Genomic DNA, 144,179 nt, shown 5'->3' with positions numbered 1-144,179 from the left:
AGACTATCCCACCACCACCCGAGTCCCCGCCACACAAGGAGCTAGACTATCCCACCACCACCCGGGTCCCCGCCACACAAGGAGCTAGGCTATCCCACTACCACCCGGGTCCCCACCACACAAGGAGCTAGGCTATCCCACCACCACCCGAGTCCCCGCCACACAAGGGGCTAGACTATCCCACCACCACCACCCGAGTCCCCACCACACAAGGGGCTAGACTATCCCACCACCACCCGGGTCCCCACCACACATGGAGCTAGACTATCCCTCCACCACCCGGGTCCCCACCACACAAGGAGCTACACTATCCCACCACCACCCGGGTCCCCGCCACACAAGGAGCTAGGCTATCCCACCACCACCCGAGTCCCCACCACACAAGGAGCTAGGCTATCCCACCACCACCAGAGTCCCCACCACACAAGGAGCTAGGCTACCCCACCACCACCAAAGTCCCCGCCACACAAGGAGCTAGACTATTCCACCAACACCCGAGTCCCCGCCACACAAGGAGCTAGGCTATCCCACCACCACCCGGGTCCCCGCCACACAAGGAGCTAGACTATCCCACCACCACCCGAGTCCCCACCACACAAGGAGCTAGGCTATCCCACCACCACGCAAGTCCCCACCACACAAGGAGCTAGGCTATCCCACCACCACCCGAGTCCCCGCCACACAAGGAGCTAGACTATCCCACCACCACCCGGGTCCCCGCCACACAAGGAGCTAGACTATCCCACCACCACCACCCGAGTCCCCGCCACACAAGGAGCTAGACTATCCCACCACCACCCGAGTCCCCGCCACACAAGGAGCTAGGCAATCCCACCACCACCCGGGTCCCCGCCACACAAGGAGCTAGACTATCCCACCACCACCACCCGGGTCCCCGCCACACAAGGAGCTAGACTATCCCACCACCACCCGGGTCCCCGCCACACAAGGAGCTAGACTATCCCACCACCACCCGGGTCCCCACCACACAAGGAGCTAGCCTATCCCACCACCACCCGGGTCCCCGCCACACAAGGAGTTAGACTATCCCACCACCACCCGGGTCCACGCAACACAAGGAGCTAGACTATCCCACCACCACCCGGGTCCCCGCCACACAAGGAGCTAGACTATCCCACCACCACCCGGGTCCCCACCACACAAGGAGCTAGACTATCCCACCACCACCCGGGTCCCCACCACACAAGGAGCTAGACTATCCCACCACCACCCGGGTCCCCGCCACACAAGGAGCTAGACTATCCCACCACCACCCGGGTCCCCACCACACAAGGGGCTAGACTATCCCACCACCACCCGGGTCCCCACCACACAAGGAGCTAGACTATCCCACCACCACCCGGGTCCCCACCACACAAGGGGCTAGACTATCCCACCACCACCCGGGTCCCCACCACACAAGGAGCTAGACTATCCCTCCACCACCCGGGTCCCCACCACACAAGGAGCTAGACTATCCCACCACCACCCGGGTCCCCGCCACACAAGGAGCTAGGCTATCCGACCACCACCACCCGGGTCCCCACCACACAAGGAGCTAGACTATCCCACCACCACCCGGGTCCCCACCACACAAGGAGCTAGACTATCCCACCACCACCCGGGTCCCCACCACACAAGGAGCTAGACTATTCCACCACCACCACCCAGGTCCCCACCACACAAGGAGCTAGACTATCCCACCACCACCACCCGGGTCCCCACCACACAAGGAGCTAGACTATCCCACCACCACCCGGGTCCCCACCACACAAGGAGCTAGACTATCCCACCACCACCCGGGTCCCCACCACACAAGGAGCTAGACTATCCCACCACCACCAGGGTCCCCGCCACACAAGGAGCTAGGCTATCCCACCACCACCACCCGGGTCCCCACCACACAAGGAGCTAGACTATCCCACCACCACCCGGGTCCCCACCACACAAGGAGCTAGACTATCCCACCACCACCCGGGTCCTCACCACACAAGGAGCTAGACTATCCCACCACCACCCGGGTCCCCGCCACACAAGGAGCTAGACTATCCCACCACCACCACCCGGGTCCCCACCACACAAGGAGCTAGACTATTCCACCACCACCCGGGTCCCCGCCACACAAGGAGCTAGACTATCCCACCACCACCCGGGTCCCCACCACACAAGGAGCTAGACTATCCCACCACCACCACCCGGGTCCCCGCCACACAAGGAGCTAGACTATCCCACCACCACCCGGGTCCCCACCACACAAGGAGCTAGACTATCCCACCACCACCCGAGTCCCCACCACACAAGGAGCTAGACTATCCCACCACCACCCGGGTCCCCGCCACACAAAGAGCTAGACTATCCCACCACCACCCGAGTCCCCGCCACACAAGGAGCTAGACTATCCCACCACCACCCGGGTCCCCACCACACAAGGAGCAAGGCTATCCCACCACCACCCGGGTCCCCGCCACACAAGGAGCTAGGCTATCCCACCACCACCCGGGTCCCCACCACACAAGGAGCTAGGCTATCCCACCACCACCCGAGTCCCCGCCACACAAGGGGCTAGACTATCCCACCACCACCACCCGGGTCCACGCCACACAAGGAGCTAGGCTAACCCACCACCACCCGGGTCCCCACCACACAAGGAGCTAGACTATCCCACCACCACCCGGGTCCCCGCCACACAAGGAGCTAGACTATCCCACCACCACCCGAGTCCCCGCCACACAAGGAGCTAGGCTATCCCACCACCACCCGGGTCCCTGCCACACAAGGAGCTAGGCTATCCCACCACCACCCGGGTCCCCGCCACAGAAGGAGCTAGACTATCCCACCACCACCACCCGGGTCCCCGCCACACAAGGAGCTAGACTATCCCACCACCACCCGGGTCCCCGCCACACAAGGGGCTAGACTATCCCACCACCACCCGGGTCCGAACCACACAAGGAGCTAGGCTATCCCACCACCACCCGGGTCCCCACCACACAAGGAGCTAGACTATCCCACCACCACCCGGGTCCCCACCACACAAGGAGCTAGACTATCCCACCACCACCCGGGTCCCCGCCACACAAGGAGCTAGACTATCCCACCACCACCCGGGTCCCCACCACACAAGGGGCTAGACTATCCCACCACCACCCGGGTCTCCACCACACAAGGAGCTAGACTATCCCACCACCACCCGGGTCCCCACCACACAAGGGGCTAAACTATCCCACCACCACCCGGGTCCCCACCACACAAGGAGCTAGACTATCCCACCACCACCCGGGTCCCCACCACACAAGGAGCTAGACTATCCCACCACCACCTGGGTCCCCGCCACACAAGGAGCTAGGCTATCCAACCACCACCACCCGGGTCCCCACCACACAAGGAGCTAGACTATCCCACCACCACCCGGGTCCCCGCCACACAAGGAGCTAGACTATCCCACCACCACCCGGGTCCCCGCCACACAAGGAGCTAGACTATCCCACCACCACCCGGGTCCCCGCCACACAAGGAGCTAGACTATCCCACCACCACCCGGGTCCCCACCACACAAGGAGCTAGGCTATCCCACCACCACCCGGGTCCCCGCCACACAAGGAGCTAGGCTATCCCACCACCACCCGGGTCCCCGCCACACAAGGAGCTAGGGTATCCCACCACCACCCGGGTCCCTGCCACACAAGGAGCTAGGCTATCCCACCACCACCCGGGTCCCCGCCACACAAGGAGCTAGACTATCCCACCACCACCCGGGTCCCCGCCACACAAGCAGCTAGACTATCCCACCACCACCCGGGTCCCTGCCTCACAAGGAGCTAGACTATCCCACCATCACCCGGGTCCCCGCCACACAAGGAGCTAGACTATACCACCACCACCCGGGTCCCCGCCACACAAGGAGCTAGACTATCCCACCACCACCCGGGTCCCCGCCACACAAGGAGCTAGACTATCCCACCACCACCCGGGTCCCCGCCACACAAGGAGCTAGACTATCCCACCACCACCCGGGTCCCCGCCACACAAGGAGCTAGACTATCCCACCACCACCCGGGTCCCCGCCACACAAGGAGCTAGACTATCCCACCACCACCCGGGTCCCCGCCACACAAGGAGCTAGACTATCCCACCACCACCTTCACCTGCAACAATTTACTCGATGCAACACGTCGTCAGTGGAGTGTGGCAACTGATTTCACAACTCTTATTTTACAGCTAAGCTGTTAATGTTTGTCTGTAGATAAATAACCCTACAGTATATTAATGATCTCATATTGAGATCACTTGTACTAACCCATTGATTCATCATAAACTATTTATATTACTGTAGAATATTGAAGTACATTTACTTCTAATTATTATTATATAACTAATTTTATTCATATTCAATTACTTCAGTGAAGAACCAGCACTGAAATCATGCTTGGGATATATTAATCATTTCACATGTAACCCCTCATTTTGGGTGAGTTAATTTGGCTCATAATACAGTCCCTTTAATATTCAATGTATTATTAATTAAGAACATCCATAGGAGACTAGTTCATGGAATTAATATCAAACCACTTGCTCCAGTTTTCCACTTTTTCAGAAAAAGTGGATGTCCTTCATAGCTATCGAAAATATTATTATATGAAATAATGAAAGAAATAATGAAATAATAATAATATGATGATAATAATGAATAATAATATGAAATAATAATGACCTTCCCAACCATGTTAAAGACTGTACCTCTCTCAACCAGTTTAAGTTAAAAACGAAGCTATACCTAATAAATTCCCTGTAACCTACCTTACCCTTCTATTGTCAACCAATGTCTGTTTTTCTTTAAAGAGCGCTGTTTGTCGACATATTTGTATTTGTGCTGGTTTTTCATCTATGTTTTCATTTCTTGTTTTCATCTACTCATTATGCTCAATTAGTATTAAGCTTGTCATTTAAGTTTATCATGCCCGAAACGCTTTGCGTAATAGTGGCTTTAGGCATTGTATGTACTAGCTCTACATATAAGTCAACCAATCCTTGTAAAAATTTATTGTATGTATGTACCTTACCTAAATAAAATTGTATTGTATTGTATTGTATTGTATTGTATTGAAATGATTTACATGAATCAAGTTTTCCCACATCCCCAGCAAGCACAACTAGGTGAGTACTGGCCCATCACCGGTCAATCATCCCTGGTCCATCACTGGTCAATCACAGGTCCATCACTGATTCGACACTGATCCGTCATTACTGCTCCATCAATGGTCCATCATTGGTCTGTCATTACTGGTCCATCACTGGTCCATTGCTGGTGATGGTTCCCAACCACTGGGTAGGGGTCAGGATAAGGATTAGGGATGGGACGGGGGGAAGGAATGGTGTCCAACCACTGGGAAGGAGTCAGGATAAGGATTAGAGATGGGACGGGGGTAAGGAATGGTGTCCAATCACTGGGAAAATGTCAGGATAAGGATTAGGGATGGGACGGGGGGAAGGAATGGTGTCCAACCACGGGGAAGGGGTCAGGATAAGGATTAGGGATGGGACGGGGGTAAGGAATGGTGCCCAACCACTGGGAAGAGGTCAGGATAAGGATTAGGAATCTGACGGGGGGGAAGGAATGATGCCCAACCACTGGGAAGGGGTCAGGATAAGAACTAGGGATGGGACGGAGGGAAAGGAATGGTGTCCAACCTCTTGTGGACGTTCGGGGATTGAACGCCAACCTGCATGAAGCCAGACCGTCGCTCTACCGTCCACCCCAAGTGGCTGGGTAGAGAGAGACAGAGAGACAGACAGAAAGAGACAGACAGAGGCCGACAGAATTAAAGATAAACAGAAATTAAAATTAAAAATCAATTTTTTACTGTCACTCAGCTGCCAGCTGGAATTCCTGACCATGACGTGGTGAGGCTTACTTTCCAAGGGCTCCGGGAAGGACCGGAATGGTATAGTTTACCATCTATATTGTTCTCCGATCTCCGTTCTCTATAATTTAGAAAACGGAGGCTTCACTATTAGAGTAGACTGGCGCGAAGGAGAATCAATATCTCTAATATGTCTCAACCTTGGCCCGAGAGACAACGGATATCCGGATAACCAGTCAGCTTTCCGCTGCCTCGTTGAAGGGGGGAAGGGGAGGTATTAACCATCTTTGTAATGATAGATGTAAGGCGCGCGCGTGTGCGTGTGTGTACGTCCTCTAATTCCTCAACACAAAGCTGCTATTAGGACAATATCTAACTCTGGCCCCAGACATCACTCGGTACCCTTACTCAAATCTCTGAATATGTTAGATATTATGTTACTGCACATTCTCTCATGTGTATTTTATATATATAAAACGCTGAACTGTAATGTCAATCCTGACCTTAAAGCTTCCTAGAAGGTTGTAACAGAACCTATGGGCACCACGCCAGAAACAAATACCTATTTGATATTCCAAGAGTGCGACTTAATTAAACTAGAAATGCTCTGCAAATCAAAGGACCCAGAATGTGGAATGACCTTCCCAATCATGTTAAAGACTGTACCTCTCAACCAGTTTAAGATAAAAACTAAGCACTACCTAATTAACTCCCTGTAACCTACCTTACCCCTAAATGTCAACCCATAATCTACTATTTTAAACAATGCTGTTTGTTGACTAAATTGTATATTTGGTATTTTTCTGCCATGTTCCCCCCTTTTTTATTTTTTTTATTTTCTCAACACAATTTATACTTTAATCTCAACTAGTATTAAGTTTTAGTCTTTAGTATTTTTCCTGCCCGAAACGCTTTGCGTAATAGTGGCTTTAGGCATTGTATATACTAGCTCTATCTATAAATCCATCAACGTTGTGTATCTCACCTTGTATGTATGTACTTTACCTGAATAAATATTTGATTTGATTTGATTTGTGGGTATTCACCTACATGTTCTTGCGGGGGTTGAGCTCTGCTCTTTATGCCCGCCTCTCAACTGTAACTAACTTCTAATCCCCCCCCCCCACCCACAAACCCAAGAAGCAGCCCATAACAGCTGTGTAACTTCCAGGTACCTATTTACTGCTAGGTAACAGGAGCATCAGTGTGAAAGAAACTTTGCCTATTGTTTCTCGCCAGCGCCGGGAATCGAACGTGGTGTAACAAACTAGGCTGTTGTAAGAATTATCCAGAGTGGTTTATCGACAAAAGAGAATGGGAAGCTGAGCCCGCATGGTGACCTAGGAACCTGACCCCAGGGGGATTCGCGGTGGAAATAACCGACGCTTTGTTCATAGCTGCGTATAATGAACCATCCTATAGTATTCAGTAATTTAGAGAAATTAGCCTTTATTCATTTTGTATTAAAATTGTATTGTATAATAGTACTGGGTACAATATCAAGAGTATTCTAATTATTGAGTTTAAGTCACCATCAGTGACGTCACGAATCAGATCTAACTTGTAAGGCGGAGTGACCGGCGGTCATAGGTCATCAGGGTTGACAGGTCTACTATTTCTCAAAGTTTTAATAACCATTTTGGGGATCGGGAACAGCTCTGCCGTTAGATGTTTGTGTAATTTAATTTCAGTAAAATAATTCAACCAGTCTGGATCAATTCAGTACAAACAGAGGTTAATTGTTATAACTTAAACCTTGCTAAGTAACTGGGGTAAGCGATGCGGAAGGATACAATGTTCTAGTCTGGGCTAGATCAGACGAGGACAGATCAGTGTGGTCTACAGAGCAGCTGGGAGAGGTCAAACATCTTACCTCTCCCCAAGACCAGCCCAACATCTTTAGCTGGTTGCCCAAGGTATAGTTGCTATGGTTATTTATAGAGGTAGTCTTCATTGCCATTCAGGTCAAGTTGGGAGTGTTAAAGTGACAGGGAGTGAACATATTTAGATTTTGTTTTAGTTTTTCTTTTAATAAATTAATTAGTTATTAAATTGCATTTTTATTATTTCCATGTGTTTTATGTGTACACTTGTCCTGGTCACGTGGTCCACACGAGGCAGAGTTGGATTGGGCGCCGATTCTAACATCGATTCTAACATCGAATCATTCCCGTGTAATTAATTTCACACTCTTAAGTTTCCACGGTCATCGAGTGGGGATCAAGCCCCAAGGTTGATTAATTAGCGTGATCGATCCAGACCTCGATCATTGCTCGGTGTTGCTGGTCTGGTGGTGGCAGCGTAGAGGCGACTCTAGGGTTTTGCTCAAAGCCTAGGTCACGTCATACTGGGTGTAGAATCCTAAGTCGGTCAATCGTCTTAGGACCACGTGGCGTGGAGTTGGCTTTGGTAAAAGTTTTGGAGTCCCTTGGTAGAGAATAAAAAGTAAGAATACGGGTAGAGGGCAAAGAAGGAAAGATAAGTAGAGAGAAACCCTAACCCGTGTTACAGTGGGACCACAGGATTACGCGTCCAGCATGCTGTTCACTCAGCCACCGGCCCCCTGTGTGTGTGTGCTTGCAGGGGTTGAGCTCTGGCTCTTTGGTCCTGCCTCTCAACTGTCAATCAACTGGTGTACAGATTCCTGAGCCTACTGGGCTCTATCATATCTACATTTAAAACTGTGTATGGAGTTGTGGTGTTTGTGTGTTACTGAGGAAGTCTTGGTTGTAGGGTTAATGTAAAGTCATGACTTGGTTACTGACTTTAATACTTAATATGATTACATGACTAGTAGCTACCAAGCTTGGCGGGCGTCCTGTACGCTCTATTGTTTACCTCCCTCTGGCATCTCAGCCGCCGCACATAGAAAACGGATGGTACCATTTTCTGTGAACATGACATCCCTCCTTTTCTTTAAAAAGAATGAATACAGGATGTCTACCATGCTTGTAGCACAAAGCAAAGTTATTGACACAAAGTAAGTTATTACCATATCAAGAGATACTGCATACATTTAACATTAATTAAGCACACAAAGAATTTAAACAACTTAATCTTTTCCACAAAGGATTTCAATGTTAAAAATACATATGCAATGTTAAACATGAAAGAAACTGTAATACAAAGTTACAAAATATTGAATGAGATATCTGCATTATTCAAACAATATTAAATTTAGTTTAGCATAATAAGTAAATACTTTTCATTACATAGGAACACAATTAATCATCAAATCGTGTAGGGCGTTTAACATGACGTTTAGGACGCGAGTCCCCAAATACAATAACATCCCTTGATGAATTGTTTGTCGGGTTATAACTATTTTTTTCTTTTTCTTTTGCACGACTTTGCACTTCATCATTTTCTACACTAGTTGGAATCACTTTGAAATAGGCCATATTACGTGTTATACTATGATCTCTATTACTAGCTGTTACCATAGTTCCTTTTACACTAATCACTTTATATGGTTTTGTATCATACGGCATATCTAACTTTCCCTCTTTTTTCTTTTTAACGAGAACAGTGTCACCAACCTTTATGAACTGTTCCTTTGCACGTTGATCATGAGCAATTTTCATTTTGCCCTTGGCTAGTGCATCCTTCTGAGCGAGACGTTTATCCGTTACCTCGGCTGGCATGACGGGTAGTGCGATTCTCATAGGACGTCCAAATAAAAGTTCACCAGGTGACTTGCCCAGTGTTCCATGCGGTGTTGCACGGTAGTTCCTGAGAAAAGCATACATAGCTTGTTTCCAGGATCGTCCTTCGGCATGAGCACAGCGTACCGCTTTCATGAGAGGTTGCATGAATCTCTCAACTTCTCCATTTGCTTGGGGATGTAGTGGCATCACACGGCGGTGTTTGAATCCAATATGCTCAGCAAAGTTGACGAAGTCTTGTCCATTGAATGGCGGTCCATTGTCTGTCTTGACAACTTCGGGAATGCCAAAGTTTGAAAAGATCTTGTCAAGTTTTGGGATGACGGCCTTTGCAGATGTGGAATTGATGATTTCTACTTCTGGATAACGTGAGTGATCATCAATGACTACCATCAAGTACTCTCCAGTTGGTAGTGGTCCGCAGAAGTCCATTGATACTTCCGTCCATGGTGCAGCAGGTAGTGGTGAAGGTTGTAGAGGTGTTGGTCTTGAAGTATCCACTGCAGCTTGGCAAGGGACACAGGCATCATGCATATCCTTTGCTTGACGATCAATGCCAGGAAACCACACCTTTTCTCTTAGCAGCTGTTTCGTCCTAACAAGACCTTGGTGTCCTTGATGTGCAAGCTTCAGAGCACGTTGCTGGAGAACAGCTGGAATCACGATACGAGTACCTCGCAGCACAGTGTCGCGTTGTTGCGTAACACTTAATTCTGTCTGGATGCGTTCAAGTGCTTTGAATGCATCTTGGTCAATTCCTGAGGGTGGGATGCGTGGAAACTTTTTCTTAGTCAATGCATCCACTGTTGCTTGCAGAGTTGGGTCCTCTAGGGTTGCAGTACGGATTTCATCAAGAGTAAGAGCCTTAGGGACTGCATCACAGGTTACAGAGTGTACATATTCCTCGGCAACTTGCTGATGCTTGGTGATGGTGAAACTGTTGGCAGGATGTCGACTGATGTAATCAGCGGGATTGCCTGCACCCGGCTTGTATTTCACCGTAAAGTTGTATGGTTGCAGACGAAGAGCCCATCTCTCAATGCGAGCTGGTGGTTTGGACTTTGGATTATTGAAGATGGTCTCCAACGGTTTGTGGTCAGTGACTATCGTGGTGAAGGGTGCACCAAGCAGATACACATTGAAGTGTTCACAGCCCCATACAAGAGCAAGAGCTTCCTTCTCTGTCTGACTGTATCGTTGCTCAACATCTGTGAGAGAACGGCTGGCGTAGGCAATTACTACTCTGGAATCTGGTTGACCAGGTTTGTGTTGGGCTAAAACAGCACCTAATCCAACAGGACAAGCATCTACTGTTAACTCAGTGTCCATTGATGGATCAAAATACGCAGCAGTCGCATTCTCTACTAGTGCATCTTTCACAGCATCAAATGCATTTTGCTCGATATCGCTCCAGTACCATGATGCATTTTTCTTCAGGAGCTCACGTAGAGGCTTTGTAATGGTAGCAAAATCTGGAATGAAGCGAGAACAGTAGTTTGCCATTCCCAGAAAACTATGTACTTCAGTGGACGTTGAAGGAGGTGCAGCATTCTTGATATCTGCAACTTTCTTAGGATCTGGAGACAGACCTTTGTCACTAAGTACATGTCCAAAGAATTCAATTTTATGTTGATTGAACTCACACTTTGCTCGGCTTAGCGTCAAATTCTTTTCTCGTAAGCGTTGCAATGTTGCACGAAGAGCTTTGTCGTGTTCAGCTTGGGTACGGCCATAAACAATGATGTCATCAGACATGTTGTCAGCATTAGGTATATCTTGCAATACCTGGCTGATGATGTGCTGGAATACCTCGGCAGCACTGTTAATACCAAAACTCAGGCGCTTGTACCTATACAGACCTCGATGTGTCGTAAACGTTGTGATGAAGCGACTCTCATCATCAAGTTCAAGCTGATGATAGCCCTTGTTTAAATCTAACTTGCTGAATACAGTTGCACCATTCAAGCGGTAAATCATATCATCTACAGTGGGTGTAGGATGGTGTTCACGCATTATTGCCTTGTTGGGAACACGCATGTCCACACAAATGCGTATCTCATCTGGATTCTTCGGCTTTGGTGGAGTGACAATTGGGCTTACCCATGGTGTTGGGCCTGTTACTGGTTCAATGATATCTAGTTCCATCAGCCTATCCAGTTCGGCATCGACTTTCTTGCGAGTATGGAATGGTTGTCGGCGATGTGGTTGGGCAACTGGAATTACATCTGGGTTGATATGCAGATGTACTTTGCTATCAGTATAACAACCTATGGATTTAAATCGATCAGAAAATTCAGCAACAATACCATCAACATTGTTTGCAGATTCCACTGCTACAGCATTAGAAAGCTGAAGTAGCCCCAGTTTGGTTGAAGTCTTGTAACTGAGTAAAGACTCCTTTGCATTCCTAACAACATGGAATGTAGTAATGAGCATTGCATTCTTTGACTTAATCTCTGCAGTGAAAGTTCCAATCACTGGCAAGGCTAACTTCGAAGCATAGGCAGTGGCTTTACCATTGTATTTTTCTAGCTTTGGGAACTGTTTTCTAAATTTTTCATAGTGGCACTCAGCCATGGTGTCAATGTTTGATCCAGTGTCAATAAGAACTTTGAGACAAATACCAGCAATATATACACATGTCTCTGGGTTGTTTGGAAGATCATTCCATTCTGTGATTGCTTGTACTCCATAAGTATAATCACATTCACTGTCATCTGAGACTGGTTGTAATGAAATGTTGTCTTGTACATTATTAACATTCTGGATATGAGGTGCAATATTGTGTTTACCACCTCGACCCCTATGACCTGATCCTCGTACAGTGTTTTTATTCACTGACTGTGGTTTCTTTAGTGCGGAACGACACATAGCACCAAAATGACCTAGTTTTCCACACTCATAGCACTTCTTACCTTGAGCAGGACAAACATTATCTTGGTGTGGGTAGTCTCCTCCACAATTGTAACATTTATTGTTGACACCCTCTGATGTGGGTCGTTGTGACTGCTTGAGCCTTGTTCCTTGACCCCAGTTGTGACGTGGTTCTCGGCTCAATTTACTGTTAGGTTTGCCATGATATCTTCTTTGATCACGGTGTCCTCCCTGAACCTTACGTACCTCATCACTGTTAGTAACAGTGGCAGAACCGTTATTGGCACTGCACTCCATGACACGAGCATCACGTGCAGCATCTTCCATTCGACGAGCCATATCCAGTATCTTGGTAAGAGAACTGTCATCATCAACAAGTTCTAGAGCTCTTCGACGAAGACGTGTAGATGTGCATGATTCAATTATTTGCTGTTTGATTTCTTTGTCAACATCAGCAAACTCACAATGGGCTGCTAAACCCTGCAGACGTGTGTGGTATTGATCCACAGTTTCATTAGAGAGTTGTTTTGCTCTCCTGAAATGCATAATTTCCATAGCAGTATTTTGCCTTGGTTTGAAATGCTCTGTTAGTTTGGCTTTGGCAGTGTCATAATCTTTGGCACCACCAGTGTCTTTCAGTGTGTCAAAGATGTCACAAACTCTATCACCTGCATAATGAAGTAGAAAGGCACGCTTTCTTTCAGCACTTTTGATGTCAGAAACTATCAACAAATTTTCAAACCTTTTAAGCCATTTGACCCACCTCTGTGACAGGTTTGTCTGGTCACAGTCAGGATCAAATGCAGGAAACTGAGGTATATTTGCCATTTTTACTGAATAAATGTAACTTATCACTTAAATGTTCCTCAGAATATTAAACACTTACTGCACTGAATATGTTAGTCAAGAATTCACTGTAATTACTTTAATTTTGCAAAGCACACAAGCATTTTAATGCAAAAGTTCACAACAGTGCACAATATAGCAGCAACTGACTTCTTACCTAGCCCTTGTGTACATGTGTTGTTCCTACTCACAGCAGCAGCACAGCAGTTGGCACAGCAGTTGGCACAGCAGTTGGTACAGCAGCAGTTGGTACAGCAGTTGGTACAGCAGTCGGTACAGCAGTCAGCTCAGTGTGATGAATTTTGTAGCACGAAGCGTCGTTTCGTAACCAAAACATCAGGTTTTGTACACATCAATGCGTCGTTTCGTACACAACGTCGGCAGATTCCTCAGTACTGTTTCTTCAGCACAGCTTGGGTAGCACACAGCTTGGGTAGCACACAGCATTGGTTAGCACACAGCATCGTTTAGCACACAGCATTGGTTAGCGCACAGCATCGGTTAGCATACAGCATCGGGTATGGCGCTCACAGCTTCTCTTCCTCCTCCAGGCAGCATGCTTCTCCCTTGTGTTTGAAACTGAACAAATACCTGCGTTCACAGTTCATCCTCGTCGCCAATGTGGTGTTTGTGTGTTACTGAGGAAGTCTTGGTTGTAGGGTTGATGTAAAGTCATGACTTGGTTACTGACTTTAATACTTAATATGATTACATGACTAGTAGCTACCAAGCTTGGCGGGCGTCCTGTATGCTCTATTGTTTACCTCCCTCTGGCATCTCAGCCGCCGCACATAGAAAACGGATGGTACCATTTTCTGTGAACATGACAGGAGTCAGCCTCCACCACATCACTGCCTAATGCATTCCACCTGTTAACTACTCTTAACACTGAAAAAGTTCTTTCTGACGTCCCTGTGGCTCATTTGGATACTCAGGTTTCCACCTGTGTCCCCTTGTTCGCGTACCACCCGTGTTAAACGGTTTATCTTTATCAACCCTGTCAATTCCTCTGAGAATATTGTAGGTAGTGATCATGCCTTCCCTTACTCTTCTGTCTTCCAGTGTCATGAGGTGTATTTCACGCAGCCTTTCCTCGTAACTCATGCCTCTTAGTTCTGGGACTAGTCTAGTGGCATACCTCTGAACTTTTTCCAGCTTCGTCTTGTGCTTGACAAGGTCAAGACACATGGTGGTGATGTACCATGGGAGAGTGTGCCTGTAAGACACATGGTGGTGATGTACCATGGGAGAGTGTGCCTGTAAGACACATGGTGGTGATGTACCATGGGAGAGTGTGCCTGTAAGACACATGGTGGTGATGTACCATGGGAGAGTGTGCCTGTAAGACACATGGTGGTGATGTACCATGGGAGAGTGTGCCTGTAAGACACATGGTGGTGATGTACCATGGGAGAGTGTGCCTGTAAGACACATGGTGGTGATGTACCATGGGAGAGTGTGCCTGTAAGACACATAGACATTCACCCATAACGCTATGCGTGCTATTGGCTGTACAAGTGTGGGAACCGACCTGTGAGATTTATATTTATTTAATTTATATGAATTTATATTTACGTTAATTTATATACTTCGATAGCAATTTGTATAATGTTAAGTGGACTGTATTTCTGCAATAATCTCAATCTCACAAATCGATCCTCTACACATTAGGGGGGGTTATTAAATTATATATATGCAGCCAATCAAACTACAGTAACTACATACATTGAAAAGGTTCCTTATCTTATAGTACAGCAGGTTAGTCCACCAGGTATAACTAGGGTGTAGACACCAAATTATCCTCTTTGAGGTAGCTTCCATATCACCCAGTAACTGGTGCACAAATCTTGCTTCCTCGTCTTGACCTGTCAAAAGTGCGCTAGCTGTGAAGCCAGAATCCTATATATGACAAGTATTTCAGAGAAAACTGTACATGGAACATGAAGACCTGTCTTAATTACCTTTAGTTTGAGGCTTCCACGTGATCTAACCGGGTCACCCTATATCCTGACATTAATGGCCATAAATGAATGATAAACGGGTTTCGGATAGACACTTAACTTGAATTTGTAGACAGCGTGTTGATAATGGTACACCTTTGGGTTCCATAACACTACGTCCAAGTAAAATTAACAGGAGCTGAATTTGCTCCCGTGTGAGCCTCTGGTCTCGTATAAACAACAATGGCTGCCCTCCTCCTCACTCTGACGCCTGGCTTACATTGTCCACATTTCAGAAAGTGATAGAAGGGTCACATTTACTCTACTTTAATATTGATAATTAAGTTAATTTATATAAGATGTTTTTATGATGGTAAAGTCCAAAGACTAATGTATTTAAGAACAATTCCCAGCAGAATAGCTGGTGAATTATAATAGTATGTGGTGATGATATCCCGTTTTCTATAGACGGTAATTCCACTACAAGTTACGTTTTCTATGGGTAACTTGTTGGTACAATACAGCTATTATCTGTATGATTATTAAATGGTGTCGGATTTTCCGACATAATTCCCCAGGGGCTGCTCACGGGTCGAAGTCCTAATTAGAACAGACGAACACCGATACTCCTCCATCGAATTATTACATTAATTTGATGTTAGTAGTTAGTAATCACACATTTGTGTGTCTGTTCGTACAGGACGGATGTCCCGTACTAGAGTTGTAGGGGTTAGAAGTCTAATGCGATTTCATTTCCCTGTCAACTCTTGAAAGGCTAATATTCAAGCCTAATTACATATTATTTAACCCAGAAGACTGAATATGATCAAGTACTACAGTCAAGTATGATTCAGGGACTGCAGTGAGATCAGTGACATTAGATATAACTTGAAGTTTGTTCAGGTAACTGGTCACTGATATATAAACACTGAGGCCCAAGGAATACATCTTGATTAAATAATAAATGTATCAAATCAGTCATCAGATTTATTGGGGTTTTAATTTAGTTAATTGATTCAGAAGATTGAATAGCTCATCATTAAAGTAAAGTATGGTTCTGAGACTGCAGTGGGTTCAGTGACATTGGTCGCAGTGACTTGTAGCTGTTTTAGGCTACTGTTCACTGATTTGCCACTGAGGCCTCATGAACTCATCTTCAGCTTTAAATGATGATACTAACATCAACCTCTGTTACTATAGTCAGCTGTAATCTCCTTAGTATAATGCTACTGGAGAAATATAATCAGCTGACAAATTTAGATTTCTACTGGTATTGTTTATCTGCAGGCATAGGTCTCCTCAGGCTTGATACTGGGCCTGAGAGTAATTTACCTCCTGCAGAGTTTAACATGGTTATACCCTGATATTTAGTAGGGCTACCGATGAATCGATGGCAATAGTCTGTACCAACAAGGAGACCGAAGTCAGTGAGGTGATCAGACTTAATATTATCTGCCAATTTTATTCCTCTATTTCTCAGGAATTTGGCTGTTGCTCTCAGACCTTGAACTTGTAGGTCTACTGGTATTTTGTCCACCACAATGGCTTGTACTCGACAGACGTACCTGCCTAAGCGTACTGATGGTTGTACCACCTGGTAGACTTGAGGTCCTGCATCTGTTACAAACCCTGAGATGTTGAATGACATCTGGGCTACAGGCCTTAATTGTAGTTCATCTGCCAGCTTTTTAGTGATATATGTTCTCTGGGATCCTTGGTCAAACAACCCACGGGTATGGACCTTGGCCCTCTTATTCAGGATGGTAATTTGGGCAGTAGGCAAAGTCGTAATACCTTTAGACTTTGCCGATTGGACACTCTTTGTTTGTTGCACCTTGCAGTACTGTACTGAGGTGGGAATGCTATCTTCCACCTTGGGTCTTGAATACGTTAATTTCGTATATTTGCACAGTGCTGCATGGTGCCTACCTCTTCTACACCTGTTGCAGGTGTTGAATTGGGTATCACAATAGTCTATGTTGTGTGACTTGAGACACCTTGAACATCTCCCTAATTCCTGGAGTCGCTCAATACGAGTGTCTCTGGTTGGATAATTAGCACAACAGTATGTTGAATGTTTCTTTTTGCAGAACATACATGTCCCCCAGCCTACTGCACGTTTGGAAGTTACCGGTTTGGGTGAACTAGTAACAGTAGGCTTGGAGGTTGCTGCTGCATTGTCAGATTTTCTGCAACTTGATGTTAGAGTAATTGACTGATGTTTATTTGGGGAAGTTGTTTTACCCTTTAATTGACTATTTTCTATTACTGAAGGCTTGCAAGAGGCTTTAACTTCCTCATTTGCACGTCGTTTGTTTATGATGGAATGTAAACCTTCAGTGATGTCCTGTACTGTCAGGATGGTGTTATGTTGATGTGCATGTAATTCATCTAGTATATCGCTGGACAATTTTCGTTGAAGGATTACTTTGGTCATCCATTCACTAGTAGTTATATCAACCTTAAGACTGAATGTTCTTATTAGTGACTCAAACTCCATGCTGAAGGATTGTAATGAGTCAGCAGTCTGATCAGGTTGAGGTAAATCCAGCAACTGTAGTACTAGATGTATGACATTGCCAGCATTATTCCTAGGAGGCTGGACTGGGAAATTAGTGCTGTCGCTATTTTCATTTACATTTTCTACTACTGGTTCAGCTTCACCTCTAGTTTGGAGGCATGTTAACTTAGTAGCTTCAGGTATTGGGTTTTCAGAAACCACAGAGACTGTGGATAAATTGTCTGAAAACTGCTTAATTTCTGGTGGTATAATATTAGGTGAAGCTGCTGTGGGTGAAGCTTTACTGGGTGAAGCTTTATCCTTGTTGATTAAAGGATCTAATCTGGCTTTACATTTATTCTCAAAAAGATCCAGATCATCCATAACATTATCTACTTTATTTGATGTACTTGCTATTTGTTCTGATTCAATTATCCTGTGTAAATGTTCCAACCTGGCTTGAGTTTCTTCTTCATATTGTGCAAGGTCAGACAGGAATGGTTCCACATCTTCAACTACTATGTCGTCGTCGTGGACCTGATTTTGGTAAGATTTCCTATTTGCTTTCAATATATGCAATTGGGTTTGAATCTGTAACAGTGGTATTTTCAACCGGCGATAATTAATTACAGGCTCATATAACAACTGTTCATATTGGTTGAGATCTCTTGTTAGTTGGCGTTTGCTTGATATTAAAGCACGCTTTGCTTTCTGTGGATTAGTCATGGTGACTTGTTAATTGGGCACCACTGGCTCATAAATTGTGAGCAAGTACTAATGGCAGCCTAGGGTTAAATTCTGAACTCACTAGGCAATAATCCTACCTCTACTAGAGGTTAGCACTTAAAATTAATACACATTATATATATACAATCATACACACTAATGATTTGAGTGATAAACCAGTGTCACAGGAAGTACCTTTAGGTTAGCTCTTCTATATCACCCTAGGATGGTAGAGACACTAATTAATCACTCAAAGGTGTAATGATCATAAGTAAATTATTATATATACAACTCAACTCGAGTTGATAAAAATTACACCCAAAATAGGGTCTGGACCATTCATTAATGGTGCTAAGTTAATCAATATAGTACAACTGACTATGGTAATAATGGGACTAGGATGAACGATAATAGTTCAACTAGTCAGTATCCTACCCTGTTGTGGGTTGGCAATTAGTAAATATTATACTGTGATCACTAGTGCAATATATATTAAATAATTCTCTATTTTGGAGAAATAATATACACAATTATTGATAATAGCCTCTTAATTAGCCTCTATGAAACTTCTAATATTATCAAGAAGTATTAAATATTATTAGTGACCTCGCGAAATAAACTCCACAAAATTCGTAGATAATCTCTCGCGAAATGTAACACCACGAAATCCGTGAACAATCTCGCGACACAGTCACTAATTTGGCTGGCTTCTATATTAGCGCTGTCATTTCACAGAATAACACTCCACCAAATCTGTGGGTGTGCATGAAACCGCTGACGAAGCTGATCTGGGCTGAGGGAGACTCCTGAGCTCCCACGAGGCTTCGCCGCTGTCTTGACTGGCTGGCCTTTGTTTAAATAACACTGCACTAGTATATTTAATGAATCCACTGGTTAACTGGTTCATCCGGTACTAAGATGACCAAATGTGGGTTCAAAGGATCAAATAATCCGTCATCCGGTTCGAAGATGACCAAATAATGTGGGAACCGACCTGTGAGATTTATATTTATTTAATTTATATGAATTTATATTTACGTTAATTTATATACTTCGATAGCAATTTGTATAATGTTAAGTGGACTGTATTTCTGCAATAATCTCAATCTCACAAATCGATCCTCTACACATTAGGGGGGGGTTATTAAATTATATATATGCAGCCAATCAAACTACAGTAACTACATACATTGAAAAGGTTCCTTATCTTATAGTACAGCAGGTTAGTCCACCAGGTATAACTAGGGTGTAGACACCAAATTATCCTCTTTGAGGTAGCTTCCATATCACCCAGTAACTGGTGCACAAATCTTGCTTCCTCGTCTTGACCTGTCAAAAGTGCGCTAGCTGTGAAGCCAGAATCCTATATATGACAAGTATTTCAGAGAAAACTGTACATGGAACATGAAGACCTGGCTTAATTACCTTTAGTTTGAGGCTTCCACGTGATCTAACCGGGTCACCCTATATCCTGACATTAATGGCCATAAATGAATGATAAACGGGTTTCGGATAGACACTTAACTTGAATTTGTAGACAGCGTGTTGATAATGGTACACCTTTGGGTTTCATAACACTACGTCCAAGTAAAATTAACAGGAGCTGAATTTGCTCCCGTGTGAGCCTCTGGTCTCGTATAAACAACAATGGCTGCCCTCCTCCTCACTCTGACGCCTGGCTTACATTGTCCACATTTCAGAAAGTGATAGAAGGGTCACATTTACTCTACTTTAATATTGATAATTAAGTTAATTTATATAAGATGTTTTTATGATGGTAAAGTCCAAAGACTAATGTATTTAAGAACAATTCCCAGCAGAATAGCTGGTGAATTATAATAGTATGTGGTGATGATATCCCGTTTTCTATAGACGGTAATTCCACTACAAGTTACGTTTTCTATGGGTAACTTGTTGGTACAATACAGCTATTATCTGTATGATTATTAAATGGTGTCGGATTTTCCGACAACAAGAATGTAAGAACCCTTGTATACAAAAATAAAAAAATAATAAATAAAATACAGTATTATATCATAATATATTACTGTATCATATCATAATTATGTAAAATATCATAATTCCTATTGTTTAGCTTTCTAAGTTTTCTCAAGCATTACATGGGTTACAATGTGCAGGTGTTTAACATAAGGGCCATTACAGGGGTTACTGTGTGCAGGTGTTTAACATTAGGGCCATTACAGGGGTTACTGTGTGCAGGTGTTTAACATTAGGGGGGGGGCAGGGTCCATGCAGGTTTCACATACAGCTGTAATTAGGACAGTTTCAGTCTCATCTGTCCTGCACCTCGCAGTGTTCTACAATGTTAAATATTTTTATTTTAAAACATTTCATATATTATTGGGCCCCGGAGACATCATCTATAACTTTGGTTACTCTTCTGCATAAACTTTTTTGTTCTAATTTCTTCTGAAAAATCATAAAACTTTTTCCTTGAAAGATTATCGGCAACTTTTATTCTCACAATATTATCTTTCTCTTTCCTAATCCTCTTTCTTGATGATACTGAGCCCTGGTGCCACACCTGAGCTGGGGCCGCCAACCATCTCTGGGGCCCCCTGCATCCTTCCGTAAATTATGCCAATAGGTCTGAGGCACCCTGCGTCTTTTCGTAGGTTATGTCAAAAGGTCTGGGGCATCCTGCATCTTTCCATAGGTTATGCCAAAAGGTTTGGAACACCCTGCATCTTTCCATAGGTTATGTCAAAAGGTTTGGAACACCCTGCATCTTTCCATAGGTTATGCCAAAAGGTTTGGAACACCCTGTATCTTTCCATAGGTTATGTCAAAAGGTTTGGAACACCCTGCATCTTTCCATAGGTTATGCCAAAAGATCTGGGGCACCCAGGGAGCCGGTCGGCCGAGCGGACAGCACGCTGGACTTGTGATCCTGTGGTCCTGGGTTCGATCCCAGGCACCGGCGAGAAACAATGGGCAGTTTCTTTAACCCTATGCCCCTGCTACCTAGCAGTAAAATAGGTACCTGGGTGTTAGTCAGCTGTCACAGGTTGCTTCCTGGGGGTGGAGGCCTGGTCGAGAACCGGGCTGTGGGGACGATAAGCCCCGAAATCATCTCCAGATAACTATAAGACACAAGTATAGCAGGAGTGAGCCCTGATACAATATTGACAACCTCAACTTTACATTGCATATTGTTATGCCCAGGATAGCAGCAGCACCATAGGGTCTTCCAGGACCTGACTAGTCAATAGACATGTCAATACTGGCAGTGGAAAAAGAACTATCAATAAATTTGAAGTGGTTTTGATATTCATAAGATGTAAGCCAGTGTTCTTCCAAAACAAGAATATTTTGCACATACCAAAATGCTTTTAACGTTCATATATTCAGGGTTTGTTATTTCTCTAATTACCTTAATAACCGGGAATTATAACTTTACAAATACTGAAGCATTGTCATGGGGGTAAATAAACCATATTACGTGAAGATCATTTATGTGCTAATTAAAACAACACTTATAGTAAGAGGACAGTAAATTGGAATGTTGAGACAATTGTCAAGTAATAATAATATAATAATTAACAGGTTTTAAGAGCCATCTATTGCACATTATTCTATCTATAAATAATCTGAACTAATAATAGAGCCTAAATAAATAATAATTACACATCATTCACATCCATGAAGACAAGAAATTAAACGACCAATCAAAACCATATAGGTTACTCCTACACCTCATAATACAGGCCAATAACGATCATAAATATACTTATCAATTAAACAATATTCAAACTAAGGACTTTACATCAAATTTTGTAAATCACTAATTTAAAAGCAGACATCCTTTTATATTAATAAATTGTCAGATTAAAGCATTTGTAAACAAATGAAATAAATATTAGTAATTAAGCCTTCGATGAAATACTCCGCATTATAATACAAATTCTGGAGTCACTCACATATATGCAAAGTTTTGGTTTATAAAATACCAGATACAAGATAATACAAATATCAGAATCAGGCTAATATTATTGCCAGATTCATATACAGTACTGTATATATATATATATATATATATATATATATATATATATATATATATATATATATATATATATATATATATATATATATATATATATATATATATATATATATATATATATATATATATATATATATATATATATATATATTGAACCCAAGATTCAAGAAGATATATATATATATATATATATATATATATATATATATATATATATATATATATATATATATATATATATATATATATATAGAATTGCTTGCTACTTATATATATAGAATTGCTTGCTACTTATATATATATAATTGCCAGATTCATATATACATATATCGAATTGCTAGATCCATATAAATATAAAACTGCCCGATTCAAGATAATGTAATTAACATATTTATGCTATTTTTATATATATATATATATATATACAGGTATATGAGTTTTATAATTGCCAGTCTCAGAATAATATAACTGCCAGATTCAGGTTAATATAATTGACAGTCAGGCTTTGATACTGTAAGCCATACCTACCTTTTACTTAAACTTAATCATTACAGAATCTGAGGCCTTCCCGATAACTATATTCTATCATATCTTAATGATAAACACCAATATGTAGCCATTAATGACATAATCCCCCCCCCCACATCTCTACTGTAACCGTAGGAGTGCCACAGGGCAGCATCTTAGAACCTCTCCTATTGCTTATATACATCAATGATTTACCAAATGTCTCTAACATCCTTAAACCAATACTATTTGCTGGCGATACTGCCTTCATCTATTCAAACTCCAATGCATCACACAATAAGTAATATTGTAAACAACAAATTGAAACAAACTGGATGTGGTTGGATGTCAACCAACAAACTAAATATAGAGAAGACCTATTACATTGTATTTGGAAGTAAATTATCAAATTAAATTCACCTTCAAATAGATAATGTCAACATTACCATTAAAAAGATGAAAAAGTTCCTTGGCCTATACATAAACAAGAGACTAAATTTGAACACTCACATACAGTACACAGGCAAAGTCTCAAACTGTTGGTATATTCTCAAAAATCACATATTATATTCCCCACTCTTCTATCCTTTCACTATACTATTCCATAAGCTATCCCTGTTTAACATAATGATAATGCTAAAGATGATAATGTTTTTTGAGAAACATACATAGAAAATGAGTTACACACACAATGTTGGATGTCTAGATAAAGCAAGAATATACTATGCCTAAAGCCACTAATATGCACAGTGTTTCAGACATGCTGTGGATAAACACTTAAAATTAATTGCTAAAAATAATTGAGATGAAAAGCAAAAATTGAACAAAAGTAGAAAAAATAAAAAGAACGACAATAATTACATGTTGAACGGAACAGCAAAACTGCAACAGAACAGCCGATGGTAATTTTAACTAAATAAACACGGTAACTTTTTTTGTTTACTTGGCATATAGCAGTATTACAAGTTCAGTCATTATTCATTATTGTTTAATAATAGGAAGACATAGGTTGACAATCAGTAGGTAAGGTAGGTTACATGGCATTTATTAGGTAGTACATAGTTTCTCTCTTAAACTGGTTGAGAGAGGGACAGTCTTTGATGTTATTGGGAAGAACATTTTACATTTTGGGACTCTTGATTTGTGGAATATTTCCACTTTGGCTAAGTCGCACTCTTGGAATATCAAATAAATATTTGTTTCTAGTGTGGATTTCAAAGATTCTGTTACAGCCTCCTACCATGTATTTAAGAACAGGTTTAGCATTGCAATTCAGTGTTTCATATATATATATATTGTGACGGTAACGCGTTGGTGTTCGGCTGTTTAAGGCTAGGGGTATGGCCTCGTCACATAGTTATAAAAAAATAGAAAAACTGGAACTTCGTCTGTGGTAAGGTAAGGAGAAGACACACAAAACACAAGTAAATTTTAACAATGAAATTTTAATTACGTTAAATAAATCAAAACATGAAAAAATGGACAAACAAATTTGTAAAATAAAATCAATCAATCAAAATAATAAGAATAATTAAATGACACAATGAAAAGTTACGTTAAGATAAAATAACAAGAAGTGCAACACAAAATAAAGGGAAGGTGCTGGAATATTGGCTTTAAGCTACCACCTCTCTCAGTACACGCTAACGTCTAGCCGGGAGGAGTGGTAACCATGAAAGCACTGAACATTCTCAGGTCTGAGGTCGTGGCGACCCCAGACATCAAGTAGTATGGGGGGGCGAGTGCAGGTGCAGCCAGACCGGCGACCAATCAGCGGAGCCGGTAGCGATCAACAGGTAGTTTGGCGGTTTGAGTCTGAACAGGTGTCTGGCTGCATACGTTTTGCGCTCTGGCAAACCTTGCTGGTGTTGTTGTCGTTGTTGGACATTTCTTCCATAGTAGTTTTATATAATTTCAACGACGTAATTGTGGAGGGAAGAGCAGGCTCAATCTCTTGAAGGAGATTATCGTCACAACTCTCCCCCGAAGCCTGCGGTTCTGGAAGAAGTACGTCGTTATGTGGTGGAGTAATGGATGGAGTCGCTTCTATTTCATAAACTCTGGAGAGGGCATCGGCTATGGTGTTGTCAGAACCCTTGATATAGCGGATCTCCAGGTTGAAGTCTTGTAAATACAGAGCCCATCGTAGAAGACGCTGGTTGGTGAATTGGGCTTGATGTAGGAAGCGGAGAGGGTTGTGGTCTGAGAAGATGGTGGTAGACCTGGCGCCTTGTAGGTACGGAGCGAAGTGTTGGAGGTTCAGGACGATGGATAGTAGCTCCTTTTCAATAGTGCTGTAGTTCCTCTGGTGTGGTTTCAGTTTGTAGCTGTAGTAGCTGACAGGTAGAACCTCCTCGCCTCGTTGTTGCATCAGGACACCACCAACGCCGGTACCACTGGCGTCGACATGAAGGACGAAAGGCTTGGTGATATCTGGAGAGGCGAGAATGGGGTTAGAACAGAGGAGGAATTTGAGTTGTTCGAAAGCAACGGTTTGCTGTATGGTCCAATTATACCGTTGCTTGGGACTGGTTAATAGAATTAGAGGTGTGGCGACTGTACTGAAATTCCTCACAAACCTACGGTAGTAAGAGGCAAGACCAAGGAAGCGCAGGAGCTGCTTCCTGGTGGTAGGCTGTGGATACTGTTGGATGGCTTGAGTGTGTGAGTCTAACGGAGCTATGCTGCCACTCCCAATAACATGACCCAGATAACGCACTTTACCTTTCGCGAAAGTGGACTTGCCCAGGTTGATGGTGAGGCCGGCTGACAGGAGCTTGGAGAACAGACGTCGCAGCTGGAGCAGATGTTCACTCCAGGAGTTGGAGGCTACGACGATATCGTCCAGGTAGGCGTATGTGTTATCCAAGCCCTGGATGACACGGTTGACAGCTCTTTGAAAGGTGGCCGGGGCATTACATAGTCCGAAAGGAAGGCGTTCATATCTGAAAAGTCCAAAAGGAGTGATGAAGGCAGATATCTCTTTAGCGCGCTCCGTTAGACACACTTGATAGTACCCCTTAAGCAAGTCCACTTGGGACAAGTACTGGGCACTACCAATGGCATCAAGGATGTCATCTATCCTTGGCAAGGGGTAAGCATCCTTGACAGTGACAGAGTTCAGTTTACGATAGTCAGTGCATAACCGCACCTTACCTTGGGGTTTGGGCACCAAGATACAAGGTGAGGCCCAGGGGGACTCACAAGGTGTAGCCAGTCCATGATCCAAGAGGTATTGCACCTCAGCACGCATGACTTCCTTCTTGCTCGGGCTGATACGGTAGAAGGGTTGACGAATCGGCCGGGTGTCGGGGAGCAGTTGGATGTCGTGCTGGGTAACATTACACTCTTGGGGATCATCTCGGAACAACTCTTGATGTTCTCTGAAGATCTTGACGAGAGGTGCACTATGATTATCCTGAAAGTATTTGGGAAGATCATTAAGGATTTCGGAATTAGAAAGCGCTGACTCCTTGTCAGTGCTTTCGGGGGGAGAAGCCGGGAAGGTCTCACTGTGGATGTAGGGTTCTGCGAAAGTAGAATAGTTAGTCAGGACAGTGGGAGGAGTACCATTATATTGCTTCAGGAGGTTGACGTGGCACAGCTGGGTCTTCCGCCGCCTATCTGGAGTCTCTATTACGTAGTTGTTATTATTCCTGCACTCTTTGACGCAGTAGGGTCCTGAAAACCTGTTCTGTAAAGGAGACCTGGGATAGGGAAATAGGCAAGGACGAAGTCTCCCGGCTTGAATTTTCTTACTTTGCTGGTCTGGTCGTAATGAGTCTTCATTCTCACCTGGGCTTTCAATAGATTATCATGGGCAAAGCGGTGGACTCTCTCTAGAATGTGTTGAAGGTTTTGAAGAAACTGGGGCACATTCTGATGCTCACTGAAGGTGGCATCTCTGAGAGAGTCTTTGAAAGCCTTAAGGGGAGTACGGCACTTACGGCCGTAGAGCATCTCATAAGGAGATACTCCTAGGGACTCATTGGGGAGACTTCTAAAAATACACATTATAAGGTCAATCTGCTTATCCCAATCCTTCGAGGTTTCACTACAAAACTTTTTCAAGAGTGCTTTGATGGTCTGATGACTACGTTCAAGAGAACCCTGTGAAGCAGGATGATAGGGGCTGGACAATACCTGTTTGATGTTGAACTCCTCCAGTGTCCTTTTGAAGAGATCACTGGTGAAGTTGGTACCACAGTCACTTTGAATCTCCCTGGGAAATCCGTATTGGGTGAAGATCTTCAATAGATGTTTTATAACCGTAGCAGCCGTGATGTTCTTCACTGGAACTGCTATGGGAAATCTGGTGGTAGGACACAGGATGGTTAGGATGTAGGCGTTACCTGAACTGGTCCGAGGTAAAGGACCAACACAGTCTATTATGAGTCTGTGGAAAGGTTCCGCAGGCACCTGTATGGGAATCAGTGGTGCTCTGGGAATGGAGACGTTCGGTTTGCCTGCCATCTGACATGTATGACACTGTTTTACGTACTGTTTGACGTTATTTACCATACCTGGCCAGTAGTAGTCTTGACGAATCCCATGGTAAGTCTTGTTGAAGCCGTAGTGGGAGAATGCTCCGTGGGCCAGGTGTAGAATAGTGGGCCGCAGGCTGGTGGGAATCACAAGTTGTTCGATGTTGGCCCAATCGTCCTCCTCCTTCAGTTTACTGGGTCTATATCTGCGGTAGAGCAAGTCGTTCTCTAGGAAGAACCCAGGAATACTGTCGGGTTGAGTCTCAGCCTGGAAAAACAATGGTGTTAAAGTAAGATCTTCCCTCTGCAACTTACGGAACTCCAACTTGGTCAGATGCGGGGGTAGTTTCTGAGGGTCTTGAGGGACAGCGGTAGCAGAAGAGTCAACTGGCTGTGGACGTGCGGCTTGTGCACGGGTGGTCACGAGAACCGGAGGAGAAACTTCATCACTCTCTTGAACCTCTGCTGGAACATACTCTAGAATAGGGTTTATTGGCACAGAGTTACACACCTGGGGTTTGTCCATGACGATCAGGTTGGTCGGTTGCAGGTCTTCTGCCAAGTCGTTGCCTAGGAGAAGTTGCACTCCAGGCATGGGAAAAGGCTTTTCCCTGACGGCGACTTGGACTTCCCCGTTCACGTAGGGACAATCCAGGTGGACTCTGGCGAGAGGGTATGGAGTGGTAGCAGTGAGGTCAGTGATGAAGACAGTTTCTCCGGTGTAGACGATGTTGGGCACAGCCGACTTCAAGATGATCGATTGTAGAGCCGCTGTGTCCCTCAAGATCTTCAATTTGAAACGTCCCTCCGGATTTGAACCGTTGGCAGAGACAGTTCCAGTATACAGGTGGTTACTGAAAAGAGAAAGATCATTAACATCAACACCAACATTCATCACAGGCTTACCGGACTTAGGAGGAGTTGGTTTGGGTCTTTGTTGGTCAGTGGTTCCCTTGTATTGAGACTTACCACACTTGTCTATGGTATGTCCATAGAGTCTACAATACTTGCAGTACAGTTGTGAACCAGCTTGATCGGGGCTCACCTTCTCGTAACTGTACCACGACTTCTTACTGGAGGATGGTTCGGATGTCAGCCGGTGGATGAGGCTGTAAGTGTCAGCCGACTTAGCACACTTCAGGTAGTCGGTTTCTTCTTTATCTGCTAAGTAGAGGCGGACAGGAGGTGGCACACGTCTCAAGAATTCTTCAACAAGCATCAGGTTGACGAGTTCTGTAAAAGTAGAGACATGTGCTGCTTCCAGCCATTTCATGAAATACCTCCGTTTCGTGTTAGCAAACTCGAGGAAGGTAGTGGTACTTGCCTTCAGGTGGTCACGGAATTTCCTTCTATAACTTTCAGTAGAGAGGAGGTAGGCGTCCAACACTGCTTGTTTCAGAGTGTGGTAGTCATTCTCAGACGCCAAAGTACTGAGTGTGACTGCAGCTCTACCTGTAAGATGGACTCTGAGAAGTGTGGCCCATTGGTCGACAGGCCAACTGAGTTGATTAGCAAGGGTTTCAAAGGTGGTAAAGAACACATCAACTTCTGCTTCTACAAAGGATGGCATTAACTTACTTGCATGTGATATATTAAAACTGACGGGAAGATTGGCAGTAGCTTGCTGGCGTTGAGTGAAGTGTGAAGTTTCCAAGGCGATTTCGCGTTGACGACACTCTAGAGCCAGAGTCGCTTGTTGCTTGTCATGTTCGCGTTGCATCTCCAACTCGCGTCGTTTGGTTTTAAGCTGTACTCGTTCCCGCTCCTGGAGTAGTGCAACCTCACGTTCCTGGAGGGCGAGTCCACGTTCGTGTTCTTCTCTCCTCAAAGCAGCTTCGCGTTCTTGTTCTTCTCTCCTCAAGGCAGCTTCGCGTTCTTGTTCTTCTCTCCTCAAGGCAGCTTCGCGTTCTTGTTCTTCTCTCCTCAAGGCAGCTTCGCGTTCTTGTTCTTCCCTCCGTATGGCAGCTGTTCGTTCTTCAATCTTGGCCAGTTCTAGTTTGAGTTTCATCGTCGCCAAATCAGTTTTATCTGTAATATAGTAAGTTTCATGAGTTTCAGAGTCTATCTTACCTTGCTCTAAATAGTAATCCAGCAACAGGTTGTGTAGGTCATTTTTGTTGGCTTGGTAGGGAACTTCTAGTTGATACTCATGTGCAAGAGTTTGTAATTCAGTCCTCTTGGCACGACTTAAAGTCCCTATTTCACCTGCTGGATTTGTACGGAAAGCTTGGAGACGAAACATGGTGAAATTAGCAAATAAAGGTACACGAATATTCAATAGTGAATGTCAGAAACAGGACAACGTGGCAACTGGTACCTATCCTGTGAGATCTTTAACAATTAAAGTTAAGTAAAAGATGTTAAATGATTAAATTAAATCAAGGGCGCAGGAAATCTTGTACCCGGTACTCATGTAAGAGGATAAGGGCAAGAAAATCCTACTAACAAATGAAACAGTGTTTCGAAAACAAATGAAACAGTAAATTGTCTCAAAAGTAAAATTGGTAGTCCAAGGATGTAGGCATACCTTGCCACGTCTCTATAGGACATAAAGCAAGTTTTTCCTACTGAATTTAATATGATACTTACAGAATTAGCGAACTTTTGTGCTCTGAAAAAATAAGCTAATTCCCTACCGTTGTATGTATCACCATCTCTGACTGACGTGTAGGGGTGCGAGGTGTCAACTGGTGACGAGAACTGCTGCTGAGGTCCCAATTCAGCAACTAAAGTTCGAGCTAGAGGAACTATGGCCCTCTTTGTCCTCCTACAGTCAGATTGCAGAAGATTGGGTACTCTTGACCCGGGGCAGACCACAGTACCAGGGTACCAATATGATGATCTGTCAAAATGAGAAATATTCAAGGGACATAGATGGTAAACACGAGTAATAACACGGAGGGAGAGATGACCAATTAAGAGTATGACTGCGGCCTACAGTCACCACGTAATCCAAAGTTGTCTCACCTTCACCATATGTTACTCTCGTAATGCACAATACACCGCACCTTATAAAAAATGAAATTGAATATGAAAAATAGTAAAGCTACGTTAACAAAGTTAAATACGCTTACCATAAATTACCACTTGGCACCAGTACCTGAGTGAAGCTCCTAGGACAGGCCCCCATATAACTTGTGACGGTAACGCGTTGGTGTTCGGCTGTTTAAGGCTAGGGGTATGGCCTCGTCACATAGTTATAAAAAAAAATAGAAAAACTGGAACTTCGTCTGTGGTAAGGTAAGGAGAAGACACACAAAACACAAGTAAATTTTAACAATTAAATTTTAATTACGTTAAATAAATCAAAACATGAAAAAATGGACAAACAAATTTGTATAATAAAATCAATCAATCAAAATAATAAGAATAATTAAATGACACAATGAAAAGTTACGTTAAGATAAAATAACAAGAAGTGCAACACAAAATAAAGGGAAGGTGCTGGAATATTGGCTTTAAGCTACCACCTCTCTCAGTACACGCTAACGTCTAGCCGGGAGGAGTGGTAACCACGAAAGCACTGAACATTCTCAGGTCTGAGGTCGTGGCGACCCCAGACATCAAGTAGTATGGGGGGGCGAGTGCAGGTGCAGCCAGACCGGCGACCAATCAGCGGAGCCGGTAGCGATCAACAGGTAGTTTGGCGGTTTGAGTCTGAACAGGTGTCTGGCTGCATACGTTTTGCGCTCTGGCAAACCTTGCTGGTGTTGTTGTCGTTGTTGGACATTTCTTCCATAGTAGTTTTATATAATTTCAACGACGTAATTGTGTTGGGAAGAGCAGGCTCAATCTCTTGAAGGAGATTATCGTCACAATATATATATATATATATATATATATATATATATATATATATATATATATATATATATATATATATATATATATATGCCAGTCTATATATATATATATATATATATATATATATATGTATATATATATATATATGCCAGTCTATATATATATATATATATATATATATATATATATATATATATATATATATATATATATATATCTTGATTTGTGGAATATTTCCACTTTGGCTAAGTCGCACTCTTGGAATATCAAATAAATATTTGTTTCTAGTGTGGATTTCAAAGATTCTGTTGCAGCCTCCTACCATGTATTTAAGAACAGGTTTAGCATTGCAATTCAGTGTTTCATATATATATATATATATATATATATATATATATATATATATATATATATATATATATATATATATATATATATATATATATATATATATATATATATGACAATGTCAGACCACGGAGGAAAAATGAAACAGGAATTTCGTTAAGTACTTTCGTATATTAAATACATCTTCAGAAGATACATAATGAAATGGGTAGCTTTATCATTTCATAAGAAAAAAATTAGAAAAAATATATTAATTCAGGAAAACTTGGCTTATTAGGCAAATCGGGCCTTGAATAGTAGGCCAAAAAGTGAGTTCTGGCTACTAGGTACGACATATATATATATATATATATATATATATATATATATATATATATATATATATATATATATATATATATATATATATATTATAACATATATATATATAACAGCACTATGGAAGTGCTGTTTCCTTCAAAAAGTATAATCGTGTGGCATTATATTTAAAGAAACAATTCTAAGTACATTCTTTGATTGATAAACGTGAGAATAAATACAAGTGTTAATTGTAAATGACCAATTATAAACAAAAATAAGAAAGGAAAAATGATATGTGGAACCAGACAAAAACATTGGAACGCTTAGGTGATGAGAGGGATCCCAACCGGGGACTGGTCAAGTCGTATACTGCAATTTCGGATACCGGGCTAGAAACAACTTCGTTCACTGAGAAGTTTGTACATACAAACCATTCCGTTCGTATATGCGCTGGTTTGTGTTCGCTGTTGTTATTGTCTGAATAAATACATGGCACTAGTTCATATAATTAGCGCTTCCATTATTATAATTATTTATCCATTATTAGAATAACAAGGTGCAAACCATACCCCCTTACAGTTGAAATCTATTTATTTATATACAAGAAGGTACACTGGGTTGCGAGAGTACATAACATATATTAAGAGGTACATTGTAGCAAGATTTGAGATTAAAGGATTTAAGACTAACACGTTTAGAAACAAGGCGCCCCCGAAGGAGGCTATTATTTATTATGCACTCCATACTCAACCAGTAAGTAGTGGAGCAAAACATAGATTACATGGTCATAAAGTCTTAATCAGACCAATTCAATTCAATTTCTTTCTTTATTATGCACCCCATACCCATCCCGTGGGCGGTGGTGTAAAGGATTACAGAGGCACATAATCGGTTCAGGAACTGAACCCTCTAGTTCGTTTAGCTAAGCAAATAACAATTTGTGACGCTAGTTACAAAATTATTAATATTATATATACATGTACACACTCATATACATACATGTACATATATATATACGTATGCATATATACATACACATATATATCTAATCACCTACACAAATACACACATCAATAATCTTTGTGTCACAAGTGATCAACAAGAGGCTCACAACAGTCACTATTCAAGGCACTTTACATCTATGGTGAGTCACACAGTTGCTGCACACCCTCCCAACTGGGCGGCAGCTTTACAGTCATGTGCATGCATTACCTACAGTAAGCAAATTTTGGATACTTCGCTAAGAATTCGAGCAGCACATCATTATGAATGAAGTACTTACACATTTCTTGGACACTATTGATGGTGTTATCTCTAAATTCCGCGATTTTTTCACATTCCATTATATAATGACGCAAAGTAAGCGAATAGTTCTGCTGACAGAGTTTACATTTAGTCAAATCTACATCAGCAGATGTTACAAACTCCCAGAGGTACTTGTAGCCGAGCCTAAGCCTAGCAGTGGTAACATCTAGAAGTCTGCTAACATTATTGAATGACCCATAGACGTGCGGTTCTTCCTGCATAATAGAATGATGATAGATGGAGTAACTGGTGTGAATTTCACTTTGCTTCAAGTCTCCGAAATTTAGTTGATGTTCCTGGGATATTGCTGCCCTCAGGCTGCTCAAAGGCAGTCCAAGTTTGTAATCAATTCCCTCTTTACGAGCAAAAGTCTTGTGCAACTCATCAGTTCTCAGTGGCTATTTTTACATTATCATTTACAACTAACTTACGTTAAATAACAACCAGTAAACAGACTGCTGTTTTCTAATTCTAGTTCAGGCACTTCCTGGGATAAAACGCGAACATTCCTTGAGGAACTGTGAGGTGCTTACCTGTTTGTTTTTCCTCGTAACGGTCCCAAAGCTTCCACAAATGTTCCTGTTTCTCTTTATTGCCCTTGCGGCGACTGGACTTTAGCTTTTGATCAGAAACCAGTTGGTATTGCAAGGTTTCCAGGGACGCCTCACGGTACAGTAAGGGGATTAAAATATATAAAGCCAAGTTGTCCCTCACTGACCTTTGATTCAGACGCTGGTGCCATCCTTCTACGTCATTGTTGGTCCTCACCAGTCGTCTAAATGCACATCAGTTCCCCAATTCAAACACACTGTTGCACAGCCACGTATTTTTTTATGTATTGAGTTAATTGTGTCGTTAAGGGTGGACTGCTAGCCGACTTTTCTAATTCAGCAAACGCCTTACAATTATGTAGTACATACGTACCACATAAGTACGTGTGTGTTACACACGCACACACACACACACACACACACACACACACACACACACACACACACACACACACACACACACACACACACACACACACACAGGCGATAGGGAGGACGCACTTAACTATAGACCTGTATCACTGACAAGCATCCCCTGTAAAATACTGGAAAGAATAATTAGGCTACGACTGGTTGCACACCTGGAGAACATTAGGTTTGTGAACAAACATCAACATGGCTTCTGGACAGGGAAATCGTGCCTAACAGACCTTCTGGAATTCTATGATAAAATAACGAGGATAAGACAGGACAGAGATGGTTGGGCAGACTGCATATTTCTGGACTGCCAAAAAGCCTTTGATACAGTACCGCACATGAGACTGCTGTTCAAGCTCGAGAGGCAGGCGGGGGTGGGGGGAAAGGTCCTAGCATGGATAAGGAACTACCTAACAGGAAGGAACCAAAGAGTTACGGTAAGGGGCGAGAAGTCGGACTGGCGAACAGTAACAAGTGGAGTACCACAAGGATCGGTGCTGGGACCAATTCTATTTCTTGTATATGTTAACGACATGTTTACAGGCGTAGAGTCCTACATGTCGATGTTTGCGGATGATGCAAAGTTGATGAGAAGAGTTGTGACAGATGAGGATTGCAGGATCCTCCAAGAGGACCTGAACAGATTGCAGAGATGGTCAGAGAAATGGCTACTAGAATTCAACACGAGCAAATGTAAAGTTATGGAAATGGGACTAGGAGATAGGAGACCAAAGGGACAGTACACAATGAAGGGGAACAGCCTACCTGTAACGACGCGTGAAAGAGACCTGGGGGTGGACGTAACACCTAATCTATCTCCTGAGGCACATATTAATAGGATAACGACAGCAGCGTACTCTACACTGGCAAAAGTTAGAACATCATTCAGAAACCTAAGTAAGGAGGCATTTAGGGCGCTTTACACTGCCTACGTAAGGCCAATCTTAGAGTATGCCGCCTCATCATGGAGTCCCCATCTGAAGAAGCATATAATGAAACTGGAAAAGGTTCAGAGGTTTGCAACGAGACTCGTCCCAGAGCTACGAGGGATGGGGTATGAGGAGCGCCTGAGGGAACTGTGCCTTACGACACTAGAAAGAAGAAGGGAGAGGAGGGACATGATAGGAACGTATAAGATACTCAGAGGGATTGACAGAGTGGACATAGACGAAATGTTCACACGGAATAGTAACAGAACGAGAGGACATGGATGGAAGCTTGAAACTCAGATGAGTCACAGAGATGTTAGGAAGTTTTCTTTTAGCGTGAGAGTAGTGGGGAAATGGAATGCACTTCAGGAACAGGTTGTGGAAGCAAATACTATTCATAATTTTAAAACCAGGTATGATAGGGAAATGGGACAGGAGTCATTGCTGTAAACAACCGATGCTCGAAAGGCGGGATCCAAGAGTCAATGCTCGATCCTGCAGACACAACTAGGTGAGTACAACAAGGTGAGTACACACACACACACACACACACACACACACACACACACACACACACACACACACACACACACACACACACACACACACACACACACCTTGTCAAGCACAGGACGAAGCTTGAAAAAGTTTAATGGTATGCCAATAGGCTAGTCCCAGGACTAAGAGGCATGAGTTACGAGGACAGGCTGCGAGAAATGCACCTCATGACACTGGAAGACAGAAGAGTAAGGGGAGACATGATCACTACCTACAAAATTCTCAGAGCAATTGATAGGGTACATAAAGATAAACTGTTTAACACGGGTGGTAGGCGAACAAGGGGACACAGGTGGAAACTTAGTACCCAAATGAGCCACTGGGATGTTAGAAGAACTTTTTCAGTGTCAGAGTAGTTAATAGATGGAATGCATTAGGCAGTGATGTGGTGGAGGCTGACTCCATACACAGTTTCAAATGCAGATATGATAGAGCCCAGTAGGCTCAGGAATCTGTACATCAGTTGATTGCCAGTTGAGAGGTGGGACCAAAGAGCCAGAGCTCAACCCCCACAACCACAACTAGGTGAGTATACACACAAACACACACACGCACACACACACGTACACACACACACACACACAGACACAAACATACACACACTAATGCCTCTATTCACCTTGAAGTAAATAGGAACCTGAAAGTCAGGAAGCTGCTAAAGGCTGCATCTTGGGGATGTGTGTGTGTGTGTGTGTGTTAGATAACAATATATGTTGTTTAGATAGGATGGAGGAAAAGAGGCCGAGAGTCGGTACATTAGACAACCGACGCTTAGAAAGGCGGGGTCCAAGAGCTAACAGCTAAATCTTGGAAATAATAAATTAAAATATTTAATACACACACATACATGTTTCACATGAATTTGGCTGAGGGCACACTGAGGGCTGATGGCCCCGTCGACGGGGCAGGAAGTCGGTGGTTGATCAAAGGCCTCCCACATCCTCCACATACCTGAGGATTATTCCGGCTGAATTTTAAACGGAAGTAATGTCTTGGTATTTACGGCTTCAGCGGGTGGGTGTGTTGTGAGCCTCTTGTTGATCACTTGTGACACAAAGATTATTGATGTGTGTATTTGTGTAGGTGATTAAATATGTATGTGTATGTATATATGTATATATATATATATATATATATATATATATATATATATATATATATATATATATATATATATATATATATATATATATATATATATATATATATATATATATATGTGTGTGTACATGCATGTATGAGTGTGTGTACATGTGTATACAACATTAATAATTTTGTTACTAGCGTCAAACATTGTTATTTGCTTAGCTAAACGAACTAGAGGGTTCAGTTCCTGAACCGATTATGTGCCTCTGTAATCCTTTACACCACCGCCCACGGGATGGGTATGGGGTGCATAATAAAGAAAGAAATAGAAGAAATTGAAATTGCATAATACGGTTATTGACATTCAATAATAGTAAGATAAAGCAATGAGGACCAAATGGGAGACCAGTGATCAGATGAATATTACAGACTCAAGGGTAGCCTTCTCTTCTTGTATATAAATGAAAAAATAAATTCGTTTGTTTAATTCTAATGCTTGTAGGCGAGAACAGTTGTGAACGCCAGCTAGCGCACAAGTACATGAGCGCCCAAAATACTTTTACACAAAAGACATGTACAGACAGGCGTGTGGCTTCTGACTTCTTTTTTATTGATTAATATTAAATATTAGGCGCTTACCTATAATAGTTATCATTTTATACATGTATAACTCTCACATAATAAATATAAAAGGAGTTTATCCAAAAACTGACAGAAGTGTTGTGTTTTGTGCGTTGTATCGTGTTTGTGGGCATTCGGGTGTGTTGTGTTTACGCTGGCGGGCGGCGTCCTTACCAACTCCGGATTATGTCTATTACATCACTAAACTTCATTTAATAACTATATGCCTGTTAAATAGAAGATTTTAATTGTTAATGGCATTATATTGTCGTTTTAATATGGAACACGTACACATATGCGAAACGTCGAAAGCTGGTGTCCGAAGTGGTAAAAATATTAGTGTGCGATGTTGTCAATGTACGGAGTGTCTTGTATCCAAACAACCGCCGCCATTTTAGCAGCACCACAGCCGGGGATGTCCAGCACGAGCATTAAGGGAAAACCTTGACACACACTGTACCTATCATAAAGAAGAAGCACCACCATTGACCGCCAAGTGCTCACATCAAGTCTAACTCTAAGAAGCAACACTCAAGCCTTGACGCTTCCCCCAACATCCGGGGGAGAAAACCTTCACACAAACTGCACCTGTCATAAACAAGATGAAGACTTACCAGTGTCCATAGTGTCCGAAGGTATTCACCAGTCATGGACATGTGAAGACTCACATGTTAGTGCATTCAGGTAACAAACCTCATGAATGTCCAGAATGTGGGAAGAGATTCAGTCGTCCTGGACATATCGAGACTCATATGTATTCTGATATGACTGACTGATATGCATTCAGGAGGCAAACTTCATGAGTGTCCAGAGTGTGGGAAGAAATTCAGTCAGAGTGGAAATATGAAGCGTCACATGTTAGTGCATTCAGGTGACAAAGCTTACATGTGTCCAGAGTGTGGGAAGAGATTCAGTCGTCTTGGAAGTATGAAGAGGCACAGGATGGTGCATGTGGATGAGAGACCTTTCCAATGTGCCGAGTGTGGCAAAAAAATTAGAGAATGTGGAACTATAATAATGCACATGTTAGTGCATTCAGGTGATAAACCTCATGAGTGTCCAGGGTGTGGGAAGAGATTCCGTCAGCTTGGACATATGAAGAGGCACAAGATGATACATGCAGATAATAGGCTAAACACATTGAGTGTGGAAGATAATTAAGAAAATATTGAAGGATAATAAGGCACATAATGGTATATTAACTTACCTTTAATCACAATGTCAGTTGGATGTTCTTCAGAGGTAATTATATTTTGTTTGTGAAAAACACTTCACCATGAAAGGTAAAAATCTGAAGATATTTTATTATATTGTTCTTTTATGAAAGTTAGATGACCAAGCAAGAACTACAGAAGTTGTCACTGTAGGAAAACTCGAAATTGCTTATAAGTATAGAAATATCTATTTAGCAAAGATAAAACAAAGCTTTAAATGTTTTTCTTCATATATATGTTAATAATAATGTGCTTTGTTTTTGCTCTGTGTGGAAATTTATATAAAATTTAATATACTCTGTAGCTAAATTCTGGAGATTTTTGTTTTAATATTATTTAGCATTGGAGTTGGTGAAGAAGACAGTCTGAGACGTACTTAAGATGAGATCATTTGATTGGTAGGGAAATGTATGTTAATCAAGGAATTTTCTCATCAGATTCATATGCAAACTAATGTACTTTCTTTATTTTTTGTTTAGGCCTATTTATGAATGGATTCTACTCCTGATTATAAATATTTCACCAGAGGGTTTATTGACGGCAGACTGGTATTTATAACTGTCAGTGAAGTGACTATGAAATTTAAATTTATATTACTCCAGAAATTTATATCACTCTAAATTTACCAAAAATTTACATTACTCTAGCCTAACTTTATCAGTTATGCTGTAATTGTCTGGGAATTATAATTTACCTGATTTACCCGAGGGCCACTAACCCTAGTGGCTTTGATGAGAACAGGAAGTCAGCGGCTTGTTGAAGTTCCCCCCTCTTCCCCCTGTCCCCTCCATTTGCCTTGATGATCTTTTCCAGGTATATTTTGAAATTCAGCACAGTTTTGGCAACTATGTTTTTGGTCATTGTATTCCATGGTGTATTATGTGAAAAGGATCATTGTATTTCATGGTGTATTGTGTGAGAAGAGTCATTGTATTCCATGTTGTATTGTGTGAGATGGTCATTGTTGTCATTGTATTCAATGGTGTTTTGTGTGAGAACAGTCATTGTATGCCATTGTATTCTATGGTGTATTTTGTGAGAGTTCATTGTTGTCATTGTAATCTATGGTGTACAGTGTAAAGCAGTTACGCAAACACACACCTAGGGCCAGATTCACGAAGCGGTTATACAAGCAATTACGAACCTGTCCACTTTTCTTAATCTTTGGCGGCTTTGTTTACAATTATTAAATGGTTAATGTGCTCTGAATCTCAAGGAGGCTGTTTATAACAATAACAACAGTTGATTGGGAAGTTTTCATGCTTGTAAACTGTTTAATAAATGTAACTAAAGCCGTCAAAGATTGAGGAAAGATGAACAAATCCACGAGGGCCGTGACTAGGATTCGAACCTGCATCCGAGAGCATACTAGATGCTGCCTTAATCGACTGAGCTACGACATGGTAGCTCTTTACCATGTCGTAGCTCAGTCGATTAAGGCAGCATCTAGTATGCTCTCGGATGGAGGTTCGAATCCTAGTCACGGCCCTTGTGGATTTGTTCATATAATGCATCACGCTATTGTGATTTTGCTGTGTATTAAGGAAAGATGTACAGGTTCATAAGTGCTTGCGTAACAACTTCGTGAATCTAGCTTCTGATCTGCAAGTAGCCAGAGCTCATGTGATCTTGATGGATCCATTATTTTGAGCCAGACTACATACTACAACACTAGCTAGTCCTTCCTGAACTCGTTATTTAACTGTTCATAAGAGTACAGACTAACAGTAAGCTATACCAACTGATTAATTTTGATTTGGCAAACCATATAAATAGCCCCCCAGGCCTGTGAATGGAAACTACTAGCGGAATAAATATGGATCATATAGTCCACTCTATATATTAATAAATTAATAATAAAATAAATATAATTTTTTAATAAATAAATAGCAAACCCATGATATGTGAGTTTCCCTACATTTGGAAACCTATATTATGGATCCCCAGTACTACCTTCACAGACCCCAAGTTGTGGACCCCCAGTACTACCTTCATGGACCTCAGGTTGGGAACCTAGATTGCGGACCCCAGGGTGGGAACCATGCTAGTGGACTCCTGGTTGAGAACCTAGCTTGTGAACTCCAGGTTGGGAACCTCTGCAGTTTATGATAAAGGGGTCGTCAAAAATACAATTCTTTAGCTCTTTTATTGTTCCACAAACCACTTGTCCCACACTAAACTTCTTTACCAGACACATGTTCTCTTTACACACATCAAGAAATGTCAATGTTCGTTTCGCCTAAAATATGTCAAATTATAGAATAGTTATTGCAACAAGTTGGCAACTAAAACAGTCACTGGAGCCTACCAAACATCTCGTAAATAAGTCCAAGTAACAAATTCGGTCTAGGTAACAAGTAATTTTTCAAAACAAAATGTTTAATAATAATGTTAAATGAAATATTAACTCTTGGAATGAGCAGAAAAAAGTTTACATCTTTATTTTTTTTTTCATTTAGTGACATCTATGCTATTGTCATATATAACAGAGGTAACAGCAAGTAAGCAGTCATTTTGAATAGAATTATGACATTCGCATTCAATTTAGCCCAAAAATACAAATAAAGTTATTTAGATCCTGCTTCAGGGATTTTTAAATAGTAAAATATGTTATTAATATCTAATAAATGAATTTAGGCAAAGTAATTCACTATATATTAAAATTCTAATTTTAATTCTAAAATTAGCACTTTTTTTTTTTAGATATATACAAGAGTTGTTACATTCTTGTACAGCCACTAGTACGCGTAGCATTTCGGGCAGGTCCCTGGAATACGATCCCCGCCGCGATGAATCGTTTTTTCATCCAAGTACACATTTTACTGTTGAGTTAAACAGAGGCTACAGTTAAGGAATTGCGCCCAGTAAATCCTCCCCGGCCAGGATACGAACCCATGACATAGTGCTCGCGGAACGCCAGGTGAGTGTCTTACCACTACACCACTACACTTAATAATAATCTATAGTGAGGAACTATATTAATCAATACAGAGGTGCTATGATAATCTTTACTGAAGTGCTATTATAATCTATACTGAGGTGCAATGATGGTCTATACAGAGGTGCTATAATAATCTCTACAGTCTATATATATATAATCTATGTATTAGTATATTTTGGAAGCAGTCTTCTTGTAAACATATGTTGTTAAATATGACCAAAAAGGTAAGATTAATCATTCTGACACGAATTTTCTCAATATTTCTTACGTTTCTTTTCACTGTCGATGGTAATTGAAAAATCAATTCTCTAAAATTAATTTTTATTTCTAGTCTGATGCGACGCCTGAACACATTTCATAATAACTTATTACATTTTCAAAGACTTTAGTTTACACACACAACTGTAACCTGTAAACACGCAAATCCGTCCATACTTATACTCGCATTTGGGTGAGGTGATATGATACAACAGTTTTGGGTGGGGTGAACAAACTTGTGACAAACACAAGACAAAACATGAAACTATGGGTATTAATTGGATATGAGAACATAAGAATTGAAGTAACTGCAGAGGGCCTATTGGCCCATACTTCCTCTTGATGCTTCTATATTGGTTCGGAGTCTTGAAGTGGGTAGAATATAGTTGTGCATTAATTAGCTGTTGATTCCTGGTGTTGACTTTTTGATGTGTAGTGCCTCGCAGATGTCGAGCCTCCTGCTATCGATGATTTCTGTGTTGTTTGTTCAACTGTTCTGTGTTGTTTGTTTATGGGTGAGCATATAGGCATCGCCATGGGAGGCAGCTGTATCTCATTTTCACTGTCAGTGCTACTATCATCGATCAATTGTGTGTAGTCTTTATCAATATCAGTTATCAAAATCACTTTCCTCACCATCAGAAAATAATTCACTGGTTATGTGCTCTTGGGCGAGTGATTGCGTGGTGCGCGCCTGGGAAGTGTTCGGCCGTGCGCTTGATATGGTGGCTGCTGGGTAACTGATGCCTCCCACGCGATGGTAGCGTGAGCTGGATTTTTTTTACAAAATGGCGTCTGTTTACTATAGCCCCTAAGCAGCGTATGGGAGCCCGCTCTACCCCGCGGGCCTTTTAAATCTTGCGCGGTACTCCAATGCATCATATGATGTAAAGCGCAAGTTACTGCAAGTCACTCAACCCATCATATGATGTGTTGCGCACTTAAAGGGTTAATACGCTCAGCATCACTAGTTAATGACAACATAATAAATATACTTACCATCACTAGTTAATAACAATATGATACACACACACACACTGGTAGTACAGTAAGAATAAAATTGTCCTTACCATCATTAATGGGCAGAAGTTGTGTTTGCTATCATCCTTGGTAGCCGAGCACAGATGGAAGCAGTATTACCTATTAGGCAAAATAAAACAAATTTAAGGTTCCTATGACTAAATTTTTCCCACCAAAACATAGTAAATTTTTAGAAAAATTTAATAATTTTTTTTAGGTATTGTGCTTTGAGCAAAAGTAAGGAGGGTAGTGTCACGTGGGGGTGGGCGGTCCGGGGCTCTGCTAACACTCGGCTGCTAGGGGCTCAAAAGCCCAAATACTCAGCCCCTCCGACTCCCTGGATTCACCGGAGTCTCCTTGGTCACACAAGAGAGGACCAACAATGCCCACCTCCGCAGGTCTTTGCTTCCACCACAAAGGGGTGCCACTGATTCACCCTGGAAGCCCTTCAGTCGAACACGGGGAAACTGCTGTTAACAGTTCCGGCCTAGACCCGTGGGGGAGTGAAGGAAGACTCAGGCTTACCTATAACCATAACCTCCCTGAGTCTTGCCTGCCAGACAAAAAAAAAAGGTTGCAGGAACTCCTTTCCCGCCTGTCTTCTCTATCTTCCTCTTAGCAAGGTCGCCAGCTGGGTTATTGTATCTGCATCCCAGCAATGCAGTTCAGTGGGTGTATTATATATTATTTGTAGCCAGAAATGTATGCTCATAGAGAAATATCACAAATGGAGGCACACTCAAACACAGTAATAAAATGTGTGGATTTACTGATGCAAATTACATGAACACACACACACAATCACAAGTAATACATGAATATGGAATATGGATAATGAGTCTGGAGATCGTCAGCCTCTTCTTCCACGACCATCCAACGCTCCTTCTACTGGGCAGGAAGACAGGAGTCTCACACTCTCACAGGAGGGCCTCTTCACCACGTCGGCACCTCTTCTTCACTGTCCTGCCATCCATACACACTGTCCTCTCTGACAGTCCTGGACACAAGCTGCCTTGCAGCCTACTCTACTATTAAAGTAATAAAGTCTTGCTGCCACATACACGAGTAAATATTGTGGCCTAACTAGCCTACTCATACAAGGGGTAATGGGAGGGAAAAAATGATCTACCTTACACTCCTGGCTCACGACACCTGTCCCTCGATGGTGTGAGGTTCCCACGCTTCCTTGGGTCGATCCTCGACGATCCAGGGCGTTCCACAGGTCCTCAGGTGTCATGAAGCCTTCGCGTCGTCGCCGTTCCAATCCCTGAGATTCAGCTGCCCCAATCCTGGTTCATCGATGGGCGCTGAGCTAATCACTATTTTTTCCCCACACTCGCCTCTCCCACAGGGCGTCGCTCCTTGTCCTAGGCACGGTGTCGTCCTTCCAAGATTCTCAGTGGATGTGACCCCAGTCACAGCTAGCTTGCTCGCCCACCTTCCAGACCTCAACGTCCAGCCAGCGGCGCCGCCCAGCGTCGTCGCCGACTATTTTCCAAGTTTGGGCACTTCTCTGCTCACTGAACTTGGTTCCTCTTTTGCTTCCCAGAAGCGCAGGGTCTCCAATAACGGTGGTAGGCTGCGCAGGCCAGCTCAATCCACTGAACAAGGCTTGCAGAGCCTCCAATCTTTGAGAGCAGACCGAGGCGCGTCCTGTCGCTTCCACGGTCAGTACAACTCTGACGTTGGCGCCGCCCGGGGCACTCGGTGACGTCATGGCGGGCCCTGATTTGTCGCCCGCGACCTACGTCGACCAATCCGCGATCGACTAATGTCCCTTCCAAAAGGTCACATCTGCCGTAGGGGATACTGTTTCATTTTATAACAGGGCGCCAATTTTCCTTTATTTACAACTTATAATGTAACTTCTTTCCCTTAACTGGCAGCCGGTCTGGTCGCCACATATATCATTAGACTCCCTGAACCTCAGAGAATCAGTAGGGAGAGCTGATATGACTCTTTAAGCCGGCAAACGAAAGAAATAGGAGAGGGCACCGTAACATACCCCTCCCCTTAAAATAAGAGTCATATCGGAAGAGCAGCACTCAAGAGGGCAACCTATACTCTTGCTCCCTCCGTTCCTGAGGTGTCACTCCTCCAGTTGGTGACGTGGCTCATACCACTTTGCCAGTCACTTGCCTCACTATATCTCCACCTCGCATAGGACCGGGTGTGATGGGTGTTCCCTGAACACCTACAAGAAATCCCCTCTCCGTGGCTATGAGTGTACTCCCACGGCTCGTTACCACTGTAAGATTCAGTGCATGCAGCGCCTCCACCGCGTCGTGCACTCCGAGATAGTCTTGCATTTCCACTGCGTCCTACAGGTACTCCATGTTTCCTCTCATGATCTCCTCTTCGCCAATCTTCTCTCTTCTCGGTTCCTCTTCTCCCGTAGGTGCGTTGTCTCCTCACAGTGGCACTTGTAACCTGTACTCCATCCAGCAGCTTCCTCTCTTCCACACTAGGCTTTTGCGATGGCCCAATGCCCCTCTGGTTAGGCTGGCGCCTATCCTGGGTGTACCTATTCCCTGCTTTCTTCGTATTGCCTTTCCTATACCATTCGCTCCTTCGCTCCCGACGAACATCTTCACTCCTCCATGAGATTTTCTTCCCTGCAGACGTCTTCTTCGGTTCGTGGTTGGGCTCTTCCACCTCTCTGTGGCTCACCTCACTACGGTGGTTCATCTTGCACCTACCACTATTCATCTGGCCGGCATAGGGTGCACTGCGTCCTGGCTCCTCCACTCTGCCCCTCACTGCCGTTCGCTCATCCGCTGAGCTTACTTTATTCACGTTTCTGTATGGAGGGAGTGCGGTCTGCAGCCTCTTCACCGCCCCAGGCGTTTGTACAGCTGCTCCTCGCCACTCCTCCACACGCATCATCAGGCTTAGTCGGAGGTCCCCGTCGGGGTTTTCCACAACCTCCGACGACCTCTCTGCACTCTCGCCCTCGTTGTCGTCGTCTCTGGCGACGTTTTCCCTGGCAAAGTCGGCTTCCTCACCACCATCTGGAACGACCGATACCTCACCTGGCAGGGTTGTACCGCTGCTTGCAACATAGGCACTCCTGGCCCAATCGGGTTGTATCCTGCCTCCTCCGAGGTCATTACCCAGCACCATCTGTACATGCTCTAGGGGTAACTTAGGGGCTACAGCTACTATAGCTTTCTCGACTCCGCAGTCGGCAATCAGCTGTACTTCGTGAAGTGGCAACCTGTATTCCTCCCCCACACTGCGTATCCTCACCACTCCCACAGGTGAATCATTAAATTCCTTGGGGAGAATACTCCTGGTCACCATACTTATGTCAGCACCCGTATCTCGAAGCATGGCAACCTCCACTGGGTCTGACTTTCCAAACTTCACGTTGGCCTCGAAAACGAAGGGATGTTCACCCAACTTCATTTCCCAACCATTCACGTTGGGTCCACTATAATATGGAGTGTGAACAAACACTCTCTCCTCTTCCAACATTAATCCTACATTCCTTTGGTGCTCCTCACACTCGCGGGCATAATGTCCTCTCACACCACAGTTGTAGCATCGGCCACCTCCCCTGGGCGGCCACTCGCTAGTCACTCTGGCGGTACCACTTGCAGACGTCCCCTGGGTCCTCCTTGGACTCCCTGTCGTCGTATCCGGGACTGCAGCACTCGCTCCCGAGTTAGGTCCACTGCTCACAGGTTGGGGCTTCCTCCCCGCGTCTCTTGAGCTCTTGAACCACGTTACTTCATCGGGCACACTACTCTTGGGAGAGTCCCCACCCGTCCTCGCTCCTCCTGAACTCCTAAGGTTCCCTCCCGACCTGGGGTAAGGCGAGTGTCTGGGCGGCCCCTCCCTCCTGAGATGTAGTGCCTCCTCAAGCATGTCGGCTCGATCCGCTGCATCCTTCAGGTCCTTAATACCTGCTTCTCTCACCCTTACTCGCAACTCAGGATGGAGCACTGACATAAACTTCTCCATCACTATCAGTCGTTTGATATCATCCACCGACTCCGCTTCCTCCGCCTTCAACCATCGTAGGAATTTCCGTTCCATATCCCTGGCGGTCTCGGCGTAAGTCTTTCCCGACGCTCTTGTACACTCTCTGAACCGCTTCCGGTACATCTCCGGAGTCAGCCGGAATGAATGGAGAACCGCATTCTTAATCGCGTCATAACTAGTACACTCCTCTAGGTCCAGCATGTTATAGGCTTCCCGGGCCTCACCAGTCAACCTGCCCTGGACCAGAGCAGCCCAATCATCTTCCGGCCACTCCTTCAGAGTTGCTATCCGTTCAAAGTGTTCAAAGAACGCCTCAGCTTCTTGTGGTTCGAACGTAGGTAAGTCACGTTCCCTTACCTTGAGGTCATCCCGCCGTGCAGGTAGTGAGGGCAGGCCACGTTCAACGCGACGCAATTCGACTTCTTTCTTTGCCTTTATCTCCTCCAGTCGCAGTTGTCTCTCTCCTTCTTCTCGCTGCAGCCGAGCTTCTCACTCCTCTCGCTGCAGCTCAGCCGCACGTTCCTCTCGCTGCAGCTCAGCCGCACGTTCCTCTCGCTGCAGCTCAGCTGCACGTTCCTCTCGCTGCAGCTCAGCCGCACGTTCCTCTCGCTGCATTTGCGCTTCTCTCTCCTCTCGTCGCAGCTGGGCTTCCAGTTGCATCTTCATTATTTCCAGTTGCAGGCTCCTCTTACTACAGCTGGACCTTCCACTGCTCCCATGTTCACTGTGAATTCTCTCCACACTGGTAGGCGCTTGGGGAGGCCCTAGTCGGGACGGTTCACCTTGTGACGGCTCTCCTCGGGACGGCTCCTCTTGAGATGGCTCCTCTCCCGTCGCTTCCTCTCGAGCTGTGAGTTGTGCCATGATCTCTATCCTTCGCTCCGCTACCTTAGTCGTCCTCAACCTGATCCCAAAGTGGTTTGCCACTTGTTGGAGCTGGGCCTTGGTACACTCTTCCAAAATTCTCTCGTCCCTTGTGTCAATAAATTTCTTTACTTTGTCCTCCTCCATCTCTATATCATTGAGCATACACGACAGCACAGACAAGTTAGTAGGCACTAATTTCACCGTTTCAGTCCCTTAGCCGGTTGAGTAACAGTACCACCGAATTCACTGGCCACACTGTATTAGTACCCTGGCAACACTTGTCTTGAAATTTGGTCCACACTGTAGCTTGATCCACGCTTCCTGGCGAGGTTCCCAGTTCTTGGCTACTGGGGTTCGAATCCTGGCAAGGTCGCCAGTTCTCTTGTCACGTGGGGGTGGGCGGTCCGGGGCTCTGCTAACACTCGGCTGCTAGGGGCTCAAAAGCCCAAATACTCAGCCCCTCCGACTCCCTGGATTCACCGGAGTCTCCTTGGTCACACAAGAGAGGACCAACAATGCCCACCTCCGCAGGTCTTTGCTTCCACCACAAAGGGGTGCCACTGATTCACCCTGGAAGCCCTTCAGTCGAACACGGGGAAACTGCTGTTAACAGTTCCGGCCTAGACCCGTGGGGGAGTGAAGGAAGACTCAGGCTTACCTATAACCATAACCTCCCTGAGTCTTGCCTGCCAGACAAAAAAAAAAGGTTGCAGGAACTCCTTTCCCGCCTGTCTTCTCTATCTTCCTCTTAGCAAGGTCGCCAGCTGGGTTATTGTATCTGCATCCCAGCAATGCAGTTCAGTGGGTGTATTATATATTATTTGTAGCCAGAAATGTATGCTCATAGAGAAATATCACAAATGGAGGCACACTCAAACACAGTAATAAAATGTGTGGATTTACTGATGCAAATTACATGAACACACACACACAATCACAAGTAATACATGAATATGGAATATGGATAATGAGTCTGGAGATCGTCAGCCTCTTCTTCCACGACCATCCAACGCTCCTTCTACTGGGCAGGAAGACAGGAGTCTCACACTCTCACAGGAGGGCCTCTTCACCACGTCGGCACCTCTTCTTCACTGTCCTGCCATCCATACACACTGTCCTCTCTGACAGTCCTGGACACAAGCTGCCTTGCAGCCTACTCTACTATTAAAGTAATAAAGTCTTGCTGCCACATACACGAGTAAATATTGTGGCCTAACTAGCCTACTCATACAAGGGGTAATGGGAGGGAAAAAATGATCTACCTTACACTCCTGGCTCACGACGCCTGTCCCTCGATGGTGTGAGGTTCCCACGCTTCCTTGGGTCGATCCTCGACGATCCAGGGCGTTCCACAGGTCCTCAGGTGTCGTGAAGCCTTCGCGTCGTCGCCGTTCCAATCCCTGAGATTCAGCTGCCCCAATCCTGGTTCATCGATGGGCGCTGAGCTAATCACTATTTTTTCCCCACACTCGCCTCTCCCACAGGGCGTCGCTCCTTGTCCTAGGCACGGTGTCGTCCTTCCAAGATTCTCAGTGGATGTGACCCCAGTCACAGCTAGCTTGCTCGCCCACCTTCCAGACCTCAACGTCCAGCCAGCGGCGCCGCCCAGCGTCGTCGCCGACTATTTTCCAAGTTTGGGCACTTCTCTGCTCACTGAACTTGGTTCCTCTTTTGCTTCCCAGAAGCGCAGGGTCTCCAATAACGGTGGTAGGCTGCGCAGGCCAGCTCAATCCACTGAACAAGGCTTGCAGAGCCTCCAATCTTTGAGAGCAGACCGAGGCGCGTCCTGTCGCTTCCACGGTCAGTACAACTCTGACGTTGGCGCCGCCCGGGGCACTCGGTGACGTCATGGCGGGCCCTGATTTGTCGCCCGCGACCTACGTCGACCAATCCGCGATCGACTAATGTCCCTTCCAAAAGGTCACATCTGCCGTAGGGGATACTGTTTCATTTTATAACAGGGCGCCAATTTTCCTTTATTTACAACTTATAATGTAACTTCTTTCCCTTAACTGGCAGCCGGTCTGGTCGCCACATATATCATTAGACTCCCTGAACCTCAGAGAATCAGTAGGGAGAGCTGATATGACTCTTTAAGCCGGCAAACGAAAGAAATAGGAGAGGGCACCGTAACAGTAGGCAGGAGTAAGGAGGGTGGGCAGGAGAAAGGAGGGTGGGCAGGAGTAAGGAGGGTGGGCAGGACTAAGGAGGGTGGGAAGGAGTAAGGAGGGTGGGCAGGACTAAGGAGGGTGGGCAGGAGTAAGGAGGGTGGGGCAGGAGTAAGGTGGGTGGGGCAGGAGTAAGGTGGGTGGGGCAGGAGTAAGAAAGGTGGGCAGGAATAAGGAGGGTGGGAAGGAGTAAGAAGGGTGGGCAGTAGTAAGGAGGGTGGGCAGGAGTAAGGAGGGTGGGCAGGAGTAAGGAGGGTGGGGCAGGAGTAAGAAAGGTGGGCAGGAATAAGGAGGGTGGGAAGGAGTAAGAAGGGTGGGCAGTAGTAAGGAGGGTGGGCAGGAGTAAGGAGGGTGGGGCAGGAATGGGGAAGGGGGTATGGGCGGGTTCTCGGTTGCCAGCCCTCCCTCTCTAACAGCCTACGTAATACAAACCACGTGCATTAACCATTAAGCTGCTACAGCCTGGGCTGTAAAAGCTGGGGCTGGGCAAAAAATATTTGAATTAAGTAAATATTAATATTAAATGTTAAACAAATCTCCAACTTATTGGCATAAGCGTCATGCAAGTTTCATCCCAATATTTTCAAAAATGTATTTTAGAAATTTTTTTTAAAAAAGGAGAACATTTTGTTGATAAGGAGAACAGCTCCTATTAACTGGAACTGAGGAATAATGCAGTAATAAAGAGATGTGAGCACTTGTCCAATGGACAATGAAGAAGAATAGTAGCAAGAAGTGTCCACAAAGTGGATATGCAGCTGGTGTCTGTATAGCATTGCTGAGTAATACATAATAATACCAATAATAATGAGTATGTTATCATGCTCTATTTTGTTATATATCATAAAAATGCATTGCCTAATGTTAATATCTGTTACTGTCACCAATATCCCAAAAATATATATATTTTTTTTTGTCTCCTTTGTTTATTATCTCATTTTGATGTAACCTCTACATCCTGGAGAGTGCATACCCATCCCTAACTATGTCAAGATAGAATGAAATTGGTCACCCAATAAATCTTAAAAAATCTTTGTAAAATCTCTCAATAAAGAGATTTTACAAAGAGTGATGGATTTATAGTTAGGGCTAGTACATACAATGCCTAAAGCCACTATTACGCAAAGCGTTTCGGGCATAAAAAACTTAAATGACTAAACCTTAATACTAATTGAGCATAAAGAGTAAAATGAAAACATGGAATGAAAACATAGCTGAAAAAGCAGTACAAATACAATTCTGTCGACAACCAGCGCTCTTTAATAATGATAAAAAAAACAGACATTGGATGACATTAGAGGGGTAAGATAGGTTACAGGGAATTTATTAGGTATAGCTTCGTTTTTATCTTAAACTGGTTGAGAGAGGTACAGTCTTTAACATGGTTGGGAAGGTCATTCCACAATCTGGGTCCCTTGATTTGTAAAGCATTTCTAGTTTGATTAAGTCGTACTCTAGGAATATCAAAACTGTATTTATGCCCGAAACGCTTTGCGTAATAGTGGCTTTAGGCATTGTATGTACTAACTCTATCTATAAGTCCACCAATCTTTGTAAAAATCTCTTATATGTATGTACCTTACCTAAATAAACATTTATTTATTTATTTATTTATTATTTCTGGTGTGGTGCTCATGGGTTCTGTTACAACCTTCAATGAAGCTTTTGAGGTCAGGATTGGCATTACAGTTCAGCGTTTTATATATGTATAATACACATGAGAGAATGTGCAGTGACTTAATATCTAACATATTCAGAGATTTGAGTAGGGGTACCGAGTGATGTCTGGGGACAGAGTTGGATATTGTCCTAATAGCAGCTTTGTGTTGAGTAATTAGAGGACGTAAATGATTTTGGGTAATAGAACCCCAAGCACAAATACCATAGCTGAGATATGGATAGATGAGGGAGTAATAGAGAGTCACCAGGGCAGGGCGGCGTACATAATATCTTATTTATTTATTTATTTATTTATTTATTTATATATTTACAAGAAGGTACATTGGGTTTGTGAGAATACATTGGATAGTACAGTATTTACACTCTTGTAAAGCCACTAGTACGCGCAGCGTTTCGGGCAGGTCCTTAATCTAACAGATAATTTTAAGTAGATAATTTCTATCAGAATTGATAAATGATAAAGATACATTGCAAGAGAAACATGAGATGAGAGAGCTTAGTAAGTATATTAAAGCACATTGTTATATTAAAGCTCTGATTGATTACATTGACAGCTTGATTGGTAATTTAAACAAGATTAATAGACACCATACAGCAGTTTGACAGCACATATAAAACAGCAATGATCACAATGGGAAAGATGTTCAGATTGGGTACATAAAGATTGGGAGACTGGGTAGCAATAGATACAGATAAACAAGATTAATAAACACCATACAGCAGATTGGCAGCACATATAAGAAGACAGCAATGATCACAATGGTAAAGATGTTCAAATTGGGAACATAAAGGTTGGGAGATTGGGTAGCAATAGATGCAGTGCAATTTTAAGGCAAAAAGTGAAAAACTATGAAGGGGGCATATCAATGTAAAATTAAAAGTGGTTCAATTTGCTTATAATTTTTTTTGAAATGGTTATAGAAAGGGCTGCAGCTGGTCCAAGTTTCATCATCACACCCTAAACAGAAAAGGAGAAAAAAAATAAACAACGAATTATGCAACGAATTTTCAAATAGTTTCAGGGAACACATGTGTCAACTAAAATCATTTCTATAACACTCAGATATTAAATTAAGCACATAATAAAGGATTCTAGTGATCAGTTTTATCAAAAGAGTGTTTAGTGCAATAATATAATTTTTCAAAGTTACCCTTCTAAAAAAATATGCAATATATGATATTTATAAATTTTTATAAAATCAACAAATAGACTTTGGACTAAAATGTCTACTAGATTCTGTAGAAGCACAAACGCTTCATATAAGGTGTAATTTGCATGTAAATTGATTAATAAATGAAAGCTCTGAAGTAATTTGAAGGTGTAAATTACTTTCCAGAGTAAAATAAAGATCCAAGTTCAGCCACCTGTAGCTGAGCTTGACTTCGACAGATTTCGTTCATAATTGGCACCCTTGCAGATATGCATCCATTGAGCAAGGTGTGCAAGTTTCATGCAAATCCCTTGATAACAAACGAGAAAAAAATATTGGCCAAAAAAAAAAGAAAAAAAAAAAAAAAAAAAAATTAAATATAAATATATTGCACATACATATTACAATTATTACAAGAGTTTGTGCTTCTACAGCACATAGTAGACATCTTAGTTGACACATGTGTTCCCTGAGATTATTTGAGAATGTTGAACATTCGTTGCATAATACGTTGTGTATTTTTTTTCTCCTTTTCTGTTTAGGGTGTGATGGTGAAACTTGGACCAGTTGCAGCCCTTTCTATAACCATTTCATAAAAAAAATTATAAGCATATTGAACAACTTTTAATTTATAACGATTTAGAATGATATGCCCCCCTTAAGATGAGATTAGATACTTTTTAGTATTGATTTTGAATGATGTAAAAGTTGGACAGTTTTTCAATTCAATAGGGAGTGAGTTCCATAATCTGGGTCCCTTTATTTGCATAGAGTGTTTACACAGATTAAGTATAACTCTGGGGATATCAAAGAGATATTTATTTCTGGTGTGGTGATAATGGGTCCTATTACATCTGTCCAGGGAGAGTTTCAGAGCAGGATTTGCATTTAAGAACAGGGTTTTGTAAATGTAGTTGACACAAGAGAATTTATGGAGTGAGATTATGTTTAGCATGTTTAGGGAGTTAAACAAGGGGGCTGTGTGTTGTCTGAAAGCAGAGTTTAATATTATTCTGATAGCAGATTTTTGCTGGGTGATGATGGACTTGAGGTGGTTTGCAGTGGTTGAACCCCATGCACAGATACCATAGTTGAGATAGGGATAGATTAGTGCATAATATAGAGAGATGATAGCAGAGTTAGGTACATAATATCTGATTTTGGAGAGTATACCAACTGTTTTAGAGACTTTCTTAGTTACCACCTGAGGCTACCTTATGGATTAATGGCGGCCAGGAGATCCACCATCCACCACAACCACCTGAGGCTACCTTATGGATTAATGGCGGCCAGGAGATCCACCATCCACCACAACCACCTGAGGCTACCTTATGGATTAATTACGGCCAGGAGATCCACCATCCACCACAACCACCTGAGGCTACCTTATGGATTAATAGCGGCCAGGAGATCCACCCTCCACCACAACCACCTGAGGCTACCTTATGGAATAATGGCGGCCAGGAGATCCACCATCCAACACAACCACCTGAGGCTACCTTATGGATTCCTGGCGACCAGGAGATCCACCATCCACCACAACCACCTGAGGCTACCTTATGGATTAATGGCGGCCAGGAGATCCACCATCCACCACAACCACCTGAGGCTACCTTATGGATTACTGGCGGCCAGGAGATCCACCATCCACCACAACCATAGTGGAGCTCCACCAGTGCCATGGCGGCTGCTCCTGCCTGGACGAGGGAGCACCTTTGCCACAACACCGTGTTGCAAGGTAAGATTACCATCCACTCTGACCATCAATACTCTCGCCAATACTGTGTTCTCACAGCTGTTTTATCACACCAGTGTTGCTAATACTGTGAGGTAGTCACTAACATTTGTTTCATTTGTTCTTCATTAGCTTTAGTTGTGACTACCTAATATTAACTGGTTATGACGCCTGGCAAGCCACCAGGAACGAACTCCTGGCAAGCCACCAGGAACTCCTGGCAAGCCACCAGGAACTCCTGGCAAGCCACCAGGAACTCCTGGCAAGCCACCAGGAACTCCTGGCAAGCCACCAGGAACTCCTGGCAAGCCACCAGGAACTCCTGGCAAGCCACCAGGAACTCCTGGCAAGCCACCAGGAACTCCTGGCAAGCCACCAGGAACTCCTGGCAAGCCACCAGGAACTCCTGGCAAGCCACCAAGAATGAACTCCTGGCAAGCCACCAGGAACTCCTGGCAAGCCGCCAGGAACGAGTAAGCTTCAATTAATGATATTAAGCACCTTTGTTATTGTCATATCTGCCACATGTTGTTGTTATTGTCTTTCTACAGTGTAAACTTTTGGCAGGTGAAATTGTGACGAAAGGAAATATTGGCAGCATCTTAACTGGTTTACCATGATTCCTGACGACGCCATTAGGCTCCTGGGGCCAGATTCACGAAGCAGTTACGCAAGCACTTACGAACATCTTTTCTCAATCTTTGTTGGCTTTGTTTACAAATATTAATAGAATCTTTATGATAGAGAAATTACGTGTTTCCACTAACTTATATAATATTTATAATATTAGCTGCGGTAATTATGGTAACATTATAGTAATTAGTTAAGCCATTATGGTAATATTTATGGTAAATACATGAATATTCCTTTTATATACAGAGGAAGTATGTATATTCCTATAAATATGTTACGGGATTCATTACATAATTAATTATATTTTTATATTGATGCTAGAGAGGAATTAAGAAATCCAGAATGAGATCCTTCCTATGAACGAAAATCTACTTGTCCACAAACAAAAATATTCAGACATAACATAACTGCTTTCACACAAGTTGTGAGCTGTGTAGAGCATCGGACTAGCGTGTTGTGATGTTTCAATATAAGAATGAGTTTGTGAGAGTTGCAACAGAGAAATTAGTTGTGAGTGTTGCAACACATGAATGATGTGATATTGTCGCAGCACAGAAATATTGTGTTGCAACATAGGACTAACATATTTGCTGTGAATGTTACAACAAAAAAATACTATACCGTGAGTGATGCATCATGTTATTTATGTGTTGCAATGCTGCAACAATCACCACATATTATCCGTGTTGCATCATTCAAACCACCTTATTGTGTTGCAACTTTCGCAACACGTTGTACTGATCCGTTGCAACATACACAACACGTTATTTCTGTATTACAACGTTGCAACACTCACAAAACATTATTACTGTGTTTCAGGGTTCAAAACACTTTATTTCTGCGTTGCATTATTCACAACACTTATGTTCCGTGGTGCAACACTCACAACATGTTATTGCTGTGTTTCAACACTCATAAGACGTTAGCAATGTGATGCAACACTCAACTCGTTTTCCCATCAAGCGTTAAACGTTGTGTTCTTGCACCATATTAATTGTTCATTGCTAATATGTAAATTACAAACTGAATTAGATTGAAAAGTTACATAAAATGTGATAGAAAATAACTGTTAAAAATAGATAAATAGAAAATAATTAAATAAACAAATAAAACGGGAAAGAATAAATCAATAATATGCAATTGAATAGTTATTAGAGATTATTAAATGTATAAATACAGGTGATTAAGTATTTAAAAACATATGAATGACTTAATAAATAAATGATAATTAAAGAACTAATTTAAATGTGATAAATAGATATGTAAAAGGTGCTGGAATAGATCTATAAAACTTCATTAAATATTAAAGGGGATTAAATAGATGAAAAAAGGACCCAATAATTCTAGGTATTATTTGGGCAATAAATGCAAAAAGGAAGAATTCGTATTATACAGTTGGAACTGGTGACCGCGTGAACACCGGGTCCAACTGGTGACCGCGTGAACACCGGGTCCAACTGGTGACCGCGTGAACACCGGGTGCAACTGGTGACCGCGTGAACACCGGGTCCAACTGGTGACCGCGTGAACACCGGGTCCAACTGGTGACCGCGTGAACACCGGGTCCAACTGGTGACCGCGTGAACACCGGGTCCAACTGGTGACCGCGTGAACACCGGGTCCAACTGGTGACCGCGTGAACACCGGGTCCAACTGGTGACCGCGTGAACACCGGGTCCAACTGGTGACTGCGTGAACACCGGGTCCAACTGGTGACCGCGTGAACACCGGGTCCAACTGGTGACCGCGTGAACACCGGGTCCAACTGGTGACCGCGTGAACACCGGGTCCAACTGGTGACCGCGTGAACACCGGGTCCAACTGGTGACCGCGTGAACACCGGGTCCAACTGGTGACCGCGTGAACACCGGGTCCAACTGGTGACCGCGTGAACACCGGGTCCAACTGGTGACCGCGTGAACACCGGGTCCAACTGGTGACCGCGTGAACACCGGGTCCAACTGGTGACCGCGTGAACACCGGGTCCAACTGGTGACCGCGTGAACACCGGGTCCAACTGGTGACCGCGTGAACACCGGGTCCAACTGGTGACCGCGTGAATACCGGGTCCAACTGGTGACCGCGTGAACACAGGGTCCAACTGGTGACCGCGTGAACACCGGGTCCAACTGGTGACCGCGTGAACACCGGGTCCAACTGGTGACCGCGTGAACACCGGGTCCAACTGGTGACCGCGTGAACACCGGGTCCAACTGGTGACCGCGTGAACACCGGGTCCAACTGGTGACCGCGTGAACACCGGGTCCAACTGGTGACAGCGTGAACACCGGGTCCAACTGGTGACCGCGTGAACACCGGGTCCGACCTCACAGTCTGGCCACGACTCTTCCTGCTTAATGAAGAACTCAACAGTCATACATTCATCCACTTCATCATACATCATCAACTGACAATTGAGGCGTGTGAAGGAGAAAGTCGGGAAGGAAAATTAATCTTTATGAGAAAAGGATGTAAGGTAAGGTAAGGAAATGATGAGGTGAAAGCGCCAGGCCAGTATGAATATATAACACTTGGAAGGGACATTAGGATGGGCTGGGATGTGAGGACGGAGTGAAGGAACGGTGCTAAACCACTTGGACCTTCAGGGATCGAACGCTGACCCTGCAAGAAGCAAAAGTATGGAGTGGAAAAACGGTGCCCAATCACTTGGACCTTCGGGGATCCAAGCAATAATGATCCAAGCTTACTTCATTTTGTAATGAAGTAAGGGCGAAGAGGTAGAACGGCTTATTGACAGAGCTCAGGTGCATGGGAGGAATTGTGTAAAATCCTGGTTTGTGTCTCGGAGAGGCTGCAGGATCCAAGTAAGGTCAAAAGAACTTGTGGTTGCAATTCTTTTACCATGTCGTAGCTCAGTCGATTAAGGCAGCGTCTGGGATCCTCTCGGACGTAGGTTTGAACCCTCGTCACGGCCCTTGTGGATTTGTTCATTTGATACATCACGCTATTGTGACTTGTGTGTGTAATCTATGTAGGAGCTTATGATATATTAATAGCAGTGCTTATAAGCAACACATCCATCCTCCATCGTACATATGTTGATGTAATGGACAATTGGACGGTAGAATTTGGTATTAGTGAATTTGGATAAACCGGCAAAAGTTTTGTCAAATCAAATGTTTATTCAGGTAAAGTATATACATACAAGTTGAGATACAAACATGTTGTTGGATTTATAGATAGAGCTTGTACATACAATGTCTAAAGCCACTAATACGCAAAGCGTTTCGGGCAAGGTTGGCCCGAACCTTTGTATTTGTTTCTCATAAAACCTTATGTTACTTACCATCCAAGGTCTAATACATGCTAACTGAGGCCAAATATAGTACATATATATGTTATACTAGGCCTAGGAATATATATGTTTGGTTTTAGTTGTATTTTTTCCGGACTATAAGGTGAATAGTACCAAGTTCTACTATGTAATTGTCCATTACGTCAATATTTAATTTATATGTACGATGTTCCACATAGTTACAAAATGTACAGGAGGATGGATTACATTTATTAAAGATAAAAACATTTCTTTTGGTTTGTTATGGTAGGAAAAAATTAGACTGTAGCTTTCGATCTACGGACCTCTAGTTGGATTATGGGTCCAGCACGCTTCCACTGCGCCACTCTGCTCCACAATACATAGTTATATGACTCTCAATATTAATAATTAGTATAATGTAGTATTAGCAAATTACAAAATGGTATAAGTTTTATGATTTAATAAATATTGTCAATATACTTTGTTATTAATTTTAGCTCTTTGAAGGGAAGGGAAGGGAACTATCAGGGGTGAAAGCGCCAGGCCATTACAACTATATTGCACTGGGAAGGGGTCAGGATAAGGATTTGGGATGGGACAGGGGGAAGGAATGGTACCCAACCACTTGGACGGTCGGGGATTGAACGCCGACCTGCAAGAATTGAGACCGTCGCTCTACCGTTCGACCCAAGTGGTTGGACACTTTGAGTTTATTTCAATGGGTTATGAAAACAAACATTTAAAAAGTCAAATGTTTCCGCCCGGGATCGAACCGGGGACCTTGCGCGTGTGAGGCGCACGTGATAACCACTACACTACGGAAACCTGAAGTATAGTGACCTGTTATTATATGGACCAAATCCGGTTAATTGCTACCGAAGATGCACAGTTTTTCTTCAGTGATATAATATGTGTGTGTACGGGGTGTGTGACGTCACGATAACATGAGAGGTTAAGTTTAGTTTAATTCACTTATTATGCACCCCATACCCATCTTGTGGGCGGTAGTGGAAGTGGTTACAGAGGCACATAATGGGCTCAGGGACTGAACCCCACAATTCACTTAGCTAAGCAAGTTACAATCTTGATAAGTTAGTTACAAAATTCAGTATAAGTCGTCACGTCATAAATGGGTTCGTGATTGACCACAAGTACGGTTTCTAAATTAAGCAACTGACTTATGTGGAGAGCTAGTGTCACAATTGATATGTTTGTTCTGCACACTGCCACCCCCCACCCCCACCCCCTCCAGTGGGCAGCGGTGGATAGCTTATAGTCACTTAGGTACTACCTACAGTTAGCAAACTGGGGATATTTGGCCAAAATTTCTGGTAGCAGATCATTTTGAATTAAATATTTACACATCTCTGGAACATTTGTTATAGGAAGCAGGAGGAAGTGTTATTAGGGCTTCAGAGAGCAGGAGCGAGTGGCAGGAAGCAGGAGAAATGATTTGTAAGGCTTCAGAGAGCGGGATCGAACGGGAGAAAGCAGGAGGAAATGATTTTAGGGCTTCAGAGAGCAGGAGCCAGTGGTAGGAAGCAGTAGAAAGTATTTGTAAGGTATGTGCTTCATGAGGAAACAGGAGGTGGTGTTATTAGGGCTTCAGAGAGCAGGAGGGAATATTTTTAAGGCTTCAGAGAGCGGGAGGAAGTGGGAGGTAGCAGAAGGTAGTATTAATAGGGTTTCAGAGAGCGGGAACGAGTTGGAGGAAGGAGATGGAAATATTAACTGGGTTTCAGAGATCGGGAGCGAGCAGGATGAAGTATTTTTATGGGTTCAGAGAGTGGTAGGAAGTGTTACTAGAGCTTCAGAGAGCGGGAGGAAGCAGGAGGAAGTGTTTTTAGGGCTTCCGATGGCGGGAGCGAGCGGTAAGAAGCAGAAGGAAATATTTGTAAGGTTTTAGAGAGCGTAGCCTCCGTAACACAGTTGGTTAGCGTACAAATGTTTCTCACTGTAGGACTCTCCACGTGTCAGTTGCTTAATTTAGAACCTGTACTTGTGGGCGGTCTCGAGCCCATTGTTGATGCGATGATGTGCATTGAATTTTGTAACTCTCTCAGCAAGATTAACTTGCTCAGGTAAATGAATTGTGGGGTTCAGTCCCTGAACCCATTATGTGCCCCTGTAACTCTTCCCACTACCGCCCACAGGACGGGTATGGGGTGCATATTAAATGAACTATACCATAAACTAGGGTTATCCCATGAAATTGTCTAACTAGCGAAGTCGTTAAATAGCAAGATATTATCTGTTCAAAATCCAAATAGAAACAATCCTCATGAACCATGGGGGGAGGGGGGGATCTTTGACAAGCCGATGGCTTCCACTATCCGTCGAGGACACTAGGGACAGGTAAATTCAGGTACAAATCTCCCACGTTCGTTATTGTGCCTTTATTTTTTAACATATAACTAGCTCAACCTGTAATTTGTAATTACTTATATTGAAGGGGGTAGCAAGACACTGTTATGTACCTACATTTGTAATAAAAATACATTATTAATACATTAAAACAATTTCGTAGCAGAGCGTAGTTTCGATCTACGGACCTCTGGGTTATGGGCCCAGCACGCTTCCACTGCGCCACTCTGCTGCTCATATTATTTGAATGATACATTTTATACATCTTTTATAATATTATAATTGGTAATATTTTCTTCAGAAATAAAAGTATCAGTGTTTCTGCGCAGTAACGCACCAGTACGTACTGATCTTGCGCATGGGATGCGCACATCATGGCTACTGGGCACAGCCAGCTGCGTATGACATACATCATAGCATGGGTATGTGATCACTGCTGCACACGATGGGTATGGGTTCACTACCACTCATGAACAGGACATGTATTGGGGGCACTAACGCTCACAGGATAGGTATACATGGGGTCTACAGGATAAGTATGGGATCCACTCAGCCCTGGAGGCTGATCTGTCGTGTTTGTTGAGGTCTATAGCAACTCTTCTTGCATGTAAACATTCCAAGCATAAGAATTATATTTAGTGTCTGGACCGAGATTCATCAGTCAGTTACGCAAGTACTTACGAACATGTTATCTCAATCTTTGGCGACTTTACACATATTAAACAGTTGAGCTCCGAAGGACTGGGAGGCTGTTTATAATTATATATTATTTTCTAAATTGTTGTGTTATGCCGCCAAAACTCGGTATGTAGAAGTTCAACCCGTCCTCCTAATAGAACGGCGCCTTTTGACGAATACTCTTCCCAAGACCAACAATTGTCGTACTAGAAAATGGTAGCGGCTCGTGAAACTGCAGCCCATCCTCTTGTGTTGGTAGTACTTATAGTAACGATGAGGACCAAAGTATCGACGAACAACGCAATTAAAAAGTAGAAATCTGAACTATTGACTTTAGACAAACTGGAAAAAGGTTTTGTATTTATGTTGCAAAGACAACCTTAACTAACTGAACCTTCCTAGGCCGAATACACGCTATCTGAGGCCTAATATCGTACATATGTGTGCTATACTAGACCTAGGAATATATATGTTTATATTAGCTTTATTTTTCTAGACTATAAAGTGATTAGTGCTATATACTTCACTTACGACTATAAAGAGTCTATAATTAAGACTATAATTAAGACTTCAGACTATAAAGTGATCAGTAAGTACTATTATGTAATGACTTAGTACGTCAACGTTTGTACTATGGAGCATATACAACAACTACTGTGTAAACAGGAGGATGGGTGGCGACGTTGACATACTGTGCCGTTCTCTGTTGTGTTAGGATAAGGTCACTTACGCGCGAGAGTTTGTTGACGTTGGGAGACTTGAGGAGGACGGGCTGGATCACGGGGCCAAGTGTGACATCGCTGTCAAGTGTGTTATGTCGGTCTTGTCTGAGGTCAACCCCTAGAGTTGGCCTAAATAATCGCCCCTGGGTGGGCTCGAACCACCAACCTTTCGGTTAACAGCCGAACGCGCTAACCAATTGTGCCACGGAGGCTCGAGGAACGTATTAAACAAATTTGTAATAAGGCAGAATTACTTAGATATCGAAGTAAAAAAAAAAATAAAAAATAAAATGTTTATTTAGGTAAGGTACATACATACAATAAATTTTTACAAAGATTGGTTGACTTATAGGTAGAGCTAGTACATACAATGCCTAAAGTCACTATTACGCAAAGCGTTTCGGGCATGATAAACTTAAATGACAAGCTTAATACTAATTGAGCATAATGAGTAGGATGAAAACAAGAAATGAAAACATAGATGAAAAAGCAGCACAAATACAATTAAGTCGACAAACAGCGCTCTTTAAAGAAAAACAGACATTGGTTGACAATAGAAGGGTAAGGTAGGTTACAGGGAATTTATTAGGTATAGCTTCGTTTTTAACTTAAACTGGTTGAGAGAGGTACAGTCTTTAACATGGTTGGGAAGATCATTCCACATTCTGGGCCCCTTGATTTGTAGAGCATTTCTAGTTTGATTAAGTCGTACTCTAGGAATATCAAAACTGTATTTATTTCTGGTGTGGTGCTCATGGGTTCTGTTACAACCTTCTATGAAGCTTTTGAGATCAGGATTGGCATTATAGTTTAGTGTTTTATATATGTATAATACACATGAGAGAATGTGCAGTGACTTAATGTCTAACATATTCAGAGATTTGAGTAGGGGTACCGAGTGATGTCTGGGGCCAGAGTTGGATATTGTCCTAATAGCAGCTTTGTGTTGAGTAATTAGAGGACGTAAGTGATTTTGGGTAGTAGAGCCCCAAGCACAAATACCATAGTTGAGATATGGATAGATAAGGGAGTAATAGAGAGTCACCAGGGCGAGTCAAGTATAATAATTATTTGAATTTACTTGACAGCTACTAATAGTGGCCTCGATGAGGACAGGAGGCCGGCGGCTTGTCGAAGGTCCCCCCATTTGCCTTGATGATCTTTTCCTGATGATGTCAAATTGGTATAAAAATGCTTAGGCTAACTCATCCTAACCCTTGCACAGAAGCCCTCCAGAATTTCTTTATTGAAGATCAGCATTGTTCCAAATGGATAACAAAAACTGGAACTCAAGTCAGAATGTATCAGGTTCATAATTTGTACCAAGAGAGACAACAACGGCACTTTCCTGCACCGTGGGAGGTTACACCCTTTCCAGTTTTAATCCCTCCCTTTCCACCCAAGAAGCAAATTAGAGATCAGCCCAAGCTTCGTCTTGAGGCAAAGCTCAATGCCTTAAGCCATATTGATGCTCTGTCCACAGAGCATTCTCTCTCTCAAATTATATACACTGGTGGTTCCCTACACCGCACCACGGGTGCAGCTGGAAGTGCAGTTGTCCTGACAATGGGCGATGGCCTATACTTTGAGTGGGGAGTCCGTATAAACAACTGGGCCTCTACCCTTCAGACCGAACTATTTGCCTTGATCCTTGCACTGAAATGTGTACAAGTCTCAAAACTTGATACTTTAATTGTAAGTGACTCCTTATCATCCTTAAATGCTCTCAACTCTTTAAGACATAACTGTAACATGCTCGTGTCCGAAGCTAGACACAAATACAACAAAATTATTAAGGATGGTAACAGAGTCCATTTCATGTGGTCTCCATCTCATGTTGGCCTCCGAATGCATGATAGAGCTGATAAGTTAGCCAAAGAATCTGCCTTTAAAGGAGCCGTTGAGTGTAACCTTGGATTGTCAATGAACAATCTGAGAGCAGCAGTACACCGAGAACTTCAACAAGATCTTGTAGATCTGAGGCAAAGTGAAATTGACACCAGTAATTCCATCTATCATCATACTATCTGTACTATCATGCAAGAGGAGCCACACATCTATGGATCATCCAATAAAATCAGCAGACTTCTTAATGTTACTACTGCTCGGCTTAGACTCGGTTACAAGTATCTCTAGGAATTCTCATTATCTGCTGATGTAGACCTGACCAAATGTAAACTGTGTCAACAAAATTATTCGCACACCCTCCGTCACTATGTGATGGAGTGCGAAAAGATACGTGAATTTAGAGACAATTCTATAACCAATGTTCCAGCGATGTGTAAATATTTCATTCAAAATGATCTGCTACCAGAAATTTTAGCCAAATATCCCCAGTTTGCTAACTGTAGGTAGTAACTAAGTGATTGTAACCTATCCACCGCTGCCCACTGGATGGGGGGCGGTGTGCAGGACAAACATATAAATTTTGACACTAGCTCTCCACATGTCAGTTGCTTAATTTAGAAACTGTACTTGAGGTCGATCTCGAACCCATTGTTGATGTGATGACTTATATTGAATTTTGTAACTCGCTCATCAAGATTGTAACTTCCTTAGCTAAATGAATTGTGGGGTTCAGTCCCTGAGCCCATTATGTGCCTCTGTAACCCTTTCCACTACCGCCCACAAGATGGGTATGGGGTGCATAATAAATGAACTAAACTAACTGATAATTCCAATAGAGTCCTAATGCCTAAAGTAACCTTGTGTCTAGTGGTCACGACGGAGACGGGAAGCCGGCAGCTTGTCAATGGTTCTCCCATTTTTTCTAAGTTTCCTCCTTTTCTTCCTTCCCTAATTTTCCTCCTTTCCCCTCACAAAAAAGAGTAACAACAACAAAAAAGACTCTGGGGTTGGAGTCCCTGTGCCTTCTTTTACCAACTTCCAGGTTAACTCCGGAGCTGGAGCCCCCTGGGGGCAGTTCCTTGTTACCTTCAACCTCGTCCTGACAGTTCCTGCGACGGCGCTGGAACCTGTCTTATTGGCGTTTGCCTTTCCAATTGAAACGTTCTGTGCTGTGGAGAGGGGGACCTGCTGCATGGGTGACAGCTTCTCCCCACGTATCAACCTACCCTGGCTTTGCGCCCTGGAGAGGCCACTCCAGACCGACAACCAGAGCGCAACTCCATAGTCTCCTGAGACAGATGGACGCCTACTACTTGGATGGTCCACCAGTTTTTACATTCTTGTAAAGCCACTAGCAAGTATTGCGTCTCGGGCAGGTCCTTTATCCTAATATGACTAAGTCCTAAGATTATTATTAATCTTTATTAATAACTCCGGAATATGACCCGTCAAATCGTTTCACTGCTGGGTGAAGAGAGGCGTAATGTTAAGGATTGGATCCCAGTGAATCCTCCCCGGCCAGGATACGAACCCAGACTATACTGTTCGCGAAGTGCTGGGGCTAGGGTTTCACCACTGCGCCACGGGGACTGCATGCACGGGGACCAGTCATTGAAAGTTGCACAACAATTGGGAACTCAAGTAAGAAAGTCAACTTTATTTTCAAGGAAAATAAAGGTATTGAGCTGTAAACATCTCTGGTGCGGCCACATTTGGACTGCTGTACCAAGCATAGAGGCCTCAGCTTCACAACATATCTGCTGTGGAGAAAGTACAACACAGAGCGACAAAAAGCATCTCAGAACTAAATCAGTTCCCATACCAGGAACGGTTGAGGGCCCCAGGACTAACACAGCAAGCCAGACGGGGCATGGTGGCTCCCATACCAGGAACGGTTGAGGGCCCCAGGACTAACACAGCAAGCCAGACGAGGCATGGTGGCTCCCATACCAGGAACGGTTGAGGGCCCCAGGACTAACACAGCAAGCCAGACGGGGCATGGTGGCTCCCATACCAGGAACGGTTGAGGGCCCCAGGACTAACACAGCAAGCCAGACGGGGCATGGTGGCTCCCATACCAGGAACGGTTGAGGGCCCCAGGACTAACACAGCAAGCCAGACGGGGCATGGTGGCTCCCATACCAGGAACGGTTGAGGGCCCCAGGACTAACACAGCAAGCCAGACGGGGCATGGCGGCTCCCATACCAGGAACGGTTGAGGGCCCCAGGACTAACACAGCAAGCCAGACGGGGCATGGCGGCTCCCATACCAGGAACGGTTGAGGGCCCCAGGACTAACACAGCAAGCCAGACGGGGCATGGCGGCTCCCATACCAGGAACGGTTGAGGGCCACAGGACTAACACAGCAAGCCACAGAATACATAACAGTGTACAGTACAGAACAGTGTACAGTATGCAGAACCCCATAAAGTGCACAGAACGGTGTACAGTATACAGAATAGTGTACATTATACAGAACAGTGTACAGTATACAGAACCCCCATAGAGTATACAGAACAGTGTACAGTGTACACTATATAGAACAGTGTACAGTATACAGAATCCCGAACAGTATACAGAACCCCGTACTGTATACAAAACAGTGTACAGTGTACAGAATCATGTATAGTATTCAGAACAGTGTACTGTATACAGAACCCCCATACAGTATACAGAACAGTGTAAAGTATACAGAATAGTGTACAGTATACAGAACAGTGTACAGCATACAGAACCCCCATACAGTATACAGAACCCCGTAGCGTTTGCAGAATAGTGTACAGTATACAGAATCCTGTACAGTATACAGAACAAAGTACAGTATACAGAACAGAGTACAGTATACAGATCCCCGTACAGTATACAGAACCCCGTAAAGTATACAGAACAGTGTACAGTATACAAAACAGAGTACAGTATACATAACCCCGTAGAGTATTCAGAACCACGTACAGTATACCGAGCAATGTACCATAAACAGAACAGTGTACAGTATACAGAACAGCATACAGTATACAGAACAGCGTACAGTATACAGAACAGCATAGAGTATAGAGAACAGTGTATAGTATTCAGAACAGCATACAGAATACAGAACAGTGTACAGTATACAGAACCCTGTACAGCATACAGAAAAGTGTACAGTATACAGAACAGTGAACACAATAGAGAACTTCATACAGTATACAGAACAGTGTACAGTATACAAAACAGCGTACTGTATACAGAATCTTGTACAGTATACAGAACAGTGTAAAGTATACAGAACAGTGTACAGTAGGCAGAACCCCATACAGTGTACAGAATCTTGTACAGTATACAGAACAGTGTACAGTATGCAGAACAGTGTTCAGTATACAGAACAGTGTACAGTATACAGAACAGTGTACAGCATACAGAACAGTGTTCAGTATACAGAATAGCATACAGTATACAGAACAGTGTACAGTATACAGAACAGTGTACAGTATACAGAACAGCGTACAGTATTCAGAACAGTGTACAGTATTCAGGACAGCGTACAGTATACAGAGCAGTGTACAGTATACAGAACAGTGTACAGTATACAGAACCTCCATACAGTATACAGAACCCCGTAAAGTTTATATCGTCAAGTTCCTCTTTAGTAAACACAGATATAAAATATTTATTAAAAATACTACTCATCTCTTCATCACTATCTGTTATTTGACCTGTCTCAGTTTTTAATGGACCTATCCTTTCCCTAATCTTTGTCCGGTATAACTGGAAAAACCCTTTAGGATTTGTCTTCGCTTGCTCTGCTATTCGAACTTCATAGTTTCTTTTTGCTTTCCTTATCTCTTTTTTAGTATTTCTAACCAGTTGTACGAATTCCTGTTCTAAACTGACTTCCCCATTCTTAATCCTTTTGTACCACGCTCTCTTTTTACCTATAAGGCTCTTCAGATCCCTTGTTATCCACTTTGGATCATTAGTGTTCGATCTATTCAATTGATATGGTATACTACATTCCTGGGCTTTGCTTAGAATATTTTTAAATAGGTTATGATTTGAATCCACATCGAAAACCTCTTTTACGTCACCTATCGCTGGGTTAACGTCTAGCTCCAATACCGGCCCACACCCCATACCCAAGACTTTCCAATCTATTTGACCCCAAAAAATTCTTAGGCTATTGAAATCAGCTTTTCGAAAATCAGGCACTTTAACAGTATTTTCTCCTACAGATCTATTCCATTCAATGCAAAATCTAATTTCTTTATGATCACTGTTCCCTAGCTCACTCCCTATTTCGATGTCCTTAATTTGTGTTTCCCTGTTAGTTAACACAATCTAAAATATTATTTCCCCGCGTCGGTTCCTTAATGTGTTGCGTAAGAAAGCAATCGTCAATTAATTCTATAAAATCTTCTGCTTCATTATTCCCTGTTTTATTCAACCAGTTTATTCCACTAAAATTAAAGTCACCCATGACGTAAATACTGTTAGATCTAGATGCTCTAGATATTTCCTCCCATAGATGCTTTGCTTCCATTCTGTCTAAATTTGGTGGCCTATATATAACTCCTATTATAATATTATTTGCTTTTTCGTTTAATTCTATCCAAATAGTTTCTGTATGTAGCTCAGTTTTGATTCCCTCTTTGAGACTACATTTCAATTTGTCCCTAACATATATGGCTACTCCCCCTCCTCGTCTAATATATCTATCTGTGTGAAATAGTTTAAATCCATTGATTTAATATTCAGCTAATAGCTCTCTATTTTCTACATTCATCCACGTTTCGGTAAGTGCAATAATATCTATTTTTTTCTGTGCAGACAAGAGCATTTAAATCGTTTATTTTGTTTCTCAGACTTCTAGTGTTAGTGTAATATACCCTAAGTGAATAGTTATTTTGAGGTCCTTCTCTTTCCCTGATCATTTAGCCAATTCTTTTCTCCCACAAACACATACTTTTATTATTTCCTTCCTCCAAATCAATTCCCATACCACTATCTACTAACAGTTTAAACCCAAACAAATGCCTCTAACCACTGGTTCCAATGAGTTCGCAACAGCAACAACCCCTGCCCTCGATAGATGCACCCCATCCCGAGCATACATTTCATTTCTTCCATAGAAGTTGTCTATGAAAGATATTGCATTTGATTTGCAATATCTTTCCAGCCAGCAATTGACACCAAGTGCCCTCGATATCCATTCATTTCCCACTCCCTTTCTTGGAAGAATGCCACATATGATCGGGATTCCTCCCTTGCTCCTAACTAATTCTATGGCTGTTTTATACCTTTTAATCAGTTCCTCACTCCTAACTCGACCAACATAATTTCCTCCCACGCTAATGCAAATAACGGGATTGTTCCCATTTCCAGCCATAATATCATTCATGTTGTTTATAATATCACCAATACCAGCTCCGGGATAGCAAACCCTTAACCTGTTCCCCCTATCTCTGGCACAAAACGTTCTATCCAAATACCTTATCTGGGAATCTCCCACAACTATGGTTTGCTTAGGTACTTCCTTTACTCTCTGAGGGGCCTGCGCTTCCTTGCTCTTCGTTGCTTTCCCTTTTGCGCGATCCGCAGTCTCACCACAGCACTCGTCCTCCAAAACGTCAAATGAATTAGAAGTTGCTATGGCGTTTGAAGGCGGCTTTATCAAAGTCTTCTTAAGGCCCCTGTCCTTCACAACTCTCCAAGACGAGGTCCCTTTACTACTGGTCTCCTCCTTCGTTACTTCTCGTTGTTCTTTCAGCTGACGCACCTCCTCCCGCAGAGAGTCCAACTCTGTCCTCAGGGCTCCCACTAGAGTCACCAGGTCCTTCACTACAACTTCCATATTGCTATGATAATATAACAACACTCAGGAGCTCCGGCTAACACACCCTCTCACTGAGACTGTCTGCGCCTGACTGAGACTGTCTGCGCCTGACCTGTCTCAGTTTTTAATGGACCTATCCTTTCCCTAGTCTTAGTTCGATATAACTGAAAAAAAACCTTAGGATTTGACTTTGCTTGCTCTGCTATGCGAACTTCATAGTTTCTTTTTGCTTTCCTAATCTCTTTTTTAACATTTCTAACTAGTTGTATGAATTCCTGTTCTAAACTGACTTCACCATTCTTAATCCTTTTGTACCAAGCTCTCTTTTTACCTATAAGGTTCTTCAAGTTATTTGTTATCTACTTTGGGTCATTAGTATTCGATCTATTGAATTTGTATAGTATACAATGTTCCTGTGCTTTGTTTAGAATATTCTTAAATAAGTTATATATTAAATCCACATCGAAATCCCCTTTTACGTCACCTATCGCTGGGTTCATGTTAGTGGAGTGCCTCAAGGCTCTGTCCTGGGACCTCTGTTGTTTATAATATATATAAATGATTTAGATTCAGGTTTGAGTTGCAACATCTGCAAATTTGCAGATGATACGAAGATCGGTGGGGGAATTGGCACGGAAGAAGACTCACTATCACTTCAAGTTGATCTAGATAGGGTTTTGAAATGGTCAAGGGATTGGCAGATGCAGTTTAATGCTAATAAATGTAAAGTTCTGAGGCTAGGTAGTGATGATTTGCAGAGTTACAAGATACGAGCTTGATGGTGTTGAGATTGCGAAGTCGGATTGCGAAAGGGATCTGGGAGTTATGATTAGTAAGAATTTAAAACAAAAGGATCAATGCATGAATGTTCGTAATAAGGCAAATAGGACACTAGGATTTATTAATCGATGCATTAGTAACAAGACACCTGGTGTGGTTCCTCAGCTATATCTTGCTCTGGTTAGGCCCCATTTAGATTATGCAATTCAGTTTTGGTCGCCGTACTATAGAATGGATATAAATTCACTTGAACGTGTCCAGCGTAGGATACCTTAAGGTTACCTTGAGGTGCTTCCGGGGCTTAACGTCCCCCGCGGCCCGGTCGTCGACCAGGTCTCCTGGTTGCCGACCTGATCAACCAGGCTGTTGGACGCGGCTGCTCGCAGACTTACGTATGAGTCACCGCCTGGTTGATCAGGTATCCTTTGGAGGTGCTTATCCAGTTCTCTCTTGAACACTGTGAGGGGTCGGCCAGTTATGCCCCTTTTGTGTAGTGATGTAGGATCTTCTTGAGGTTATCTTGAGATGATTTCGGGGCTTTTTAGTGTTCCCGCGGCCCGGTCCTCGACCAGGCCTCAACCCCCAGGAAGCAGCCCGTGATAGCTGACTAACACCCAGGTACCTATTTTACTGCTAGGTAACAGGGGCATAGGGTGAAAGAAACTCTGCCCATTGTTTCTCGCCGTTGTTGTTGAGAGAGAGGTTTTGAGAGGAGAGTTGTAGTTAAGAGAGGTTTTAGCATGTTTCTTTGAGGGTTTGGTTTGTATGTTCCCAGATTATCCACTTGTTAATCCCATGCTCACCTTGGGTGGAAGATGACATGAAAATTCAATGGGTATGGAGCTAAGTATACTTATGCTTTCTGTAGTGTCCTTTATTCTTATCTTATTATTATTTCAAGTTGTTAGTGATGTTTGTATATTCGTGTTGAATACTACATATATGTAGTAATAAAATTACTGTTTTTGTGCTTCAAAAATCAACTTAGCATTTTTCTAACAATATAACAACTTTGTACCAACCAATTTCCATTTACTGTATCTGGAATTATTTTTGACATGTCAGAAAATACAATCTTAAATCTAATAATGCAAAAAAAATTTGCATAAAATTAAAATTAGCTTACAAACAACTTTCTCAAATTTATTATCACATTACCTGAGGATGACAATGATGCCATCAAAAACATTGAAACCATTGCTTATGTAACCAAAGGATCCCTCGGCAATAACCTTTAGCAACATTTCGACGGCAAACACGGCTGAGAAGACGAAGTTGCTCAGTTCCACAATAATTGTCAACATCATTGGCTGGTTATGGTACTCGACGCCCATGCTGAGGGTGTTGATGAGGATAGCAATAAGAATGCCCCGTGGAAAGTATCGGTGATCCACCAGCTTCTTCATACGAAGAAGCTGGTGGATCCGTGTGTATATACACACGAATTTGTGAACAAAATCTGTGGGCTAAAGAAAGCTGTTTTGTCCCCTCATCCTTCCAATCTTCATCACTCCAGTCAGACTCTGAGTCACAGGAATCAGACTCTGAATAGTAATTTGTGAAACCTGCAGGGGCTTGATCAGCAGAAAAGAATAAAGTTGGTGCTGAAAAGTGTTTGACTCCTTTGGCCAATGAAGAATAAAGTGTGTGGACGGAACGGGAGTCAATGCCCAAGTGTGTGGGCAAAGCAGCAGAAAGAGCACCACTAAGTGCCAGTAGTTCTCCACAAGTGAGAGAACCTTTTCCCCCTGAACCATTATTTGAGGGTGTTCGCGAGACAGAACGCAAGGAAGATTTATTCTTGTTAAGGGGTAGGAGGGCTGGGGGTAGTAGAGCAGGGGGCATAAGAGAAGGTGGTCCTGGTGTGTGAGGTGATGGGGTAAGGGCTCATGGAAATATGATGGATCTAGAGGTTCATCGTCAGTTTGCGTAGTCTTCTCACTGTGACAGACATTTTTTGTTGCTGTCTCACCAGCATGACCATGGAGAAGCACTACATCACTGAACGTGACAGAGCTACGTCGATGCTGTCGTGGGGTACAGGTGCCCTGACCACCTGGTGATGGTGGCAAGAGCTCATTGCTGCCATCCCCACTTGTACCGCTTGAGATTTTGAGGAGAACAGGACGATGTGTGGAGGCTTGAGGATCTATGTCAGAAAATTCTGGGCTAATGCAGGGAGCATTATTGTTTCTCGAGTCGTCTGGAACTTCGTGTACTTCTGGAGGTGACAAAAGCTGTGGAGATGTTGAGCTTATGTTATTCATCACAGTTAAGGCTCCACCAGGTCCAATGCCACCAACAGTAGGAGCCATGGCTACTACAGTGCTTGGCACTCCAGATGCTCCACCTTCCCGACTGATAATGGCACTCTGTGCTGCCTCATATTGTCGACGACGACGCTGCTTCTTGAGGCTCAGCTGATGAGGATGATCAGACTTGTTTCTCCGGCGAAACTGTTTGCACCGAATGTAAAATTTTCTCTTTCCTCGTCTCCATAAGTGAGCAATATATTTTATAATTTCTGCATAGCATGAATTTGGTTCCGAAGTGGAACCAGATGCAAGTGTACTAGTTGACTGAAACCTGGCACGCTCCATTTTCATTCGCTCCATTTCTCGCTTCTTAGTCTCTGAAAACTGAGTAGCAATAACAACCAGGCACAAGTTGATCATGAAGAATGACCCAATCACAATTAGTAGCACAAAATATATCCAGTCCCAAAAGGGGTGAGTATACCATACAAATTGAATAGATCGAATACTAATGACCCAAAGTCGATAACAAAGAATTTGAAGAACCTTATAGGTAAAAAGAGAGCTTGGTACAAAAGGATTAAAAATGGGGAGGTCGCTTTAGAACAGGAATTCGTACAACTGGTTAGAAATGTTAAAATAGAGATAAGGAAAGCAAAAAGAAACTATGAAGTTCGCATAGCAGAGCAAGCTATGACCACAAATCCTAAAGGGTTTTTTCAGTTATATCGTACTAAGACTAGGGAAAGGATAGGTCCATTAAAAACTGAGACAGGTCAAATAACAGATAGTGATGAAGAGATGAGTAGTATTTTTAATAAATATTTAAATATTTTGTATCTGTATTTACTAAAGAGGAACTTAACAATATGCCTTCAGCCGAACAAGTCTATGTGGGTGGGGACGAGGACAGGTTGACGAGTTTAGCAGTTACCAGGGAGGGTGTTCTTAAACAAATAGTAAAACTCAAACCAAACAAATCCCCAGGGCCGGATGAAGTGTTTGCCAGTGTGCTTAAAGAATGCAAAGAGGAGTTTTGTGACCCACTGGCAACCATATTTAATAAATCAATAGAGTCAGGCAGAGTGCCAGAGTTTTGGAAAGTTGCTAATGTGATACCAGTTTTTAAGAAAGGAGATAGATCACTTGCGTCTAACTATCGACCAATTAGCCTAACATCTATTGTGGGAAAGTTATCCGAATCTATAATAGCAAATAAAATTCGTCTTCATCTTGAAAAACATAAATTAATAATTGAGTCGCAACATGGTTTTATAAATGGCCGTTCATGTTTAACAAATTTGTTATATTTTTATTCTAGCATTGTTGAGGCAGTTGATAGTGGTAAGGATTGCGATATTGTGTACCTTGACTTTAGCAAAGCTTTTGATACAGTGCCACATGAAAGACTGATTAGATTCAGATTCAGATTCAGATGTTTATTCAGGTAAGGTATATACATACAAGTGATGTTACATTAATGGATTGATATATAGATAGAGCTAGTACATACAATGCCTAAAGCCACTATTACGCAATGCGTTTCGGGCAAGAAAAACATTAATATCTAGAACTTAATACTAATTGAGCATAAAGAATAAAAAGTGTTGAGAACAAATACAAATAAAGATAAAAAAAGGGGGAACATGACTGAAAAAGCAGCACAAATACAATAGGTTGACAGTGTTGATTAAAAAAAAAAAGAAGAAAATAACAGACATGGGTTGACAATAGAGGAGTGAGGTAGATTACAGGGAATTTATTAGGTAGTGTTTAGTTTTTATCTTACTATCGATTATCTTACGATTACTTTTATCTTATCGATTAAAAAGATAGAGTCTCATGGTATTGGGGTTGCTATATTAAGCTGGATTAGGGCATGGCTATACCAAAGGAAACAGAGAGTTAGTATAAATGGAGTCAAGTCAGAGTGGGAAAATGTTGTAAGCGGGGTGCCTCAGGGCTCTGTCCTGGGACCTCTGTTGTTTATAATATATATAAATGATTTAGATTCAGGTTTGAGTAGCAACATTTGCAAATTTGCCGATGATACGAAAATCGGTAGGGAAATTAATTCGGAGGAGGACTCACAATCACTTCAAGTTGATCTAGATAGGGTTTTGAAATGGTCGAAGGATTGGCAGATGCAGTTTAATGCTGATATATGTAAAGTTCTGAGGTTAGGTAATGATGATAGGGTTACAAGATACGAGCTAGATGGTGTTGAGTTTGCGAAGTCGAATTGCGAAAGGGATCTGGGAGTTATGATTAGTAAGAATTTAAAACAAAAGGATCAATGCATAAATGTTCGTAATAAGGCAAATCGGACACTTGGATTTATTAATCGCAGCGTTAGTAACAAGACACCTGGTGTGGTTCTCAAGCTATATCTTGCTCTAGTTAGGCCCCATTTAGATTATGCAGTTCAGTTTTGGTCGCCATATTATAGAATGGATATAAATTCACTTGAACGTGTCCAGCGTAGGATGACTAAGTTAATTCCCCAAATTAGAAATCTTTCATATGAAGAAAGATTAACAAAGCTCAAGTTGCATTCACTGGAAAGGCGAAGAGTTAGGGGTGACATGATAGAGGTTTACAAGTGGATGAATGGACATAACAAATGAGATATTAATAGGGTATTAAAAGTATCAACACAAGACAGAACACGAAACAATGGGTATAAATTGGATAAGTTTAGATTTAGGAAAGACCTGGGTAAATACTGGTTCAGTAACAGGGTTGTTGATTTGTGGAACCAATTGCCGCGTAACATTGTGGAGGTGGGGTCTCTCGATTGTTTCAAGCATCGGTTGGACATGTATATGAGTGGGATTGGGTGGTTATAAATAGGAGCTGCCTCGTATGGGCCAACAGGCCTTCTGCAGTTGCCTTTGTTCTTATGATTCAAAGTGCAGCCAACTACTCAATCCCACTGAAAAAACAGTCCACCGGACACCATAAAGATCATTGATACTATTGCGAACGTGTCAAAGAACTCAACCATAGACTCAATAGAACAAGAAAGCTATACAAAAAGCAGCCAAGTGACCGCAACAGGATATTACTTTGTGAGGTCAAGGAACATGTACATCGAGAGACCAGACAAATAAAAGAATAAAAGTGGCTGGAATGGTATTCACACCTGAATGAACACACCTCTCTTGGAGAGATGTGGCAGCAAATTCACCGGGCCAAAAGGAATAAAACACCTAAAGCTCCACACCCCAAGGATCCTCAACAGGAAGCCGAAGTACTGGCAACCAGGTTTGCAGAGAGAGCAGCCAGCAATCAACTTCCACCAGGTGTATTAGCAGTACAGACCGGACTAGAGGAAGAAAGGTGGCACAGAATCCTTACAGCATGTGAAGAAGTCTCTGACACTAATGCCCCCTTCACACTGGATGAACTCAATAGGGCTAAGAAAAACTCCAAGGATACATCCCCTGGAGCCGACAAAATAACCTATAAAATGATTAGAAACCTCGGCCCAGAGGAAGACGCTGCATACCTAAGGCTAATTAATTTAGCCTGGACTTCTCAAACTAGACCTTCTGCTTGGAATAGAGCAGACATAGTGCCGATCCCAAAACCCAAAGATCCAGCTAATCCCAGGCCCATCTCTCTCCAAAGCTGTGCAGCCAAGACGGCTGACAGAATGGCACTCAACAGACTGGAGTGGAAAATGCCTAAACTGCACCATGATATGTATGCCTATAGAAGAGGGGTTGGCACAGTGGAATGTATTACAACTCTGTTAGCCCACTTGAATGACAGACCAGGAATGCTGATATTCCTGGACCTCGAAAAAGCCTTTGAACTGGCTAGCGCCCCAGCTATTCTCTGCTGCCTCATTGACAAAGAGGTCAGAGGCAACCTGCTCTCCTGGACCAAAAACTGTCTCATAAACAGAGAAGCAAGAGTAAAACTTCATGGCACAGTCTCTGAGTACAAAAGACATGAAAATGGTACACCGCAAGGAGGTATTCTCAGCCCTCTTCTCTTCAACTGTTTAATGGAAAGAATAATGAGGTTGAAACTCCCACATCACTGCAGGCTGCTAAACTACGCGGACGACTTTGTCATCATTATAAAAGGAAGGGATGCGGCGCGCCTTGCACCCAAATGCTTAGACTGCATCAGTAAAGAGGCAAAACAGATTGGGATCAAACTCAACCCCTCAAAGTCAAAGGCCATGCCCATAAAAATAGCGAAGCCCAACATCCAACTCACTGTACAGGGTCAACCAATAGAATGGGTCGACACCTATCAGTATCTAGGAATCATCCTGGACACACACATGAATTTTAATGCTGAGGTCACATACTTGAGAGAGCGAACTGCAGCCCGAACGGCAATCCTCAGGTCGCTAACCTCCCTTTCTGGAGGAGCCAATCTGCAAGTCCTTCGCACATACTATGTACAGGCAGTCAGATCAGTGATCGATTATGCCGCACCTGCACTCACAAATCTATCACACCAACAGTGGAAAAAGCTTGAAGTTGCCCAAAACAATGCTATGAGAGCTGCACTGGGAGAATGGCACTATGTGGACCAGGCTTGAAACTCTTAGACTGGAGACGGGTTTGCCCTCTCTACAAGAAAGAATATCACAAAGGACAGCTACAATTATCAGTAAGATAATTATTTCTTCTGATCCAATCCCAGTACGGCAGGCCTTGGTGGTTGGACTAGGCCAAAACAATGGGAACTCTTGGGTTGCAAGAGCAGGAAAAGTCCTAAACAGACTACATTTAAAAAACATGATTATTGATAGAGAGGGTGATCATCCACACCCAAATTACACTCCTTCCGCGCCGTGGGAAGAGCCTACTTTCAAAATAGTAATAGAAAGTCTCCCATTGAAAAAGGCTTCCTATGATCCGACAATCCTAAGGCGCATAATAGAAGAGCAAACGTATAGCATAGCAGTAGCCACTCACATCTTCACAGACGGATCGGTGGACACAGAATATGAGAGTGCTGGCGCTGCTCTTTTGCACGACCAGCGTACAGGCATATTGGAGACTGGGAGGACTAGTATCATCAACCCAAACTGAGCTGTTTGCCATACAACAGGCATTCGCATATGTGATTGCACAAAACACTCAAAATGCAATCATACACACAGACTCAAAAGCTGCACTTCAAATACTAGGACAAAAACAGTGGAAAGATAATGTGGAAATAATTACCACCATTTTGTATCTTGGAGCAGTCGCTAAAGGCAAAGGACTCAACATAACTTTAAACTGGATCCCATCCCATATTGGAATCCCATTAAATGAAAAAGCTGATGAAATTGCTAAATTGGCAACTCGTCATCCAGTGATACATAAAACAATTCAACCCAGCCTAGAGAACATAAAAAATATCATCACCAAAAAACTCTCACATCTCAACAAAGCCTACCTGCACCAGAGAATAGCTGAAGGTTCGTCATCTGCAACATGGTATCTCCAGGCAACCAAATTAGAAAGGTTAAATATCCCAAAAGGAATCCACAGGGAAATAGCAGTTAGGTTATATAGACTACGTCTAGGTTACAGATGCAACTGGGAGATTGGTGAACCCAATCCAGTGCCAGTTTGGCTTCCGGTCCCAAAAGAGCACCAACGATGCAATCATTAGTCTCCTTGACGTTATCTACTCAGCCCTTGACAAAAATGAGTTTCCGATTGGACTCTTCATTGACCTAAGAAAAGCCTTTGATACTGTTAATCACAACTACCTCTTACTTAAACTCCAGCATTATGGAATCCGAGGCCTTGCCCTTGACTACATCCGATCCTATCTTAGTGACAGACACCAATATGTAACCATCAATGATACAACTTCGTCCACTCTACCAATTACCGTTGGAGTGCCACAGGGCAGCATCTTAGGACCTCTTCTATTTCTTATATATATAAACGATCTGCCTAATGTCTCTAATATTCTCAAACCTATACTGTTTGCTGACGATACTACTCTTATCTATTCAAACCTCAACCCACATACACTAAATAATGTTGTGAATAATGAATTAAAAAAAGTCCACTTATGGATGTCAACGAACAAACTAACATTAAACATCGAAAAGACTTACTACATCTTATTTGGAAGCAAATCATCAAATGCAATTCAGCTACAGATAGACAACATTAACATCAGTAATAAAGATGATGGCAAGTTTCTTGGCCTATTCCTAGACAAGAGACTCAACTTCAGCACCCACATTCAACACATAACTAAGAAAGTCTCTAAGACAGTTGGTATACTCTCCAAAATCAGATATTATGTTCCTAACTCTGCTCTCCTCTCACTATATTATGCACTAATTTACCCCTATCTTAATTATGGTATCTGTGCATGGGGGTCTACCACTGCAAACCACCTTAAGCCCATCATCACACAGCAAAAATCTGCTATCAGAATGATAACTAACTCAGCTTTCAGACAACACTCAGCTCCCTTGTTTAAATCCCTAAACTTGCTAAATATTAACTCCCTCCACACATTCTCTTGTGTCAACTACATTTACAAAACCCTGTTCTTAAATGCAAACCATGCTCTGAAACTCTCCCTGGACAGATGTAATAGGACCCATTATCACCACACCAGAAATAAATATCTCTTTGATATCCCCAGGGTCAAACTTAATCTGTGTAAACACTCTATGCAAATTAAGGGACCTAGTCTATGGAACTCACTCCCTAGTGAATTGAAAAACTGTAAAACTTTTGCCTTATTTAAAAGCAAAACCAAAAAGTACCTAACTTCATCTTCTTAGTTTCCTACACTGAGCTTTAAATTTGCTCTGTACCTAGTGTTACCCAATCTCCTAATTTTTATGTAATTTCAAACAACCTTATCATTGTGTTCATTGCTGTCTTCTTTTATGTGCTAGCCATATGCTGTATTGTGACTACCAATTTTTGTCAACTACCATTCAAGCTGTCATTGCAACCAATCTTATATTGTTTCTGCTGTATTATGCCTACCAATTTTTTTGTCAACTACCATTCAAGCTGTCATTGCAATCAATCTTAGCTACCTATGTGCTTTAATATACTGTACCTACAATTTTCTCTCATCTTTTTTTCATTTCATGTAATCTGTTATCATTTTTTGTCTATAATTTTGCAAGTATTTACCTCCTTAAAATTTTCTTAGATTAAGGACCTGCCCGAAACGCTGCGCGTGCTAGTGGCTTTACAAGACTGTAATTACCATATTTGTATCCTCACATTCCTTATGTACATTCTTGTATATGTATAAATAAATAAATAAATAAATATGCCTTTTTATAGTTACTTGATGGCTCGCTCAGGGAGTGTGAAGGCCTGCACACTCCCTGAGTAACGTCAAACGTCAATGCAAAGTAACGTAAAAAGGTTTTTATTTCAGAATAAAGACAGATGTAGACGATAATGTAAATACATTTCAAGGAAAACATATCTTAAATGAAAGCAAAGATATGGTCAAATAAATAGGCAATACCACACCATCGCCAGTGTCCGGACATATGAATATTCGCATTAGGTAGGTGAAAGGAAATGTACCCAACCATTTCCATTTACGCGACCAGTTTCCGTTCTTATGTTCTTACATTTATTGAAATTTATCATCATCATCATTTACAGAAATAAATTAACATAAAAATGTAGTAATTTTAATACACAAAACAGAAGTAGATATGTATGTAAATTATGACGCAGGATAGGATCACTATTGCAGAACTATTCGCATACTTTGCGTCATTATATACAGTACTGGAATTTAAAAAAAATCGCGGAATTCAGAGATAACACCATCATTGGTGTCCAAGAAAAGTGTAAGTACTTCATTTATAATGATGTGCTGCCCGAAATCTTAGCGAAGTATCTAAAATTTGCTTACTGTAAGTAATTCATGCAAATGATTGTAAAGCCGTCGCCCAGTTGGGTGGGTGTGGAGCACATGACTGTTAAGCTGCCGCCCAGTTGGTTGGGTGTGGAGCACATGACTGTAAAGCAGCCGCCCAGTTGGGTGGGTGTGGAGCACATGACTGTTAAGCTGTCGCCCAGTTGGGTGGGTGTGGAGCACATGACTATAAAGCTGCCGCCCATTTGGGTGGGTGTGGAGCACATGACTTAAGCTGCCGCCCAGTTGGGTGGGTGTGGAGCACATGACTGTAAAGCTGCCGCCCATTTGGGTGGGTGTGGAGCACATGACTGTTAAGCTGCCGCCCAGTTGGGTGGGTGTGGACCACATGACTGTAAAGCTGCCGCCCAGTTGGGTGGTTGTGGACCACATGACTGTTAAGCTGCCGCCCAGTTGGGTGGGTGTGGAGCACATGACTGTAAAGCTGCCGCCCAGTTGGGTGGGTGTGGAGCACATGACTGTTAAGCTGCCGCCCAGTTGGGTGGGTGTGGAGCACATGACTGTTAAGCTGCCGCCCAGTTGGGTGGGTGTGGAGCACATGACTATAAAGCTGCCGCCCAGTTGGGTGGGTGTGGAGCACATGACTGTTAAGCTGCCGCCCAGTTGGGTGGGTGTTGACCACATGACTGTAAAGCTGCCGCCCAGTTGGGTGGGTGTGGAGCACATGACTGTTAAGCTGCCGCCCAGTTGGGTGGGTGTAGAGCAAGACTAGTAATTGGACGACTCACCATAGATGTACAGTGCCTAGTATAGTGACTTGTGAGCCTCTTGTTGAATCATTTGTGATACAAAGATTATTGATGTGTGTATTTGTGTGGGTGATTGAATATGTATGTGAATGTATATGTATATATGCAATTGACGATCACGAAACAATGATCATTTGTATGCGGAAAATTCCATATTTCATTTCTGTGGATTTACCGCATATGTACTCACCTAATTGTACTCACCTAATTGTGCTTGCGGGGGTTGAGCTTTGGCTCTTTGGTCCCGCCTCTCAACTGTCAATCAACTGGTGTACAGATTCCTGAGCCTACTGGGCTCTATCATACCTACATTTGAAACTGTGTATGGAGTCAGCCTCCACCACATCACTTCCTAGCGCATTCCATTTATTAACTACTCTGACACTGAAAATTTTTTTTCTAACGTCTCTGTGGCTCATCTGGGTACTAAGTTTCCACCTGTGTCCCCTTGTTCGTGTCCCACCCGTGCTGAAGAGTTTGTCTTTGTCCACCCTGTCAATTCCCCTGAGAATTTTGTAGGTGGTTATCATGTCTCCCCTTACTCTTCTGTTTTCCAGGGATGTGAGGTTCAGCTCCTTTAGCCTTTCCTCGTAGCTCAATCCTCTCAGTTCCGGGACGAGCCTGGTGGCATACCGCTGAATCTTCTCTAACTTTGTCTTGTGTTTAACTAGGTATGGACTCCAGGCTGGAGCTGCATACTCCAGGATTGGTCTTACATAAGTGGTATACAGGGTTCTGAAAGATTCCTTACACAAGTTTCTGAAGGCAGTTCTTATGTTGGCCAGTCTAGCATATGCCGCTGATGATATTCTTTTGATGTGGGCCTCTGGGGACAGGTTCGGTGTGATATCAACCCCCAGATCCTTCTCTCTATTTGATTCTTGCAGGATTTCCCCTCCCAGATGATACCTTGTGTTCAGCCTCCTGCTCCCTTCGCCTAATTTCATCACCTTACACTTTCCAGAGTTGAACTTCAGCAGCCATTTTCTAGACCATTCCTCCAGTTTATCCAGGTCATCCTGTAGTCTCTGTCTATCTTCATCCGTCTTGATTCTTCTCATAATTTTTGCATCATCAGCAAACATCGAGAGGAATGAGTCTATACCCTCTGGAAGATCGTTCACATATATTAGAAACAGGATGGGTCCAAGTACTGAGCCCTGTGGGACTCCGCTGGTGACATCTCGCCACTCTGATGTCTTCCCCCTCACCGTTACTCGCTGTTTCCTGTTGCTTAAGTACTCCCTTATCCACTGGAGCACCTTCCCTTTTACTCCTGCCTGTTGCTCCAACTTTTTTAACAGCCTTTTATGGGGTACTGTGTCGAAGGCTTTTTGGCAATCCAGGAAAATGCAGTCGGCCCACCCTTGTCTTTCCTGCCTAATTTTCGTTGCCTGGTCATAAAATTCTATTAACCCTGTGAGGCACGATTTACCATCTCTGAACCCATGTTGGTGGTGCGTTACAAAGTTATTTCCCTCCAGATGCTCTACGAGCCTTTTCCTCACGATCTTCTCCAGCACCTTGCATGGTATACAAGTTAAGGAAACTGGCCTGTAATTCAGTGCCTCTTGCCTGTCACCCTTTTTGTATATTGGGACCACGTTAGCTGTCTTCCAACTTTCTGGTAAGTCTCCTGTTTCCAGTGATGTATATATGTGCATGTATGTATGATTATGTGTACATGTATATATAACATTAATAAGAGGAAATGAAGATGAAGAAATGATAAAAAGAATGGCAACAGTGGATAGTAGTAACACTAAACTAACAATAAACTAAAGGTAACAGGATGAGCATGGGTTGCACAAACTATTGGTAACAGGATGGGTATGGGTTGCACAATAAATTACTGCGCTAGGATGAGTGTGTGTGTGTATATTATAAATATATGTGTGTGTATATATATATATATATATATATATATATATATATATATATATATATATATATATATATATATATATATATATATATATATATATATATATATATATATATATATATATGTCGTACCTAGTAGCCAGAACGCACTTCTCAGCCTACTATGCAAGGCCCGATTTGCCTAATAAGCCAAGTTTTCATGAATTAATTGTTTTTCGACTACCTAACCTACCTAACCTATCCTAACCTAACTTTTCGGCTACCTAACCAAACCTAACCTATAAAGATAGGTTAGGTTAGGTTAGGTAGGGTTGGTTAGGTTCGGTCATATATCTACGTTAATTTTAACTCCAATAAAAAAAAATTGACCTCATACATAATGAAATGGGTAGCTTTATCATTTCATAAGAAAAAAATTAGAAAAAATATATTAATTCAGAAAAACTTGGCTTATTAGGCAAATCGGGCCATGCATAGTAGGCCAAAAAGTGAGTTCTGGCTACTAGGTACGACATATATATATATATATATATATATATATATATATATATATATATATATATATATATATATATATATATATATATATATATATATATATATATATATACACACATGTATATATATATATATATATATATATATACACACATGTATATATATATATATATATATATATATATATATATATATATATATATATTGCCTAATAAGCCAAGTTTTACTGAATTAATATATTTTCTCTAATTTTTTTCTTATGAAATGATAAAGCTAGCCATTTCATTATGTATGAGGTCAATTTTTTTTATTGGAGTTAAAATTAACGTAGATATATGACCGAACCCAACCAACCTAACCTAACCTATCTTTATAGGTTAGGTTAGGTTAGGTAGCCGAAAACGTTAGGTTAGGTTAGGTTAGGTAGGTTAGGTAGTCGAAAAAACATTAATTCATGAAAAGTAGGCTTATTAGGCAAATCGGGCCTTGCATTGTAGGCTGAGAAGTGAGTTCTGGCTACTAGGTACGACATATATATATATATATATATATATATATATATATATATATATATATATATATATATATATATATATATATATATATATATATATATAAATATATATATATATATATATATATATATATATATATATATATATATAAATATATATATATATATATATATGCAAACAAGCCTGAATGGTCCCCAGGACTATATACAACTGAAAACTCACACCCCAGAAGTGACTCGAACCCATACTCCCACAACTGGTATGTACAGGGACGCCTTAATCCGCTTGACCATCACGACCGGACAAAAGGAAGTGATAGCCGAGGCTATATGAACCACTTCCCCGCCGGCACTCGGATGGTAATCTTGGGCATAGCATTTTATCAAATCACCTCATTCTTTGGGGCACACGTGAGGAACACAAATGCAAACAAGCCTGAATGGTCCCCAGGACTATATACAACTGAAAACTCACACCCCAGAAGTGACTCGAACCCATACTCCCACAACTGGTATGTACAGGGACGCCTTAATCCGCTTGACCATCACGACCGGACAAAAGGAAGTGATAGCCGAGGCTATATGAACCACTTCCCCGCCGGCACTCGGATGGTAATCTTGGGCATGGCATTTTATCAAATCACCTCATTCTTTGGGGCACACGTGAGGAACACAAATGCAAACAAGCCTGAATGGTCCCCAGGACTATATACAACTGAAAACTCACACCCCAGAAGTGACTCGAACCCATACTCCCACAACTGGTATGTACAGGGACGCCTTAATCCGCTTGACCATCACGACCGGACAAAAGGAAGTGATAGCCGAGGCTATATGAACCACTTCCCAGCCGGCACTCGGATGGTAATCTGACCATAGCATTTTATCAAATCACCTCATTCTTTGGGGCACACGTGAGGAACACAAGTGCCCCGTGAGGAAGTGGTTCATATAGCCTCGGCTATCACTTCCTTTTGTCCGGTCGTGATGGTCAAGCGGATTAAGGCGTCCCTGTACATACCAGTTGTGGGAGTATGGGTTCGAGTCACTTCTGGGGTGTGAGTTTTCAGTTGTATATAGTCCTGGGGACCATTCAGGCTTGTTTGCATTTGTGTTCCTCACGTGTGCCCCAAAGAATGAGGTGATTTGATAAAATGCTATGCCCAAGATTACCATCCGAGTGCCGGCGGGGAAGTGGTTCATATAGCCTCGGCTATCACTTCCTTTTGTCCGGTCGTGATGGTCAAGCGGATTAAGGCGTCCCTGTACATACCAGTTGTGGGAGTATGGGTTCGAGTCACTTCTGGGGTGTGAGTTTTCAGTTGTATATAGTCCTGGGGACCATTCAGGCTTGTTTGCATTTGTGTTCCTCACGTGTGCCCCAAAGAATGAGGTGATTTGATAAAATGCTATGCCCAAGATTACCATCCGAGTGCCGGCGGGGAAGTGGTTCATATAGCCTCGGCTATCACTTCCTTTTGTCCGGTCGTGATGGTCAAGCGGATTAAGGCGTCCCTGTACATACCAGTTGTGGGAGTATGGGTTCGAGTCACTTCTGGGGTGTGAGTTTTCAGTTGTATATAGTCCTGGGGACCATTCAGGCTTGTTTGCATTTGTGTTCCTCACGTGTGCCCCAAAGAATGAGGTGATTTGATAAAATGCTATGCCCAAGATTACCATCCGAGTGCCGGCGGGGAAGTGGTTCATATAGCCTCGGCTATCACTTCCTTTTGTCCGGTCGTGATGGTCAAGCGGATTAAGGCGTCCCTGTACATACCAGTTGTGGGAGTATGGGTTCGAGTCACTTCTGGGGTGTGAGTTTTCAGTTGTATATAGTCCTGGGGACCATTCAGGCTTGTTTGCATTTGTGTTCCTCACGTGTGCCCCAAAGAATGAGGTGATTTGATAAAATGCTATGCCCAAGATTACCATCCGAGTGCCGGCGGGGAAGTGGTTCATATAGCCTCGGCTATCACTTCCTTTTGTCCGGTCGTGATGGTCAAGCGGATTAAGGCGTCCCTGTACATACCAGTTGTGGGAGTATGGGTTCGAGTCACTTCTGGGGTGTGAGTTTTCAGTTGTATATAGTCCTGGGGACCATTCAGGCTTGTTTGCATTTGTGTTCCTCACGTGTGCCCCAAAGAATGAGGTGATTTGATAAAATGCTATGCCCAAGATTACCATCCGAGTGCCGGCGGGGAAGTGGTTCATATAGCCTCGGCTATCACTTCCTTTTGTCCGGTCGTGATGGTCAAGCGGATTAAGGCGTCCCTGTACATACCAGTTGTGGGAGTATGGGTTCGAGTCACTTCTGGGGTGTGAGTTTTCAGTTGTATATAGTCCTGGGGACCATTCAGGCTTGTTTGCATTTGTGTTCCTCACGTGTGCCCCAAAGAATGAGATGATTTGATAAAATGCTATGCCCAAGATTACCATCCGAGTGCCGGCGGGGAAGTGGTTCATATAGCCTCGGCTATCACTTCCTTTTGTCCGGTCGTGATGGTCAAGCGGATTAAGGCGTCCCTGTACATACCAGTTGTGGGAGTATGGGTTCGAGTCACTTCTGGGGTGTGAGTTTTCAGTTGTATATAGTCCTGGGGACCATTCAGGCTTGTTTGCATTTGTGTTCCTCACGTGTGCCCCAAAGAATGAGGTGATTTGATAAAATGCTATGCCCAAGATTACCATCCGAGTGCCGGCGGGGAAGTGGTTCATATAGCCTCGGCTATCACTTCCTTTTGTCCGGTCGTGATGGTCAAGCGGATTAAGGCGTCCCTGTACATACCAGTTGTGGGAGTATGGGTTCGAGTCACTTCTGGGGTGTGAGTTTTCAGTTGTATATAGTCCTGGGGACCATTCAGGCTTGTTTGCATTTGTGTTCCTCACGTGTGCCCCAAAGAATGAGGTGATTTGATAAAATGCTATGCCCAAGATTACCATCCGAGTGCCGGCGGGGAAGTGGTTCATATAGCCTCGGCTATCACTTCCTTTTGTCCGGTCGTGATGGTCAAGCGGATTAAGGCGTCCCTGTACATACCAGTTGTGGGAGTATGGGTTCGAGTCACTTCTGGGGTGTGAGTTTTCAGTTGTATATAGTCCTGGGGACCATTCAGGCTTGTTTGCATTTGTGTTCCTCGCGTGTGCCCCAAAGAATGAGGTGATTTGATAAAATGCTATGCCCAAGATTACCATCCGAGTGCCGGCGGGGAAGTGGTTCATATAGCCTCGGCTATCACTTCCTTTTGTCCGGTCGTGATGGTCAAGCGGATTAAGGCGTCCCTGTACATACCAGTTGTGGGAGTATGGGTTCGAGTCACTTCTGGGGTGTGAGTTTTCAGTTGTATATAGACCTGGGGACTATTCAGGCTTGTTTGCATTTGTGTTCCTCACGTGTGCCCCAAAGAATGAGGTGATTTGATAAAATGCTATGCCCAAGATTACCATCCGAGTGCCGGCGGGGAAGTGGTTCATATAGCCTCGGCTATCACTTCCTTTTGTCCGGTCGTGATGGTCAAGCGGATTAAGGCATCCCTGTACATACCAGTTGTGGGAGTATGGGTTCGAGTCACTTCTGGGGTGTGAGTTTTCAGTTGTATATAGTCCTGGGGACCATTCAGGCTTGTTTGCATTTGTGTTCCTCACGTGTGCCCCAAAGAATGAGGTGATTTGATAAAATGCTATGCCCAAGATTACCATCCGAGTGCCGGCGGGGAAGTGGTTCATATAGCCTCGGCTATCACTTCCTTTTGTCCGGTCGTGATGGTCAAGCGGATTAAGGCGTCCCTGTACATACCAGTTGTGGGAGTATGGGTTCGAGTCACTTCTGGGGTGTGAGTTTTCAGTTGTATATAGTCCTGGGGACCATTCAGGCTTGTTTGCATTTGTGTTCCTCACGTGTGCCCCAAAGAATGAGGTGATTTGATAAAATGCTATGCCCAAGATTACCATCCGAGTGCCGGCGGGGAAGTGGTTCATATAGCCTCGGCTATCACTTCCTTTTGTCCGGTCGTGATGGTCAAGCGGATTAAGGCGTCCCTGTACATACCAGTTGTGGGAGTATGGGTTCGAGTCACTTCTGGGGTGTGAGTTTTCAGTTGTATATAGTCCTGGGGACCATTCAGGCTTGTTTGCATTTGTGTTCCTCACGTGTGCCCCAAAGAATGAGGTGATTTGATAAAATGCTATGCCCAAGATTACCATCCGAGTGCCGGCGGGGAAGTGGTTCATATAGCCTCGGCTATCACTTCCTTTTGTCCGGTCGTGATGGTCAAGCGGATTAAGGCGTCCCTGTACATACCAGTTGTGGGAGTATGGGTTCGAGTCACTTCTGGGGTGTGAGTTTTCAGTTATATATATATATATATATATATATATATATATATATATATATATATATATATATATATATATATATATATATATATATATATATATATATATATATATATATATATATATATAAATATATATATATATATATATATATATATATATATATATATATATATATATATATATATATATATATATATATATATATATATATATATATATATATATATATTATTAAATATGACCGAAAAAGTAAGATTAATAATTCTAACACGAATTTTCTCAATCTTTTGTACATTACGCTTCACTGTTGGAGGTAAATAAAAAATCAATTCTCCAAAATTCATTTTTATTTCTAGTCTGACGCGACACGGGCGCGTTTCGTAAAACTTATTACATTTTCAAAGACTTTAGTTCACAAATACACAACTGATTAGAACTTACGTATCTCCGATTTTATATCTACATTTGAGTGAGGTGGGAGGGGTGATGTGGCATTAACACAAGACAGAACAAGAGGGGATATTAATAGGGTATTAAAAGTATCAACACAAGACAGAACACAAACAATGGGTATTGAATAGAAGTGTTTGTAGAAAGCCTATTGGTCCATATTTCTTGATGCTTCTATATTGGAGCGGAGTCTTGAGGTGGGTAGAATATAGTTGTGCAATAATTGGCTGTTGATTGCTGGTGTTGACTTCTTGATGTGTAGTGCCTCGCAAACGTCAAGCCGCCTGCTATCGCTGTATCTATCGATGATTTTTGTGTTGTTTACTAGGATTTCTCTGGCGATGGTTTGGTTGTGGGAAGAGATTATATGTTCCTTAATGGAGCCCTGTTGCTTATGCATCGTTAAACGCCTAGAAAGAGATGTTGTTGTCTTGCCTATATACTGGGTTTTTTGGAGCTTACAGTCCCCAAGTGGGCATTTGAAGGCATAGACGACGTTAGTCTCTTTTAAAGCGTTCTGTTTTGTGTCTGGAGAGTTTCTTATGAGTAGGCTGGCCGTTTTTCTGGTTTTATAGTAAATCGTCAGTTGTATCCTCTGATTTTTGTCTGTAGGGATAACGTTTCTATTAACAATATCTTTCAGGACCCTTTCCTCCGTTTTATGAGCTGTGGAAAAGAAGTTCCTGTAAAATAGTCTAATAGGGGGTATAGGTGTTGTGTTAGTTGTCTCTTCAGAGGTTGCATGGCTTTTCACTTTCCTTCTTATGATGTCTTCGATGAAACCATTGGAGAAGCCGTTATTGACTAGGACCTGCCTTACCCTACAGAGTTCTTCGTCGACTTGCTTCCATTCTGAGCTGTGGCTGAGAGCACGGTCGACATATGCGTTAACAACACTCCTCTTGTACCTGTCAGGGCAGTCGCTGTTGGCATTTAGGCACATTCCTATGTTTGTTTCCTTAGTGTAGACTGCAGTGTGGAAACCTCCGCCCTTTTCCATGACTGTTACATCTAGAAAGGGCAGCTTCCCATCCTTTTCCATCTCGTAAGTGAAACGCAGCACGGAACTCTGCTCAAATGCCTCCTTCAGCTCCTGCAGATGTCTGACATCAGGTACCTGTGTAAAAATGTCGTCAACATACCTGCAGTATATGGCCGGTTTCAAGTTCATGTCGACTAAGACTTTTTGCTCGATGGTACCCATGTAGAAGTTTGCAAACAGGACACCTAGGGGAGAACCCATGGCGACCCCATCTACTTGCTTATACATGTGCCCATCCGGGCTCAAGAAGGGTGCCTCTTTAGTACAAGCTTGGAGTAGTTTCCTCAGAATATTTTCTGGCATGTCAAGAGGAGTACAGGCTGGATCACGATACACTCTGTCGGCTATCATTCCGATTGTCTCGTCCACAGGTACGTTGGTAAACAGCGATTCTACGTCCAACGAGGCTCTTATCCCTGTGGCCCGTGTGCCCCGCAGTAAGTCAACAAATTCCTTTGGAGACTTCAGGCTGAAGGCACAAGGAACATAAGGAGTCAGCAGGCCGTTGAGTCGCTTCGCCAGTCTGTACGTGGGTGTGGGTATCTGGCTAATGATTGGCCGAAGTGGGTTTCCAGGCTTGTGCGTCTTGACATTTCCATACGCATATCCAGGTTTATATTCCCCAATGATCTTTGGCAGGTGGAGTCCGGATTTCTTGGCGTTCACAGTTTCGATCAGTTTGTTGACCTTTGCTTTTAATTCGGCTGTAGTGTCCTTCGTTACCCTTTGGAACTTAGTTTGGTCAGAGAGTATGATGTTCATTTTCGCCAGATATTCGTCTTTTTTAAGAATGACATATATTGGCGACTTGTCACCTCTCCTGACAACTATCTCCTTGTTCTCACGAAGGCTTTTAGCTGCCGCTTTAAGCTCGGGGGACAGTATGGTGCTTCTGTAGTTGCCTCGATTCTTTCCTCCTTCTGCAATAAGTTCTGCTTGTAAGGTATCTTTGGTAGTGACCTTCTTTTGTGTCTCGAGGTCGAATATGTCGTCCAACAGAGTTGGAAAGTAGAGTTGGAAATTCTGTTGGACGACATATTCGACCTCGATCTCATTAGACTCTGTGTTGAATCTAACTCTTTCTCTTCTAATGCTGCTGGTGTCTACTCTATTTCCTGTTCATCTTGTCCTCTCCAATACTTTGGCGAAACTGGCCGTACACTGAATGACAGACTTAAAGAACACAAGAGAAGTGTTATGTCTGCAGACACTAACAATGCTCTCTTCTGCCATGTGAGGGATTCTAATCATCCCATTGATTGGTCTTCCTCCAAAATAATCTTTCCTGCCTCTACTCTACACAGACGCCGTCTTGTAGAATCGGCTCTTATTAACAATGTACCCAACATGAACTTGAGTCCTGGCTTTGTTGCTGTGGACTCTTCCCTTTCACAGTATATACTCAAATGCTCTAATCTTTCTAACAAACGTGACTTAACATAAGCTTTCCCCCTTCCATTTCTTTCTTTCTCTTTCCCTTTCTTTCTCTCTTCTCCCTTTTTCTGTTCATTGTCTTCTACGCTCCCTTGCTACCCTCTTATTATTCCTATTACTATCTCCTTCGGTGGTTATAATAGGAACTGCCTCGTATGGGCCAATAGGCCTGCTGCAGTTCTCATTACTACTATCCCCTACACCTGACTTTCCTCCTCTGCTCTCTCTTGCCTATGTAATGCCTGTCCCTACCTGTCTTCATCACAATCGACTTGAGAATGGTCCAGGACGGACCGAAACGTCGTCGTTCCTTCAATTTCTAGTGTGTGGTCTGGTCAACAATCGGAATGATAGCCGACAGAGTGTATCGTGATCCAGCCTGTACTCCTCTTGACATGCCAGAAAATATTCTGAGGAAACTACTCCAAGCTTGTACTAAAGAGGCACCCTTCTTGAGCCCGGATGGGCACATGTATAAGCAAGTAGATGGGGTCGCCATGGGTTCTCCCCTAGGTGTCCTGTTTGCAAACTTCTACATGGGTACCATCGAGCAAAAAGTCTTAGTCGACATGAACTTGAAACCGGCCATATACTGCAGGTATGTTGACGACATTTTTACACAGGTACCTGATGTCAGACATCTGCAGGAGCTGAAGGAGGCATTTGAGCAGAGTTCCGTGCTGCGTTTCACTTACGAGATGGAAAAGGATGGGAAGCTGCCCTTTCTAGATGTAACAGTCATGGAAAAGGGCGGAGGTTTCCACACTGCAGTCTACACTAAGGAAACAAACATAGGAATGTGCCTAAATGCCAACAGCGACTGCCCTGACAGGTACAAGAGGAGTGTTGTTAACGCATATGTCGACCGTGCTCTCAGCCACAGCTCAGAATGGAAGCAAGTCGACGAAGAACTCTGTAGGGTAAGGCAGGTCCTAGTCAATAACGGCTTCTCCAATGGTTTCATCGAAGACATCATAAGAAGGAAAGTGAAAAGCCATGCAACCTCTGAAGAGACAACTAACACAACACCTATACCCCCTATTAGACTATTTTACAGGAACTTCTTTTTCATAGCTCATAAAACGGAGGAAAGGGTCCTGAAAGATATTGTTAATAGAAACGTTATCCCTACAGATAAAACTCAGAGGATACAACTGACGATTTACTATAAAACCAGAAAAACGGCCAGCCTACTCATGAGAAACTCTCCAGACACAAAACAGAACGCTTTAAAAGAGACTAACGTCGTCTATGCCTTCAAATGCCCACTTGGGGACTGTAAGCTCCAAAAAAACCAGTATATAGGCAAGACAACAACATCTCTTTCTAGGCGTTTAACGATGCATAAGCAACAGGGCTCCATTAAGAAACATATAATCTCTTCCCACAACCAAACCATCGCCAGAGAAATCCTAGTAAACAACACAGAAATCATCGATAGATACAGCGATAGCAGGCGGCTTGACGTTTGCGAGGCACTACACATCAAGAAGTCAACACCAGCAATCAACAGCCAATTATTGCACAACTATATTCTACCCACCTCAAGACTCCGCTCCAATATAGAAGCATCAAGAAATATGGACCAATAGGCTTTCTACAAACACTTCTATTCAATACCCATTGTTTGTGTTGTCTTGTGTTGATACTTTTAATACCCTATTAATATCCCCTCTTGTTCTGTCTTGTGTTAATGCCACATCACCCCTCCCACCTCACTCAAATGTAGATATAAAATCGGAGATACGTAAGTTCTAATCAGTTGTGTATTTGTGAACTAAAGTCTTTGAAAATGTAATAAGTTTTACGAAACGCGCCCGTGTCGCGTCAGACTAGAAATAAAAATGAATTTTGGAGAATTGATTTTTGATTTACCTCCAACAGTGAAGCGTAATGTACGAAAGATTGAGAAAATTCGTGTTAGAATTATTAATCTTACTTTTTCGGTCATATTTAATAATATATGTCTACAGGAAAGACTGCTACCAAAATATACTAATATATATATATATATATATATATATATATATATATATATATATATATATATATATATATATATATATATATATATATATATATATATATATATATATGTCGTACCTAGTAGCCAGAACGCACTTCTCAGCCTACTATGCAAGGCCCGATTTGCCTAATAAGCCAAGTTTTCATGAAATAATTGTTTTTCGACTACCTAACCTACCTAACCTAACCTAACCTAACTTTTTCGGCTACCTAACCGAACCTAACCTATAGAGATAGGTTAGGTTAGGTTAGGTAGGGTTGGTTAGGTTCGGTCATATATCTACGTTAATTTTTACTCCAATAAAAAAAAATTGACCTCATACATAATGAAATGGGTAGCTTTATCATTTCATAAGAAAAAAATTAGAGAAAATATATTAATTCAGGAAAACTTGGCTTATTAGGCAAATCGGGCCTTGCATAGTAGGCCGAGAAGTGCGTTCTGGCTACTAGGTACGACATATATATATATATATATATATATATATATATATATATATATATATATATATATAGTAGCCAGAACTCACTTCTCAGCCTACTATTCAAGGCCCGATTTGCCTAATAAGCCAAGTTTTCCTGAATTAATATATTTACTATAATTTTTTTCTTATGAAATGATAAAGCAACCCTTTTCTCTATGTATGAGGTCAATTTTTTTTTATTGGAGTTAAAATTAACGTAGATATATGACCGAACCTAACCAACCCTACCTAACCTAACCTAACCTATATTTATAGGTAAGGTTAGGTTAGGTAGCCAAAAAAAGCTAGGTTAGGTTAGGTTAGGTAGGTTAGGTAGACGAAAAAACATTAATTCATGAAAACTTGGCTTATTAGGCAAATCGGGCCTTGAATAGTAGGCTGAGAAGTGCGTTCTGGCTATTAGGTACGACATATATATATATATATATATATATATATATATATATATATATATATATATATATATATATATATATATATATATATATGTCGTACCTAGTAGCCAGAACGTACTTCTCAGCCAACTATGCAAGGCACAACTATACTTGTGCCTTTTATCTCCATGAACAGTAAGAAAGGTTGTGATACAGTTGTGTACACTTTTACCATGTGTGAAACCATATATATATATATATATATATATATATATATATATATATATATATATATATATATATATATATATATATATGTCGTACCTAGTAGCCAGAACGTACTTCTCAGCCAACTATGCAAGGCCCGATTTGCCTGATAAGCCAAGTTTTACGAATTAATATATTTTCTCTAATTTCTTTCTTATGAAATGATAAAGCTACCTATTTCATTATGTATGAGGTCAATTTTTTTTATTGGAGTTAAAATTAACGTAGATATATGACCGAACCTAACCAACCCTAAATATTCTTTCTTTCAACCTTTCAAATATTCTATCTCTAATGCTAAGTATATTTAATTCTTTCCGCATGTTGAGAACTTTGGTAGTTATAGGACAGCCAAGTATAATTCTGAGTGCTTCATTTTGCATTTTTTCCAGTCTATCTATACTTTTGCCATTCTGCAGGACCAAAGCTGGTGCATGATAGTCTATCAGAGACCTTATATACGCTAAATACATCATTCTTGCTATTCTAATATTAACACCATATTTCGGGCTGTACCCCACTACAGTTCTGAGAGCCTTGAGTCTGTCTCTACATTGTTGATGTAACTTATTGACTGCAGTTGAGGTACAAGGGACAGAGACTCCAAGGTATTTGAAAGAAGAGACATAGTCTATTGGTATGTTGTCTATCTTAAGTTTTCGTGGTCCACTTTTGCGGTTGCCAATTTGTCTGTTAAATACCTTAGTTTTAGCAGCGTTGATTACAAGACCAAGGCTCTCACAAGCTGTATGTATACAATTTAAGACTGTTTGCATTTTGCGGTGGGTTTTAGTATGTACAAGGATGTCATCTGCATATCTGATAGTGATGTTTGCCGGACTAGTTGGGATTGATTTTAGTAAAGCATTAATTAGAACATTAAACAAGGTAGGACTAAGTACTCCTCCTTGTGGGGTGCCTAGTTGCATTACTTTAGTTTCACTCTTGTAGCCTTGGAACAGCGCAGAGGACTTCCGGTTGGTAAGATAGCCTCGTATCCACTGTAATAAATGTCCCCCTATATCCATTCTCGCTAATTCATACATAATCACTTCCTTATTAGCAATATCAAAGGCATTTTTTAAATCAAGAAATGTTGTGTACTTGTGCCTTTTATCTCCATGAACAGTAAGAAAGGTTGTGATACAGTTGTGTACACTTTTACCATGTGTGAAACCATTGATATCAGGTGACATGTGCTCTTTAACTCTATACAATAATCTATTAAGCACCATTCTCTCAAAGAGAGAATGGTGCTTAGTTGATTGTCTACTATTCTCTCAAAGGTTTTGCACATGCAACTGGTCAGTGAGATGGGACGGAAAGCATCCGGTTGGCCAGGCTTTGGTACAGGTACCGTAAGACTGGTGGTCCATGATACAGGCAACTGCCCAGAGACATAGCTGGCATTAAACAATTCTAATAATGGGTTACCGGGTACACGATGTAGGAGTCTTAGAATATCATAGGTGATACCGTCCTCACCAGGAGCAGTGCTACTGCCCCTGGAGAGGGCTGCATCCAATTCATAATCTGTATATGGAACATCACATTCATCATGTTGCTTGCTCAACATGAAATTTATGAGAGAATTTCTGTCTGTGGACCTCGCCTGCAATTTCTCCCCAGTTCTAGCTGGTAGCATTCCAAGGCTGGAAACCTGAGCCCATTTTGCAATTAACTGATTGGCTTTCTGTAGCGGGTTTGGGTGTGAAACTTGTCTACTATTTTTACCAATAATTTTGTTTATGCCTTTCCAGGCTTTGCCCGGGGGAGTATGCAGGTTAAGTCCACTAACAAAACCCTCCCATTCATTTTGTCTCAGTTCAGTCATTCTCTCCCTTGCCGCTGCAAGCGCGGCCTGAAACAGTTTTAACATTTGAGGAGTTCTAAGGCTCTTATATGCTTTACCTGTCTGTCTAGCAATTGATTTAAGCTCTTTCAGTTTAGCATCATCATAGTACTGGTTGTGTCTGACCTGTTTACCAGTACTTCTTTTTGTTTGGCGTGACTCACTATTTTTGATGGCCTCATAGGTATATGGGTACATCCGGTCTCTTACCCTCGACCGCGTCGGTACCTTTATGGTCAGGAAGCCACGGATATTTACAATGGGGCTCGGTCAGTCAATATGATTCCTTTGACATCACTCAACTTATGTATTCTGTTCTCGTATTGACAATTTGAATGATATCAAGAATATTTTGAATATCTTCTGACATAGATGGTGCTGTAGTTAATTGTTGTTCATGACCTGTCCAGTGGGTCGAGACTGGTCTCATTAGCATCTCTCAGATTAGTGGGAAGAAATTCTTGCTGCAAGAATGTGTGTTCTCAGAGCTAACTAGGGTAACTAGAATACTTATTTCCTAAATAAATACTTTAATTGTAAATATTTGAAAATATATGGTATGTTTCCGAATTTCTGACGATATAAAACATATTGTGGTTTATAATTAAGTTCTTAATAGTGATCCTATCCTGCATCATAATTTACATAATATCTACTTCTGTTTTGTGTATTAAAATGACTACTTTTTATGTTAATTTATTTCTGTAAATGATGATGATGATAAAGTTCAATAAATGTAAGTAAGAACATAAGAATGAAGGTAACTGCAAAAGACTTATTGGCCCATACGAGGCAGCTCCTCGTATGGAGCTGCCTTTGATAAGTAATTACCAAAGGCACCAAGCCGGGAAGGCTGTGTAGCACAATAAAATAAGTCTACTGCTCCTGAAGAGGACGGTATTACTTACAGTTTACTGAGATTAGTCTCACAAGTACCAGGTAATCCACTTTTAGTGTTGTACAGAATGAGTTTAAGTGAAGGAGTATTACCTGATGATTGGACAGTGTCATTGTTCCCATCCCCAAAGCACACTCAGATAATTATAGACCCATATCTCTAACATAATTTTGTCTATTAGCACAGTTTTCGGCGTGAAGGCATTGAGTAGATCTCGGCAATACAAGAAGTTTCAAGCTAAACTTTCTAATATGCTACACTCACCTGAGGTCCGTAGAAGAGCGAAATCTGATTATGCATTTTGGTTCTACAAGGTAGCCAATTCCATCAAAATATTAAATATGTACCCAACTCAATTAACGATTAATCAACCAATTACTCCATGGGATAACTTGGATCTAGCAGTTGATTTTGTAAATGCACCCAAGAAAGATAATGTACACTCTACATTATTAAAACAGTTAACACTGAAAAGCATCACTGAGAGTACTCAGGGTATGGGTAACGATGTGTGTCAGTGCTATACCGACGGTTCTGTAGAAGAAGGTGGACGATGTACCGGATGTGCATGTAATATATTTGAACAATCTTCTCTCGTACATACAGCAATGAAGCGCGTCAATGATTGGGCAAGTACAACTCAAACCGAACTTGCAGGCATATACCTTGCCACTGAATTTTTAAAACACAAAGGCAGTCGACTTATATACTGTGATTCGCAGAGTGCACTCCTGGTATTGAACGCACATAGTAGTGACACCCAGAAAATAGTCAGTGATATTCGAATGAATATTTTAGCTGCCAAAGAAAAGAGATTTGAAATTAAATTCCTATGGATACCATCACATGTTGGCATCTCAAGGCATGACACTGTTGATATGCTTGCAAAGACAGCCTGTAGAAAACCAGTGGTAGAAATTTATATGGGTGTTTCATTAGCAGTGACAAAGAGAATACTTAAGCAAACATCTAATGAAAATCTCACCGACCTAACAAATTCACAAAGACCTGAAAATTGTATCATTAAATATTATGATAGATATCGTGCGGAGACATTCACATACAGGATTAATGGAACAAGAACCCAGCAATGTGATGTTATAGTGGCCATAATACGCTTGGGATATAGACGTATCTGGCAGCTTTCTCAAAACCCAAATGTCGAGTACACAATGTGTCAACTTTGTGAAAGAGAAAATATGCACTCCCTTGAACATTATATTGTAGAATGTCCCATACTGACTGACTTTCGCCCTCCTGGGCTAAGGTATGCTGAACTGTGTAATTACTATTTGAGTACTGGAACACTTGATGATATATTGAACTTGTACCCTAGATTGACCATGTAACGTATCAATTATACAATGAATGTATGTGATGTAACTCTATAACCTGAGCTTGTGAAAGCACCTTAATCACCTTCAGTGATTAAGTGCTTAATTGCACACTAGTTTCTCTATCAGTTATCTCACCTTGTCAGAGTAAAAGAGACAAATATATGTGTATGTATGTGTGTATATATGTATGTATATATATGTATATGTACGCATACGTCTGTGTGTGTATATGTATGTGTATAAAGTATATGTGGAAGCTGGTCAGAATTCAATTTCACCTTTGTAAATGCACGTTAATGACACTATGTAAAAGACACATCGAACACTTTATGTAGGGCATACGTAAATCTGTGTATTTATGTATTTACGTATGTAGCTTAGCCTGGCATTTTAAAAACACTACAATCACCTTATGTGGTTGATTGTTTAATAAATCCCTGAACTATATGTTTAACAAATCTCTAACCCTATCAATGGAGTTAGTTAGTTTAGTTCTTATATTATGCACCCTATACCCATCTTGTGGGCGGTTGTGGAAAGGGTTAGAGTCCATGGCGGACTGAAGAAAATGTATATATGCTGGTTAGCATTGTTAATGTGTGGCCACGTCTGTGGTAGAAAATAATACAAAAAATCAAATAAAGGTATTATTGAAACTTTATAGGAAAACATTAAATCCTAAATATATCTTTAATATTATACTTGAAATATTGTATACTTTGCTCTCTCCATCGTACTTCTGCACCTGCTGGCAAGTGGTTCGGTGCAGTGTGCAGGTGATGTTCATTACTGGGTGAGCTGGCAGGTGGTGCTCACCTGCCAGCTCACCCAACGAAAATTTGGTTTTTAATACACTTACACATTTATTGGGTCTTTCCTTCACCTTCATTCAAGCACTAGGGTATTACAGTAAGTGTTTTAATTATAATATTTATTAACGTTATTATTTTTAATTTTTATTATTATTAGTATTATTATTAACAGGAGAGGATCGAGTGTGTGTGTGTGTGGGGGGGGGGGGGAGGGGGTATAATGGTACACATGTCCACATCCCAATGCCCGCCCTTCCAGGACTGGGGGTGCGGGGGTGTACAATAAACTATACCCACATCCGGTGGCAGCTTGTCGAAGGCGGAAGTGTAGCCTAGAGAATTTGTCATGATAATTAGTGATGACTCTTATTTTGATTATGGGTCCGTAATCCAGTTAAGCTTTTATTCTTAATTTATATTACAATGCTGGTAAAATACACTTCTTGATGATGAGTATGGAGTACAAATGAACTCATTGTGTACCCAAGTTCAAGTTCAAGTATGTTTATTGAGATAAGCAATAAATACATCTCAAAGGGATAGAGTAGCTTAGGCTATTTCAACCCCCCTCTAATTCAAGTCCCTCAAGGGGCGCACAAATACTGTGACTACAAATAGACAAATAACATTACAAGAATCCAAACAAGAATTGTGTACCCTATACTCACAGGATGAATATAGGGTACACAATAAACTACCACTCACATCATGGGTATGGGTTGCACAAGAAACTATCGCGCAGAGGATGAATATGGAGAACAAAGTAAACAAAGATTCACACGATGAGAAAGGGTTGCGCAATGTCCTATGACTCACAGAATGAGTATTAGCTGCACAATAAACTACAGGACACAGGATAAGTATGGGTTGCACAATAAATTACAGGTCACAGGATGGGTATGGGCTGCACAAACTACCGGTAACAGGATGAGTATTGGATGCACAATAAATTACGGGTCACAGGATGAGTATGGGTTGCACAAACTACTGGTAACAAGATGAGTATGGGATGCACAATAAATTACCGCACAGAGGATGAGTATAGGGTGCACAAACTGGTTGGGTAAATGGAAATGGTTGGGTACATTTCCTTTCACCTAATGCGACTATTCATGTGTCCGGACACCGGCGATTGTGTGGTATTGGCTATTTATTTACCATAACTTTGCATTCATTTAATAATTATATTAAGATATGTTTTCCTTGAAATGTAGTTACATTATCGTCTACATGGCTTTATTCTGACATAAAGACCTATGGCGTTACTTTGCATATATGCAAAGTAATTATAAAATTGATTGGCTTGTGTGGAGGCCTTCACACTCCCTGAGCGAGCCATCAAGTAACTATAAAAAGGCATATATCTTAACTTTCAATTCAGTTATATTTATGCCAAAGTATTAACATGCAGCTTATATTTATGTCTTTATGATGACATAGAAAACTTCGTTTATTACAATATCTAGATTAAATTAACATTGATCTTCGGAAGGTCATAGTTCCCATATCGGTAAGGAGAGCATCGGCCATGAAGCCTTGTTTAAAGTATGAATATTTTTCCTCTCTAATAAGGTATAATCTCTGTGATGGATTCATAAAAACTATTTTATATCTGCCTTTCTGATAACATATACAAATATAATCTTTATTTGTGAATATTTGGTAATTAAGCAATATATCAGAGGGCGTGTAGGGTTCGGTGTTCAATGAACGAAAAGGACTGGATCACTGTGTACAGGAGGCTGATATGGCAGCAAACACTCTCCTGGCGACCATATATCTTGGATAAGTCGCTCCACACAATTGTCGCTTGGACCGTCGACTTCCTATGGCGTCACCTCTCACATATTTACGTCTAATTTCGTTATGAAATTAGATTATTTCAGAGTAAAAATAGGTTTGATCATGTTCTATGTGTAGCACCAACATTATAGTAAGTAAATATGCCATATTTCTTCATTACTTACGTAATGCTAGGACGATTTGGGTAGTTTTGGCCTGATTTGGGGTGATTGGGGTAATTCTATGGACCGTTTCAATGTGCCGAGTGTGGCAAAAAATTTAGAGGACGTGGAGCTATAATAAGGCACATGTTAGTGCATTCAGGTGACAAACCGCATGAGTGTCCAGAGTGTGGGAAGAGATTCAGTCGTCTTGGCAATATGAAGAGGCACAAGATGATACATGCAGATAATAGGCTAATCACTTTGAGCGTGAAAGATAATTAAGAGAATGTTGAAGGATTATGAGGCACATAATGGTATATTAACTTACCTTTAATCTAACAGTGTGCTATCACAATGCCAGTTGGATGTTCTTCAGAGGTAATTATATTTCGGTCCGTCTAATTACCACAAGCTACACAAGCTTCAGAAAGCTTCCTGGCAATACGTTAGTAATGAATAAATATGATATATTTACTCATTATAATGTTGGTGCTGAATGTACAACACGAAAAAACATAATTTTAATCTGAAAAAGTATCTTTTTATAAAGAAATTAGACGAAAATAAAAAGCTGGTGACGCCAAATCAAGTCGACGATCCAAGCGTCGGTTTGGTTAGGTTAGGTTAGGTTTGGTTAAGTTAGGTTAGGTTAGGATAGGTTAGGTCAGGTCAGCCTAACCTAACATATCATAATTATTCATTACTAACGTATTGCCAGGAAGCTTTCTGAAGCTTGTGTAGCTTGTGGTAATTAGACAGACCCATTATATTTTGCTTGAGAAATACACTTCACAATGAAAAGGTAAAGATATGAAGATATTTTATTATATTGTTCTTATATGAAAGTTAGATGACCAAGCAAGAACTGGAGAAGCTGTCACTAGGAAAACTCAAAATTGCTTATAAGTATAGAAATATCTCTTTAATTTAGCAAAGGTAAAACAAAGCCTTAAATGTTTTTCTTCATATTTATGTAAATAATGTGCTTCCTTTTTTTGCTTCCTGTGGAAATTCATTTAAAATGTAATATACTCTCTAGCTAAGTTATGGACATTTTTGTTGTAATATTATTTAGCATTGGAGTTGGTGAAGAAGACAATCTGAGATGTACTTAAGGTGAGACCATTTGATTGGTAAGGAAATGTATATTAATCCAGGAATTTTCTCATCAGATTCATATGCAAACTGATGTCCATTTTTTATTTTTTGTTTAGGCCTATTTATGAGTTCTACTCTTGATTATAAATATTTCACCGAAGAGTATATTGAAGGCTGTTTGGCATTATAGCTGTCAGTCAAGTTAATATGAAATTTAAATTTATATTACTCTAAAAATTTATCACTCTAAATTTACCAGAAATTTATTACTCTAGCCTAACTTTATCAGTTATGCTGTAATTGTCTGGGAATAATATTTTACCCGATTTACCTGAGGGCTACTAACCCGAGTGACCTCGATGAGAACAGGAAGTTGTCGAAGATTAGCAATTATATTATCCTGACTGTCAATTTATATAAAAAAAATTATATCAAAGAGATATTTATGTTGTGGTGCTTGTGGGTTCTATTACGTCTATCAATGGAGAGTTTCAGATCAGGGTTAGCATTTAGGAACAAGGTTTTGTACTTGTAAATAGCACAAGAGAATGTGTAGGGCGAGTGTATATGTAGCATGTTCAGGGATTTTAAACAGAGAGGTTGGGTGTTGTTTGAAGACAGTTTCATTGTTATGATAGCAGATTTTCGTTGGGTGATGATGGGCTTGAGGTAGTTTGTAGTGGATGAATGAACCTCATGCATAGATACTGTATGTTGAGATACCACCCCTAATTTACAAAAAAAGCCCCTAGATTTTTAGCTCCAACCATTGCATTGCTCTACAACAAATTATTTGAACTCTAAACCTTTCCTGATATTTTGAGAAAAAAAGCAAGAGTAACCTTAGTCCATAAAAGCAGCAATCTCACTGAAGTCAACAATTATAGACCAATATCAATTCTGCCGATTTTGTCTAAATTATTTTAAAGATGCAATAGATGGCTCTTAAAACCTGTTAATTATTATATTATTATTACTTGACAATTGTCTCAACATTCCAATTTACTGTCCTCTTACTATAAATGTTGTTTTAATTAGCACATAAATGATCTTCACGTAATATGGTTTATTTACCCCCATGACAATGCTTCAGTATTTGTAAAGTTATAATTCCCGGTTATTAAGGTAATTAGAGAAATAACAAACCCTGAATATATGAACGTTAAAAGCATTTTGGTATGTGCAAAATATTCTTGTCTTGCAAGAACACTGGCTTACATCTTATGAATATCAAAACCACTTCAAATTTATTGATAGTTCTTTTTCCAATGCCAGTATTGACATGTCTATTGACTGGTCAGGTCCTGGAAGACCCTATGGTGCTGCTGCTATCCTGGGCATAACAATATGCAATGTAAAGTTGAGGTTGTCAATATTGTATCAGGGCTCACTCCTGCTATACTTGTGTCCTATAGTTATCTGGAGATGATTTCGGGGCTTATCGTCCCCCACGGCCCGGTCCTCGACCAGGCCCCCTTTTTGTTACACAATCCCAAGGAAGAAGCCTGTAGCAGCTGTCTATCTCTCAGGTACATATTTACTGCTAGGTGAACAGACTCATCAGGATGAAAGAAACTCTGCCCATTTGTTTCCGGCTCCACCAAGGATCGAACCCGGAACCTCAGGACTATGAATCTGATGCACTGTCCACTCAGTTGTCAGGGGCCTGAAAGGTGCTCAGCAGTATTTGATTATGTGTGTGTGTGTGTGTGTGTATGTGTGTGTGTGTATGCATGTTTCACAAGCAATATCAACTGTGCAGATGAGTATGGAAATGTATAATCAGAAATATATCAATTGAGTAATTTGTATCATAATGCTGAACTCATGGGTGGTAGGTGATTTTTAACACTGATTTTACCCACCAAGATGTATACTTAAATTTGTTTAATGAATTCATGGATGCTGAAAATTTACATAATCCTGCTATTAATGATTTATTTACTATTACTATAGCTTTATGTCATGAGATAGGAATGGAAGGTCTCATATTGATCATTTTCTTATTGATGATATAACTGGTCACACCTTTAAGTATAAGGCTGTCAGTGATGACAACCTGTCCTGGTATCATCCTGCCATGGCCACCTCCAATATACCTCACTCACAAGTTGCTGCTGCCAAAGATAACATAAACCTCCCTAGAACACACCTAAACGTAGGAAGGCCACTCTTGCTGACCTGGATAAGTTTAAATGCCTGCTTAACCAATACTCAAATCACAAGTGATGCAATTGCTTGCAATATTATCCAGTGCAATTTGCATTAGAACAATCTCAAGGACTTTTTCACATCTGTCGTTTAGTGCTAGATAGGGCAGGGGAAGAGAATATTTATCTTATAACCAATAAAAGAAGTAGTATGCCTGGTTGGAATAATCATGTTAGGGGAATTTCAAAATAGATCTACCTTTTGGCATGACCTACGGAAATACGCAGGGTGTCCCAGAGATGGTTGGTGGCCCCAGCTCAGGTGTGGCACCAGGGCTCAATATCATCAAGAAAGAGGATTAAGAAAGAGAAAGATAATATTGTGAGATCAAAAGTTGCCGATAATCTTTCAAGGAAAAGGTTTTATGATATTTTAGGTGAAATTAGAAAAAAAGGTTCATGCAGAGGAGTAACAAAAGTTATAGATGATGTCTCTGGGGCCCAATAATATATGAAATGGTTTAAAAGAAAAATCTTTAACATTGTAGAACACTGCGAGGTGCAGGACAGATGAGACTGAAACTGACCTAATTACAGCTGTATGTGAAGCCTGTATGGACCCTGCCCCCCCCCCCCCCTCCTAATGTTAAACACCTGCACACTGTAACCCATGTAATGCTTGAGAAAACTTAGAAAGCTAAACAATAGGAATTATGATATTTTACATAATTATGATATAATACAGTAATATATTATGATATATTACTGTATTTTATTTATTATTTTTTAATTTTTGTATACAAGGGTTCTTACATTCTTGTACAGCCAATAGCACGCATAGCTTTTTAGGTGAATGTCTATGTGTCTTACAGGCTCTCTCTCCCATGGTACATCACCACCATATGTCTTACAGGCTCACTCTTCCATGGTACATCACCACCTTGTGTCTTACAGGCACACTCTCCCATGGGACATCACCACCATGTGTCTTACAGGCACACACTCCCATGGTACATCACCACCATGTGTCTTACAGGCACACTCTCCCATGGTACATCTCCACAATTTGTCTTACAGGCGCACTCTCCCATGGTACATCACCACCATGTATCTAACAGGCACACTCTCCCACGATACATCACCACCAAGGGTCTTACAGGCACACTCTCCCACGATACATCACCACCATGGGTCTTACAGGCACACTCTCCCATGGTACATCACCACCATGTGTCTTACAGGCACACTCTCCCATGGTACATCACCACAATGTATCTTACAGGCACACTCTCCCACGATACATCACCACCATGGGTCTTACAGGCACACTCTCCCACGATACATCACCACCATGGGTCTTACAGGCACACTCTCCCATGGTACATCACCACCATGTGTCTTACAGGCACACTCTCCCATGGTACATCACCACAATGTATCTTACTGGCACACTCTCCCATGGTACATCACCACCATGTATCTTACAGGCACACTCTCCCATGGTACATCACCACCATGTGTCTTACAGGCACACTCTCCCATGGTACATCACCACCAAGTGTCTTACAGGCACACTCTCCCATGGTACATCACCACCATGTATCTTACAGGCACACTCTCCCATGGTACATCACCACCATGTGTCTTACAGGCACACTCTCCCATGGTACATCACCACCATGTATCTTACAGGCACACTCTCCCATGGTACATCACCACCATGTGTCTTACAGGCACACTCTCCCATGGTACATCACCACCATGTATCTTACAGGCACACTCTCCCATGGTACATCACCATAATGTATCTTACAGGCACACTCTCCCATTGTACATTACCATAATGTATCTTACAGGCACACTCTCCCATGGTACATCACCACCATGTATCTTACAGGCACACTCTCCCATGGTACATCACCATAATGTATCTTACAAGCACACACTCCCATGGTACATCACCATAATGTATCTTATAATAATAATAATAATAATAATAATTTTTATTTAGGCAAAGGTACATACATAAAGAGATTTTACAAAGTTTGTTGGCTTTATAGATAGAGCTAGTACATACAAAGCCACTATTACGCAAAGCGTTTCGGGCAGGAAAAAACACTACTGACTAAAGCTTAAAACTAATGGGTAAAAAGAAAAAAATGCGTTGAGTACAAATAAAAATAGAGGTAAAAGAGGGGGGGGAACATTGTTGAAAAAACAGCACAAATACAATTACAAATTATTACAGAAAATTACATTAAAACAGCGCTGATTTGAAAAAAAAAAAAAAAAAAAACCATACATGGGTTGACAATAGAGGGGTAAGGTAGGTTACAGGGAATTTATTAGGTATAGCTTCGTTTTTAACTTAAACTGGTTGAGAGAGGTACTGTCTTTAACATGGTTGGGAAGGTCATTCCACATTCTGGGCCCCTTGATTTGTAGAGCATTTCTAGTTTGATTAAGTCGTACTCTAGGAATATCAAAACTGTATTTATTTCTGGTGTGGTGCTCATGGGTTCTGTTACAACCTTCTATGAAGCTTTTGAGATCAGGATTGGCATTACAGTTTAGCGTTTTATATATGTATAATACACATGAGAGAATGTGCAGTGACTTAATGTCTAACATATTCAGGGATTTGAGTAGGGGTACCGAGTGATGTCTGGGGCCAGAATTGGATATTGTCCTAATAGCAGCTTTGTGTTGAATAATTAGAGGACGTAAGTGATTTTGGGTAGTAGAGCCCCAAGCACAAATACCATAGTTGAGATATGGATAGATAAGGGAGTAATAGAGAGTCACCAGGGCAGGGCATCTTACAGTGTTACGGACCCAAGTCCAGCATCGTAGCATGGAGCATTGACGACAACGCCATCTGTGAGTCAACTCCCGAAACCCCCTCCAAATAGACGACGCCATCTAGTGACGACGAGATATACCGGCCACAGGGGCTGGTTTCCCGTCTTAATCAGCTCGTAACGTAGCCGCTGCTGACCTCTGGTGAGGTGGCGCTTAGACAGCAACGCCATCTATGGAGTGGATAGGTGGACGTTTGTGTCTAAACCTGTGAGTGAGGTGCCCTAGAGTGTCCCCCGTATTAATGACGTGTCTGATTACAGAGTCGACCTGGGACTGCTGTAATGGACGATGGGCAGTCTACCCAAGGCAGCCAAGGTCTCTTCATGAGTTTGCTCTGCAGAAGCTGTGAGTCACCCCCGTACTAACACTGTTGAGTGTATTAGCCTGCCTGTGACGTGGCAGTGCCAGGAATCGTCCTATCCGGGGCTGGCTGCTGGAAGAGACTAGCCACTGTGGTGCTGAGAAAGGAGAGTGATCTGCGGATTCACACGAGGCTCCTGCCTAGGGCTCGCAACTCTAGTATCGATCGTGGAGTGGCCAACACAGCGTAGCTGATCAGAACCTGCCAGCTACAGGCTGGATTTGGGGTTGAAGGCCTCCACGACGGTGCACCCAGTGGGACTGTGATTTGGCTGGCCTGTGGCCAGGGTAGATTCGCCTATATATAGAAAAGCAGTGCATTTGTATCCCTTCCCCTTTAATTTACTTGCGTTATGGAACACACCCCTTGAAAGCCACTACTAACTTGGGTGGCCGGATACCCAAACTCTAATAACATCAGAGAAGAACCCGGTTGCGACCCAATAGGGCCGTAACATACAGGCACACTCTCCAATAGTACATCACCACATTGTATCTTTCAGGCCCATTCACCCATGGTAAATCACCACCAAGTGTCTTACAGGCACACTCTCCCATGGTACATCACCACCATGTGTCTTACAGGCACACTCTCCCATAATACATCACCACCATGTGTTGTATAGACACACTCTCCCATGTTACATCACCACAATTTGTCTTACAGGCACACTCTCCCATGGTACATCACCACCATGTGTCTTACAGGCACACTCTCCCATGGTACATCACCACCATGTGTCTTACAGGCACACTCTCCCAGGGTACATCACCACCATGTATCTTACAGGCACACTCTCCCATGGTACATCACCACCATGTGTCTTACAGGCACACTCTCCCATGGTACATCACCACCATGTGTCTTACAGGCACACTCTCCCATGGTACATCACCACCATGTGTCTTACAGGCACACTCTCCCAAGGTACATCACCACCATGTGTCTTACAGGCACACTCCCATGGTACATCACCACTATGTGTCTTACTGGTGAGCACATCTAGGTGAGCACATACAGGTAGGAACATCTAGGTGAGCACATCTAGGTGAGCACATCTAAGTGAGTACATCTTGGTTAGCACATCTAGGTGAGCACATACAGGTAGAAACATCTAGGTGAGCACATTTAGGGGGAGCATATCTAGGTGAACACATCTAGGTGAGCACATACAGGTAGAAACATCTAGGTGAGCACATCTAGGTGAGTACATCTTGGTTAGCACATCTAGGTGAGCACATACAGGTAGAAACATCTAGGTGAGCACATTTAGGGGGAGCACATCTAGGTGAGCACATACAGGTAGAAACATCTAGGTGAGCACATCTAGGTGAGCACATCTAGGTGAGCACATCTAGGTGAGCACATACAGGTAGAAACATCTAGGTGAGCACATCTAGGTGAGCACATCTAGGTGAGCACATCTAGGGGGGAGCACATCTAGGTGAGCACATCTAGGTGAGCACATCTAGGTGAACACATTTAGGAGGAGCACATCTAGGTGAGCACATCTAGGTGAGCACATTTAGGGGGAGCACATCTAGGTGAGCACATCTAGGTGAGCACATCTAGGGGGGAGCACATCTAGGTGAGCACATCTAGGTGAGCACATCTAGGTGAACACATTTAGGAGGAGCACATCTAGGTGAGCACATCTAGGTGAGCACATTTAGGGGGAGCACATCTAGGTGAGCACATCTAGGGGGAGCACATCTAGGTGAGCACATCTAGGTGAGCACATCTAGGTGAGCACATCTAGGTGAGCACATCTAGGTGAGCACATCTAGGTGAGCACATCTATGTGAACACATCTAGGTGAGCACATCTAGGTGAGCACATCTAGGTGAGCACATCAACTATGCCTATAATCTTACTGTTTATAGGTATAGATGATCACCTAGATGTGCTCACCTAGATGTGCTCACCTAGACGTGATCACATATCATACTACGGTCGTGTGTAGTGATTATTTAGTGTCAGTGTGGTTGACAAATGGAATACATTAGGAAGTAATTTGGTGGAGGCAGACTCCATACACAGTTTCAAGTGTAGATATGATAGAGCCCAATAGGCTCAGGAACCTGAACACTACCGCAAGCACAAATAGATGAGTACCTTCATGTGCTCATTTAGTTGTTCTCACTCTAATTATCAGTCTTTCATCTTGTTTATTACTTAAGTATTACTGATACCTTAAGCTGATTTTGAAATGTTCATGTTTGTTTTAGTAATGATCGCAAGGTAGGAACCCCAGTTGAAAGATTAGAGAAGACAGGTATACATCAGTATATATGACGAATACATTAGGTTAAGATTTTTCTTTTATTTAGCATACACGAATGCATATGCACATGTTGTGAGTTTTGCAACATATGTGAATGGTGTTTTGTGAGTGTTGCAACACTCACACTACGTTGTTGCTGTGTTGCAACACTCACACTACGTTGTTGCTGTGTTGCAACACTCACACCACGTTGTTGCTGTGTTGCAACACTCACACTACGTTGTTTCTGTGTTGCAACACTCACACTACGTTGTTGCTGTGTTGCAACACTCACACCACGTTGTTGCTGTGTTGCAACACTCACACTACGTTGTTGCTGTGTTGCAACACTCACAACACGTTGTTGCTGTGTTGCAACACTCACACTACGTTGTTTCTGTGTTGCAACACTCACACTACGTTGTTGCTGTGTTGCAACACTCACACCACGTTGTTGCTGTGTTGCAACACTCACACTACGTTGTTGCTGTGTTGCAACACTCACAACACGTTGTTGCTGTGTTGCAACACTCACAACACGTTGTTGCTGTGTTGCAACACTCGCAACACGTTGTTGCTGTGTTGCAACACTCACACTACGTTGTTGCTGTGTTGCAACACTCACACCACGTTGTTGCTGTGTTGCAACACTCACACTACGTTGTTGCTGTGTTGCAACACTCACAACACGTTGTTGCTGTGTTGCAACACTCACACTACGTTGTTTCTGTGTTGCAACACTCACACTACGTTGTTGCTGTGTTGCAACACTCACACCACGTTGTTGCTGTGTTGCAACACTCACACTACGTTGTTGCTGTGTTGCAACACTCACAACACGTTGTTGCTGTGTTGCAACACTCACAACACGTTGTTGCTGTGTTGCAACACTCACAACACGTTGTTGCTGTGTTGCAACACTCACACTACGTTGTTGCTGTGTTGCAACACTCACACTACGTTGTTGCTGTGTTGCAACACTCACACCACGTTGTTGCTGTGTTGCAACACTCACACTACGTTGTTGCTGTGTTGCAACACTCGCACTACGTTGTTACTGTGTTGCAACACTCACAACACGTTGTTGCTGTGTTGCAACACTCACACTACGTTGTTACTGTGTTGCAACACTCACACTACGTTGTTGCTGTGTTGCAACACTCACAACACGTTGTTGCCGTGTTGCAACACTCACACTACGTTGTTGCTGTGTTTCAACACTCACACTACGTTGTTGCTGTGTTGCAACACTCACACTACGTTGTTGCTGTGTTGCAACACTCACACCACGTTGTTGCTGTGTTGCAACACTCACAACACGTTGTTGCTGTGTTGCAACACTCACACTACGTTGTTGCTGTGTTGCAACACTCACAACACGTTGTTGCTGTGTTGCAACACTCACAACACGTTGTTGCTGTGTTGCAACACTCACACCACGTTGTTGCTGTGTTGCAACACTCACACTACGTTGTTGCTGTGTTGCAACACTCACACCACGTTGTTGCTGTGTTGCAACACTCACTCTACGTTGTTGCTGTGTTGCAACACTCACACTACGTTGTTGCTGTGTTGCAACACTCACACTACGTTGTTGCTGTGTTGCAACACTCACACCACGTTGTTGCTGTGTTGCAACACTCACACTACGTTGTTGCTGTGTTGCAACACTCACACTACGTTGTTACTGTGTTGCAACACTCACACTACGTTGTTGCTGTGTTGCAACACTCACAACACGTTGTTGCTGTGTTGCAACACTCACACTACGTTGTTGCTGTGTTGCAACACTCACACTACGTTGTTGCTGTGTTGCAACACTCACACTACGTTGTTGCTGTGTTGCAACACTCACACTACGTTGTTGCTGTGTTGCAACACTCACACTACGTTGTTGCTGTGTTGCAACACTCACAACACGTTGTTGCTGTGTTGCAACACTCACCCCAAGTTTTAACTGTTTCGTAATGTTATAATAATAACAAATTATATAATATATATAAAAGTTACTAGAATTCGTAAATAAAACGTGATTGAATTTGTAAAATTTGATTAAAAAGATGAAAAACAGTTTTAGATTAAAACTAAAGTTTTATCTGCGTAATATATGGAAAAACGGAAGCTAACATGTCATATATAGAGTTGGAACTGGTGACAGCGTGAACACCGGGTCCAACTGGTGACCGCGTGAACACCGGGTCCAACTGGTGACCGCGTGAACACCGGGTCCAACTGGTGACCGCGTGAACACCGGGTCCAACTGGTGACCGCGTGAACACCGGGTCCAACTGGTGACCGCGTGAACACCGGGTCCAACTGGTGACCGCGTGAACACAGGGTCCAACTGGTGACCGCGTGAACACCGGGTCCGACCTCCCAGTCTGGCCATGACGCTTCCTGCCTAATGAAGAACTCAACACTCATATGTTCATTCACTTCATCATACATCATCAACTGACAGTTGAGGCCTGAGAAGCAAAAATCCACGAGGAAAAACTATAAGAAAAATATGTAAGGTAAGGTAAGGTAAGTATGAGGTGAAAGTACTAGGCCAGTATAATTATATAGCACATGGAAGGATCATTAAGATGAGCTGGGATGTGAGGACGGAGTGAAGGAACGCTGCCCAACTACTTCCACTTCCGGAATCGAACAAAAACATATTTTATAAACATCAAGGATCTGAATATATTTAATCGAAGGAAACTCTACACAGTCGTTCTCTGGAATTCTATAAGGTATATCAAGATATACACTTAGTACTTAATAAATAAAAAAAATTCGGGACAGGTTGTTTAATGGCATTGATGTGCTCACCTAGATGTGCTTACCTAGATGTACTTACCTAGATGTGCTCACCTAGATGTGCTCACCAACATGTGAGCACATCTAGGTGAGCACATAATTAGAGGACGTATATGATTTTGGGTAGTAGAACCCCAAGCACAAATACCATAGTTGAGATATGGATAGATGAGGGAGTAATAGAGAGTCACCAGGGCAGGGCGGGTACATAATATCTGATCTTAGAAAGAATGCCAACAGTTTTTGAAACTTTTTTTGATATATTTAGAATGTGTCCCTGGAATTCAGCTTGTGGTCAATGAGACCGCCAAGAAACTTGCCATCTAATTTGTTACAAATTTGGGTATTGTTTATTTTGAGATTTATTTGATTAGAGGATTTATTGCCAAACAGAATATAGAAAGTTTTGTCAATGTTAAGGGTGAGCTTGTTGGTAGTTAGCCAAAGATGGACTTTATTTAGTTCAGTATTTACTGTGGCATTTAGAGCAAGGGGGTCAGGACTGGAGTAAATGAAGGTTGTGTCATCAGCAAAAAGAATTGGTTTGAGGTGTTGGGAGGCATTTGGAAGGTCATTAATGTAGATGAGAAAGAGGAGGGGGCCAAGTATGCTGCCCTGAGGAACACCAATATTGATGGGTAGGGTGGGAGAAATTGAATTATTCACAGAAACATACTGGAGCCTGTCAGTAAGGTAAGATTTGAGGTATTGCAGGGAGTGTCCTCTGACTCCATAATGATGTAATTTAAGGAGAAGGTTTTGGTGGTTGACAGTGTCAAAAACTTTACGCAGGTCCACAAATAACCCAACAGGGAACTCATTTTTATCAAGAGCTGCATGAATCAAGTTAATCATACTAATAAGTGCATCGTTAGTGTATTTTTTGGGTCTGAAGCCATATTGACAAGAGCTAAGTATATTGTGTTTGGCTAGATAAGAGTAAAGCTGCTTGTAGATTAGTTTTTCAAATATTTGTGACAAGTTAGGCAGGATTGATATAGGTCTGTAGTTGTTAACATCTGTGAGATCACCACATTTGTGGACAGGGGTTACTCTTGCTTTTTTTTTAGAATATCTGGAAAGGTTTGGAGGTCAAGTGACTTGTTGAAGAGCAATGCAATAGCAGGGGCTAAAGATCTGGAGGCTTTTTTGTAAATTAAAGTTGGTATCTCCTCAAGGGCACTAGACTTGGTTTTAAGGGAAAGGATTATCTCATTGACGTCAGTGAAATTAGTAGGCTTTAGGTACAGAGACTGTGGATAGTTTCCTGTAAGATAGTCCTTAACATCAGTACTGGAAGATGGAATATCATTTGCAAGGGATGGCCCAATGGAAGAGAAGAACCTATTGAACTCAATAGCAGAATCAGAGGCTGAAAGCTGACCATCGTTGTTGAACAGGAGTGCTGGTTTGTTATTTAAAATCTTCTTTGATCCCAATATTTGTGAAATTGTGCTCCAAGTTTTTTTAATGTTGCTCTTTACTTGGGTAAATTTATCTTCGTAGTATTTAGTTTTGGCTCGTCTAATTATTTTAGATAGCAATAACGAGTAATTCTTTCAAAATTCTTTGGAGACAGTTCCTAACCTATACTTCTTCTCAAGGTCATGTTCTTATTATTGGATTTAAGTATTCCATTTGTAAGCCAAGGATTGTTAAGCTTTTTGGTTGTGACTTGTTTTGTAAGCATAGGACAGTGGGTGTTATAAAGGCTAAGAGTTTTTTTAAGAAAAGATTGCACTGCTAGGTTGATGTCCCCTATGTTACCTAACTCGGATTCCCAGTTGACATTATCAGCAGCAGTTATAAAATTGTCTATAGCAGTTTCATTGTGCAGCCTAACGCTTAACTCCCTTGACTCAAGAGGTGGTTTGTTAATGTTAGTTAAGAGAAATGTGGGGTAATGGTCTGTAGTGCTATCGGTGATTATACCTGAAGTAAGCGGAGAGGTTATGTTGGTCCAGATGTGATCTAGAGTCGTGGCAGTACTATCAGTGATTCTAGTAGGTCTAGTGATTAAGGGTATGAGGAAGCAGGAATTCATATAGTTGAGGAAGCTAACAGCAGTAGGGTGTTCAGGCTCGCAGAGGTCAATATTAAAGTCCCCTGCGATAATTAGATGGTTTTTGTTCAGTCTGTTAACTAGTATTAGATTTCTAAGGTTTGAATTGAATTCGGACACATCAGTGTTAGGAATTCTATAGACTGCACCCACAGACAGGATAGACTCGGCACCCTTGACTCTGAAACTGGCGAAGATATACTCCCCACAGCAGTCTCTAGTTCTTATTATTTTTAAGCATGTTAGTTCTTGGTGGTAGTAAAGAGCAGTACCACCACCTCTCTGAATTTGACGACAGTTGTGAATTGCCGAGTAGTTAGGCATGTTAAAGAGTTGAGTAGTATCCTCTTTCAACCACGTTTCAGTAAATATAATAAAAGAGAATTTGTTGTCAATAGTTTCAATCAAGGCACTAACATCATCGAAGTGTTTACCTAGGGATCTAACGTTCAAGTTGATTACAGAGATATTGTGATTATGTGTTAATACATTGTTTACATCATGTGCTGTAAAATATCTGCAATTTTGATCATTAAAGTGATGATTGTCATAGATAGTGGATAAGAGGTTTAGTTCTGGGTCTATACTTGTCTGCATAAAAAGGCTGGTTGCAGGAAAACAAGGCAAGAATGGCATATTACAAAATAGAAAACAAAGAAGTAGAATAAAAATTCTAAAGTAATATAAACTTAATGGTAATTTAAGTAATAAAAGCTTAATGGGAACTAGGAATGTAAAAAATGAACTAGAATAATTAGTAAACAATAGATGACCAAAAAAGTAAAAAAGCAATTATGAAATCTATAAAATGAAAAGCTTGCTTACTATACTATTATAAGTACACTATAGTTGAATACTAAAGTTACACTAAAATAAAATGAGGTAGTTTAAATAGAGATACACTCAGGAACACTGGATAATGAAGTTAATGCTAGAGGACACAGGCAAAGCCAGTGTACTATGGAACATGGGAGTAAAAAGAAAGAAGACAATAATAGAGATGAACAAATTTTTTATTTTATTTTTTTTTTAACTAAAGTTAAAACCTTTTGAAAGGAAAGGCAGAGCTAAAGTACACAATGCTAGTTAATTGAGATTATAATTTGAATTCTGGCTACACAGCAGTTATCCCACAGTCACTGAGGAAAGAATTAAGGTGAGCTTCTGTGGTTATTGAATAGGTTTTTCCAGTGTCAGACCTCCTAGCTATAATTTTACCATCTCGCACAAAACAGTGTTTAATTATAGGGGAATTTTTGCAGAAACCACACAGTTTAAAAAAGAGATTTTGCCTGAACCTGGTCAGACATTTTCACATAAACAGAGGATTTACTAGCGACTGCAGATGAGATAAGATCAAACTTGTGGGAGCAGCTATCTAGTTTTATTTGTATTCTCCTGTTATTTGTACCAGATGATTTGGTACCCACTCTATAAGCTGATTTGATGTCATTTTTTTGGATTGAATATCTTAACTTATCCTGCAATACCTTGATCACGATGGCAGCACAGTCTTCTCCATCAGTTTCATGGGGAAAATCATGTGAAGAGATAATTACAGACTCAAGTAGTTTATGTTGGTCTGTTTCTTCTTGGGTAACAGTGTGTTGTTGTTGTAGGTTGTTCAGATGGTTCTCAAACTGTTGCAATATTTCTTCCTGTTTTCTAGTGGTTTCATCTGGATTAAAGTTAGTAACTGTGTTCCTGAGAAGGTTTAATTCTTGTTCGAGGTGGACGACTTTGGTAGATAGATCTTGATTGTTCTTGAGTAAGGCTCCAGCTTCATTCTGCAAAGATAATAATGAACCTGCAAGGTTCATTATTAAGGCCGACTGCTCTTTGATTACTGACATTTGATCTTCATGGCTCAAAAGTGGCATAATTAAATCAATCAACAAAAAGCATGAATATGTAAAGAAATTTATGATTGGCCTAGTTACAAAGGAAGTAGTTAAAAGGTACTCATCAGTGCTTACCAGTATCATAAGACAAGCTAAACTTTCATATTATGAGACTAGATTCAAAGAAGCAAAAGGCAACATGAAAAGCACATGGAATACCATCTCTAATATCCTAGGAACTAAACAACACTCCCACAACCAGATAACACTCTCTAAGGATGGCCTTACACTGTCATCTGACTTAGAAATAGCGAATTAATTTAATAGCTTCTTTTCATCGATTGGTGCTAACCTTGCAAGTAAAATCCCACAGACTCAGACACATATCAACACATATCTCTCAGGCAGCTATCCAAACTCTCTTCTACTTTCACCAGTCAGCCCGACAGATGTTGTGTCCATTATACACTCACTAAAAACCAAAGCTGGGAACACCAGTGAAATCCCATCCATTGTATACAAGAGCGCCTCCCATGCTCTTGCGCCACCTATAGCTCTGCTGTTCAACAAATCCCTTGAGTGTCACACCTTCCCTGATATCCTTAAAAAAGCAAGAGTAACGCCAGTTCATAAAGGAGGTAATCCGGCAGACATAAACAATTATAGACCAATATCAAACCTACCCATACTATCAAAAATATTTGAAAAAATTATCTACAAACAGCTCTACTCCTATCTCGTAAAATTCGACATTCTTACCCCCTGTCAGTTTGGCTTCCGCTCCCAAAAGAGTACCAACGATGCAATTATTAGTCTCCTTGATATAATTTACTCAACCCTTGACAAAAATGAGTTTCCGATTGGACTCTTCATTGACCTGAGAAAGGCCTTTGGTACTGTTAATCACAATTACCTCTTATGTAAACTCCATCATTATGGAATCCGAGGCCATGCACTGGACTATATCCAATCCTATCTTAGTGATAGACACCAATGTGTAGCCATCAATAATATAACCTCTCCCACTCTACCAATAACTGTTGGAGTGCCACAGGGCAGCATCTTGGGACCTCTTCTATTTCTTATATACATCAATGATCTGCCTAATGTCTCTAACATTCTGAAACCTATTTTGTTTGCTGATGATACTACCCTCATCTACTCTAACCCCAACCCACATACACTAAATAATGTTGTTAATAATAAACTAAAAAAAGTCCACTTATGGATGTCAACCAACAAACTACAACCAACACTACACCATACACCAACCAACAAACTACAACCAACACTACACCATACAGTCTCCGTGGTGTAGTGGTAAGACACTCCCCTGGCGTTCCGCGAGCGCTATGTCATGGGTTCGTATCCTGGCCGGGAAGGATTTACTGGGCGCAATTCCAAAACTGTAGCCTCTGTTTAACGCAACAGTAAAATGTGTACTTGGATGAAAAAACGATTCTTCGCGGCAGGGGATCGTATTCCAGGGACCTGCCCGAAATGCTTCGCGTACTAGTGGCTGTACAAGAATGTAACAACTCTTGTATATATCTCAAAAAAAAAAAAAAGAACACTGTTTTCCTAAAACGGTGGGTTTTCTGAGTGGAAGAGAAAACGGATGTCTGAAAGCTGACTTTAACTGCCCCAAGCTGCGCGCGCAACGAGCCGAGGTTATATAAACCTGGACGGAGACTGCGGGGCCCTCTTCACGACAAGCCAGCAGCTGCTCTCTTACAAAACGGCTCACTGCTGCTCAGCGAGTCATAAACACAGAAGTTTAGCCTGCTCAACTGTTCCCCCAGCATGGACCCTACACCAGTTCCTATCGACAACGTCTCGGAGCGACCCGTCAGGGGCGTCCTGCCCTTCTCAACATTTAAGGTAGTGTTTGTGTAGTTGGCGTGCTGGAACAGTGTTTGTGTTGGCGCGCCGGACCAGTGTTTGTGTTGTTGGCGCGCCGGACCAGTGTTTGTCTCTGTGTTGGCGCGCACGCCCTGAAGCACGCCTGTTGGTTCAGCCTTGGTGACCAAATGCAAGTGCAGTGGTCCTAGAGGGGGAGGTGACCCTCGGTGTTATGGGGCACTGGGTTTTCTCCAGTAGGTGGCTGTTATTTGAAGCACATTCGGGAGGCCTGTCCACCACCCCACCTCCCCCATCTGCTCAGCCCTGTACCTTAAGCTCCCTCAACCACTCGACGTGAGGTATGCTGTTGGGCGACTTCTGTTGTGCCGTTATTTATTATTTACGTTTATTTATTTATTTATTTATTTATTTATTTATTTATTTATTTATGCATATACAAGAATGTACATAAGGAATGTGAGGATACAATTATGGTAATTACAGTCTTGTAAAGCCACTAGCACGCGCAGCGTTTCGGGCAGGTCCTTAATCTAAGAAAATTTTAAGGACGTTCTTTATATAAGTGCTTCTTTACAGTCTGACTGTTAGTCATGGCGTGCTTCCTTACGTTACAATATTTACTGTAATTCTACCTTTGCATTCGCCCCATGCCTATGTTTATATATTGGGTAGTGCTGTTATTGTTGTTCCAGGACATTTAATGCTCAAGCCAGCTCCTATTCGTGCTGTTGTTTACTCTACTCTAAACGCTGGCTATATAAAATATTATATTATTGTCTTTCAGTTACAATGTGTTATGCCTCACAATTTATTTATCCGCAGTTTATTTATCTTGGACCCGTGATGCAGGTCCAAGCCTCTTGCTGTTACCTTCCTTGGGCTTGCAACTACGATTTGTTTCGCTCTGCAATTTATTATTACAATTTATGCATTGCCCCCGTGCATGTTTTATTATCTTATTAAAACTCTGGCTTCTTGTATTGAGTTATTTATTAAGTAAAGTAACCTAGGTTGTGCTAGTTCCTGAGTTACAAGCCTCATGCCTTTGACTTTAAGATTATCTTGGTGTTGCCTACCATTAATTTACCTCAATTTATTACTGCAATTTATGCGGGTCAAGCTGCATGTTATTTACTCTTACTGGTTTTGCAATTGTGATTGTTTAACTATTGTTTGCCATTAAGTTATCAAGTAACTCAGCTAGGCTGTGATAGGCGCGGAGTACGGCCCCCCACCCCCCTTGCCTCTTGCTTAAGATTACTGGCCCTGCCTTTACGTTTAGTTACATCAGCTAACTATTCCCGCAAATTATGCAGCGTCTTGCTGCATGTGTATTTATTTATTACAGGTTTACAATTATGTTTGTTTATCATTTTGCTTATTGCTTTTAAGTTATTAGGTAAAGTCAGCTAGGTTAGGCTAGCTGCAGTGTCACAGGCCTCTGGCCCCTAGCCTTAAATTTTTCATGGACTTGTTTTCCATAAGTTTCCTTAATTTATTAATGAATTTAATGCAGTGTCAAGCTGCATGTTTTCTTTTGCAGGTTTTACATTTAGGTTTGTTTAACTTTTGCTCATTGCCTTTAAGTTATTAGGTAAAGTCAGCTAGGTTTGCTAGCTGCTGTGTCACAGGCCTCTGGCCCCTAGCTTTAACTTTTCATGGACTTGTATTTTCCATAAGTTTCCTTAATTTATTAATGAATTTTATGCAGTGTCAAGCTGCATGTTTCTTTGCTGGTTTTACATTTATGTTTTAACTTTTGCTATTGCCTATAAGTTATTAGGTAAAGTCAGTTAGGTTAGGCTAGCTGCTGTGTCACAGGCCTCTGGCCCCTAGCCTTAAGTTTTCATGGACTTGTTTTCCATAAGTTTCCTTAATTTATTAATGAATTTTATGCAGTGTCAAGCTGCGTGTTTCTTTGCTGGTTTTACATTCGTTTGTTTAACTTCTGCTTTGCCTTTAAGTTATCATGTAAAGTCAGCTAGGATGTGATAGTTGCAGGGATCGGGCCCTTGCCTCTTGCTTTAAGTTTATTCTGGCCCTTCATTTACGTTTAGTTTCCTCTGCAAATTTCTCGCATTTTACATTGCTCTTGCTGCATGTTTTTACTTTACTGGTTTACAATTATGTTTGTTTAACTTATGCTTCACCTTTAAGTTAAGTAAAGTCAGCTAGGATGTCCTAGACGCTGTCTTCGGGCCTCATGCCTCTCCCTTTAAGTTTATCTTGGACTCGTATTATGATTAGTTCCTTCAGCAATTTATTGCTAGTTATGCATTGCTTAAGTGCATGTCATTTTATTTATCGTTTTACCTTTATACTTGTTTTCTTGACTTTGTCATTAAGTACTGACAGCTAGACAGTACCAGTAAACGTTTCCAGTCGTTTCGTCTGCCCGGTGTAGCCCGAAAGAATCTGCAGCCTCCCGGCTGCTGGTTTATCCAGACATGTGTGGCCTCCCAGGCCGCTGGTTATCCGACGTGTTGTCTGCTCGGTGTAGCCCGAAAGATACTGCTGCTTCCCAGGCCGCTGGTTTATCCAGACGTTTTTGTCTGCCCAATGTAGCCAGGAAAGTTGTCAAAGCCACTGACGTCTTAGCTGACTGTGTTCAGGGGCTGCTCTCCAGCCAACGTTCTTCCTGTGATGAGTTAAGCCGGCGATGTTATTCAGGTATTATATTTATATTGGTCATATAAATATGCGGCCTTCCAGGCCGCTGGTTTATCCAGACGTGTTGTCTGCCCGGTGTAGCCCGGAAGTCACAGTGGACCCCCAGGCCGCTGGTTTATCCAGACGTTTTGTCTGCCCGGTGTAGCCCGGAAGGTTTTCACAGCCACCGACGTCTTAGCTGCCTTCGTTCAGGGGTTGATGTCCGGCCGATGTTCTTCCTGCGATGTGTCACTGTGTTCTAGCGGCCGATGCTCGGTTGGGTCTGTTGCAGCTGGTCCAGCCGTCTGCCCTAGCGTCCGAGCCGCCACTCTTACTACGTTGTTGCTCAATTTTGATGTCCAGCTGCTGCAGCTGTTGGTGTTCCAGCTGCTGACATTCCCGGCAGTCGGTGTTCTAGCTGCTGTGGGTACAGCTGTTGCTGTCCCAGCTTGCTGCTGTTCAGGTGGAACATGGTCCAGCGGTTGTTGGACCAGCTCCCATGCTACTGCTGAAGTTGTTCCTGATGTTCCAGTTGAAGCGATCCCAACTGATAATGCCCATCCTACTGCATTCCAGCTCCCAAGGGTCCAGCTGCCGACGCGCCAGCCCCGAAGTTCCAGCAGAAGCGTTCCGGCCGACGTTGTGCCTATTAGCACTCCTTTCAGTTTATTGTATTTGATTGTAATTTATTTCAGCTTCATGCATTAATCCCGTTTTCTCTAAAGAGGTACATTCCAGCATTATTTTGAGCATGTTCTGTTTTGCAGTCGCACTTCCCTTACTGCTGCAGTTTCACCCTTGGCCCGTTGCCGCTAATTTTGTATCTTCGGCAGCGGCCGAAGATACTCTCCATTCCCTTGTTGGCTCCCAGGTTCTATATGGTCCCTAATTGTTTTGTAGTTGGACTTCTACTTATAACCGAAGTTTTCCCTGGTGGCCAGTTGCCACTACTTATTTATCTTTGGCAGATGTTGATGCACCAGTTGCCAATGTCCAGCTGCTGGTGTTCAGAGGCAGGATTTTACAGTTTACATTTGGCAACTGTTGTTTGTTAAGCCCTTATTTTGCCCTTGTTGACCACTAGTGTTCGTGTTGTGCACGCTACGTTATTGTTGGTTTGTTAAGGTTAGGGTTTCCCTGCTTACTTCCTTCTCCCCAGTGTGGGACATTTACTTATTTATCTATTTATACAGTTCCTACTGTATCATACTACTACTTATTTAAGTTCTTTATTATTAGGTCCGGGTTTTAGTCGCCTTACTTCTACCCTCCCTCTGCTTTACTTGTTATCGTTTTCTCTGGCATTTTTCGCCATGCCCTCGGTCGGCCCGTACTAAGCCCATTAGCTGGGCCAGTCCGTTACGCCCTTAGCCGGGACCCCTGTGGAGCCCTTAGCTGGGCGGGCCCGCCCTGTTCGCCGGCTAATGGTCCTGCGACCTAGTAGTTTGGAAGGAGTATTTTGTGCTTTTCCCTATCCTTTTAGTGCTTATGTCTCTCTTTAACATTTTTTTAGTGAAAACTTCGTTATATTTGTAAGGTACTATTTATTGCTTGTGAATGTATGTGTGTGTGTGTGTGTGTGCATTAGTTGCACACACACACACACACATCATTAGTTGCTATACTAATTTATAGTACTGTCATTCAATTTTTATTTCCATCTCGTCCGTAGTAATTTATTATGAGTCTGGGAGTTGGTTTACTATTTTCGTTCTTATTTCTGTTATTTTACTATATTAATTACAATAATTATTTTACATTTACGGACCCCTAGCCTTCCTGGTGTCCATTTCTCTTGCCTCAGATCCCTAGATCTTGAAGTTCTTGGGGTACTGCTGCTCGCAGAATGCTCATTGACACTCGGACTAAACTCATTTACGCCTCTTAAGGCAGTTTCTTAGGCTAACTATTCAGCTCTTAACATGCTTTCGGAGGCCAACATTCAATGAAGATCACTGTAACGGACTCGGTTACCATCCTTATAATTCGTGTCACTCTGGACGCAAGCATGTTGCAGTTACGCCTTAAGACCTGTTCTTATAATTGTTTTATGGTTCTATTTTTATATTGATTTGATATTGTTACATAGTGGTCATATAAATATTGATCGTTGGGCTGTTCTATCGTTCTATACTATTCTATTGGATTATTTTGAAATGAATTATTACTTGCTAGATCCCTCCCCCTGGATTAACTTCTGCCCTTGACCCAGATACGATAACTGGTTTTCCCCAACCTTTTTTACTTGTCTGGGTTTTTTCCCGCTAAAGTTCTGCTCGGTTTGGTAGTTACCTTACTTCGTACAGACTAGTTTCCTGGAAGATCTTTTTCTCTTCCTTTCCCCTCTAGTCACTGATATTCCCTGTGCCAGTGTTCCTTTTCAGAGTTTCTGCAGGGTATAACCCTGGCTTTATCCATTAATGCCACTTGCCCAGTTCGCTTCCGGAAATGTCCCCCTCCTCTTAGAAACAAATTCCAGCAGTACCCTTAAGGGGTAGGTTCCTTGCCCGTCACGTTCATACTGCATGCCCGTTTCTGCCCACCCTTACTGCCTAAATACTTCCAGAACCGACTACGGAAGGCGCACAAGGTACACCATTGATGAACAAGGAAAAGGGATGGAGCCCGAGGGCAGACTACTGCACCCATGAGGTCGACACACATTCCTAGTTACAGCGGCCAGCCGCCACGTTTGCCCTTCGGGGTTGGGGATTCCGCGCCGCTGGCCCTCGCGGGATTGGGGATGCTCCGCCGGAACCCCCAAAGTGATAAGCCTGCAGATAGCTAAGAAATATTCCCATGAATTGTAATTAGTGTAATTAAATTAATGCAACTTTCATTTACTACCTATGGATGTAGTTATTAATTGTAATTGATTTCTACTTTATCATTAAGGATTATTCATTATAATTATTCCTTAATACTTTATTGTTATGCACTAGTCAATAATTATTTATCATTCATCCTAATTAGCTATTTGATTCATTAAAAATAATTGCTTATCATTATACTATTTTATTATTATTTATTATATAATAATAATTAATTTATTATTTATTAATTTATTATTTACTAATTATATATTAATTTATTATTTACCATTTATAAAATAAACAAGTCCCCAATCTGAGCACGTTTTCTTCCAACCTCAGAAAATGAAGCTTATGTTTCTATCTTTCTTGAGACATAAAACTCTTACGTTTATTAAGGAATCTGCGTGAAATAAGCATTGTTTTGAAATGAATATTGCGGGTTTCCAGCTCTACGAGCCATTAAGTATGCCACTTTTATACCGTTACAAATATCTTCAGTTTTACTCTAAATATTGTCCTCGAAAAGTTTTGACATATAGTTCCTGTTTCCAACATGGGCAACCATTTTGGAAACGCCATTTAAGGTTGACCCGATTGATACATGGGTCGAATTCCATTAAGGTTCAGAACACATCCACTATGGGAGAGCTGTTTCCTTCAAAAAAGTATAATCGTGTGGCATTATGTTTAAGGAAACAATTCCAAGCACATTCTTTGATTCAAAAACATGAAAATAAATACAAGTGTTAATTTTAAATGACTAGATATAAACAAAAATAAGAGGTTGGAAAAATGATATGTAGAACCAAACAAAAACATTGGAACGCTAAGGTGATGAGAGGGTAAACAACCGCCACCATTTTAGCAGCATCCGCCGGTGATGTCCAGCACGAGCATTAAGGGAAAACCTTGACACAAACTGCACCTATCATAAAGAAGAAGCACCACCATTGACCGCCAAGTGCTCACATCAAGTCTAACTCTAAGAAACAACACTCAAGCCTTGACGCTTCTCCCAACATCCGGGGGAGAAAACCTTCACACAAACTGCACCTGTCATAAAGAAGATGAAGACTCACCAGTGTCCACAGTGTCAGAAGGTATTCACCTGTCCTGCACATGTGAAGACTCACATGTTAGTGCATTCAGGAGATAAACCTCACGAGTGTCCAGAGTGTGGGAAGAAATTCAGTCGTCTTGGCAATATGAAGAGGCACAGGATGGTGCATGCGGCTGAGAGGCCTTTTCAATGTGCCGAGTGTGACAAAAAATTTAGAGAACGTGGAAATATAATAAAGCACATGTTAGTACATTCAGGTGATGCACCTAACATAAAGAAGATGAAGACTCGCCAGTGTCCACAGTGTCAGAAGGTATTCACCAGTCCAGGATATGTGAAGACTCACATGTTTGTGCATTCAGGTGAGAAACCTCACGAGTGTCCAGAGTGTGGGAAGAGATTCAGTGAGCGTGGACATATGAAGACTCACATGAAGGTGCATGCGGATGAGAGACCTTTTCAATGTGCCGAGTGTGGCAAAAAGTTTAGAGAACGTGGAACTATAATAAGGCACATGTTAGTGCATTCAGGTGACAAACCACATGAATGTCCAGAGTGTGGGAAGAGATTCAGCCATCGTGGAAGTATGAAGACTCACATGAAGGTGCATGCGGATGAGAGACCTTTTCAATGTGCCGAGTGTGGCAAAAAATTTAGATTACGTGGAACTATAATACAGCACATGTTAGTGCATTCAGGTGACAAACCACATGAATGTCCAGTGTGTGGGAAAGGATTCAGTCGTCCTGGACATATGAAGAGGCACAAGATGATACATGCAGATAATAGGCTAAACACTTTGAGTGTGGAAGATAATTAAGAGAATGTTGAAGGATAATGAGGCACATAATGGTATATTAACTTACCTTTAATCTAACAGTGTGCTATCACAATGTCAGTTGGATGTTCTTCAGAGGTAATTATATTTCGTTTGAGAAATACACTTCACAATGAAAGGTAAAGATCTGAAGATATTTTATTATATTGTTCTTTTATGAAACTTAGATGACCAAGCAAGAACTAGAGAAGCTGTCGCTAGGAAAGCTCAAAATTACTTATAAGTATAGAAATATCTCTTTAATTTAGCAAAGGTAAAACAAGGATTTAAATGTTTTTCTTCATAGTTATGTAAATAATGTGCTTCCTTTTTTTGTTTTTTGTGGAAATTTATTTAAAATGTAATATACTCTGTAGCTAAGTTATGGACATTTTTGTTGTAATATTTTTTTTTTTTTTATTTAGCATTGGAGTTGGTGAAGAAGACAATCTGAGATGTACTTAAGGTGAGACCATTTGATTGGTAAGGAAATGTATATTAATCAAGGAATTTTCTCATCAGATTCATATGCAAACTGGTGTCCATTTTTCATTTTTTGTTTAAGCCTATTTATGAGTTCTATTCTTGATTATAAATATTTCACCGAAGAGTATATTGAAGGCTGATTGGCATTTATAGCTGTCAGTCAAGTTAATATGAAATTTAAATTTATATTACTCTAGAAATTTATCACTCTAAATTTACCAGAAATTTATTACTCTAGCCTAACTTTATAAGTTATACTGTACTGTAATTGTCTGGGAATAATATTTTACCCGATTTACCGGGAGGCCACTAACCCGAGTGGCCTCAATGAGAACAGGAAGTCGTCGGCTTGTTGAAGGTTCCCTCCCAACCATTTGCCTTCATGATTTTTTCCAGGTATATTTTGAAATTCTGCACAGTTTTGGCAGTTATGGCTTTGGTGGATAGGCAGTTCCATTGATGAATAACCCTGTTGGTGAAAATGCCTGATTCAAAGTTATATTAGCGTGATTGGCAATTATATTAGCCTGACTCAGTTTATATAAAAAATTTATATCAAAGAGATATTTATTTATGTTGTGGTGCTTGTGGGTTCTATTACATCTATCAATAGAGAGTTTCAGATCAGGGTTAGCATTTATTTATTTATTTATTTATTTATGCATATACAAGAATGTACATTAGGAATGTGAGGATACAAATATGGTAATTACAGTCTTGTAAAGCCACTAGCACGTGCAGCGTTTCAGGCAGGTCCTTAATCTAAGAAAATTTTAAGGAGGTAAATACTTGCAAAATTTATAGACAAAAAAATGATAACAGTTACCTGAAATGAAAAAAAAGATGAGAGAAAATTGTAGGTACAGTATATTAAAGCACATAGGTAGCTAAGATTGATTGCAATGACAGCTTGAATGGTAGTTGACAAAAATTGGTAGGCACAATACAGCAGAAACAATATAAGATTGATTGCAATGACAGCTTGAATGGTAGTTGACAAAAATTGGTAGTCACAATACAGCATATGGCTAGCACATAAAAGAAGACAGCAATGAACACAATGATAAGGTTGTTTGATATTACATAAAAATTAGGAGATTGGGTAACACTAGGTACAGAGCAAATTTAAAGCTCAGTGTAGGAAACTAAGAAGATGAAGTTAGGTACTTTTTGGTTTTGCTTTTAAATAAGGCAAAAGTTTTACAGTTTTTTCAATTCACTAGGGAGTGAGTTCCATAGACTAGGTCCCTTAATTTGCATAGAGTGTTTACACAGATTAAGTTTGACCCTGGGGATATCAAAGAGATATATATTTCTGGTGTGGTGATAATGGGTCCTATTACATCTGTCCAGGGAGAGTTTCAGAGCATGGTTTGCATTTAAGAACAGGGTTTTGTAAATGTAGTTGACACAAGAGAATGTGTGGAGGGAGTTAATATTTAGCAAGCTTAGGGATTTAAACAAGGGAGCTGAGTGTTGTCTGAAAGCAGAGTTGGTTATTATTCTGATAGCAGATTTTTGCTGTGTGATGATGGGCTTAAGGTGGTTTGCAGTGGTAGACCCCCATGCACAGATACCATAATTAAGCTAGGGGTAGATTAGTGCATAATATAGTGAGAGGAGAGCAGAGTTAGGAACATAATATCTGATTTTGGAGAGTATACCAACTGTCTTAGAGACTTTCTTAGTTATGTGTTGAATGTGGGTTTATTTTAGGTTGAATTTAGGAACAAGGTTTTGTATTGTAAATAGCACAAGAGAATGTGTACAGCGAGTGTATATGTAGCATGTTCAGGGATTTAAACAGAGAGGCTATGTGTTTTTTGAAGACCGTTTTATTGCTCTGATAGCAGATTTTCGTTGGGTGATGATAAGCTTGAGGTAATTTGCAGTGGATGAATGAACCACATTCATAGATACTGTATGTTGAGATACCAACCCTAATTTACAAATAAAGCCTGTAGATTTTTAGCTCCAGCCATTGCATTGCTCTACAACAAATTATTTGAACTCTAAACCTTTCCTGATATTTTGAGAAAAAAAAACAAGAGTAACCCTAGTCCATAAAAGCAGCAATCTCACTGAAGTCAACAATTATAGACCAATATCAATTCTGCCGATTTTGTCTAAAATATTTTAAAGACTTAATTTACATGCAGCCTTACTCCTGTTTATATTAAGTTCTTGCCATAATGGCTTCAGGCCCAAAAAAGGACCAATCATGCCTGGTTAGTTTGATTAATTTCATATATGCAGCTCTTGGAAAAAATGAATACCTTATTCATTTATTTGTTGACCTACATAAGACTTTTTGACACTGTAAACACAAAAACTTTCTTAAATTGCAACATTACGGAGTAAGAAGTCACTCCCTCCAATACCTACAATCTTACCTCAGTGACAGACTCCAGTATATCTCTGTGAATGATTCCAATTTTCCCACTCTACCCATTAACACTGGTGTCCCACCGGGCAGTATTCTTTGCCCTCTCGTCTTTTTCATCTCTTCCCTCCCTTTCCAGCCCATTTCCATTTTGAGGGGGCTTGGTTGGTGGATGCTAGAGTGTGATGTTCCATGGGAAAGTGTCCTCAGTCCTTTTGAAGCCTTATACTCCTGCTGCCTTCTTCACTAATTGTGCTGAATGCTTTTTCCTACTAAGTTTAATTTTTCCTTCCCAATTCTCCTTTTTAATTGCTATTTCCTGGCGACTTTTTGCTATTCTTGATCATTCTTTTAGATGTCGTCTTCTGTTTTGACACTGGATGTTAGGTGAGGCACAGTCTCCTGCCCGTAAAACTGTGGTACCCGAAACTGTTGAGCAAAGGGACACTTTTATTGTCACTCTTTTCCTTCGTAGCTGAGCCCAACCTTGACGGACTGATGGTTCTTAAAGTGGTGATTGCAGGGCATATATCCACGATGCACCCCTGGGGGGGGGGCCCACGTCTTATCAGGTGTCCTATCCTCTAATTGTGCCGCTATGGTGGGTATGGGGGCTTGTTTGTTGATGATATGTTTACCTGTTCATTTACATGCATGATATCTGACCCTTATTTTTAACTTCTCAGATGTGGAGTGGGAGACCAGGGCCCCGAGTCGGACTGTGATGGAAAGCCGGGCTCTGTAATCCCCAGCTACTTTGGTCCCAGACCAAGCAGCTCCAGACTTTCCCTGCTTGATGGTGTTTTGGGAGTCTTTCTAGTCCCCGAGGCCAGGCTTGACTTGTGAGAGCTTGGTCTACCAGGTCCCAACTACCCCTCTCTGCTCCCCTTCTACCTCTGTGGCAGGGTTGAGCCCCAACCCCCCAGTGATGACCACCTCATCACATGGAGTGGCTTCATCTCTCATTGTAACAACTGCGCCTTTTACCCCCTCTCTTACTGAGGGTGCTCGGTGCCGTCCTCTTTGCAGTCACACTCGCACAATTCCTTCCGGTTCTAATACCTTCCAAGCTTTGTTTGGTCCTGCTACATGGACTAAGTATTTTAATCTCGGTCATGTTAATTCTACTCGTCCTGATGATTTATTCATCCATAAACACCTAGTTGATACCTGGTTGATGGGGTTCTGGGGGTTATTCTACTCCCTAAGCCCGGCCCGAGGCCAGGCTTAACTTGTGAGAGTTTGGTCCACTAGGCTGTTGCTTGCAGCAGCTCGCAGGCCCACATACCCATCGCAGCCCGGTTGGTCCGGCACTCTTTGGAGGAAACTATCTAGTTTCCTCTTGAAGATGTCCACGGTTGTTCCGGCAATATTTCTTATGCTCGCTGGGAGGATGTTGAACAACCATGGACCTCTGATGTTTATATAGTTCTCTCTAATTGTGCCTATGGCACCCCCTGCTCTTCACTGATTGTACAGTACTCTGCATTTTCTACCATATTGTTCACTCCAGTATGTTGTTATTTTACTGTGCAGATTTGGGACATGGCCCTCCAGTATTTTCCCACTTGTATATTATTTGATATTTCTCCCATCGTCTTCCTAGTGAGTACATTCGGAGAGCTTTGAGACGATCCCAATAATTTAGATGCTTTATCTCGTTTATGTATCCCGTAAATGTTTTTTGTACTCCCTATATTTCAGCAATCTCTCCTGCTCTAAATGGGGAAGTGAGTACTGAGCAGTACTCAAGATGGGACAGCACAAGTGATTTCAAGAGTACAACCATTGTGATGGGATCCCTGGATTTGAAAGTTCTCGTAATCCATCCTATCATTATCCTGTCTGCCTCAATATTTGCTTGGTTATGCTCCCTAAAATTTAGGTCATCAGACATCATTATTCCCAAATCCTTTACATGTTTCTTTCCTGCTATGGGCAAATTTGATTGTGTTTTGTACCCTGTATTAAGTTTAAGGTTCTCACTTTTACTGTATCTTAGTACCTGGAATTTATCGCTGTTAAACATCACGTTATTTTCTGTTGCCCAGTCGAAAACTTTATTAATATCTGCTTGTAGTTTTTCAATATCTTCAGCAGAGGTAATTTTCATGCTGATTTTTGTGTCATCTGCAAAGGATGATACAAAGCTGTGCCTTGTATTTGAGTCAATATATGATATGAGAATAAGGAAAAGCCATGGTGCAAGGACTGTACCTTGAGGTACTGCAGCTTTTAACTGCGCTTGGACTCGATTTTATATGGTTAACTGTTACTCTCTCTGGTCTGTTCGACAGAAAACTGAGTATCCAGCGTCCTACTTTACCAGTTATTTCCATTGACCTCATTTTGTGTGCTATCACTTCATGGTCACATTTATCGAATGCCTTTGCGAATCTGTGTATACTACATCTGAACTCTGTTTTTCTTCTAATGCCTCAGTGATTTTGTCGTAATGGTCAAGTATCTGTGAGAGGCATGACCTTCCTGCTCTAAATCCATGTTGGCCTGGATTGTGGATGTCATTGGTCTCCATGGAACTAGTGACCTGACTCCTGGTCACTCTCTCAAATACAGTACTTTTATTATGTGGGACGTTAGTGCAACTGGTCTATAATTCTTTGCCAATGCTTTGCTACCTCCCTTGTGTAGAGGGGATATGTCTGCTGCTTTAAGCTCATCTGGTATCTCCCCCGTGTCCAAGCTCTTCCTCCACACTATACTGAATGCCTGTGCTACTGGCACTTTGAATTTCATTATAAATATTGAATTCCATGAGTCTGAACCCAAGGCTGAGTGCATGGGCATATTGTCAATTTCTCTTTCAAAACCTGGCACGCTCGTGTTGATATCAATTATATTTACAGGGGTTTGTATATCACGCGTAAAGAAGTTGTCCGGATCTTCCACTTTCATGCTGTGTATCGGGGTGCTAAACATGTCCTCATATTGCTTTTTTAGGATTTCACTAATTTCTTTGTCATCCTCAGTGTATGAACCTTCACTAGTACGAATAGGTCCAATACTGGCAGTGGTTTTTGCTTTTGATTTAGCATATGTGAAGAAATATTTTGGGTTTTTCTTTATTTCTTGAATTGCTTTCTGTTTTAGTTGCCGTTCTTCAATCTGATATGAATGCTTCAGTCTCTGTTTGATTTCTTCAATCTCCCTGTTTAAATTATTCCTTCTTTGTATGGAAAGTCGTGTCTGCTTCAGCATTTCTGTTAAATTTTTTCTTCTTTTGTAATGTCGTCTGCGTTCTCTTTCTACGTTGGACCTTGTGTAGGATTTTTATTACTTAAACATTTTCCCATTGAATGTTGTAAGTTCCTTGTTTATTTTCTCCGAGTCTATCCTTTTATTATTAAAATTTAATTTATTGTATAGCCCTTCTCGCTTGTTGTTTCTCTTGGCCCTACTACCGTTATTAATGTTAGTTTGCACTTCAATGAGCTTGTGGTCCGAGTACGTAGTGTCCGAGACAGTAATGTCTCTGATTAGCTATCATCATTGTTGGTGAATATGAGGTCTAGTGTGTTCTCATTCCTAGTCGGTTTTGTAATCTGCTGACTGAGAGAGAATTTGTCACAGAATCTCAGTAGTTCTCTGACCTGTGATTCGTTATTTCCAAGTTGATTTCATGCTATAGTATTATTGTTTACTATTCTCCAATGTAAACTGGGTAGATTGAGGTCTCCAAGGAAGATAAAATCTGGTACTGGGTTTGCTAGGTTATCAAGGCTATTATCTATTTTGTGGATCTGCTCAGTGAATTCCTCAACTGTTGCATCTGGCGGTTTGTATATTAGAATAATAATTAGATCTATATTCTCTACCATGATTCCAAGTACCTCTACCACCTCATTGGTCAAGTTCAGGAGCTCTGTGCATTCCAGCTTCTCTTTAATATACAGACCTACTCCTCCACTTGACCTAATTACTCCTACTCTAGTTGATTTGTTGGATACCTTTGTCACTTTTAACCCCACCCATACTGGTACACGTGTTGTTGCAGCTCCTCAGGAAGCAGCTGTTCACTTAGCCTCATTGTTCTTCATTGGGGAGACACTGGTTCGAATATCAAAAAATGCCTGGTTAAATAAATGCCAGGATTGGCACAGTTATTCTTCCATTCCATGTAGCGACTGGTGATAAGGAACTTAAAGACTACCATAATAAACATATCCTTGAGGCCCAAGGCCATTCTATCCTCCATATTAATATGTTACTCGCCCTCCCTCGTGGTCGTCATGGCCAGTCTCTTTGTGTAATGAAAATCACCTTTGATAGGTCCCTTCCGTCTTCCGTAACTCTTGGTGCCAGATGCTCTATTCAGGAGTACATCTGCTCTTCTCGCCTCTTCCCTCTGTGGTGTCGCCTTGTCGTGGTGAGGGGCTCATGTACACCACCCTGGGACTAGTGAGGGTTGCCTTTGCCCCCTCTCCTGTCCCCTCTTTGTGTGTTGTACATGCAGATGGGCACCAGGTAGGGGTCTTGTGAGCCATTGGACTGCCCGTTGGAGGGGTAGCCCTGAGTGGGTGGCTGGGTGTCCAGACTGGGGCAATAGGGGGAGTGGGGTCTTTGCACCAGTGTGGGAGAATGAACTATGCAGTAGGACTCCTTGTTAAAAAGGGGGGGGGGGGCACCGCTGGGGACGATGCACCCTTCCTGCACTGGCCCGCCCTCAGCCTCCCTGGCTGCCCTGGTAGGTGGTATCCCTTGGATCCAGGCCCCAAACTTTTAGAAAGACTGCTGCATGGATAATGAAACGACTTCTCTTTCCCAGCCTCATGGGGGGGGGGGGTGACCAGGCCCCTGAGTCAGACTGTGTTGGAAGACTGGGCTCTGTAGCCCCCGCTACATTGGGCCCAGACTGGACTACTCCCCCGCTCCCCTTCCTCTTCTGTGGTTGGGTCGAGCCCCAAGCCCCCTGTGGGGCGTGGGGAACAACACGAGGAGAAATATTAGAAATATGAACGGAAAGAGAATCCTGTAAGTAAGATAACCAGACAGAAAGAGGGAGGTGGTGAAGAGGAACAGGAACCACAGGAGGGGTAAAAGTTAAAGCACGACAGAGGAGAGAGGAAGGATGTTGCAAGGACCGCGCAAGATAGCGAAGACAGTAGTGATCATGGTGGTCCTGGAGAGATAGGAAGCCAGTGTCAACATACAAGAAGAGGATGGGAGTAAAATGAAGGGCACCAGAACTGAGGCGCAACCCAGTATGGTGCAAAGCATCAAGATGGCGAAGAGTAGAAGGAGAAGCAGACAAGTAAGCAAGGCAACCATAATCGAGCTTAGACAGGACGAGAGAGGAATGTAAAGCGAGGAGAGTGCGCCATCCGCTCCCCAAGAAGCATGGGACAATACCTGAAGGAGGGTAAGGGCCTTAGAGTACTCAACATGGAGGTAAGAGATATGGGGAGACCAAGACAAACGAGTTACCTGGTTGATACCTGGTTGATGGGGTTCTGGGAGTAATTCTACTCCCCAAGCCCGGCCCGAGGCCAGGCTTGACTTGTGAGAGTTTGGTCCACTAGGCTGTTGCTTGGAGCGGCCCGCAGGCCCACATACCCACCACAGCCCGGTTGGTCCGGCACTCCTTGGAGGAATAAATCTAGTTTTCTCTTGAAGATGTCCACGGTTGTTCCGGCAATATTTCTTATACTCGCTGGGAGGACGTTGAACAACCGCGGACCTCTGATGTGTCAAAGAATAACCCCAAAAGCTTCGCGGAATCTTTGTACTCCAGGGATGACCATAAAGTGACAAAGAGGGACGAAAAACGATCCGTTCTGAGTAAAAGTCATGGCACAAATCTTGGTAGTAGAGAACTTGAAGCCATGATCGGTGGCCCAAGACGACACGACATCAGTCGCAAGTTGAAGCCAGCGTTGAAAGAGAGGCAAATCATCACCCTGACAGCAAAGGGTAAGATCATCGACATACAGAGCAGAGAAGATGTCCGAAGGAAGAGAGGAAAGAAGACCATTGAAGGCAACCAGAAAAAGAATAAGAACATAAGAACAAAGGTAACTGCAGAAGGCCTATTGGCCCATACGAGACAGCTCCTGTCTATAACCACCCAATCCCACTCATATACTTGTCCAACCCGCGCTTGAAACAATCGAGGAACCCCACCTCCACCACGTTACGCGGTAATTGGTTCCACAAATCAACAACCCTGTTACCGAACCAGTATTTACCCAAGTCTTTCCTAAATCTAAACTTATCATATTGAGGTATAATAAGTTTAGTGAGGTATTTAGACAACGTTTTGTGCCAGAGATAAGGGCAACAGGTTAAGGGTTTGCTATCCAGGAGCTGGTATTGGTGATATTGTTGGAAACATGAAAGATATTATGAAGGGAAATGGGAACAAACCCATTGTTTGTATTAGTGCAGGGGGTAATGATGTTGGGCGAGTTAGGAGTGAGAAACTAATACAGAGATTCAAGACAGCAATAGAATTAGTTAGGAGCAAGGGAGGAATCCCGATCATATGTGGCATTCTTCCAAGAAAGGGAGTGGGAAATTAATGGATGTCGAGGGCACTTGGTGTCAACTGCCGGCTGGAAAGATATTGCAAATCAAATGCAATATCTTTCATAGACAACTGGGAACACTTCTATGGAAGAAATGAAATGTATGCTCGTGATGGGGTGCATCTATCGAGGGCTGGGGTTGTTGCTGTTGCGAACTCGTTGGAACCAGTGGTTAGAGGTGTTTGTTTGGGTTTAAACTGTTAGTAGATAGTGGTATGGGAATTGATTTGGAGGAAGGAGGTAATAAAAGTATGTGTTCGTGGGAGAAAAGAATTGGCAAAATGATCAGGGAAAGAAAAGGGCCTCAAAATAACAATTCACTTAGGGTATATTACACTAACAGCATAAGTCTAAGAAATAAAATTAACAAATTAAATGCTCTTGTCTGCACAGAAAAAATAGATATTATTGCACTTACCGAAACGTGGATGAATGTAGAAAATAGAGAACTATTAGCTGAATATCAAATAAATGGATTTAAACTATTTCACACAGATAGATATATTAGACGAGGAGGGGGTGTAGCCATATGCGTTAGGGACAATTTGAAATGTAGTCTCAAAGAGGGAATCAAATCTGAGCCACACACAGAAGCTATTTGGATAGAATTAAACGAAAAAGCAAATAATAGTATAATAGGAGTTATATATAGGCCACCAAATTTAGACAGAATGGAAGCAAAGCATCTATGGGATGAAATATCTAGAGCATCTAGATCTAGCAGTATTTATGGCATGGGTGACTTTAATTTTAGTGGAATAAACTGGTTGAACAAAACAGGGAATAATGAAGCAGAAGATTTTCAAGAATTAATTGATTATTGCTTTCTTACGCAAGACATAAAGGAACCAACGCGGGAAAATAATATTTTAGATTTAGTGTTAACTAACAGGGAAACCCAAATGAAGGACATCGAAATAGGGAGTGAGCTAGGGAACAGTGATCATAAAGAAATCAGATTTAGCATAGAATGGAATAGATCTGTAGGAGAAAATTATGTTAAAGTACCTGATTTTCGAAAAGCTAATTTCAATAACCTAAGAAATTTATTGGGTCAAATAGATTGGAAAGTCTTGGGTGTGGGGTGTGGGCCGGTATTGGAGCTGGACGTGGGCCCAGCGATGGGTGACGTAAAAGGGGTTTTCGATGTGGACTCAAAATATAACCTATTTAAGAATATTCTAGGTGAGGCCCAGGAACATAGTATACCATAAAAATTGAATAGATCGAATACTACTGATCCAAAGTGGATAACAAAGGATCTGAAGAACCTTATAGGTAAAAAGAGAGTGTGGTACAAAAGGATTAAGAATGGGGAAGTCAGTTTAGAACAGGAATTCGTACAACTGGTTAGAAATACTAAAAAGGAGATAAGGAAAGCAAAAAGAAACTATGAAAGGATAGGTCCATTAAAAACTGAGACAGGTCAAATAACAGATAATGATAAAGAGATGAGTAGTATTTTTAATAAATATTTTATATCTGTATTTACTAAAGAGGAACTTAACAATATGCCTTCAGCCGAACAAGTCTATGAGGGTGGGGACGAGGACAGGTTGACTAGTTTAGCAGTTACCAAGGAGGATGTAATTAAACAAATAGTTAAACTCAAACCAAACAAATCCCCAGGGCCGGATGAAGTGTTTGCCAGGGTGCTTAAAGAGTGCAAAGAGGAGCTTTCTGAGCCACTGTCTACCATATTTAATAAATCAATAGAGTCAGGCAGAGTGCCAGAGTTATGGAAAGTTGCTAATGTGATACCAATTTTTAAGAAAGGAGATAGATCACTTGCGTCAAACTATCGACCAATTAGCCTAACGTCTATTGTGGGAAAGTTACTTGAATCGATAATTGCAAATAAAATTCGTCTTCATCTTGAAAAACACAAATTAATAAATGAGTCGCAACATGGTTTTACAAATGGCCGTTCATGTTTAACAAATTTGCTATCTTTTTATTCCAGCATAGTTGAGGCAGTTGATAGTGGTAAGGATTGTGATGTTGTGTACCTTGACTTTAGCAAAGCTTTTGATACAGTGCCACATGAAAGACTGATTAAAAAAAAAAGGCTCATGGTATTGGAGGTGCTATATTAAGTTGGATTAGGGGATGGCTATTCCAAAGAAAACAGAGAGTTAGTATAAATGGGGTTAAGTCAGAGTGGGAAAGTGTTTTAAGTGGAGTGCCTCAGGGCTCTGTCCTGGGACCTCTGTTGTTTATAATATATATCAATGATTTAGATTCAGGTTTGAGTAGCAACATTTGCAAATTTGCTGATGATACAAAAATTGGCAGGGAAATTAACATGGAAGAAGACTCACTATCACTTCAAGTTGATCTAAATAGGGTTTTGAAATGGTCAAAGGATTGGCAGATGCAGTTTAATGCTGATAGATATAAAGTTTTGAGGCTAGGTAATGATGATAGAGTTACAAGATACGAGCTAGATGATGTTGAGATTGCGAAGTCGAATTGCAAAGGGATCTGGGAGTTATGATAAGTAAGAATTTAAAACAAAAGGATCAATGCATATATGTTCGTAATAAGGCAAATAGGACACTGGGATTTATTAATCGAAGCGTTAGGAGCAAGACACCTGGTGTGGTTCTTCAGCTATATCTTGCTCTGGTTAGGCCCCATTTAGATTATGCAGTTCAGTTTTGGTCGCCTTACTATAGAATGGATATAAATTCACTTGAACGTTTCCAGCGTAGGATGACTAAGTTAATTCCCCAAATTAGAAACCTTTCATATGAAGAAAGATTAACAAAGCTTAAATTGCATTCACTGGAAAGGCGAAGAGTTAGGGGTGACATGATAGTGGTTTACAAGTGGATGAATGGACATAACAAAGGAGATATTAATAGGGTTTTAAAAGTATCAACACAAGACAGAACACCCAATAGGTTCTTCTCTTCCATTGGGTCATCCCTTGCAAATGATATTTCATCTTCCAGTACTGATGTTAAGGACTATCTTACAGGTAACTATCCCCAGTTTCTGTACCCAAAGCCTACTAACTCGACTGACGTCAATGAGATAATCCTTTCCCTTAAAACCAAGTCTAGTGCCCTTGAGGAGATACTAACTTTAATTTACAAAAAAGCCTCCAGATCTTTAGCCCCTGCTATTGCATTGCTCTTCAACAAGTCACTTGAACTCCAAACCTTTCCAGATATTCTAAAAAAAGCGAGAGTAACCCTTGTCCACAATTGTGGTGATCTCACAAATGTTAACAACTACAGACCTATATTAATCCTACCTAACTTGTCAAAAATATTTGAAAAACTAATCTACAAGCAGCTTTACTCTTATCTAGCCAAACACAATATACTTAGCTCTTGTCAATATGGCTTCAGACCCCCAAAAAGCACTAACGATGCACTTATTAGTATGATTAACTTGATTCATGCAGCTCTTGATAAAAGTGAGTTCCCTGTTGGGTTATTTGTGGACCTGCGTAAGGCTTTTGACACTGTCAACCACCAAAACCTTCTTCTTAAATTACATCATTATGGAGTCAGAGGACACTCCCTGCAATACCTCAAATCTTACCTTACTGACAGGCTCCAGTATGTTTCTGTGAATAATACAATTTCTCCCACAGTATTCATCAACATTGGTGTTCCTCAGGGTAGCATATTTGGCCCTCTCCTCTTTCTCATCTACATTAGTGGCCTTCCAAATGCCTCCCAACACCTCAAACCAATTCTATTTGCTGACGACACAACCTTCATTTACTCCAGTCCTGACCCCCTTGCTCTAAATGTCACAGTAAATACTGAGCTAAATAAAGTCCATCTTTGGCTAACTGCCAACAAACTCACCCTTAACATTGACAAAACTCTCTATATTCTGTTTGGCAATAAATCTTCTAATCAAATAAATCTCAAAATAAACAATACCCAAATTTGTAACAAATTAGATGGCAAGTTCCTTGGCGTTCTCATTGACCACAAGCTGAATTTCCAGGGACACATTCTAAATATATCAAAAAAAGTTTCAAAAACTGTTGGCATTCTTTCTAAGATCAGATATTATGTACCCCGCCCTGCCCTGGTGACTCTCTATTACTCCCTCATCTATCCATATCTCAACTATGGTATTTGTGCTTGGGGTTCTACTACCCAAAATCATTTACGTCCTCTAATTACTCAACACAAAGCTTATATTAGGACAATATCCAACTCTGGCCCCAGACATCACTCGGTACCCCTACTCAAATCTCTGAATATGTTAGACATTAGGTCACTGCACATTCTCTCATGTGTATTATACATATATAAAACGCTGAACTGTAATGCCAATCCTGACCTCAAAAGCTTCATTGAAGGTTGTAACAGAACCCATGAGCACCACACCAGAAATAAATACAGTTTTGATATTCCAAGAGTACGACTTAATCAAACTAGAAATGCTCTACAAATCAAGGGACCCAGAATGTGGAATGACCTTCCCAACCAGGTTAAAGACTGTACCTCTCTCAACCAATTTAAGATAAAAACGAAGCACTACCTAATAAATTCCCTGTAACCTACCTTTCCCCTCTATTGTCAACCCATGTCTTTTTTTTTTTTTAAACAAAGCTGTTTGTCGACCTAATTGTATTTGTGCTGCTTTTTCAGCCATGTTCCCCTCTTTTATCTCTACTTTTATTTGTTCTCAACACATTTTATTCTTTATACCCAATTAGTATTAAGCTTTAGTCATTAATGTTTTACCTGCCTGAAACGCTTTGCATAATAGTGGCTTTAGGCATTGTATGTACTAGGTCTATGTATAAATCCATCAATCTTTGTAAAATCTCTTGTATGTATGTACCTTACCTAAATAAACATTTATTTATTTATTTATTTATTTATTATTTTTTCTGTAGGACAAGAGCTGGAACTTATCATCATTAAATTCCACATATTTTTTCTGTAGTCCATTGAAAAACGTGATTTACGTGTGATTGGAGGTTTGCTGTGTTCTCTATGTTGTTTACTCTCATAAAAATCATAGTGTCATGTACAAAGGATGAGACAGTGTTATAGATTGTTTCCTAGTCCATATCTGATATGAGGATGAGAAAATGTACTGAAGCAAGCACAGTATCCTGGGAGAGGGAGACACGGTTGATGGTCTGGATTTTATTTTGTTGACTATTACACATTGGGTTCTGTTAGTCGGGAAATTGTAGATCCATCTGCCTATTTTTCTGGTAATTCCTTTTGCACCCATTTTGTGTGCAAATAGCATCATTGCCACATTTGTCGAAGGCTTTTGCGAAATCTTTGTAAATTATATCAGTGTTTTGCTTGTCTTCATGCCATCCAAGGCCATGTCATAGTTGTCCGGTAATTGTGATAGCAAGAGCACTCTGTTTTAAAACCATTTTGTCCAGGGTTATGGAGATGCTGTGATTCCATGTGTTTTGTGATCTTATTTCTTAGCACTCTCTCAAAGATTTTTTATGTTGAGTGATGTCAGTGCTATCGGTCTGTAATTCTTTTCCTCTGCCTTATTTCCTCCTTTATGGAGTGGTGCTATGTCTGCTGATTTTAGTAGGTCAGGGATAACGCGAGTGTCTAGGCTTTGCCTCCAAAGAATGTGAAGGGCCGGTGACAGTGTTTTTTACAGTTCTTGATGAATATGGAGTTCCAAGAATCAGGGCCTGGTGCAAAGTGCATAAGCATACTGTCTACGGCTTCTTCAAAATCCAGTGGGAGATAGGGTGACATAAGATATATGATTTGATGTTGGCATCACGTCCATGAAAATCATGGATGTCAATCTTTAGGGTGTGTAGTGGCTCATTTCAAACAGTCATACTGATTCCGAAGTATTTTGCTCATTTCTTTTTTGTCATCTGTGAAAGTTCTATCTCTGTCACAAGGGCCTGATACTAGATGTCATTTTTGATGACACGACACAATAGGATACAGGATGACACGAAGCTGTGACTAGTATTTTTGTCCATATCCGAGATTAGAATGAGAAATAGCAGCGGTGCAAGGATTGTGCCCTGGGGGTACAGAACTTTTCACTGCACTTGGGCTTGATCTTATTTGATCGACTGTCTCACACTGCATTCTGTTTGACAAAGTTGAAATTCCAACGCCCCACTTTACCCGTTATTCCCATTGATTTCATTTTATGGGTTATCACTCCCATTTTATGCTCCATGGTCACATTTGTAGAATGCCTTTGCAAAGTCTGTGTACACAACATCTGCAGTTTGCTTTTCTTCTAAGGCTTCTGTTATTTTGACACAGTAGTTGAGTAACTGTGACAAACAGGATCTTCCCACTCTAAATCCATGTTGTCCTGCGTTGTGTAGGTCATTATTTTCCATCAAACTAAAAGTTTGATTCCTAATTACTCACTCATAAACTTTATTATGTGTTAAGTTAGTGCAACTGGTTTATATTTTTTGCCAAAGCTTTACTACCTTCCTTGTGCAGAGGAGCTATATATGTTGATTTAGGTGCTGCTGGTATCTCCCCTGTATCCAGGCTCTTTTTTCATATTATATTGAGTACTCATGCTACTGGTACTTTATATTTTTTTATGAATATTAAATTCCACGAGTCTGGACCAGGGGCTGAGTGCACGGGCATGTTGTCAATTTCTCTTTCAAAATCTTCCAAGTTCGTGTTAATACCTGTTATATTATCTGCAGCTTGGATGTCATTCATAAAGAAGCTGTCTAGATCTTCAACTTTCATGTTGTTTATTCAGGTGCTAAACAGTCTCATACTGGCTTTTTATCTCTTGTATAGCTTTTCGTTTCAATTCCATTTCCTCACTAATATGATCACTTGAACGTCTGCTCTATTCATAGAATTATTTCTTCGATCTCTGTTAAGATTTATTTTCCTTTCTAAAGACAGTCGTGTTTGTTTAAGCATTTCCGTTATATTTTCCTAATGTAAAGTCATCTGTGTGTTCTCTTTCTAGAGTGATCCTCTTTCTGACCCTCCTCACAGGCATGTGCTTTAAGCAGATCTAGTATGCTTCAGCTGTCAGTGGAGCTATTCCCTGTGTGAAAGTTTTGTCGCTTAAGATGGTTTCCCAATGAATGTTTCCAAGGTCTATATTTATTTCTTCCCAGTCGATCCTCTTATTGTTGAATTTGAATTGATTGAATAAGTCTTCTAGCTTGTTGGTTCTGTTGGACTTACTACTGTTATTAATGTTAGTTTGCACTTCAATGAGCTTACAGAGTGTGTAGAATCTGAGATTGTAATGTGTCTGATTAGTCTGGTGAGTAACGGTTGTGGTGTCAGTGTAGCCAAAAGTTTTGTTGTGTTTTAAATTATTTTTTATTAAAAACAGTTTGTTAGGGTGTGCTAGAGGTACACTTTACTTCACATATGACTTTTACACTAGAATATGAGCTCATTTTGGACATTGTCAAGATGAGTGTTTATTTACCATAACTGTTGTTGTTGTCTACCTTACATGGTACAAGCTGGTGAGTTGTGGCGTTCATTTACATAATTGTGTGTTAGACTTGAGACCAAATAGATCTTTTGGATGTAATTTGATTCATTTGTTAAGAGCACGTGGTGGCACACTATACAGTAATTTATTTATTTATTATTATTTATTTATTATTACTTATTTATTTATTATTATTTATTTATTCATTATTATTTATTTATTTATTATTATTTATTTATTATTATTTATTTATTATTTAATGTAAGTTTGCCTCGGGTAATAAATAACAGTGATCATCATTACCCGGTTTAGGTCACATCCATCATTACGATGGTGTTTCAGGCCATCCTCCAAAGGTTTCACAATGTCAAGAAAACAGTCAATTTAAATTAGTCTCTCCTACCCTACCAGAGGCTCCAAAACAGAAAATGGGACAGTACATCACTTTCTCCAGTCGCTTTAATTTTTTAGTACATTTTTTGGCCTTGTGTGATGCATATGAGCGAAAAGTGACATGCTTTTTCAGAGGACAGTTTAAGTATTTACTCAGAGTAGATAGAATATTATAGAGAATCTTTTTTGTTTCTCTTTGGCAGGAACACCACTTGAATATGGCGTTGCTTGTGTGGGTGTGGCGGCGAAGTGATCTGGACGCAGCGGTGCGACCCATCGTGGCTGTCCTGATTTACGTCCTGGATGATCCCAGAAGCGCATTAGTCGGATCTCAGCACACGCCTTAGCCCGGACACAAGTTCGAACTGTAACACGGGTTAGGTTCCTCTCTCTTTACTTCCTTCTTTCTACTCCCTCTACCCGTATTCTTACTTATTATTCTCTACCAAGGGACTCCAAAACTTTTACCAAAGCCAACTCCACGCCACGTGGTCCTAAGACGATTGACCGACTTAGGATTCTACACCCAGTATGACGTGACCTAAGCTCTGAACAAAACCCTAGAGTCACCTCTGCTGCCACCACCAGACCAGTAATACAAGAGCAATGATCGAGGTCTGGATCGATCACGCTAATTAATCAACCTAGGGGCTTGATCCCCACTATAAACGATGACCTTGAGTGTGGAATAAATTACACGGTAATGATAATTCCGATTCGATGTTAGAATCGGCGCACAATGCAACTCTGCCTCGT

The 144,179-nt window shown here is 41.8% G+C and overlaps 1 non-coding gene and 1 pseudogene across 1 annotated transcript; both read right to left on the bottom strand.

Annotated features, from left to right (window-relative positions):
• Positions 1 to 59,032: 59,032 nt before the first annotated feature.
• TRNAV-CAC (transfer RNA valine (anticodon CAC)) lies at positions 59,033 to 59,105 on the bottom strand. The gene has a single exon. It is a non-coding gene; the product is annotated as a tRNA-Val (tRNA).
• Positions 59,106 to 71,636: 12,531 nt separating this feature from the next.
• Positions 71,637 to 106,006, bottom strand: LOC138352966 (voltage-dependent T-type calcium channel subunit alpha-1G-like; annotated as a pseudogene).
• Between the last annotated feature and the right edge of the window lie 38,173 nt (positions 106,007 to 144,179).

The sequence above is a fragment of the Procambarus clarkii genome, chromosome 55, assembly GCF_040958095.1.
Source record: "Procambarus clarkii isolate CNS0578487 chromosome 55, FALCON_Pclarkii_2.0, whole genome shotgun sequence".
Classification (NCBI taxonomy): Eukaryota; Metazoa; Arthropoda; class Malacostraca; order Decapoda; family Cambaridae; genus Procambarus; species Procambarus clarkii.
The sequence above is the reverse complement of the archived record's forward strand: the minus strand, read 5'-3'. Positions and strand labels throughout refer to the sequence as shown.